At 34.9% G+C, this 144179-nt stretch overlaps 2 protein-coding genes, 1 long non-coding RNA gene and 1 pseudogene across 5 annotated transcripts in view; 2 read left to right on the top strand and 2 right to left on the bottom strand.

The window, feature by feature from the left end:
- Positions 1 to 17797, top strand: part of LOC124230318 (killer cell lectin-like receptor subfamily F member 1) — a 22704-nt gene extending 4907 nt beyond the window's left edge. The window contains exons 2-6 of one of the 2 annotated variants that reach the window (XM_046646265.1): positions 3847 to 3945; positions 4815 to 4970; positions 15392 to 15531; positions 15918 to 16030; positions 17407 to 17797. In XM_046646265.1, coding sequence (XP_046502221.1) covers positions 3847 to 3945; positions 4815 to 4970; positions 15392 to 15531; positions 15918 to 16030; positions 17407 to 17515 — 617 coding nt within the window. In that variant the 3' untranslated portion in view covers positions 17516 to 17797. The remainder of the gene's footprint in view (positions 1 to 3846; positions 3946 to 4814; positions 4971 to 15391; positions 15532 to 15917; positions 16031 to 17406) is intronic. The other variant, XM_046646273.1, reaches the window with a different exon arrangement.
- Positions 17798 to 26709: 8912 nt separating this feature from the next.
- CLEC2B (C-type lectin domain family 2 member B) lies at positions 26710 to 47584 on the bottom strand. 2 transcript variants are annotated; one of them, XM_046681460.1, is made up of 6 exons: positions 47323 to 47584; positions 41411 to 41506; positions 32644 to 32798; positions 29398 to 29501; positions 28287 to 28395; positions 26710 to 26769 (listed from the first exon to the last, which is right to left on the bottom strand). In XM_046681460.1, exons 1-5 carry the CDS (start codon positions 47411 to 47413, stop codon positions 28287 to 28289), a joined length of 555 nt encoding a protein of 184 aa, XP_046537416.1. In that variant the 5' UTR covers positions 47414 to 47584; the 3' UTR covers positions 26710 to 26769. The 2 variants fall into 2 exon arrangements, with proteins under 2 accessions (XP_046537416.1, XP_046537424.1); XM_046681468.1 differs by having other exon boundaries at positions 26713 to 26769; positions 28283 to 28395.
- A 23883-nt stretch (positions 47585 to 71467) lies between these two features.
- On the bottom strand, positions 71468 to 82322 carry LOC124242395 (C-type lectin domain family 2 member A-like; annotated as a pseudogene).
- Positions 82323 to 110091: 27769 nt separating this feature from the next.
- Positions 110092 to 130057, top strand: LOC124225230 (uncharacterized). The gene is made up of 6 exons (XR_006885051.1): positions 110092 to 110184; positions 114581 to 114700; positions 126606 to 126711; positions 127472 to 127621; positions 127999 to 128084; positions 129158 to 130057. It is a non-coding gene; the product is annotated as an uncharacterized LOC124225230 (long non-coding RNA).
- The last annotated feature ends 14122 nt before the right edge of the window (positions 130058 to 144179 follow it).

Here is a 144179-nt window from a genome sequence, read left to right as displayed (position 1 = left end):
TTGCATCCCAGGGATAAATCTCACTTAATTATGGAATGTGATCCTTTTAATGTGCTAATATTTTTTGGTTATGTTTTATTGGCTAATATTTTGTTGAGAATTTTTGTGTCTATATTGATTGGGAATATTAGTTTGTAATTTTCTTTTCTTGTAGTGTCCTTATCTGGCTTTGGTATCAGGGTAATGCTGACCTTGTAAAATGAGTTCAGGAGTGCTCCCTCATCTTCAATTTTTTGGAAAAGTTTGAGACGTTAATTCCTCCTTAAGTGTTGGCAGAATTCCCTCGGGAAACTGCTTGGTTTTGGACTTTTTTTTCTTGAAATGTTTTGGATTACTAACTCAATCTTAGTTGTTATTATTCTGTTCAGATTTTCTATTTCTTCCTGATTCGGTCTTGCCAGGTTGTTTGTTTCTAGGAATTTATTCATTTCTAAGGTCGTCCAATTTGTTGGTGTGTAATTGTTCATAGTAGTCTCTTAACGACTCTTTGTATTTTTGTGGTATCAGTTGTAATGTCTTCTCTTCATTTCTGATTTTATTTATGTAAGTCTTTTTTCTTTTTTTTCTTAGTCTAGGCAAATTTTTAAATTTTTTTTTATCTTTTCAAAGAACCGACTTAGTGTCATTGATTTTTTTTCTATTCTCTATTTCATTTATTTTTGCTTTGATCTTTGTTATCTCCTTCCTTCTCCTAACTTTGGACTTCATTTGTTCTTCTTTTTCTAGTTCCTTGAGGTGTAAAGTTAGGTTGTTTAATTGGGATCTTTCTTTTTATATTAATGTAGACATTTAAGACTGCAAACTTCCCTATTAGAATTTCCTTTTTGTATCCTACAAGTTTTTGTATTCTTTATTTCCATGTTTATTTGTTTCAAGATTTTTTTAATGTTCCTTTTGATTTGGTTCATGGCTCATTCAGAGAGTGTTGTTTAATTTGACATATTTGTGATTTTCCAGTTTTTTTCAGTCTTGATTTCTAGTCTTATACCATTGTAGTTGGAAAAAATATTTGTTATGATTACAGTCCTCTTAATTTGTTAAGACTTGTTTTTTAATCTATCCTATGACCTATCCTGGAGAATTTTCTGTGTGCTTGAGAAAAATGTATATTCTGCTGCTGTTTGATGTAATACTTTGTGTACGTCTGTTAAGCCCATTTGATTTTAAAGTACAGTTCAAGACCTGCATTTTCTTATTGATTTTCTCTTTAGATGATCTATATGTTATTGAATGTGGGGGATTGAAATCGCCTACTATTATTGTATTGTTGTCTATTTCTCCTTTCAGATCTGTTAGCGTTTGCTTAATGTATTTAGGTGCTTCAATGCTGAGTGCATATATAATTATGATTGTTATATCCTCTTGATGAATTCACCTCTTTATCATTATATAATGATCTTATTCATCTCTTGTTGCAGCTTTTCACTTAAAGTTTATTTTGTCTGATATAAGTATAGCTACCTCTACTTTCTTTTAGTTTTCCTTTGCATTAAATAGTTTTTCCATCCTTTCTCTTTGAGCCTGCATGTGAACTTATAGCTTAAGTGAGTTTCCTGTAAGCAGCATGTAGTTAAGTCTTGTTTTTTATCCATCCAGGCATTCTATGGCTTTTGATTAGAGTATCTAATCTGTTTATATTTAGAGCAGTTTTTGATATGTAAGGACTTACTAATGTCATTTTATTAACTGCTTTTAGGCTCTTTTGTAGCTGCCTTGCTCCTTTTCCTCTCTCTTGCTGTCTTCCTTTGTGAATTAATGATTTTTCATAGTAGTATGATTTGATTCCATTTTATTTTAATGTATTTATTGTAGCTTTTGCTGTGTAGTTACCATGAGGCTTACATAAAACACCTTATAACTATAACACTTTATTTTACACTGGTAACTTCTATTGTGAACAAAAACTCTACGCTTTTAATGCCTGTCTCTCATATTTTTGAACTCACAATTTACCCCTTTTTATGTTGTGTATTCATTAACAAATTATTATATCTATAGTTATTTTTAATAGTTTTTTCCTTTAACATTTTTACTAGAGTTAATTATTTTCCAAACTTTTGTGGAAAAGTTCTAGTGTTTCTCAATTAAATACGATATTTGCTTCATTAGACAAAAAAACCTGTTGTGTTTAAGACGTATCCATCAATTCCCGCTTTATTTTTTAACAATAAATTGTAGGATTTTATCAATTACATTTTTTATATCTGTTAGCTCTCTTAATAAGATATATCTGGACTTATTACTTTTGAATAACCCTTGCATTCCTAGAATAAACTCAACATGGTCATGGTATATTTTGGCTACTAACAGTGTAATTAAGATTTTTAATGGACACTCTTATAAGAGTAATTCTTTTTAATTCTTTTTACTTTTTGATGGCCAAAGTCTTCTACTGTAACCTCATAAGTTAAATTATGCCATTTCTCTATAGGACAAAATATAGGATAATGAAAATGTTATTTTCTCCATAATTCTAAATCTTAATATGCCTCAAGTTCGGGCCGTGAAGGTCATTCCATGATGCTTAGGAGAAATAATTCAGTCTGAGTTGAATTTGAACAGGCTTCTACACCCTATTTCCTAACATTTTGTCATAATCATTTGTTTGTCTGATTTTTTAAATAAATAAAAGGCATTTTTATTACATGTATTGAATGCTTGGAATGTATTCGTTATCATTACTAATTTTACAATGCTCAAAAATAATCTGAGAAACGCAGGCTATTCATTAATTGAATTTTGATAAATCTTATTTTGCTATCTTTGCCAATATTGTGAAAAGAGAAAAACTGTGTACTATTTCTCTGAAACACTGTTCTACTTGGTTTATCATGCTCTTTCTTGACAGAGTTTGGCAACTTCAAATGTAGTTTCACTATTCCTGCAGGTTAAAAGGGTATTTGGAATATGAATTTTAGTATTAATAATTCAATTTATTGACTGAGCAATAAAGATAACCACAGTTATGGGGAGTGATTTCTTATCAATTATTATAATGCATTTGCAAAAATTATCTTTGCTAAAGACAAACTATTATGCAAAATATAGATGTTCATTCATTCAGTACAAACTAATTACTCATATGCGTCTATAAGCCAGCCTCCATCACATCTAAGTCTTCTTTAATGAGGTTGAGAAAAATAACAACATATATACTCAAGGTACTAAATGTGACTATTTCCTTTCTATTTAATGCTATCAGTTTTTTGATTAATAACCATCACTGAGTTCACACTCTTATCTGAACCTAGCAGTGTAGGTATATAAAAAATAAAACTTCTAAAAAGTTTACCATCTAACAAGAAGCTGAAGCATTGCTATTGTATGAATTAGGAACGGTTTTAGGATTTTTTTTTTTTAGATTAAAATGGCAAGTACCAGGAGTCGTATTTAGTTCTGATTTGTATTATATTGTTAGTAAATGAAACGGGTCAAATGACTTGCAAATATTACATTAAAGTGAATGATTATTTGGAAAGTATTTATTTGTGTGAATATGTATGAGTGTATCTGTAAGTGCACATGCACACACACGAGTGTGTTTGTGTATGTGTGGGTTTGGGGACTTACTAGGCGTACAGATTAAAATTCTTTTTCCCACCAGTCAATAAGGTCATTTATTAGCGAATTCTTAACATTCAATATAACATGTATCATAGCTTCTGACCATCCAGAGTATTTTCATTATTAAATATGTATTTTTCTATTTATTTAGGCTTTATGCCTTTGATTGCCTAATATCCTTTGAAATTCAAAACCAATATTATATACAATCCTAGTATTACAATTGCTATCAGTTCTTGCAAATGTGCTTTCATAAACTAATTCATGTGATTAATCTCTCAGATTATAGTGAGATGTTGCACCGGTACAAAATCTTATTGGGAATATCTGGAACAGTAAATGGTATTCTCGTTTTGACTTTGATCTCCTTGACTCTGTTGGGTAAGTTAAAAGATCTTGATTGAATAAAAATATGAAAAGGGTTTACATTTTTGTGAATCTTTTTTATATCCATTCATTCATTCATTCATTCTTCGTTCCATTCACAAAGATTTAATACAGAACTAGCATGTATAAAGCAGTATATTATGCTCCATAGTAATGTATTTATATGTAGTCAAATCAGATAAGCATCTTGTCCTCACATAGCATATAGGCTAATAGGAGGAAAGTATGTGTGTGTGTGTGTGTGTGATGTATATCTGGAAACTGTATTTTTGGATTTCTTAGATACGTATGATTAGACAGAGTTTCATGTTTTTCTTAAAAATTTTTATATATTGTATCTTAGATTGTATTTAGTTACTCTTGTTTTGAGCCAACAAACATTTATTGAGCAACTACCATACACCAAACATTAATACAAATTCCTCAAATTAAAAGAAGGTAATAATTATGGTGAGAAATCTCACGTTTTAGTGGAAGAAACAGGTTTTAAAAAAATAATTATGGTATAATGGGGTAAACACAGTGTAGCTTCCAGCAAAACGTTAAGAAAGCATGGAAAGAGCATGCATACCCCCTGGGGCAGGAACTTTGCTTTATTTGCTACTGTATCGCCAGTTCTTAGGACATTGCCTAGCACAGATTAGATGCTCAACAAACGTGTGTTCTATAAATGAAATGACTGTGTAATGTTTGAAATTATTTTTGATTAAATGGCCACGAAAATTAAAAATAAACTTTTTAGTTATCTAATTTCCAGTTATCTTTATCTTGTTCCAGTCATCAGAATCATTCCAAAGAATCTGTTTTTGAGACTTTGCACAGAGAAGATATTTATCCAACCTTAAAATAATCCTGTTTTCAAGTTTCTCAGGGTGTGTTGCTAAAATGCCAGAAAGGAAATAATTCAAATACCACCCAGCATGATGATATTGGAAACCTGAAAAGGAATAGTGACACGAGAGGAAACATAAGTAATAAGGACACAGGCCACTGTGTTTCAAGACCTGCAGGCCACACAGGTATCTCTCAAGGCTTTGGTCTATAATAGTTTAGTCTTTTGTACTGTCTAAGTTTGAAAAACCCTATTGATTAGATTCAATTAACAAATAAAGATTTGATATAAATCTACTTTTTGCTCAAAACTTGATCCATATATATATATTTTTTATTGAGGTTATGATAGTTTACAACACTGTGAAATTTCAGTTGTACATTATTATTTGTCATAATCTTACAGGTGTGCCCCTTTACCCTTTGTGCTCACCCTCTTCCCCTCTTCCCTTGGTAACTACTAATTTGTTTCTCTTTGTCCATGCGTTTATTTATCTTCCACGTATGAGTGGAGTCATATAGTGTTTCTATTTCTCTATCTGGCTTATTTTGCTTAGCATAATATCCTCAAGGTCCATCCATGTTGTTTTGAAAGGGACGATTTTGTCATTTTTTATGGCTGAGTAGTATTCCATTGTATATGTATATACCATATCTTCTTTATACAGTCATCAGTCATGGGAGGTTAGGTTGCTTCCACATCTGGCAATTGTGAATAATGCTGCAGTGAACATAGGAGTGTCTAAGTCTCTTTGAATTGTTGATTTCAAGTTCTTTGGATAAATACCCAGTAGTGAGATAGCTGGGTCATATGGTTTTTCTACTTTTAAGTTTTTGAGAACTTTGCATACTGTTTTCCATAGTGGCTGCACCAGTTTGCATTCCCAGCAGCAGTGGATGAGGGTTCCTTTTTCTCCACAACCTCTCCAACATTTGTTATTTTTTGTTTTTGTTATTATAGCCATTCTAATGGGTATAAGGTGATATCTTAGTCTAGTTCTGATTTGCATTTCCCTGATGATAAGTGATGGAGAGCCTCTTTTCATGTGCCTATTGGCCATCTGTATATCTTTGGAGAAATGTCTGTTCATATCCTCTGCCCATTTTTTGATTGGCTTATTTGATTTTTTTTGTTGTTGAGTTGTGTGAGTTCTTTATATATTATGGAGATTAACCCTTTGTCAGATATATGATTTGAAAATATTTTTTCCAAGTTAGTGGGTTGTCTTTTCATTTCACCCATGTTTTCCCTTGCCGTGTAGAAGCTCTTTAGTGTGATGAAGTCTCACTTGTTTATTCTTTCTGTTGTTTCCTTTGTCCGAGAAAAGGTGATGTCCAAAAGATCCTTTTAAGACTGAAGTCAGAGAAGGTACTGCTTATGTTTTCTTCTAGAAGTCTTATGGTTTCAGGTCTTACCTTCAAGTCTTTGATCCATTTTGAGTTTATTATTTGAATGACATAAGAGAATAGTCTACTTTCATTCTTTTACATGTGGCTGTCCAGTTTTCCAAACACCATTTGTTGAAGAGACTTTCCTTTCTCCATTGTGTATCTCAGCTCCTTTGTTGAAGATTAGCTGTTAGTAGATGTGTGGTTTTATTTCTGGGCTTTCAATTCTGTTCCATTGATCTGTGTGCCTGTTTTTGTACTAGTACCATACTGTTTTGAATATGATAGCTTTCTAGTATATTTTGAAGTTAGGGATTGTGATGCCTCCAGCTTTGTTCTTTTTTCTCAGGATTGCTTTAGCTATTCGGGATCTTTTTTTGCCCCATGTGAATTTTAGGATTCTTTGTTCTATTTCTGTGAAGAATGTCATTGGTATTCTGATTGGGATTGCGTTGAATCCATAGATTGCTTTAGATAGGAGGAACATTTTAACCATGTTTATTCTTCCAATCCATGTGTGTGGAATGTCTTTCCATCTCTTTAGGTCATCATCAGTTTCTTTTAAGAAAGTCTTGTAGTTTTCATTGTATAGGTTTTTCACTTCCTTGGTTAAATTTATTCCAAGATATTTTTATCTTTTTGCTGTGATTGTGCATGGGATTGTGTTCTTGAGTTCTCTTTCTGTTAGTTCATTGTTAGAGTATAGAAAAGCAATGGATTTTTGTAAGTCAATTTTGTACCCAGGGACTTTGCTCCAGTTGTTGATTATTTCTAGTAGCTTTCTGATGGAATTTTTAGAGTTTTCTATATATAAAATCATGTCATCTGCAAAGAGCAAGAGTTTCACTTCTTCATAGCCTATTTGGATTTCTTTTATTTCTTTTTCTTGCCTAATTGCTCTGACCAAAACCTCCAATAAGAGTGGTGAAAATGGGCACCCTTGTCTTATTCCTGTTTTCAGAGGGGTGGCGTTCAGTTTGTCCCCATTGAGTATGATGTTGGCTGTGGGTTTGTCATATATGGCCTTTATCATGCTGAGGTACTTTCCTTCTATACCCATTTTATTGAGTGTTTTTTTTTTATCATAAATGAATGTTGGATCTTATCAAATGCTTTCTCTGCATCTACTGAGATGATCATGCAGTTTTTATTCCTCATTTTGTTAATGTGGTGTATCACATTGATTGACTTGTGGATGTTGCATCACCCCTGTGTCCCTGGTATAAATCCCATTTGATGATGGTGTATGATCTTTTTAATGTATTCCTTTATTTGGTTTGCCAATATTTGTTGAGGATTTTTGCATCTATGTTCATCGGGGATATTGGCCTGTAATTTTCCTTCTTTGTGTTGTCCTTGGTCTTGTTTTAGGATCACGGTGATGTTGGCCTCATAGTATTTGGTAGGAAGTGTTCCATCTTCCTCACAATTCTGGAATAGTTTGAGAAGGATAGGAATTAAGTCTCCTTTGAATGTTTGGTAGAATTCTCCAGAGAAGCCATCTGGTCCTGGACTTTTACTTTTGGGGAGGTTTTTGATTACTGTTTCAATCTCTTTACTTGTGATTGGTCTATTCAGATTCTTTATTTCTTTTTGTTTCAGTTTTGGGAGGTTGTAAGAGTCTAAGAATTTATTCATTTTTTTCTAAGTTGTCCAATTTGTTGGCATATAGTTTTTCATAGTATTCTCTTATAATCTTTGGTATTCCTCTGGTATCTGTTGTAATTTTTCCTCTTTCATTTCTAACTTTATTTATTTGAGTCTTCTTTCTTTTTTCCTTTGTGAGCCTGGCTAAGAGTTTGTCAATTTTGTTTATTTTGTTGAAGAATCAGTTCTTCGTTTCATTGATCCTTTCTACTGTCTTTTTTGTTTCAATTTAATTTATTTCTCCTCTAATTTTTATTATTTCCCTCCTTCTACTGACTTTGGGATTTGTTTGTTCTTTTTCTAATTCGTTTGGTGTAGCTTAAGATTGCTTATTTGCGATTTTTATTTTTCTTGACTTGAGCCTGTATTGCAATGAATTTCCCTCTTAGGACCACTTTTGCTGCATCTCAAATGAGTTGGTTTGGTGTGTTTTCATTTTTATTTGTCTCCAGATAATATTTGATTTCTCCTTTGATTTCTTCAATGATCCATTGGTCGTTCAGTAGCATGTTGTTTAATCTCCACATCTTTGCTCTCTTACTAGCATTTTTTTTGCAACTGATTTCTAGTTTCATAGCATTATAGTAGCAAAAGGTGCTTGATATTATTTCAATCCTATTAAATTTATTGAGGCTTGCTTTGTTTCCCAATTTTTGTCTATCCTTGAGAATGTTGCATGCACACTTGAGAAGAATGTGTATTCTGCTGTTTTTGGATGGAGTGTTCTATATGTATATATCTATTAAGTCCATCTGGTCTAATTTTTCATTTAATTCTACAATTTCCTTGTTGACTTTCTGCCTGGATGATCTATTCATTGGTGTAAGTGGTGTGTTGAGGTCCCCTGCTATTATTGTATTGTTGTTGATGTCTCCTTTTGGTTTTGTTAATAGTTTTTTTGTGTACTTTAGTGCTCCTGTGTTGAGTGCATGAATATTTATTAGTGTCATGTCTTCTTGGTGGAGTGTCCCTTTTATCATTAGAAACTGCCTCTCTTTGTCTCTCTTCACTTGTTTTGTCTTGAAATTTACTTTATCTGATATAAATATGGTGACACTTGCTTTCTTTTGTTCACCATTAGCTTAGCGTATCATCTTCCATCGCTTCACCCTGCGTCCGTCTTTGTCTTTGGGGCTGAGGTATATTTCCTGGAGGCAGCCTACTGTTGGGTCTTGTGTTTTAATCCATCCTGCCACTCTGTGTCTTTTGACTGGAGAATTCAATCCATTTACATTTAGAGTGATTATTGAAATGTGGGGGCCTAATGCTGCTATTTTATTGCTCATTTTCTGGTTCTCCTGCATTTCCTTTGTTTCTCGTCCCATGTATTTTGGACTACTAATTCAATTAAGGCGTTTGCTATGCCGATTTTCTTAGTTTTCTCCTTATTTGTAATTTGTGTCTCTGTTCTAATTATTTGTTTAGTGGTTACCATGTGGTTTGCATAAATCAGCTTATAGATGAGATAGTCCATTTTCTGATAACCTCTCATTTCCTTAGACTAAGCTAGTTTAATCCCTTTCCTCTTCCTCTTCTAAGTTGTTATTGTCATGTCTGTTTTCTTCTTGTGTTGTGAGATTATGTTTAAAATGACAGAATTATATATATTCTTGGTTTTTTCCTTCTCTTTATCTTTAATGTTATAATTAAGCATTTGCCAACCTGTTCTGATGGAGAACTGAAATTCTCTGATTTTGTTTACCTACTTATCTCCTTGCTCAGGGTTTTGCAACCCTTTTCCTTTTATTTTTAGATATGAGGGCCTTCCTGAGGATTTCTTGTATGATGGGGTCTTGTGGCGATGAACTCCCTTAACTTTTGTTTATTTTGGAACATTTTATTTCTCCATCATATTCAAAGAATATTTTCGCTGGATAGAGTATTCTTGGCGGAAAGTTTTTCTCTTTCAGAATTTTGAATATATCATTCCACTCTCTTCTAGCCTGTAAGGTTTCTGCTGAGAAATCTGCTGACAGCCTGATAGGGTTCCTTGGTAGGTTATTTTCTTCTGCCTTGCTGCCCTTAGTATTTTTTTCTGTCATTGATTTTTGCTAGCTTTGCTACTCTATGCCATGGAGTTAGTCTTTTTACATTGATAAAGTTTGGAGATCTATTGACTTCTGTCACATGGGTTTCTAGCTCCTTCCCCAGGTTTGGGAAACTCTCAGTTATTGTTTATTTGAACAAGTTTTCTGCTCCATTCCCCTTCTCTTCTGCCTCTGAGATAGCTATAATCCTTATGTTGTATTTCTAATTGAGTCGGATATTTCTCAGAGAGTTTTTTCATTTCTTTTTAGTCTTAGTTCACTCTCCTCCTCTATCTGATTCATTTCTATATTTCTGTCCTCCACACTGCTATTTCTGTCCTCAATATTATCAGCCCTACCATTCAAGCAGTCCTGATTTTTCTTAATCTCCTCCATTGTGTTTTTCATCTCCAACATTTCTGATTGGTTCTTCTTTATAGTTTTAAGCTCTTTTGTGATGTAGCTCCTGAATTCGTTGAGTTGTCTGTCTGTATTCTCTTTTAATTTGTTGAGTTTTTTTAATGATAGCTATTGTGAATTCTTTGCCATTTAGGTTATAGATTTCTGTGTCTTCAATATTTTTTTGTGGGTACTTGTCATTTTCCCTCTGTTCTGTAGATTTAATGTATTTTTTCATACTGCTTGGTGGCATGGATTTGTGACTCCATATTGATAGAGCATTTGATTACTGCTTCCACTTGCTGCCACTGGGGGAAGGGGGCAGGACCTATGTAATCTACATGCACCAGGATCCCCATAAGCTGCTCTTGACCAAGCCTGGGCCATTCCTTGGAATTGCAGTGGTCCTGTAGGGTCTCCTGTGAACTGTCAGAACAATCACATGGAGCTGCAAGTTGCTGCAGCCTGCTCACACAGACCTGCCTAGACACACTCCCCTCTTAGGGACTGCAGCAGTGTTATGGACTTTCAAGGAAGTCAGGAACTTGTTCATCCAGACTTGTAGCTCCACCACCATCTGGTCCTAGGTTGTACCAGTTGTTGTGCTTGTTGGTTGGGGCCTCTCCACTGAATCTGAGCCTGTGCTACTCCCTGGGCCTTTGGTGGGATTGTAGACTCTCCCACTGGTCAAGAGAGTGATCACACAGGGGCTCAGGGCTGCTGTCTCCTGCTTCCACAGTCCTGTCAGTTGTGCTGCCCCTTTGGGGCTGCTGTGCTACTGTGGACATTTGCGGGAGCCAGGGTACTTTCACTCAGGCAGCAGATACACTGCCATGTGTTCCCTAGGTTTGCTTGCCCAGCCATGCCATGTCTGCTCCTAGGTCACATCAACCTTTGTGCTTGGTGGGCGGGGCCGCTCCACAAGGGCCAAGCCAAATGTCTCCCTGGGGCCACTGTGGGATGGTGGATTTTCCCACTGGACCAAGAAGTGATCATGCTGGGTCTCAGGATCATCGCTGCCCACTACTGCAGTCCTGCTGGATCTCACTTGCCCTCTTGGGGCTGCAGCAGACCTATGGACGTTTAAGGCAGCCAGTGGTTTGCTCACCCAGCTGTGCTGCATCTGCTTGTAGGTCACACCAGCCTTTGTGCTTGGTGGGCAGACCCTCCTTACCAAGTCTGAGCCCGAGTCACTCCCTGGGGCTGCGTTGGGACTGTGGATTTTCCCACTGGTCCAAAGAGCAATCACAGGGCCTCAGGGCTGCAGTCATCTGTTTCCGCAGTCATGCCCAGGCACATGCCCACTCTCGGGGCTGCAGCAGTGCTATGAGCACTTCAACTGGGAGAGAGTCGCTCATGGATACTGGGCTGTCTGGGGGCCAGAGAGTTCTCATTTATCTCCATCTCTCTCCTGGGAGTAGTCCATCCACTTTCCTATGTATAGCAGCATGGGTCTCTCAGTTGTCCTGAGGTGGTGTGTGAGTATCCTTCATTGATCAATGAATGTGCATTTACTTGTAGTTAGAAGGGAGAGAGACAAAGAAAACTGTTCACTCTGCCATGTTGCTGATGTCACTTTGATTCATACATTTTTAAATTTTTTTGTGGTGGGAAGAGAGCTGTAAAAATGTATACGGCAAATAGGCTTTTTCTTCCAGGAATTTAAAATCAAGTTGAGACACATAAATATGGAAAGTCAGTTGTGATTATAAGGCAGTATACAGATAACTATTTTTTTGTCTCTTACTTATTTATCCTTTTTTTGAAATATGAAATGGATAAAAGTAGGTATGTCTAATGAATTATCCATTTTGATTTTAAGCTTAGAACCTCCAATCACACAGAATTTTGGAAAGCTGTCCCTTCTACTACTAATTTTTTAATTTTAGTTTACTTTTTAACACTTTACTCTTTGAGCTTTCGACATTTATTTTATAGTATTATATGTGAGGAAGGTTCAGGTCAATTTATTTTATAAGTATTCAAGAAAGAATTTTTCTCTGTTCCACTAGCTTCTATTGTCCCCTTTATCACATATAAAAATATCATATATATTATAGTTTACTTATTGACAATTTTCCTTTGGATTATCTATCTGTTTTGCACATACAATTCCCAAACCAATTGAAATATTGTAATTTTACCACATATTTTACACTCTGACTGGCTAATTCCTTATTATGTTGGGTATCCTAAGGGAACATTTCCAGAGGTAAAGAAGCTTTGATAGGTAAACATAAAATCATATAGATGCCATTAAACATTCATTAAGGTCTAAATACTGTATGCCAAACTATAAGATATTAATTTCTTTATTACTTTTTTCTTCTTTTTTAATTGAGGTAATATTCATAAGAATAAGGTTAACCATTTAAAATTAGACAATTCAACAGTGTTAGGACATTCAAATGTGCAATCACCATATTTACCTAGTTCCAAAACATTTTCATCATCCAAAAAATAAATGCTGTATCCAATAAGCAATTACTCCCCTTTACCTCTCCCTTTAGTCACTAGCAACCACTAATCTGCTTTCTGTCTCTATGGATTTACCTATTCTGGATTTTCATATAATGAAATCACACAATATTTGACCTTTTGTGTCTTACTTCCTTCACTTAGCATAATGTTTTTGAATTCACCCATGTTGCATCATGTCAGCACTTTATTCCTTTTTATGATTGAGTAATGTTCCATTGCATGTATATACTACAATTTATTTAAGATGACAATACTAACCTAAGTGATCTGCAGAGTCAAAAAGATCCTTATCAAAATTCCAATGGCTTTTTTGAAGAAATGGGCAAGGTGGTCCTAAATTTCATATGGAATTGCAAGGGATCCTGAATAGCAAAAACAATCTTTTAAAATAACAAATTTGGAAGATTCACACTTTTCAGTGTCAAAACTTACTACAAATCTACTGTAATCACAACAGTGTGGTACTGACCTAAAGATAGACCTGGAACAGTGGAATAGAATTGAGATTCCAGAATTGAGCCCATACAGCTATAACCAAATGATTTTTGACATGGGTGCCAAAATTGTCAAATGTGGAAAGAATGATCTTTTCAGTAAATGAGTCTTGGTCAAATGGATATCCGCTTGCAAGGAATGAATTTGAACACTTAGCTCATACAACACAGAAAAATCAATTCAAAGACTTAAGTGTAAGAGCTAAACTATAAAATTTTTAGAAGGAAAAATGATATAAAATCTTCATAACCTTGAATAAGACAATGATTTCAAATAAGATATCAAAAGCACAGGTGACAAAAGAAAAAAGTAGATGAAATAGATGTCATCCAAAGTAAAGAATTTCTTCATGAAAGATTATTACCAAGAAATTGAAAAAACAACACACCAGGGTTGGCCCCATGGCAGAGTAGTTAAGTTCATGAACTCTGTTTTGGTGGCCCAGGGTTTGCTGGTTTGGATCCTGGGCACAGACCCATACACCCCTCATCAAGCCATGCTGTGGCAGCATCCCAAATAGAAGAACTAGAATGAGCTACAACTGGGATATACAATTATGTACTTTGGGGGAGAAAAAAAGAACAGAAAGATTGGCAACAGATGTTAGCTCAGGGCCAATCTTCAAATCATGTAGCAAATAGGTGTGTAATATCCAGAATACATAAAGAACTCTTATAACTCCAAAACAAAAAGAGAAAAAGCTCAGTTAAAAAATGGGCAAAAGACATAAGCAGACATTTCTCCAAAGAAACTATACGAAACCCAATAAGCACGTGAAAAGGTGCTTAACATGATATGCCGTTAAGGAAATGGAAACTCAAAACCACAATGAGAAAGTGTTTCACATTCACTAAGGTAGCTATAATCAAACAGCAACAGCAAGTTTTGGTGAGGATGTGGAGAAATTGCTCAAACATTGCTAGTAGGAATGAGACATGATGCAACACTCGGGGAGACAGTTGGGCCGTTTCTCCAAAAGTTAAACATAGAATTCAAGCAATTTAAGTCTTAGGAATGTACCAAGAGAATGGAAAACATATATCCACACAAAAATTCATACATGAAGGTTCATAGCAGGATTATTCATAACAGCCAAAAAGTGGAAACAGTTCAAATGTCAGCTGGTGATAAATGGATTAACAAGTTGTGCTACCTCCTTGCAATGGAATCCTATACAGACATAAAAGGAAAGAAGTACTAATACATGCTTCAATTGGATGAACCTTGAAAACATTATGCTAAGTAAAAAAGCCAGACACAATAAGCTACATATTATATGCTCTCATTTATATGAAATGTCTATCATAGTCAAACCTATAAAGACAGAAAGCAGATCAGTGATTGCCAAGGCTGAGGATAGTGAGAATGAGTAGTGGCTCCTTAATGTTTATGGGGTTTCATTTTGGCATGACGAAAATATTTTGGAATTAGGTAGTAGTCATGTCTGCATAAACTGTGGATGTACTAAAACGTAAGGTGTTTGCACTTTAAAATGGTTAAAATGGTGAATTTTATATTACTTAAATTTTACCACAATAAAAAAGGAGATTGTAATGGTTGCAAGTTTGAATAGTTTTCTTGGTCTGCACTTATATTTTTACATATACTTCACTGTATCTCATTATTTGTGAAAAGTCTCAGATATTTTCAATTTGAGAAGACCTCAAATTAATTTTAATTTCTGAAAATCAAAGGACTTGATGAACTTGTAATTATAAAGTTAAAAGACTCTTAATCTCAATATTATGTAATATTAAAAAGGAGATATTAAAGAGATATTTACACACATAAAACGATAGCGATTCTAAAACTTTCACATGGAAGAATTCTAGAAAAGTGGTATAGAAAATATTTTATCTAATTGCTTGAGTAGTATTAATGCACTATATATCTTAATTGGTTTATGTTACTTTAGTAATTATCTTAGATCGTGGCCTGGAAAAGAATCCCTTTATGTCTAGGTTTTCCTTCATCTTACTAAGTTAGTTTTCTTAATGCCCATGGGTTACCATTTGTATTTTGGATACCTTATGAGTCTGAACACTTTGTTATGAGTGATTTTGCCATAGCTCCACTCTTATTCATACAACACATAAGAATTATTATCACTGTCAATTTTCAGAGATGCATATGTAATTTAATTTTTCTGTGTTTCATCCATTTCCCTATAGGATTGTGCCCATCAGAATGGCTCAAATATCAAGAAAAGTGTTATTGGTTCTCTAATGAGATGAAAAATTGGAGTGACAGTTATGGGTATTGTTTGGGAAGACAATCTCATCTACTAATCATTCAGGACCAACTTGAAATGGTAAGTGGTTTAGTACTGTGGTTAGGGTATTAGTCTCTTTGCAGTTAAAAATGCTTTTCCTCAAATTTCTTCCCACCACTCCATTAAATTATCACTTATCTTGATTATTGAGGTTTTGGTGCCCTCTTAAATTTCTTGCTCAAAGCCAGTGCCTCAGTTGACTCATGCTAGTCCTAGTCTGAATACCTGTATTCAAATGTAAGTAGTGTATGTGTATATATATATAATATACATTATATGTTGTGTGTGTAAATAAGATATAAAATTATTATAAGAATCCTCATGCAGAATGCTATGTGTCCAATAAAATTATCAAATCTTGCTTAGTATGTTTGAATTATTAAAATAGTCTGTTCATTTAGTTGTTCATCACCCACTTTTTTTAGTCTTTTATACAGAAAAACCTAAAACAATCAAATTATGTGTGGATTGGGCTTAATTTTACCTCCCTGAAGAGGACATGGACCTGGGTGGATGGTTCTCCATTAGATTCAAAGATGTGAGTCTTTCCTAAAAGGCAATCTGATTTACTCTTTACTGTAGAGTTTATCTTCATAAAGTCCATAGGCTAATCCCCAAATCCTGTGATTAATAATCTTGAGATAGGAATATTATGCTGGATTATCCAAGTGGACCTAATGTAATCACCAGAGTCCTTATAAAAGGCAGGAAGTAGGCGCAGAGTCAGAGAAGGAAATGGGAAGACAAACACAGAGGTCCAAATAATGTGACTGTGACCTACAGCGTGCAGGGAGCCTCTAGAAGCTGAAAAAGACCGTGAATGGATTTGTCCCTAGTGCCTGCAGAAGGCATCTCTGCAGACACTTGATTTCAGGCCTTAAGATCAATTTTGGACTTCTGATCTCTTAACCGTAAGATAACAAATTTGTGCTGTTTTAAGCCCCTAAATTTGTGGTAATTTATGTAGTAGTGATAAGAAATGAATACACTATGGTAACCAACTTAACCATTTTATTGTGTTATTTTCCCTTCACTCATTTCACGATTAAATATTACTTATTTTCTGTATCACTGCACCAAATTAATCAACGGAAGTCAATTGAAGATATTTTTTGGAATGAAGAGTAAAATTATGGGTGTGTGTCATCTGAGGGTAGAACTGTACCACTGAACATTACTTGATACTCACTTACGAAGATGCTAACCTAGGATTTTTTTCTTATGCCAGATTCACTCAAAATTACCTTTAATATTGAATTTTAACTCTACGAAAATTTGCTTACTTGCCCCCTATTAATTTGGAAGCTTCGATGATCATGTGCATCTTTTCCGTGATTCTTTCTTAACCTGTCTCCTCGTTTTAAATAAATCATGGATACTACAGTATTTTATAGATAACTCTATTATTGTATTTAACACACTGTTTTATGGATAAATAATACAAAAAATATACAATTTATTTACGGTTTAAATGGATCAGTTTGTGTATTGAGTTTTTTACAGGCATGAATTCATTTAACCTGTATAATGATATCATGAGGTAAATGCTACTGTCACTATTATATAATTAGATATGAGAAGCCAAGAAAGGTTAAGCAAGCTGTCCTTGTGCACTTTATCTTAATTTTTAATCTAGTGGACCACATGGAACAAGGGAAAGAATATTAGAACCGGAATATGGAGACAAATTTATTCTCAGCTCTGTCATTTGCAAACAAATGCTCTGGGAGCTCTCTGACGATCAGAGACAGCAATAATAAGTTACAGAGATATTATAATATTTAATGAGTCAAAGTATTTGAAAATGCCTTAAAATTTTGAATTACCTTTTAATTAAAGGAGCGTATTAGCTAAAAACACAAATGGTGTCTTCAACAACAATGATTAACAATGTATTTCTCCTCTCTTCTGCAGATTCTTCATAAAAGGTCCAGCTAAAGAAAACAGCTGTGCTGCCACTAAGGAAAACAAAATTTACTCTGAAACCTGCAGCAATGTTTTCAAATGGGTTTGCCAATATTAGAATTTAAAAAAAATGATAATGGAATAATCAATGATAAAATCTTTTGCCTATTAGGTTCTAATATTAATCTTTAGGGGTAAGAATTTAAAACTGCAATTGAATGCCAAAATAGCTTCTTTATTTTCCCTCAATCATCTACATTGGTCCTAGACTTGGAGTAACCCATGTCAACAATGTAAAATACACTTTTCCCATTTTTTATGTGATAATGTAATCCAGTGTGAGCTCATGCATTCATATTCAGAATTTTTGTTCACTTTTTATTTTACAAGTGTTATCAAATTATGCCTACTTTTCTATATTTTGCTTTTTGAATTCTTAACAATATCCTATACAAATTTTGTATAGTTCTGAGTTGCATTGTAGTGTGGATTTATACATTTTTCATTCATATTGATGAGCATTAACTTTGTTTCCATGTTTTTGCTACTATAAACTACACTGTAATAAATATTCTGAATATTTTCTTAAGTAGTAGCACTTTTATTTCTATGACATAAACTGTAAAACTGGAAATTCTGCGTAAAAAATGTTAAATATGTTTGTTTGCTTTAGATTTTATGTAATTTTTATCTAAATTTAGAAATTATCATGAACTTCTAAGAAAATTACAGGTACAGAAAAAAGAACTTATCTTTTTCCTGAATCTTTTGAGAATTAGTTTCCAAATTGATGCATTTTATTATAAAATTTCAGGTATCTTTGGGTACTTTTATGTATATTTCCTACAAAAACAACTCCTACTTAACTACAATACAATTATTAAAATCAACAAATGAACATTGACACAGTACTACCATGTAATTCTCAGACTCACCTCAAGGTTTGCCAATTGTCAAGATAATGTTCTTCAAAGTAAAACATCCAGCTCGGAATAATTTTCCACATTTAATTACTATGTCTTTTTAGTCTCCTTCCATCTAGAAGAGTTCCTTAGCTTTCCTTGACAATCAGAACTTTGGCACTTTTGAGTACTACAGGCCAGTTATTTTGTAAAATTTTCTTCAATTTGAATTTGTCTGATTATTTCTCTGGTTATATACAAGTTAAACTTCCTTGGCAGAGAAGTGATGCTGAAAAGCTTTATTTTTCTTGCTGCATCCTTTCAGAAGGTGTACATTTTTATTTCTTCCCTTATTGATGACATTCACTTCATTCACCTGACTAATGTAGTCTCTACCAGACTTCATTGGAAAGTTACTCTTTTTCCTTTGTAATTAATTAATATCTTGTGGGTAGTGACCAAGATGACATTAACATTTTCTCAGCTTGACTATAATTTAGACAAGCTTCTTTCTTCCTGACTATCCACCTCTGACCTCCCTTTTTTTTTTATATAGCATTTACTTTACAAAACTTGTAACTGTAAATTCTTTCTCTGTTTGAGATTTAAAGTTTTTTAAGAAACCTCTTGAAACTTTTACAACCCGGAAATGTCCTTTTCAATGACCTGCAAGCCATCTCTTTGAAATAAAATCATCAAGAAAGATAGCACCTCTATTTTTCAGCTTCTATGGAGGGTAGAGGCCTAATTGCAGTAGATGCCCAGCTCCCAGATGTAAAACTACCTCTTATTATGAAAATCTGAGAAAGTTTAATTTTCCTTTGGGTAAAGCCATTTAGCAAACACGGATGATGTATGATCTCCCCCTCACCTCAGCTCTTACAGACCCTACTTCCCTTTGTTTCAGAAGATTTTAATTCAGACTGAGTTCTGGCCTATCTCGTCTATTGCAGTAACTTTTGAACAAAGCCTTCCCTTACCGTGTAACATTGTCAGTGTAATTTTTGCTTTGACAGGAGGTACTTCTAAATTTTGCAACTATCCAGCTCATCATCAAAATTTCTATTTATTCATTTTTGTATTTGTATCTTTGTGGGCTCTCATTTTCACATCCATATTGTTCAATGGATTATAATCTATTTTGATGGTAAAATTGTTCCAAACCTATTCATGAGAGTGACCATTCAAGTTCACATTTGTATCCTTGATCTCCACAATCCTTTGCTGGTTTGTAGCTTAAAAAAAAGAAAGGGTAATGACCTCACCAGACAACCAGCAACCATTTTTACCACTGTTTGAACTAGCCTTTATGTTTTAGACTGATTCATACCATTAATGAAACAACCAGACATGCATAAAAAGTATAACTTTGTTTCCTTTTCCAAATACTTTGCTTTTCTTTGTATCTTTTAAAATGTTATATTTTATTTTCTGTCTTCTCATCTGGAATTTAAGCTTTATGTGGGCAAGAGCTTTTCCCTGCTTGTATTCCTATTGTATCCCTATTATGCAAAGCAATGCCTGGAGAGTTATGGTTCAAGATGACAACACAGAAAGATCCTGAACTCACCTCTTTCCACAGACACACTGAGTCTACAACTACATATAGAACAGTTTTCTCTTTAAAAAAGCTAAAGTCTGGCTGAGAGATGACTGCACAACAAGAAAATGAGAAGAGAACCACATTAATGTGAGTAGGAGAGGTTGCGACACAGTCTTGCCATAAATTTCACCCTTATCACAGTGACCCACAACCAGGAGGAAACTCAAAATCTGGAGCTTCTTGAAGAGTGAAGGGTTTGAACTCTACATTGGGCACCTCAGCTTTTAAGACCCGCCCCTGAGAGATGAGTCCCCAAAACATCTGACTTTGAAAACCAAAGGGGGTCACATCCCAAGACCCACAAGAATGTAGAAATTTCAGAAAAGGCTTTTAAAGGGTTCATACATTCAGACTTACCCACCCCAGGGCCCAGCTCAGAGGCAGCCAATTGTGTTCAGACTTAAAGTGAAGAGGGCTACTGGCTTATATAAAGTTGTGGTGTGAGGGATAGGCATCTAACTTAACGCACACATACAAGAGGCTGCTGGGGCACTCTCTACAGATGGAGATGGGTGGATGCCATCTTTGCACTCTCCCTTTGCTCTGCTCTCAAACACCAGTATCTCCTGAAAGGGAGCTTTTACATTCATCTGGTGCCCCAAGGTTTTGTGGCTACTACCAGGAGACAGCTCTTCACTGTCTGGCTCTGGAAGCCAGGAGGGCTTGCATTCCTGGTCCCATGGGACTGTAGTAATTGGTGTTACCAAGAAAGGAGCTCAGACACCTCTCTGGTGCCCTTGTTTTTGTGACAGCTGCCAGAGTACATCTCTACGTCACCTGGCTCTGGCAGCAAGTGTGGCTTATTCTCATGGGTCCCACAGGACTGCAACAAATGGAGTAAAAGAGTTCTTAAGTAGCACCCACTCCCAGGGCACAGAGATAGGCAACAGACTCAGGAGCTCTTTCTGTGAAGGAGGCCCATTAGCTAATCAGTGTGGCTGTGATCACAGGACCAGATTTTTAATTAAATTTGCATCTAGGGGCTGGCTGTAATCATTTCCAGAGAACTCAGAGGGTGGGCACTACCTTCACGTTCTCCTTCTGCTGTGTTCCAGAGTGCCAGTGTCTCCAGAAGGGAGCTTTACACATGTATGGTGCCCTGATATTTATATTGGGTGCCCTTATTTTTGTGGCTGCTTCCCAGGGAACACCACAAGATCACCTGGCTCTGGAGGCCAGAAGGGCTTATACTTGCAGCCCCATAGGACTGTACATATTTGCATGCTTTAAAAAGCTGCTACCTAAGAATCTTGATTCAAATCAGCCTGAATCTAGGTGCTGAGATCTTCCTGTTAGGGACACCAACAGGCCTTGGCACATCCTGGATTACTAGGAGCTATTAAAAATATAATATGCTGGTTGGACAGGCACAAAGATTTGAAAGACAGCAAAGAGCTAGGCAGGATTGAACAGCAAGGTTTACCTCCTACACAAGGCCACTCCTTAAAGACTGGGAGAGCTGGTTGTTTCATCTACTGTATAGAAACTAAGACAGAGAGTCAAGAAAAATGAAGAAATAGAAGAATATGTTCCTAATGAAAGCACAAGATAAAAATCTCAGAAAAAAAAGCATTAAAGAAATGGAGATAAGTGATTTACCTGATAAAAAGTTCAAAGTAATGGTCATAAAGATAATCATTGAACTGGGGAGAAGAATGGATGAACACAAATGAGAATTTCAACAGAGATGGAAAATATAAGATGGAACCAAATAGAACTCACACAACTGGAGAATGTGATAACTGAACTGAAAAATACACTAGAGAGGTTCAACATCAGACTAAATGAAGCAGAAGAAAGGATAAGTCAACTTGAAGACAAGGCAGTGGAATTCACCCAATCAGATCAAAAAGAAAGCAGAATGAAAAAAAAGTGAAGATAGCTAAGACACTTACGGGACAACACAGAACGAACTGACATTTGCATTATGGGTCTCTCAGAAGGAGAAGACAGAGAGAAAGGGGCGCAAATGTTATTTGAAGAAATAATGGCTAAAAACTTCCTTAACCTGGGGAAAGAACCATACATTCAGATCCACGAAGCCCAGAAAGTTCCAAATAAGATGAATCAAAGAGACCCATACCAAGACACATTGTAATTAAAATGTCAAAATTTAAAGACAAAGAGAGAGTATTAGTAGCAGCAAGAGAAAAACAAATTGTTACATTCAACAGAACCCCCACAAGACTATCAGCATATTTTTTTGGCAGAAACTTTGCAGGCCAGAAGGGAGTGGCACACTATATTCAAAGTGCTAAAATAAAAATACATCTAACCAAAATATTTTCCCCAGCAAAATTATCATTCAGAATTGAAGGAGCAATAAAGAGTTTTCCAGAAAAGCAGAACCTAAAGGAGTTCATCACTACTAAGCTGGTATTACAAGAAATGTTAACAGGACTTCTTTAAGCTGAAAAGAAAGAGCTCTGAATAGTAAGAAGAGAATATATAAAATCATAACTCACTGGAAAGGTAAATAAATAATAAAGATAGTGGGTTAGTCACTTATAAAGGCAGTATGAAAGTTAAAAGACAAAAATAATAAAAATAACTATGATTACAATAATTAGTTAAGAGATACACAAGATAAAAAGATGCAAAATTTGACACCAAAAACAAAATGTTGGGGGTAGGGACGAATAAAAATGTTGAGATTTATAATGGGATCAAACTTAAGTTTTTATCAACTTAAAATAGACTCTTATAGCTATAAGTTGTTATATGTAAGCTTTGTGGTAACCACAAGGCAAAAACCTATAATAAATACACAAAAATTAAAGACAGAGAAATATGAACATACCACTAAATGAAGTCATCAATCACAAAGCACACCGCTAAATAAAGTCATCAAACCACAATTCTCCAAACAAAAGGCATAGAGTGGCTGGATAGATTAAAAATCAACACCCATCTATATTCCGCCTATGATAGACTCACTTTAGAAGTAAGAACACACTCAGACTGAAAGTGAAGGGATGGAAAAAAATACTTCTTATAAATGGAAACCAAAAGAAAGCTGGAGTAGCTATAATTGTATCAGACAAATAGATTTTAAAACAAAGACTGTAATAGGAGGCAAAGATCGTTGTTACACAGTGATAAAGGAGTCAATTCAACAAGAGGATATAACATTTGTAAATATTTATGCACCCAACATAAATATATAAAACAAATATTAACAGACCTAAAGGGAGAAATAGCAATACAATAATAGTGGGACACTTTAATACCCTACTTATATCGATGTATAGATCATCCAGACAGAAAATCAATAAGGAACATTGGCCTGAAATTACACATTAGATCAGATGGACTTAATAGGTATATACAGAACATTCCATCCGAAAGTAAAAGAATACACATTATTCTCAAGTGCGCATGGAACATTTTCCACAATAGCTCATATGTTAGGCCACTAAACAAGTCTTAATAGAGTTAAGAGGATTGAAATCATATCAAGCATCTTTTTCAACCTCAAAGGTATGAAACTGGAAATTAATTACATGAAGAAAACTGGAAAAATCACAAATTTGTGGATATTAAAGAACATGCTACTGAAAAACCAAGGTGTGAAAGAAGAAATCAAGAAAGGAATAAAAAATATCTAGAGAAAAAATATCTAACATAGCAAAATTTGTGGAATGCAACATCAGAAGTTCTATGAGGGAAGTTCATAGCAATAATGCCTACCTTATGAAACAAGAAAAGTCTCAAGTAAAAAACCTAATTTTGCACCTCAAGGAACCAGAAAAAGAAGAATAAATGAAGCCCAAAATTAGTAGAAGGAAGGAAATACAAATATTAGAGGAGAAACAAATGAAATAGAGACTAAAAAGACAATAAAGAAGATCAATGAAAGCAAGAGTTTGTTCTTTGAAAAGATAAACAAAACTGATAAGCCTTTAGCTATATTCACAAAGGAAAAAAGAGAAAGAACTTAAATAAATAAAATCAGAAATGAAGAAGGAGTTGTTACAACTGACACCACAGAAATACAAAGGATCATTAGAGAGTACTATGAACAATTATATGCTAACAAGTTGGATAATCTAGAAGAAATGGATAAATGGCTACAAGCATACAACCTACCAAGACTGAATCAGGATGAAATAGAAAATCTAAACAGACCAATTACTAGTAAGGAAATTGAATCAGTAATCAAAAACCTCCTGACAAATAAAAGTCCAAGATCAGATAGCTTCACTGGTGAATTCTACCAAACATTCAAAGAATAATTCATAACAATTCTTCTCAAACTCTTACAAAAAATAGAAGAGGAGGGAACTCTTCCAAACTCAGCCTACGAGGCCAGCATTACCCTAATACCAAAACCACGCAAGGACAGCACAAGAAAATAAATTACAAGCAATATTCCTGATGAACACACATGCAAAAATCCTTAAGAAAACATTAGCAAACAGAATTCAACAATACATTAAAAAGATCATACACTATGATTGAGTGAGATTTATCCCTGGGATACAAGGATGGTTCAACATCCACAAATCAATCAACATGATACACAAGATTAACAAAATGAAGGATAAAAATTATACGATCATCTCAATAGATTCAGAAAAAGCACTTGACAAAATTCAATGTCCATTTATGATAAAAACTCTCAAGAAAACTGGTATAGAGGGAATGTACCTCAACATAATAAAGGCCATGTATCACAAGCCCAAAGCAACATACTCAATGATGAGAAACTGAAAGATTTTCCTCTACTGTTAGGAACAAGACGAGAATGCCCACTCTCACTACTTTTATTTAACTTGCTATTGGAAGACCTAGCCTGAATAATCAGGTGAGAAAAAGAAATAAAAGGCATCCAAATTGGAAAGGAAGAAGTAAAACTGTCACTATTTGCCAATAACATGATATATATATAGAAAATCCTTAAAATTCCATCATAAAACTTTTAGAACTGATAAACAAATTCATTAAAGTTGTAAGATACAAAAATTAATATGCAAAACTCTGTTGTTACACTAATAACAAACTATCAGAAAGAGAAATTAAGAAAACAATCCCATTTACAATTGCATTAAAAAGAATAAAATATCTAGGAATAAATTTAACCAAGGAGGTAAAAGACCTGTGTATTGACAACTACATGCCATTAATGAAAGAAACTGAAGGCACAAATAAATGGAAAGATATTTTGTGCTCATGGATTGGAATAATCAATACCATTAAAATGTCCATACTACCCAAAGCAATCTATAGATTCAATGCAATCTCTATCAAAATTACAGTGGCATTTTTCACATAAATAGAAAAGTAATCCTAAAATTTGTATAGAACCACAAAGGACCCTGAATAGGCAGAGAAATCTTAAGAAAGAAGAACAAAGCTGGAGACATCGTATTCTCTGATTTCAAACTATATTACAAAGCTATGGTAATTAAATCAGGATGGTATTGACATAAAAACAGACATATAGATCAGTAGAACAGACTAGTAAGTCCAGAAATAAACCTACGTATATGTGATCGATTAATTTATGACCAAGGAGCCAAGAATATATAATGGGAAAGATCAATCTCTTTAATAAATGGTATTGGGAAAACTGGACAGCCATATGCAAAAGAATGAAGCTTGACTGCTGTCTTACAAAATACACAAAAATTAACTTAAAGTGGTTTAAAGACTTGAACATAAGATCTGAAACCATAAAACTAGAAGAAAACACAGGTGGTAAGCTCCTTGACATTGGTCTTGACAATACAGTTTTGAATCTGACACCAAAAGAAAAAGAAACAAAAGCAAAAGGAAACAAATGGGACTACATCAAACTAAAAAGTTTCTGTCCAACAAAGGAAACCATTAACAAAATGAAATTCAGGCAACCTACTGGATAGGAGAAAATATTTGCAAATCATATATCTGATAAGGGGGTAGTATCCAAAATATATAAAGAACTCATACAACTCAATATAAAAAAAATCCACTTAAAAAGTGAGCAGGAGATGTGGATAGACATTTTTTCAAAGAAGACATACACATGGCCAATAGGTAATCATCAAGAAAATGCAAATCAAAACCACAATGAGAGACTTATACCTGTTAGAGTGGCTATTATCAGAAAGACAAGAAATAGCAATTGTTGGTGAACATGTGATGAAAAGGGAACCCTTGTGCACTGTTGGTGGGAATATAAATTGGTGCAGTCACTAAGGAAAACAGTATGGTAGTTCCTAAAAAAATTAAAAATAGAACTACCATGTGATCCAACAATTCCACTTCTGGTTATTTATCTGAAGAAAAGAAAAACTCTTGACTCCTTGTATGTGGAATCTAAAACAAAACAAAAGTCAAGCTCATAAATATGGAGGTGGTTGCCACAGGCAGAGAGTAGTGTGTAAGAGAAAACGGTGAAGGGAAATCAAAAGGCAAAACACACACACACAAGAGCGTTTGCACACACTCTAGAAGTTTGATGAAGGTACAACACAACTTTTGTTCCTTAGGGCCTAGTGTAGTAAATAGCAAGTAGTTTACACTTAATAAATGTTATTTGAAACTAATCAAATCAAGTTTAATTGAATCTAGCTAAAATAGAAGTATAAAGAAAAAGCTATGAGAGCAACAGGAAAGCAATTTCTAATTCTACCTGGAGGAATTAGGAAAAGTCAAAACAAAAATAAAGCAAAATATATTTTAATGAGTTATATGAACCATTTTAACAATATAATTTCATTTTGTGTGGCAAACATTTATTTAATTTAAATAATAAATGCTGGGGGCTGGTCCAGTGGTGTAGTGGTTAAGTTCACAGACTCCTTCTCAGAGGCCTGGACTTCACAGGTTCGGATCCCCAGAGTGGACTTAGTGCTGCTTGTCAAGCCATGCTGTGGTGGCATCCTACATAAAATAGAGGAAGATTGGCACAGATGTTAGCTCAGTGACAATCTTTCACAAGCAAAAAGAGAAAGATTGGCAACAGATGTTAGCTCAGGGCCAATCTTCCTCACAACAAAAAGAAAAAAGTTAGCGATGTTGTTATTATTCCCAATGTCATAGCTCTCAGGAATTTTATTTTATTGAAACAAGATGGATCTTCTGCAGTTTGCAGCTCCCTAGCACCATTTACTCAATTCTGATTACATCATGCTGTCCATCAATATTCTTTTCCAGTAACTCAACGGTTGCTATTGTGCCTTATTGCTGACGCCCCCCAAAAAAATCTAATCTAAAATATGCATAAAAATGTAAACCATAATTAATTTTCTAGACACATTAAATTTATCATTCACAATTTTATAGCATAGATGTAAACAACATGTTTTCCAATAGTGTCTTCATCAAATTCTGTAGGCCACAATCTTTGCCTTCCTAGAAAAAAGTTTAGGGTAATCACATTCATGAATTTAGATGTAAGAATATTAAAAAAGAATATCAGCAAGAATCTATCTAGAATAAAAATGATATCACATCATGACCAAGTTGAATTTTGTCGAGGAATACAAAGTTTTTAACATTAGAAAACTTATAAATGCCATTTACCACATTAAAAGATTAAGGAAGAGAAACCAGGAAGACATCAAAAGAGATGCAAGAAACAAAATCAAATAAAAAAATTAAAAATCTCTTCCTATAAAAAAACTCTTAGCAAATAGGAATAGAAAAGAACTGTCAACCTAAAAAAAAAAAAAAAAAAACTAGATAAAACACTACTAAAGTTAAGATGTTAGGAGCATTTTCTATAAAATGTGGAAAAAGTGAAGAGTGTTCACCATTAATATTGTCCTGGCAATCCTATACATTTTAGTTAGACATGATATAAGTAATAGTTATAATACAGGAAAAAATAAAACTTATTAGATTCTATCTTTTGCAGTATTTAAAAGAAACCACAAATTATTAGAATTTTTGAGGGTTTTCAGAATGGATGTTTGACAGAAGAAGAATACCCAAAACAGTTACATTTCTATATAGAAATAACTATTTTAAAAGATAATAAAATTACATAATTGAAACAGCAAAAATATAGATATGTATAATAGGGATACATATAATAAATAATAAGCAGTAACTGTGGAAAAATTGTAAGATACATAAGAAGACAAAAATCAATACAAGATATATATCATAAATGAATAAGAAGATATAACACTCTCAAAATTGACATATAGGTTCTATGAAATTATAAGATTCTTCTAAAATTGATACAGAAAAGCAAAGATTTAGGCCATTTGAAAAGTAAAAAAATAAGTTAAATGAAAATTACTTTAATAATTATGAAGACGTTTTATCAGGCTATAACATTAAAACAGCAAAATGTTGAGAGTTAAGTTATACAGAAGGAAAGAAAAAAGTTTACAGATATTAAAACCATCTTACCCATGGTTTTAAGTCCATCATCAGAAACACTTACGTACTTAGTGTACTTTTTTTCTGCAAATCCATTTTCTTTCTGTGTAGCATCTAGCTGTTGCCACACCATCATCATTGAGGTAGGCACATTTTTCATTCCCTCTCACAGTAAACCTATAGAAAAGAGATTAAGTACTAGGAACTAAGGAGTCCCAAGATTTCTCCCTTGCCCAACGTCACCTTTTAAAAAGATATTACCCATCCAGAGTTCTGAAAAAGTGTGCAGTGACACAGTCCTCTCCCAATAGGTTAAGATATCTCTACCAAATTGAACTATAAGAGTCTGTCTTCCAAAATTTCGTATTTGTTAAACTGACATTGTTAGTTACATGTAATCGACGGAACTACCAGTTCATATAAACCAATGGTTCTTAACTGGAGGTCATTTTGCCTTCCCTCTGCTCTCTGCAAGGGATACTTGGCAATATCTAGAGACACTTTTGGTTATCATAAATTGAGGGAAGAGGGAGACAATTGTTTGTGTCTAGTGGATAGAGGCCAGAGATGCACAAGAAAACACCCCCTCCCCACAGCAAAGAATTATTCAGTCAAAAATGTCAGTAACATTTCTACTGAGAAATTCTAATACAAAGTAAGTGGCTAAGTGAATAGTAGTCACCAATTTAGGTGGCTATGCTGAGGTCATGTGTGCAGTGGACTCAGATCTTTAGATCCAATTTTCAATGTTATAAAATGGAAGACATGAAGCCCAGGATAAATTGCACTGTCAGTGCAAATAAAATCAGGTTAAAATGAACAACAGATTTAACTTGACCTGTAAAAAATGTCAACAGATAACAGGAAATTTGAAAAACAGGTATGGAATTGGAAAAGACAGGTTAAAATCAGGCAAAATTTTAATTGTTTTTGGACTGTGCTTATGAATCTCAGGTCTTTATTTCCAAAATAATCAAGTAGGCGATCTTTCCTTATCCTGATTTCCAGCTTCTCTAGCTGACCCTTAGAACTAATCTCAATACATGATACAATCTTCTGTATGTCATCTTTGCAACATGCACACAAACCTTGGGCTGTAGTGAAATGTAGCTAATGCATAGGTTCTAGAGAAGGTTGTGCTATCTAAATTTAAATAATGTCAGAAAGAAAGAAACTTACCATTTGTTAAATACGGTTCCATTTACCCATTTTCTTATTTGATTTTCTGTCATCTCCAGCCCAATCCAGTGATCACTAGTGCATTTGTGTCGCCTGAGAAAGTGCTTTAGAGACAAAATAGATTGCATCATTTTACTTGTCAGTTTTTTCTGTCATCTATCGTGTCCCTCTTGCTTTGCAGATTGTGAGGGGAGGCGACATATGTTCAACTCCTGGCTCCATCAGAAAACAGCTATGGGATTTTGAAAAAGAATTTTACCCTCTTACCCTCAGTTTTCTTATTTGTGAAACAAAGATGTGAGATAAATTTTCTTTAAGATACTTTTTGATTCCAAATTGATAAATATTCAACATGAAAATCTATTCCTCCAGGATTTTTAAACTGTAAACTCCTGGAAAGTTACCCTTTGCAATCGAACTCTTGCACAGTATTCCTAATCATCAGATATTTATTATAATATTTTTCCACTTCCCAGTAAGTACTAGTATATTGAGTTTAATGTTATATTTTACTTTAACTTCTCTCTCAAAACAATCACATGTGCTCATGCACACACACACACACACACACATGCCTCATGTATCCAATTCCTTTAGAATCTAATTATCAAATTTTATTTTTCTGCCAAATATTTTGCTTTCTAAAGGAATCATTCAGGGAAAAAATATATTTTCCTGATATTTCTTCTTTTTATTCATTCAATGTGGAAATTTCTTGAAACCTGAGAGCTTTTTCACCATAGAATTATATTATACACAGAAAGCCATTGAGTCTACTCCCCTACTAAATAGCTGGAAAACCGTAAGCTTCACATTGTATCATGTCATGTTTCAGTTTTATGATAAAAACAAGGGAATTATGGCAGATCACAACAATATTGCCCATTCCTATGTAATAACAGTGACACTAATAATATTTGGCATTTTAACATAGCATCTTCTGCAGCATTTCACGAATATATTTGAAAAAAAAGTCAATTCATTAGTCTAAGTTTTGGGTTTACAAAGGAACAGATTAAGAAAACATTGTCCCTGGATTCACAGGGATTCATTTATAGTGAGGAAAATTATATAAACATAGAGTTAGAGAATATTCTACCAGATAAAGAGATGATAATGAGTATTGTAAATACAAAGTGAAATTCGAGTTTGTGGGAAGAAGCATCTGAGTCTCCATGAGACCCTTTCACATGGGATGTCCTCTAAGAGGTAAGTCTGCAAGGCAGGAGGAGAAGATTCCATATAAATATAGAGGGTAAGGGAGAAGAGGGCAATTCATATTTGAGGTTTAGGGAAGAGATTGTTAGAAGGCAGAAAGAAATATTAGAAAGGATGAATGTATTGGAAACCAACAGGATACATGTTATTGGATAATTGGGAAAATTGGATGAAATTCAGTAGTTTTGGTCCTTGTGACAGGGAACTCGGAGGTGCATTTCCTAGAGCCTGTCCTATGAAAAATGTCAATCGTTATTTGTTCAATAAAGATTTGCCCATGTAATCCATGTTAAAGATGCAAGATAATTTTAAATAGGTGGAAATAAATATGGGAAACAATTTATGAAACAAGCTTCACCTCATTTTAACTAAGGAGAACATTTTGTAATTTAAACAAATATATGTAATATTCTAATCAAACTATTTTAAATAAACAGTCCTTTAAAAAATTCTTCTACACATTGCTTTTATCACTCCTTCACGGATAACTTTACCTCATTCTGTTTGTCACTTAAATTTTGCCCAGATTATGTAGCACATAATAGCCATCTATGATCTTCAAAATATATCAGGATATTACATGATCAAAGTCTTTTTTCTCTATCCAAACAGTACAATTGTTCTCATCCGATAAGTTTAATGATTTCTGTTAAGCTCAAAACTAATTACTTTTGTATACTTCTGTTCTTTGTGTTTCACTATATTCACCATTTTTGTCAGCCTTTCCTGATAAGATTCCTATATTTGACAATTTTTAAAATATTTGCTTTATTTCTCTATCCTTCAAAAATTTTATTAACACATTATTTTTCTATCTTGCTACTAATTTAACCTTGTTTTTCCCCAAGAGAACTGTAAAGGGCAGTTTAAGGATTTCTCAGAATGTTTATTTCAAATCTTGCAAAATTCAGCAGCAAAACTGCTGACTACAGAAGATCTGCCTACTAAATTGAGCCTGCATCTTACTTTTTAATTTGCAGTGTCTATTCTTAACATATCTAGTTTTTCACATTCTATTCAGATTTCTATACCTTTTGTTGCCCAAAATAGTTTAGTTTCTTTGTACTGACCTATACATTGCCCCCGCCTGGTTCACACCCATTTAAATCAATCTTCAGGCAGATTGCATACAGATGCTTTGTTCACTCCAGAAGTAACAAACAATTCTCTTTTAACAATGTTGACTTATGTGCTGTGCTGCTTTACATTTAAGCATTTTTTAATAGCACATTATTCACAAATTTTTTAAAAAAATAAGTCACATTACCTCTTATATTGATCCTTTACTTTAAAAGAGACTAAACAAAAGTAAAAGTAAATGCTTACCACATAAGTGACTTGGCAAAGAACAGATTTCACAAGTGCAGAGGTTCAGAGTTTCACAATCCCATGTGAAAGATCTCAGAAATTCTCTTTACTCATAGGATTTTTGCCACGTGAATCAATATTTATTCAATAGAGATCCTCTAAGCTTTTAATTTGTACCTGTCTTTATGCTACAGCAAAAGATATGACTTCAAATAAATCATGGTATCTGCTCACCGGAAGCTCATACCCCAGTCTAGGGGGCAACTTCAATTACACACCTACTACATTACTACTGGTGGTGAGTGCTCTGATGGCTGTTGTCATGGGACCTCAGGGACAGATAGCAAAGCAAAACTGAGAAGTCAGTGGAAGGTTCTTTGAAGAGAGTGGAATGGAGAATTCCATTTTTCCTGAGGCAATTCTCTGTTCATGGAGTACTGGCTTTTAAATGCTTTCCAAATATTATCAAGCCCTTCTATTTATGCTCCTTAAAATATAAAGATAGCTATCAATCTACTACTTGATATAAGTCTTATACTAACCAAACAAAATATCACCAGGTTTTTCAACTGTATCTCACATGGCATGCTCTGAACATCTTCAATATTCTGCGTATATAGACAGGCATGTGTGAAAAGTTTTAAAAATCATAATTGCATTTGAATATTTCTAATGCCACTATTCAAGATAATTCATAAGAATGCATATTAAATTAGTTACCATTTCTTCAACTGTGTCAATCATAGTTAGGTCAGTATGTTGTGTGGAACAATTGTATCTACTTGAATTCCAATCCCCTTCTTCTTTAGAGAAATAATAACATTTATCTTGGAAACCAATCCAATCATGTGGGCAAAAATGTTGAGTTTCTGTACCTAGAATTGAAACAAACACATATTTTAAGGACCAGATGAAGTAATGTGCTACTGTGTTTTGAGATCATTGGGGAAAGATAGGATTGCAGTGTAAAATATTACAATCATGATCCAGAAGTGCATATCTGTCATACAACTAGTTGAAAAACCAATTTCATTTTAGGTTAAATAACAGCAGTTCAGGCTTTGACAGGACACCCATATTCCTTTCAATTCCAACCACAGTGATACGCAGGCCTTCCTAGGGCAACAGGTGACTTCACTTGTGTTAAGCCACCTTTGCCATTTCTTCCTAAATGGAATATAATGAAATCCTAGTACTATCTGGGAGTAATAAAAATATTAATTTATGAGGAAGGGGCGGAGCAAAATGGCGGGGTGAGCTGACCCAGGATTCTCTCCCCTCCAAAAATACAACAAAAGATTGGAAGAACTGAATTTCAGAGAATAAACATAATGCCAGCTCGTTAGAGACCTACAATACCAAGAAGGCGGAGATCATAAACCCTACTTACAGCCTCGGAGGCGCTGGAACGGTAGGAGAGAACATCGCTCCCTCCCCTAGAGTCTGATTGCTGCGGGGCAGGTCAGGAAGGAGGGGGGGAAGGGGCCGCGCGACCGGGGGATCATCCAGGACTCCTGCCACTGATTCAGTGGAAACCTGCTGATGGGGGGAAAGCTTCCATCCACGGGGACCCCATAAACCAAGGGCCTTGGGAGAACAGAGAACAGAACTGATCTGAACCCAGACCCGGGCGTGAGAGTAACAGCCCCTCCCCCCCGGCAAAGCCAGTGGGCACAGCCATCTTGCCCCAAGGCGGAGAGCTAACACGCCGCTCTTGACCTCCATCTAGTGGCGACAGGCTGTAACTGCAACCAAATTCTACCACCATGCGAAAAAACCGCTCGTCTACCATCCAGCAATTTATAAAAGCCCCAGACCAGAAGGAAAACAGTAAAAGCATAGAATTAAGTCCTGAGGACTTGGAATTAGGTAAACTAAGTGATAATGAGTTCAGAGCAGCTATAATAAAAAAAACTCAATGAGGTAGAGAGAAAGATAGAGAAACAAGCCGAGTTCTGCAGTTACTTCACAAAAGAGTTTGAAATCATAAAGAAGAATCAAACAGAATTACTTGAGATGAAAAACACAATGGACCAGATAAAACAGAATACGGATTCCCTGAATGCCCGTGTAGACACCATAGAAGAGCAAATTAACATAATTGAAGATAGACAGGCTGAATGGCTCCAGACAGAGGAAGAAAGAGAACTAAGAATTAAAAAAAATGAGGAAAATCTCTGAGAGATAATGGATTCAATGAAGAGTAAGAACATAAGGATCATAGGAATTCCCGAGAATATGGAAAAGGAAAATGGAGCAGAAAGTGTGCTTAATGAAATTATTGAAGAGAACTTCTCAAATCTAGGGATCAACGGAGAAATGTGTGTAGAGGAGGGTTTTAGATCTCCTAGATTTGTCAATGTAAAAAGAGCTACCCCAAGGCACATAGTAGTAAAATTGGCAAAAAGGAAAGATAAGGAAAAATTCTCAGGGAAGTAAGAAAAAAAAAAGAGTATAACCTATAAAGGAGCCCCTATCAGACTGTCAGCAGATTTCTCTACAGAAATCCTACAAGCTAGGAGAGAATGGAGTGACATATTCAAAGCTTTAAAGGATAAAAATCTTCAGCCAAGAATACTCTATCCAGCAAGAATTTCCTTCAGATATGAGGGAGAAATTAAATCTTTTCCAGACAAACAAAAGTTAAGGGAATTTGTAACCAAAAGCCCTCCATTACAAGAAATCCTCAAGAAGGCTCTCATACTTGAAAAAAGAAAAAAGGGAGAAAGGGGACACAATCCACAGACTAGGGAGACCGATGGATAGAACCAGAACAGGATAGCAATTATTCAATTATAGCATTAGGGTAAAAATAAGGAAACTACCAAAGCAAGGATGATCTTATCACTCTAACTACAAATTAATAAGACGAGTTGGAATAAAAAATGAAAATAATTATTTAGGAGGGGAAGAGCAAAGGGTCTAAATCAGTATTGGTCAAGTAAGTAAGAGACCACCAGAGAATAGACTATATTATACACGAGATTCTAAATACAAACTTCAAGGTAGACACTAAAATAAAGTACAGAACAGAGTCACAAATCATAAATAAGGAAAAATCTAAGAAACCCAGCATAAGAAATTGCAGTATTAAATGGGTAGTTTAAAGCAAACAGGAAAATAAATGCAGGAAAACAAGATAATGAGCAACAGATTAACAGCATTAAGTCCACATGCATCAATAATCACTCTCAATGTGAACGGATTGAACTCTCCAATAAAAAGATGCAGAGTGGCAAAATGGATTAAAGAACACGATCCAACAATTTGTTGCCTCCAGGAAACACACCTCAGACCCAAGGACAAACACAGACTCAGGGTGAAGGGGTGGAGGACAATACTTCAAGCAAATAGCAAGGAAAAAAAGGCAGGTGTTGCAATTCTTATATCAGACCAAGTGGATTTCAAAATAAGACAGGTAAAGAGAGACACAGAGGGACAATATATAATGACCAAAAGGACACTTCATCAAGAAGAAATAACGCTTATAAATATCTATGCACCCAACACAGGAGCACCAAAATTCATAAAGCAGCTATTAACAGACCTAAAGGAAGATGTTAAAAACAACATAATAATAGTAGGGTACCTCAACACCCCACTCACATCAATTGACAGATCATCCAGACAGAAAGTCAACAAGGAAATACTGGAGCTAAATGAAAAACTAAAACAATTGGACTTAATAGACATATATAGATCACTTCACCCTGAAAGAGCTGACTACACATTCTTCTCAAGTGCACATGGAACATTCTCAAGGATAGACCATATGTTGGGAAACAAGGCAAGCCTCTACAAATTTAAAAAAATTGAAATAATAACAAGCATCTTCTCCGATCATAGTGCTATAAGGCTAGAAGTTAATTACAAGAAAAAAGCTGAGAAAGGCACAAAGATGTGGAGACTAAACAACACACTACTGAACAAGCAATGGATCATTGAAGAAATTAAAGAAGAAATAAAAAAATACCTGGAAACAAATGAAAGTGATAGCATGCCATACCAACTCATATGGGATACAGCAAAAGCTGTATTAAGAGGAAAATTCATTGCAATACAGGCACACCTTAACAAGAAAAATCCCAAATAAGCAACCTTAAAGCACACCTAACTGAACTAGAGAAAAAAGAACAAATGAAGCCCAAAGTCAGCAGAAGGAGAGAAATAATAAAAATCAGAGCAGAAATAAATACTATTGAAACAAAAAAGGCAGTAGAAAGGATCAATGAGACAAAGAGCTGGTTTTTTGAGAAGATAAATAAAATTGACAAACCACTAGCCAGACTTACAAAGCAAAAAAGGGAGAAAGCTCAAATAAACAAAATCAGAGATGAGCGAGGAGAAATAACAACAGACTCTGCAGAAATACAAGATTATAAGAGAATACTACAAAAAACTATATGCCAACAGAATGGATAACCTAGAGGAAATGGATAAATTCTTGGACTCCTACAATCTCCCAAAGCTCACTCAAGAAGAGGCAGACAATTTGAACAGACCAATCACAAGGAAAGAGATTGAAACAGCAATCAAAAACATCCAAAAGAATAAAACCCCAGGACCAGATGGCTTTCCTGGGGAATTCTACCAAACTTTCAGAGAGGATTTAATACCTATCCTTTTCAAGCTATTCCAAAAAATTAGGGAAGATGGAACACTTCCTAATACATTCTATGAGGCCAACATCACGCTGATACCAAAACCTGACAAGGACACCACGAAAAAAGAGAACTACAGGCCAATATCACTGATGAACATAGATGCAAAAATTCTAAACAAAATTTTGGCAACCAGAATTCAGCAATTCATCAAAAGGATCATACATCATGATCAGGTGGGATTCATACCAGGGACACAGGGATGGTTCAACATCCACAAATCAATCAACGTGATACACCACATCAACAAACTGAGGAATAAAAACCACATGATCATCTCAATAGATGCAGAGAAGGCATTTGACAAGATCCAACAGCCATTTATGATAAAAACTTTGAACAAAATGGGCATAGAAGGAAACTACCTCAACACAATAAAGGCCATATATGACAAACCCATAGCCACCATCATACTCAATGGGCAAAAACTGAATGCCATCCCCCTGAAAACAGGAATGAGACAAGGATGCCCTCTATCACCCCTCTTATTTAACATAGTACTGGAGGTCCTGGCCAGAGCAATCAGGCAAGCAAAAGGAATAAAAGGAATCTAAATAGGGAGGGAAGAAGTGAAACTCTCGCTGTTTGCAGACGACATGATCTTATATATGGAAAACCCCAAAGAATCCATTGGAAAACTGTTAGAAGTAATCAACAACTACAGCAAAGTTGCAGGGTATAAAATCAATTTGCATAAATCAGTAGCATTTCTATACTCCAGTAATGAACCAACAGAAAAAGAACTCAAGAACACAATACCATTCACAATCGCAACAAGAAGAATAAAATACCTTGGGGTAAATTTAACTAAGGAAGTGAAGGACCTATATAATGAAAATTACAAGGCCTTTCTGAGAGAATTGGATGACGACATAAGGAGATGGAAAAACATTCCATGTACATGGATTGGAAGAATAAACATAGTTAAAATGTCCGTTCTACTTAAAGCAATCTACAGATTCAACGCCATCCCAATCAGAATCCCAATGACATTCTTTACAGAATTAGAACAAAGAATCCTAAAATTCATGTGGGGCAACAAAAGACCCCGAATTTCTAAAGCAATCCTGAGAAAAAAGAACAAAACGGGAGGCATCACAATCCCTGACTTCAAAACATACTACAAAGCTACAGTAATCAAAACAGCATGGTACTGGTACAAAAACAGGTGCACAGATCAATGGAACAGAATTGAAAGCCCAGAAATAAAACCACACATCTACGGACAGCTTATCTTTGACAAAGGAGCTGAGGGCATACAATGGAGAAAAGAAAGTCTTTTCAACAAATGGTGCTGGGAAAACTGGAAAGCCACATGTAAAAGAATAAAAATTGACCATTCTTTTTCACCATTCACCAAAATAAACTCAAAATGGATCAAAGACCTAAAGGTGAGACCTGAAACCATAAGTCTCCTGGAAGAAAACGTAGGCAGTACACTCTTTGACATCAGTATTAGAAGGATCTTTTCGGACACCCTGCCTTCTCAGAGAAGGGAAACAATAGAAAGAATAAACAAATGGGACTTCATCAGACTAAAGAGCTTCTTCAAGGCAAATGAAAACAGGATTGAAACAAAAAAACAACCCACTAACTGGGAAAAAATATTTGCAATTCATATATCGGACAAAAGCTTAATATCCATAATATATAAAGAACTCTCGCAACTCAACAACAAAACATCAAACAACCCAATCAAAAAATGGGCTGGAGACATGAACAGATATTTCTCCAAAGAAGATATACTGATGGCCAATAGGCATATGAAAAGATGTTCATCATCGCTGATCATCAGGGAACTGCAAATCAAAACTACACTAAGATATCACCTTACACCCGTTAGAATGACAAAAATATCTAAAACTAATAGTAACAAATGTTGGAGAGGTTGCGGAGAAAAAGGAACCCTCATTCACTGCTGGTGGGAATGCAAACTGGTGCAGCCACCATGGAAAACAGAATGGAGGTTCCTCAAAAACTTAAAAATAGAACTACCATACAATCCAGCCATCCCACTCCTGGGTATTTATCCAAAGAGCTTGAAGTCAGCAATCCCAAAAGTCCTATGCACCCCAATGTTTATTGCAGCATTATTTACAATAGCCAAGACGTGGAAGCAACCTAAGTGCCCAGCAACAGACGAATGGATAAAGAAGATGTGGTACATATATACAATGGAATACTACTCAGTCGTAAAAAAGAACAAAATCATTCCATTTGCAATAACATGGATGGACCTTGAGGGAATTATGTTAAGTGAAATAAGCCAGCGAGAGAAGGATAATCTGTGTATGACTCCACTCATACGAGGAATTTAAAATTATGGACTAAGAATAGTTTAGTGGATACCAGGGGAAAGGGGGGATAGGGGGTGGGCACAAAGGGTGAAGTGGTGCACCTACAACATGACTGACAAACATTAATGTACAACTGAAATTTCACAAGATTGTAACCTATCATTAACTCAATAAAAAATATTAATTTATATTAGACTGTTATAAATCTAGGACACGATTTAATCTCAAGAAAGCAATGAAAATAATAAAACAGAATATATAACTAACAAGATATATGTGTCAGATTGCCTGTTGTCAACTAGGTACCACCATGACTGTATGATTTTGGGTTAACCAATGAGAAGAATCCACTTGAGATTTGGAAGGTGCAAGTAAAACAGAAGACGTTATTCTTGGAGATCTTGGGCATTGGAACTTCACAGGCCTTTTCATGAGTTTCTCTTTTGTAGTCTTGGCAGTCAGATATGTTAGCTTCTTAGACTTTTCTCTAGTCTCTGAGTTCTCCAAACATGTTAACGCTTAAGCCAAAATCATTAGTGACTATTTCTCCTCCAGCTAAACAGCCTTTCAGACCATCACTCTCCAGCTCCTCCCAGTCATGTTTCCCTAATTCCTACACTAAAGTCCTATTCTTGTAACATTTGCAATGTATGTTTTCCTGAACACATCCATATAGAATCAGTTTTTGGTACCAAAAGTGGTGCTAAGGGAAGAGAATCTTAAGGATGAGATATGGTATTGATTTTTCAATGTAATTCACTTTAAAGACATTGATCCAATCACCAGTTGTAAATGGGATGCTGGTGATCTATGGTCCATAGTGGTAAAACAGTTAGTTAAATTTTCAGCTATAGTCACCTGATGCCAAGTACCTATAAAAGTTAAAACCTTTAACACCATTCTCTTAATCACTGATATAATAAGAAGCAAAAAGAAGGATAATAATATCTGAACACTGTGATTAACAAAACTAAGCCAGTTGACATACATAGGGAGCTACATGCAGCAACAAAGTGCACATGAAACATTTACCAGAGCAGGCAATAAAGTGGCAAAAATAAATTTTAAAAGATTGAAGACATTTACAGTATGTCACCTGACTGCAGTAGACTTGAGCTATATATCAGTAGAAAAGAAAATTATACTATCTCAAAATTAAGAACTGTTCATTGAAAGATATTATACAGAGGATAAATTTGAACTTCATAGGGGAAGAAGATATTTACAGTAGAAATACAAAAGATTTTTATCTAGTATGTTAAAGAACTCATGACTCAAAAAAAAGACAGCTAACTCAATTAAAATATGGGCAAAGTATCTGAACACACCCATTACAAAATATGAACTGTTTGACTAAATTAGTCATTAGTGACTAAATGAGCAATAAACATGAAAAGGAGCTTAACGGTATAGGCCATCAGAAAAATATCAATTAAAGCCACATAAGATATTAACACACACTCACTGGAATGGCAAAAATGGATAAAACTGACAGCAAAGTGATGACAAATATGTTGAGCAACTGGCATTTTAATAGCATTATGGTTAGATTATCTACTATTTAAGGTATTATCTACTAAGGCTAATCTATGCAAACTCTATGGTTTAATAATTCTTATAAGTACATTCTAAATGATGTTCACTATTCACTAAAAGACTAAAAATATAAGTATATTCAAAGCAACACAATTTGCAGTAGTCAAAATGTGGCATAATTCAAATGTCCATCAAAAGTAGAATGATTAATAAATTAATATATAACATGGAGTACTCTACAACCAGGATCTGCAGACCACAACTTGAAGCCAGACTCAGAGCTAAGAATGATTTTTACATTTTAAAATAATCAAAAATAATTAAAAAATGAAAGTAATTAAAAGAGGAAGAAGATTTTTGACACATGAATATTATATAATATTCAAATTTCTGTGTTCAATTTGGCCATGCTCCCTTGTTTACATATCTTCTGTGGATATTTTTGGCTACCAATACAGAGTTGAGTAGCTACAACAGAGATCATATGGCTAACAAAGCCTAAATTATTTATTATCTGGTCCTTTATATAAAATATTTCCCAACCTCCTTTTACAACAATGAGTCAATGAATTTCTGCTACATGTTATAACATGGAAGAATCATGAAAACATAATGTGGAACAAAAGGAAAAAGATGCAAAGGATACATGCAAATTGCATGATGCTATTTGTACAAAATTTTTTAAATGGGTAAAACTTGCCTATGGCAACAAGTGAAAATAGTGATTACCATTGGCATGAGAAAGTTCAGTGGGATGTGAGATTATCAGGATGAACAATTTTGTCTTAATCATTTTTGCATCTCCCAATGTCTTACATAGGTTATGTAGTTCATAACAATTCACTCAGTGATACTCATTAAATATATTATGAATAATGAGAAGGGAGTGGGAACAAGAAAAGACTGTGATTGAGACAGAAAGGAACAGGATTATATAATAGGAAGCCCTGAAAAAAAAAATAAGTGAAGATATAAAGGATGTGATTTACTCACCTTTTAAACAAATTGAAAAACAAAGAATAGTTAGAACTATTCCCAAAACAAGTCCAATAAAAATTAAAATACACTTATCCTTCATGTTCTTAATACCTGAAAAATCAAAGAAAACAAATACCTTTAGATTAAGAAACACGCAAAAGAAAGACTAAATTTGTATTCATAACTATACCTAACAAACTATTTTAGGCAATTTATTATGATTTTTGAGGACATCTTTATATCCAATCCAAGATTTTGCTGTCATAGTCCAAGGAACGAAGTATGCATGACTCTTTAGGGTAGCATTTCCTTAGCCTGGCGCCAACCCCAGGCCTTCATGTCCTTCCTCTGTGGTGAAATATAGCTCACCCTAACATTCTTTGAATGTTTCGAAGAAAGTCTGCTTTCTAACAGATGAAAAGTTTATTTTAAAGGATAGATAGCATAGTATATTGAAAGGCCATAGAGTAATCAATCCAAAGTTTTGAGATACAGATTTTTGCCACAAACAAGCAAAGGGAAGTTGGACAAGTATTATTTCTTTTTCAGGTCATATATTTCCTCATCTGCAAAATCAGTAGAACAGAATAAATCTCTGGTGAGGGATTGTTTTTCTTTTATTAGTGCCCATTTAAGAAAAAAATATGGTTATAAGTTTTTTGAAATGAAACATTTTTATTGTTTTACATGATTAAGAAATATTCATCCTTGTAAAATTTTATGAAATTTAAAAAAGTGTGGAAGTTACTATGAGATAATATAACTTATTGAAAGCATTTATCATTCCCATTTTTTTTTCACTTAGTGAACTAGTTATTCTTTCATTAAATAAACTTTTTCCTTAGTGGATATAGGAAAGAAATGAAATTTAAAATGCAACTAAATTTATACTACTTAGAGATAGCCAGCATTATCATTTGGGATAATATCCTTCCATCCATACATCTTTCTAATCCTGTTTTAACACACATAGCCTCCCTCCCAAAGACGCATAATTTTAAATGAATGCAATAATCATGTAGCCATTGTTTTATAATCTAATGTTTTCAGCTAACAATTGTTCTTCCCATGTGTGGTAGACTGTTAAAAATGGCCCCAAATGAATCACGCTTCCTTGTGTCCACCTCCCCTTTGACACATGATCTTGCTATACTTCCCATCAAGAGGTATACTGTATCTCCTGAAATTTGAATATGAATTGGCCTTGTGCCTTACTTTGACCAATAGAATGTGGTAGAAATACATTCTGAGACTTTAGAGCCTAGGTCTTAAGAGACCTTGCAATTTCTCCTTTTACTCTTCTGAAGTCCAGCCACCATCTGAGGAAGGCCAAGCTTACCACTAAAGGGGCCCAGCCACCATCTGAAGAAGACTGGGAGAGAGAATATGGAGGATAAACATATTAACCCAACCACTATGGCTCAAATCTGTGAGTGATGACATTGTGAATCCTCAGTCCCTGCCCAAATATACCAGCTGGCATAAACATAGAGGAGGCACGAGCCATCCCCATTGAATTTTGTCCACATTCCTACCTCATAGAACCGTAAGGAAAATGGTGGTGGTTGTTTTAATCCACTAAACTTTGGGATGGTTGTTCATTCAGAGCATTAGCTAAATTTACGTATTATGTAAAAGTATAATTTGATATTGTAATTTTAATGGTTGATAATATTCTATCATATGGCTACACCATTAAAAAAACACCAACAAACTAATCCTCTTCTTTTTTTTTTTTGAGGAAGATTAGCCCTGAGCTAATTACTGCCAGTCCTCCTCTTTTTGCTGAGGAATCCTGGCCCTGAGCTAACATCTGTGCCCATCTTCCTCTACTTTATATGTGGGATGCCTACCATAGCATGGCATGCCAAGCGGTGCCATGTCCACACCCAGGATCCGAACCGGCGAACCCTAGCCGCTGAGAAGAGGAAAGTGTGAACTTAACTGCTGCATCACTGGGCCTGCCCCCAAACTAATCCTCTTCTGATGGATATTTAGGCTGCTCCATCCCTTTTTTGAGCCAGAACTAGAACAAGTGTAATTTAAATGTCTTGCATATTTGTCTAATTATCTTCTTAAGAAAAATTTTCAAAAATAAATAAATTGCTATATATTGGTTGAATGTTCTTCCAAAAGTGTGATACTAATCCATATCATCATGATTAATGCATGAAAATGCTGATACCCATAAAAATTCATGAAAAATTGATTTTTATAGAGTACCATAAAGAGTGAGAGGGAATGCAGCAAAGAGAATATCAGCATTGTTTTTGAGGCAACAAACTGTTATTATTTCAACTATCTGAGAAATATCATTATGGAATTATATCTAACTTCATATATTTATGCCAAATTTATGAAAAGTCTTATCATTAGCTGTGAGTTTTTTCTGACTGTTTGGAATTTCAAAGCTACACAATAAACATGAACTGTAGTACACGCAATGCTTCACTTTTGAACCAGCACTGTGTTATTTGTTCATCCTTTAACAAAATGTTTACTTGTTAATGACCTATTATGAGCTAATTTCCATAATACAATAGTAGACTAAAAAGACATAATCCATACCCTCCTGGAACTTACAGTTGGTGCAAATACTGATAAAAATGAATTTGAAAATACAGATTGAAGCCAGTGTTAGAAAGGCAATAAGCATGGTCCTCTGATTGATAAAGGGGAAGCGACTAAAAGGGATAGTCAGGAAGGCCATTTGTGGAAATGACACTAAAACCAAGACCTAAAATATGAGCAGTGGCCATCTATGCAAAATAAACAAGAGAAAGCACTTCAAGCAAAGAGAACATGTACAAGTGCTTGAATCAGGAAAGAACTTAAAAGAATGTAGCACAGTGTAACAAGTGTGACTGGGTCAGAGGTACCAGGGGAGAATAGTGACTACTAGGAGCAAAACCATGCTATGCTCTGAATGCCCTAGGAAAGAACTCGATTTGCCTCTAAGTATAATGGGAAGCTGCTAATTTTTTATGAGAGTGTTTGATATTACCAGATCTACATTTTTAAAAGTTGTGTGTGACTACTGGCTGGAGAGCCTGTAAATAACCAATTAAATTACAGTGATGGGGGCCCGCCCAGTGGCACATCAGTTAAGTGCGCACGTTCTGCTTCAGCGGCTTGGGTTTCGCCAGTTCCGATCCCGGGTGTGGACATAGCACCACGTGGCAAGTCATGCTGTGGTAGGCGTCCCACATATAGAGAAAGATGGGCATGGATGTTAGCTCAGGGCCAGTCTTCCTCAGAAAAAAAGAGGAGGATTGGTAGACGTTAGCTCAGGGCTAATCTTCCTTGGGAAAATAAAAAAATTATGGTGATGTCTTAAATAAGATCTGTAACAGAGAAGATGGAAAAATTCAGCTGGAACACGTGAAGGTCATTGTTGTCCTTGATAGAGTGGTTTTAAGGAGTAACGCAGGAGGAAGTTAGATTGTTGTAAGTATGAAAGTGAAATCAGCATGTAGACTCTCAGAGAACTTTGCTATGTGAAGCAGAACAAGCAAAGAATTGGTTAGTGGAATGAGATTAATAGTTATAGCAGGATTTTTTTAAAAGATGTAACACATAATGTTTCCATGCATTTGGGGATTATTTAGTGCAAAAGGGATAGATTGCTGGCACAGGCAGGAAAAGGAGGGAATCATTAAATTAAAAAGAATAATTCTTGCATAGGCTAGAAGGATTGGGGTCTTATTGGACCACAAATGGAGGGATTGCTCCCAGGTAAGAGAAATGACCAGACCTGCAATGTAGGAAAGGTCAAAATGAGGATAAACATAACATATGTCTGTCTTTTCAGCCTTTTTGGTGCTGTACATGACTCAGTTCAGAGCTTGAGTCCAGGTTCTTTCTAATGAGGTTTTTAATCACCTTACAAATATTATCTTATTAATTTCTTTAATTCCATATTAATTTTCCTCAAATATCAAGGTATCAAGAAATCAAATACTTGTTTTCTCTTTTCTATGCCGTCAGTCAAGTCAATAGGTCATTATGGTATCCTATTTGTCTGTCCATGAACTAGCATAGTGAACAAAAGGATATTACAGTTTTAAATATTACAATTTCAAAATCTTGGTCAAATGTTTACAGTGTATAAATTTATTTTCTTACCCTATTTGAGCCTATATCTCTTCATCCATTAAATAACACTATCTCTTTTTTTTAATTAAAGGATATAGATGTGCTATGTTTTCAAACAGTCTAGCTTGCATGAGGAATTAAATAAAAGAAAGTTTTTGTTATTATTTTTTATGGTGTTAGCTCTCCCATCTTTCCGTATTTTAACTATTGTGTGTGGGGGAAGGTGAAGGTTATTTGTTGCTATATTAAGTGGAATTTTTAAATACACTTTCCCATATGCAATTTTTATACATTTTAAGTAGGTAGCCAGGCTCATTTTCTTTTCTTCCAGAATGACTGTTGAAAGAAAACCAAACCTGCTTGAAATCAGTGACCCTTGAATTTGTAGAAAATTCCTAGCTTGTTAAAGGGATTGTAGGGGAGGAAGACATTTCCTCTACCCTCTCTGGGTTCTTCTGGCCGGAGAATGAATTAAATTCACATGAGACAGAATAACAGGAGAAAATTAAACAAAGCTTTTTAACATGTATACATGGGAGAGGTTCAGGCAAGCTGAGCAGCTTGCCAAAATGGGTGAAGCCACCACCTTAAATATCATCTTCAGCTAAAGGCAAAGGAGGATGTTGAGGGTTTGGGGGAGTTGATCATGGGAGATTACCACACAAGTACAGTAAAGAAAATGCAGATTTAAATCCTTGCCTTTGGTATTGATTAAGAGTTTCTGGAGATAAGGTCATCCCCCTTCTTCTTGGTACAGAGAGGCAGACACCTTTACAGTGTCTTTTACAGTGTAAATGTCTCTTAACAAAGGGTAAGTAAATTCTACTTTTCAGAGTTGCTTTCCTGTCTGCAGTTTGTTAAAAGTAACCAGCCCCAAATAATCCTCATGCCAAAGAGACATATCTTGGGGTGGCCAATTCCAGTCCCCCACAGGATGATTAGGAGAATGATAGATGGATTTAAAAAAGAGGAAAGACCTCTGAGCCAACAGGAGGAAAGAAGGGAATGCACATCCTGACAATAGGAGAAATGATAGTTTGCATGTACAGGTTGAAATGAAATTAAATATATAGTTGTATTTAAAGTATTTTAGCTTGCTCCTCTCCCTTCTTCACTATATTTTGACATAAAGAGCGCTGGATGATTGACTTTGAAAGATTTTCCTGTTAGATTTAGAATTTGGATCTTACGTACTCTGACCTTGCTATTTGCTTGGTTAGTATTGCTACATCCAATGCTACCAAGTTATTGTCTAAGTTTTTTTTAGTACCTTTTCTTTCCTTATTCATCTTAAGGTTGCCAGAGACATTACTAAGGATATCAGGATACCAGCATTTGTTTAGACAGGAGTACAATAGGGAGATAATCCTTCTGTTATTAAGAACCTCTAAAGTCTAGTTTATCTTGATTCTACTCTCTGGGCATAAGCAATCTTTTAAAATATTGGCCAAATTTTTCATATCATGTATGCATTTGGGGCATTGAATGAGCATGTGGATCAAATTTAACATCTTCTCCAGTATTGGTTTTATTAACTACTTAGTAAAAATGAAACTAAATCCTGAGCTGTTTTAAGCTACGATTAATCTCTCTCCATTATCAGTTAAGATAAGACAAAGTGAATCTGAATTATAAGGAAAAAGAGTCAGTTACAAATCTAAATTTTGTTATCATTTTTCATTTATGGAGATGTTAACTTAAAAAGTATTCTTCTTTTGCCTTGATACAAAAAATACAAAACCCGTGTCATGTCTTTAAAGGGTTTTGTTTAACGTTATGCCTCATAATCTCAGTAAGTAACTTTCATTTTGAACAGCTGAAAATGTCCTTACCTTGCTTCTTCTGTTTTTCTTTTCCTTGGTTGCTGTTATCATTTTCTGGCCCTCCTTGAGCCGGTGCAGCTACTTGCCTGCTTTGTGTCATATCTTCCAAAACCTGTCTTAAAAGTTTTTACTTTACTCTAAAAATGTTTTTGTTGTTTTTACAACACAGCTCCGGGCTAGAGTTATGCTGCTATTGAAAAGTAAAACAAGTTTTTATGCTTTACTTCCCCAAATCGAAGTAATATTATGACTATGATTGAGTTGAACTATCATTTACCACAATGCCTTCCTGGAGGGCGGAGGGTGAGAAGAAAACAAACAATCTTTGCGGGAAAGGAAGGAAGTTCGCTAAAAGTGAAGAATGACAAGCTCATATATTCTTCTCTTAAAAGATGAATCATAGAGCAAAGAATCTTCAAGAGGAATTTGTTTTCAATTGTCCCAACAGTGTTCATAATTAAGGTCCTTCCAGAGCCATAAGAGATAAGGATACTAATTAATTAAAAGACATGATTTAGGACGTTATAGATTAATTGTCATGTTTTAAGAATGACCATCTTAAAGGTGATGAAATCAAAAAAAGAAAAGCTATGCTTTAAACTGGCTGCTGAAACAGAAACAAAACCATTTCCTCTCTCTATCAAACACAATGAATATTACATATGTTCATATATAACATTCATATAATATATACTGTTCATATATATTATATATGAATATTATGTATATATGATATATTAGAGAGGAAACTAAAAAGAAGCAGCTGATGTTCTTTAAGCTGTTTCAGGATTAACACCAAAGGGACACTGTGAGGGGAAGAGGAAGTGAGAACAGAGAGGAAAGTAGGGTACAAAAGAATGGAAAGAAAGAAAATGTGAAAAAAATAAGAAGTACAGGATTACACTCTTCTGGGTGGCCTCAAATATATAGCTCTGGTCACTTCTGTCACCACCTATAATAAAATTTTGCAAGGTAAAATACAGAAGGAAAGGAGAGATAATAAAGTCGTTATTTCCATTTGGGGACAGAAAGAAGACAAAGATTGGGAAAAAAAATGAACATATTCTACCTGTGTCATCACCAAAAAATTCTGTCCATAACCATTAGAAATGTATGTATAGGAGAATATAGAGATTGCACTATCATCTTTGAGTGAAATTTAGTTTTCTTCTTAAGGGAAAAAAAGTTATATAAAATTTGACTCAAAATATAAAATGTTTCCATCACCTTGAAATGTTCGCTAATGTACCTTTGCAGTTCATCCCCTGATCCCTGGAACCAGGTAGCCATTATCCTTTTGTCAATGGAGATGAGTTCTCCTGATTTTAGAATTTTATATAAACAGAATCCCACAGTAAGCACTCTTGTGTCTGGTGTCTTTTGCTCAGCATAATATTTTTGGGTTTTATCCATGTTGTTGCATTGACCAGAAGTTCATTCCCTTCTATTGCTGAGTAGTATTTCATTGTGTGAATATATAATTATTTGTTTATCCATTACTCCATTGAGTTGTTTCCAATTTTTAGCTATTGTAATAAAGCCAACATAAACATTTGTGTAAAAGTCTTTCTGTGGACGTATATTTTCTAATCTTTTGAGAAAAAAACCAGGACTGGAATTACTAGGTCATATAAAAAATATATGTTTGTGCCCTCTTTTTTTTTGAGTAAGAACACAACATGCAATATGGGAGGTGATGGATATGTCTATTACCTTGATTGTGGCGATGGCATCATGGTTGCTTGCATATGTCCAAACTCATCAAACTGTACATATTAAATACCTCAAGTGTTTTGTATATCAATTATACCTCAGTAAAGTTGTTTTAAAAAAGAAAATACATGTTTAATTTTATAAACATACAGCATTTTCTGAAGAGGTTGTACCATTCCTACCATGAATGTAGAATGGTTCCAGTTGTTTCAGATCAACAACACAACATTCGATATGGTCAGTCTTTTTCATTTTAACCATTCTAGTAGGTGTGTGGTGGTGTCTAAATGTAGTTTTAATTTGCATATCTCTAATGATCTGTTGAGAATTTTCTCATGTGCTTATGGAAATTTATATATCTTTTTTTGTGAACTTTCTATTCAAATATTTCACTCATTTTTATGGGATTATTTGCCTTCTTATTATGAATTGTAATATATACATGTAATGTGTTATAACATAATATATAAATAATATGGAAATATGTGCTTTTGTCAGATATAGGTATGACAAATACTTTCCACCACTTGTAGTGTATTTTTTGACAAAATCTTTCCCAAAAATCTTAAAATAACTAGAACCCTCTAAAAATGCTGAACCCCCTAAACCTGTGAAAGTGGTGGGTTCTCCCCATTAATGTCTAGCCTTTCTCCTTGCTTCAAGCTGATGTCGAGTCCTCTGCTATGAAAGAAACTACACACCTACCTTACAACCATCGCTTCCTTCCCCTCCTGATCATAGGCCAATAATCAAGGTTAACTGCCAGCCTTGATTAGGGAGAAAAAGGATTATACTCAGAACGAATTCAGACATAACCAATACGTAATGACAACAACCTAGAGAATACATAATGGGATTGGATTCTGAGGGTGCTGGATCAAAGAGAAACACAAAGCTCGATAAGGGAGATTTTTTCCACATTGGAATACTCTCTTGAGACATAAAATTAAATAACTCGTCAAAATGTTGTGAGATAGTCCTGATAATCTAAAATAACTCCAAGAAGCTTGAAGAAAGCAATGGCCCATGCTAAACAGAATAAAATCCCCAAATTGCTGTAGGAGATAGTTGATGAGAAGATAAACATGCTTAGAGAAGGGGGCATTCTAGAGTGGATATACTCAATATGGACAGAAAATTCAGCAGATGACTATGTTCTATGGGAAATCTATTAACAAAGCAATGAGGAATGCACTGGTGAATGCACATAAGCATCATGAAAAATCTTGTGGCAGTTCTCCTTTGTAGGCCAAGGATTACAATAGGGGATGTTCTCACAGAATTGGATTTACAGATAACATTGGTAGTGACAGGATCTTGAAGTAGTAGAGGTCAAGTGGCACAGCTCAGCTGTGATACGAGACAGACACAATCACTGTAATGAGTGGTGAGTTTGGAGTAGCATACAAGATTACTGGCCCACAGAAAGTTAAAGAGTTATCAAACACTCCCAGGAGTAAGACAGATAGATATCCAAAAAGGATATTTCTACTTGTGTGCTGGTCTTTAATAACTGGTGCTACAGAGGAAAAAAAAAAGGCCCTATTTTGTAACATGTGCTGATTTCTGTGATGTAATTACTTCCACCATGGCTGATTTTGAGCTACCAATGTGACATCACTGAACACAGAGTTGAGAAGAGATGTGCAGTAGTACACCAGTATATAGTATTTCTGTTATATGCGTATGACATATGTAAATAATTTCATGCATAGATAATAGTAAAATATAATAAAAAGCCCCATTGAATTTTATTGTAGATGGGGCAGGATTTCAGAAATACTGCCTTACCTTAGTTTTATTAATTCCAGAGGGCATTTTAATTATGATTAAATAAAGCCTGATAAATATTCATAAATTGAGTTCTAAGTATCTTTTGCTTTTAATGTAATTTATTAATTTAAGTTTAGATAATGTAATTTTTAAATAATAACTATTTTTAACAATTGGCTCACAAAATCCTGAAGGTTTAGCAATCAGATCTTGCAAGCGTACCACTGGGTTTTGCTCAACATCTACAATAGAAAGAAGTCAAAGATGAATGTTCAGTAAGCTAAGGGCAACCATCCCCCCAAAAGTCATAAACTATTATCCGACTCTAGTTCTACCTGAGCCAGTTTTATGACACGGGACCCAATTATTGAAGGAGAAGGCAGGTCCTCAGAAGGAAGACCTCTTCAATACCATGACTAGTGTAAATATTAATGATTCCCCCAGTCCATCCCCAAAGGGACTTGTATTAGTCTTCTTTGCCTGCCATAACAAAATACCACAGGCTGGGTGGCTTAAACAGCAGAAATTTGTTTTCCCATAGTTCTGGAGACTGGAAGTCCAAGATCAAGGAGCCAGAGGACTGATGTCTGGTGAGATCTCTCTTCTTAGCTTGTAGATGGCTGCCTTTCCACTATGTCCTCGTATTATTTTTTCTTTGCATGCATAGAAAGAGAGCTCGCTGATATCTCTCCCTCTTCCTATAAAGACATCTTCCTGTTAGATCTTCCTAATTAGATTAGGGCCTAATCTTCCTATTAGATTAGGGCCCAACTCTTATGTCTTCATTTAACCTTAACTATCTGCTTAAAGGCCCTATCTCCAAATACAGTCACACTGAGAAGTAGGATTTCAATATATGACTTTTGGGGAACAAAATTTACTTCACAATATTCCATCTTCTGCTCCCCTCAAATTCACATCCTTCTTGCATTTTAAATATATTCACCCAATCCCAATTGCCTTAAGAGTCTCAACTCATCCAGCATCAATTCCAAGTCCAAAGTCTCATTTAAACCAGGTATGGGGAGACTCCAGCTATGATTCACTCTGAGTTAAACTTCTTCCCTAGCTCTGAAACTGTGAAACCAGACAAGTTATGTGCTTCTAAAATACAATAGCGGGATGGGCTCAGGATAGAAATTCCATTTCCTAAAGGGAAAAGTCAGATAGAAGAAAAGGGTGACAGGTCCCAAATCTGGTGAGGCAAATTCCATTAGATCTTAAGGTTCAGGAATAATCCTCTTGGCTGAATGCTGTGCCCTGTGGGCCCACTAGGCAGCAGTGCCATCCCCACGGCCCTAGATGGTGATGCTACCTCTTTAGCTCTGAATCGTGGCCTTGCCCATGAAGCCCTGGGTAAGGGCAGCCTGGCCTGCTGAAACTGGGAAAGTGGCCCCACTATCTGAAATAGATGAGGAAATGGTCTTGTCCCCTGCTTCCCCACTCCCACCACTCTTTTTTGTATTCTCTGGGCCTCTGGTGGGAGTGGGAGCCCTAATGATGTTTGAAGAGTCTTCAGGATCATCCTTCCATTTTCTAGAAGGAGAAAGCATGTTCACAGCTATATAGCTCTATAGAATCCCAGGAATCTGAAAACTGCTTTTGTTCAAACTTGCTATGTCTCTGCTTGTATATTCCGACCTCTATTCCTGGCTTCTGATAATATGGTTGTTTAAATCCATGGGTAATCTCTTTATGGAGTGATTGTCCAGCCATACCCTTGATATTCTCTCCAGAACATGTTTTCTCATTTTTTGCTATATGGATAGGCTAAGAATTTTCCAAACTTCAATTTTTGATTCCTTTTTGTTTAATGATTCCTTCAATTTATCTCTCTCCTTTCACATTTACTATAAGCAATAAAGAGAAGCCAGGCAGCACCTTCTACCCTGTTCTTAGAAATCTCCTCAGCTAAATAGTCAGTTTTATTGTTCACAACTTCTACCTTCCACAAAACACTAGAACACAATTCAGCCACATGCTTTGCCATTTTATAACAAAGATTACCCTTCCTCCAATTTTCAATATCATTTTCCTCATTTCCATCTGAGCTCTCACCAGAAATACTTTAATGTTCATATTTCTACCAACATTCTGATCATGGTGATATATGTATTCTCTAAGACAAAGGTAACTTTCTCTACAGCTCTCCTCTTTTCTTTTTGAGTCTTCACAAGAATCACCCTTTAACATTCATATTTTTATCACAATCTTTTCAAAGCAATCTAGACTTTTTCTAGGATATACCTCAAAATTCTTCCAGCCTCAATCCATCATCTAGTTCCAAAATCACTTCCATATTTCTAGGTATCTGTTACAGTATCACCCCACTTCATGGCACCAATATCTGTACTAGTCTTCTGAGGCTGCCATAATAAAATATCACAAGTTAGGTGGTGTAAACAACAGAAATGTATTTTCTCACAGTTCTGGAGGCTAGAAGTCTAAGATAAAGATACCAATGTTGATGTCTGATAAAGACTCTCTTCTGGCTTGCAGTCAACCACCTTCTTACTGTATCCTAACATGCCATTTTCTCTGTGCATGTACAGAGAGAGAGCTCTCTGGTGTCTTTCACTTCTTGTAAGGACACCAGTCCTATGAGATTAGGGCCCAACCTTTAAGCCCTCATTTAATCTTATCTCCTTAAAGGCCCTACCCTTCAAATACGGTCACATTGGGAGTTAGGGCTTCAAAATATGAATTTGGAGGGGACACAATTCAGTACATAACAAGACTTATGATCATTTATTTGAATAACTGGGGAAATATCTAGGACATACATTTCTAGGATGCTGAAATGCAGGTGTGAGTTGGCATTGATTCCAAAGACCTGATCATGACTCTCCAGGGAGCATAGGCGCCTATGGAGACCAGGCAATATAAAGAGTTCTTGCCTATGTCTGGATTACAGTAGGGCCATGACCTCATCTATTAGTCATTTCTGTGATCCTTGAATATATAATTGAACATCACATACTTAGGAGTTCGTACAACCTCCATATTTGTTCTTTGGCTAATTGAGTAAGTACTATAGAGAGAAAAGCCAAGTGGAGCTTCTGAAACTACTTTATAACCCTGCATGGGTCATGATAGTAAACCAAAAATAACTTTGCATCACAGAAGGGATGGCAGAGATTGATGATACTCATGAATACCCCAAAGATAAAAAGATGATGGTATCCATTCATCTCTATTTAACTCATCAGTGCAACTCTTACAAACTATATGGATTCTGGAAGATGACAACTGACTATTGCAAGCTCTGTAAAATAATAATCCCAATTATAGCTGCTGATTCAGATGTGGAATACATGTTAAAGTAAATTAACATAATCTCAGATACATGGAATGTGGCCACTGACCTGCCAAAAGAGTTATTTTCCATGTGTATCAGAAATATTTGGTATTTATTTAAAGAAGACAAGTGTTAACATTTATATTCTTACCCCAGGGCTGTTAACGCTCCCTCCTTTTGTCATAATATAGTATGAAGAAACTTTGTCTGCCTGGACATCCTACAGAGCTCATCTCAGCTTTACAATATTAACGACATCATGCAAATCGGATTCGATGAGAAAGAAGGGGAATGTATGTTGGAAGCATTGGCGAGGCACATACACTGCAGAGAGTTGTAAAGCCACAAAGATTCAACGGCCAACTGTCTCACATCAGTGAAATTATTATGATTACAGTGGTCTGGGACATGCTGGGGCATCTCTTTCAAAAAGAAGGAAATACAATTGTTGGGTAGGCCTCATTGGCTATGGGAGGATGCATTTTCCACACCTGGGAATAGAACTCTGATATATATATTAGGTGACACAAAATGCTTCCAGAGCAAGCTCTCAGACTAAGAAAGGGCTCTGAAGCAAGTCTGGCTGCATTAGAAGCATTCCTGCCACTTGAGCCATACAACCTATCATACACTATGACACTAGAGTTATCAATGGAAGGAAAGGATTTTGTGGAATTTATGGCTAAGCCTTGTTAGGAGAAACACAATGTAAATGACCCCTTGAGTTCTGGAACAAGGCCAGGTCAATTACAACTGATAATTATAGTGCTTTTGTAAAACTGCTCCTGGCACACTGCTGGACTTCTGTAGAAATAGATCACCTGACATGGGTCATCAGGTGTCCATATGGCTAGAATTGCCTTTAATGAAGTGATTCCTGTCCGACCCACCAAATATAAGTTCAGGTAGTCCCAGCAGCAATTCATCACAAGGTGAAATTTGTATATCCAGAATCAACACAAGCTGATTCTGAGCAAAAAGGCAAGCTGAAGATTCTATGCCAATCAGAGAGCACAGAGACAAGCTTCAGATCCAATGTTAACCAACATTATTTCCCTGCCATCTCTTCCTCTGCTCACATATATGGTTGTTTCAGACATTTCTTCTTACCTGCTGATGGAGGAAGAATAAAGTTGATTCTCAGAGCTTGGTTACTAGAAAGTTCTGCTTGGAACATAGGTACAGGCTCTAAGTGGACTATGGCTACACTGCAGCCCCACTCACTGGGTTTCATGAGGCAATAAAAGTGGTCCATGTTAAAAATATATATGAATTCCTGGGCAGTGGCTGATGACTTGGCCAATTGGTCAGAGGACTAGAAAGAAAAAATATTAGAATATAGGGACAAGGCAGTTTCGGGGAAGAGAGGAATACGGATGGACCCAATTAACCTCTGCTCACAATTCAGATGTCAGTTAACTGTCATTTACTCAGGGAAGCATTCCTCAAGTCTTAAGACTACGTCAGATAATCCTATTTTACATTCTCATGGTAGCCAAATACTGTTCCTGCAAAATGCTTATTATATTTTAGTTTTATATTCATGGCCTTACTGATCCTACTGTTCTATTCTTTTCTAATTCCACTCTAGCTACAGTGGCCCCATGGTCTTATGAACTTTGAACTTTCTGTTCTTTCTGCCTAGAAATTTCTTTCCTCAGATATCCACCAGATTTATTGCATCAATTTCTTCAAGTATTTGCTCAATGTCACTTCTCAGTGAAGTTGACCATGACAAATCTATATGAAGTTGCAAACCACCCTCACTTGTTCCTTATGGAGAAAAGTCTTAACTTCAGGAACATGTTATATACATGATTTGAATATACATTTACATACTTATTTTGCTGATTTTGTGTCTCCTTCACCAAGAAAGGCTGTATAAACAAACTTTGTTACTTCTTTACTAATTTACTGCCCCAATTGTCTTTGTCTTGTCAATTCTTCACAAATTTAATGTTTCTTTCTCTAAGAAGTATAAAAGCTGCCTGCTTTGGTCATTTCTTCGAGTTTCATATTTCTATGAGCTCCTGTATGTACAAAATTAAAATTGTTTTTTTTCTTGTTAATCTATTTTATGTCAATCTAATCTTTTAGGCCAGCCAAAGAACTTAGAAAGGAATAAAGGAAAAAGTTTCCTCCTCTATAGTAGACTGAATGCTCCAATGGAATAGAGTGTGCATTGGCTAGGATAAACTGCACTAAAATGTTGCCTCTTAAGATGGGCAGTAATGAATTAAATAGGGAAATGTGTAAGGGGTTAAATTGACAGGACTTCATAATTAGTTGAGTAGAAAACATAGGATAGATCTAAAGTTTGGGACAAGTTTTAGACATGTTCAAATTGAGATACCTCTCAATTTGATATCTCTAAGCTATCTCAGTATTTAATCCCCTCAACTCTTATTGCCATCAGACCCATAGTTAGATAATTAGATATCAACATAGCCCAGACAGAGAAGATAAAGGAATTTTTTTTTAAGAGACAGGTTATATATCAAAAAAGCATCACACAACTAGCCAATCTATATTGGTAAGAACCTGTGAGCATGCATTAACTGGATTCTAAGTATGGCAGTGCAATGGGATAAATAGATGAATTGATAGAGATGAATTTTTTGACATAGAGTTAGGATTTAATGTTTGCTCATCACCCAGGAGTGGAGTTAATAATTATCTGGGTTGGCTACTAAACACCTGTATATAGTTAATGTTGTTTCAATATTGGAAATTATATAACAAACTATAGGAAAGAATCTGAAGGCTCAGGGAAATGGCTATGTTGAAATGAATCTATTCTGTGCAACCTGCTCAAGCACCTCTTGATTATGTTCCCCAGGAGGGCCCAGAAGGTATGCTTGCAACAAAATCTTAAGAATGTATTAGTGAGGGCAATTAGTGATGGCCTATTGTGATTGTAGGCCAAAGATGTAGTAGGAGATGCTACAGTGGAATCGGGTTCTCTGGTAACACTGGTGATAATCTAGTCCTAGAGGTCAAGTGGATGCAATTGTTACAGTAAGCAACAGGAGTTGACTGGTAATCAAAGTTTTGATCCACAGAGATCTGTGACAAAGGCTAGTTGATTTTGGAGTTGATTCCTAAAAATGAAAAAAAAAAAAAGATAATAGCTTACTAGGTAGTTGCTTGATATGCTGCGAAGATTCTAGGAATCTAGGAATCTTGGCCAGAAACTCAATTCAAATTTTCAGATAGGAGATTCACTATCTTTTATCCAGTTCCAGACTTAAATACAGTTACTAGCTAAAGCTATTCACAGATTATGAACCTCTCAACTGGGGAAAGGGCAGGCTGCATCCCTTTATCGAAGGATACTGTAATATGATTACAAGTGTCATTGTGACACTTCTTTCCCAAAACCTAGCCCAGAAAAACCTTCAGCCATTTTCTTGGATGACTGTATACTCGAAAAAAGAAATATTAGCTTTTATTTACAAGGACAAATAACAAAGATATTTCTTTACTGTCTTGCCTAGGTGTTTGTGAGCTCTCCTGGTCTCTGCCATAAGATATCTCAGAGGAAACCAGCTCATATTAATATATTTCAGAACATAGTATAGCTCAGACTCTATTGCACAGAAAGGATTCATTATATTGATGATATTATGCTAAGTATACCTTGTGAAGAACAAGCAGTAAACATCCTATAACTTTTGGACGATACGTGTTCATCAACAAGGATCTGATCTAATTTGACCATTTTAACCCAATGAACCCTAAAATTAGACATGCATAGCAGCATTTTATCATAAATGCAAAAGGGGGCTGGAGGCTAGGCCTGCACAGTTCCAAAGAGGCACAGTAAACTGCATGAGTGGATGGCTCAGACTGCCATGGTACATTTTGTGTTCATTTTCTTCCTTCACCTCAACCATGTGTAAGGTCTTGGTGTATGTGGCGTGGGGTGTTGGAAAAGATTCCATATGATCATATAGTAGAGAAGTAAAAGGAAAAGTTTTATCAATAGATATGAAAAGTATGCCACTAGAAATAGATGCCACCTACAGGCCTGTTCAGAGAGTGGCCTGAAAAGACAGAAGTTAAGTTAAATCTTCACATTAAACAAAAATTTGGGTGATATGTCTGGTTGTTCACCTAGCAAAAAAGATGAGTACCCAGAGATATAAATCTAAACTGACTCATGGTCAGAGAAAAATGAGTTAGATAGCTGGTCAAGAACTCAAAAAGAACAAAACTGGAAAATTAGTAACAGGGAGATCTGGGGGAGATGTATATATAGGGATTATTCACAATGGACACAGATTGTGAAGCTATTAATTTCCATGTAAATACCCACAAGTGATATCCACAGATGAGGAGCAGATTGTCAGTAATCAGGCAGACAAAATGATATGTGCTGTATGTATCAGGCAGGATCTTTCTCCAGACACTCTGATGTTTGATCAATGGACCAATGTAGAGTGGCCTTGCTGCCAAAATGGAGACTATGTATGCATCAACAAGATGATCTTCTATTACCCAAGGATAATCTGGAACTAATGAGCACCCAATAAGCTAAATGCAGAGGCCAAATCTGAGTCCCAGGTAACGCACCAATTCTTAGAGGGACAGCTGGCTAGCCTGGTGGCAGATTGATTACACTGACACTTTATCATCCTGAATGGGGCAACATCATGTTTTAATAAAGTAGACTCATATTCCAATAATGAACTTGTCTTCCTGCCCATAAATCTTCCATGGTACCATCGTCCATAGACCCAAGGACTCATAGCATGCTGTATCCAACTCCCTTTTATTCAATCTACTGTTGTTTCAGCACAAATCGTTTCTTGAGAGCCACCTCAAGCATTGTGACCACACTTCTCTCAGGGATTTTGAACAATTATGTAGACTAATTTTTCTGAGAACTGATTTAATGCAGACCTGATATTACCTTTCCTCATGCCCTCATTATTTGTGCCTCACCTCTTGGTCTGTGACTTACCCATTACCACTGAAGAGTAAGACTTTCCTCTGTGTGTACACATGCACAACAAGGAAGTATAGTACAGGTAGTACCCTACAGAGCAAACATTTTGCCAGGAGGAAACTAGAACTATGAATAAGTTTTTCCCACTTGTTCCGTTTCTGCTCCCATAAGGATTGTCCTGAGAAAAAATAGTCTAAATGGTTTGTCTAAAGATGATCCTATGAGATAAAAAATGATCTATCCTTGATATCAACTGATGCTCAGCTTATATTTACTCTTTTTTCCTCCTATCTCATTCCTCTTTCACTCATTCCTCTTTTCCTGTATTGCACTTCTGCAATAAGCATTAGATGTCTTTGACTCAAGCTTTGTTTTCTAGGAAGCACACTTTGGAAAACTGGTAACTGAATGGTTTCAAAATGCAGATCGTCTGGATGGGATTGTTGAATTAAATTGTCCATCAGGCTGAGTGCACTAGGGACTCCATTACTAGAGGTAAGTGGAGCAGTAATGACCTCGGATATGTGGATTATCAAAATACTAAGATGTTCACTTGTGCTTAATTTCTATGAGAACAGAGGAAGGTGAAGAGTTACCATATGTCATAGTTGTGGTGCTTGGTTGGTATGGAGGTAATCACAGGCATTATGGTGAGACTGGATAATATAATTAATAGAATTAGAATACATAGAAAAAAATGAAAGTTTCTGGTAAGTAGCTGAAAATTTAATGAATTATGTGAAATATGGAGTGTCTTTATGGCAACTTTGTTGAAAATTCTCATCTTCTGAAGCTTCAGAATAGACTGTAAGGAAAATCGAGCCCAAAACCCAATTGTAAAAGTTATGTAGGTACCATAAGTAAAAATCAGTCCCAGATAGAAAAAGTCAATATTATGTTCCAGAAAACCTGACACGGGAACATCTGGTCAGATGAGTCTGCAAATCTTGGATTCCTGAATTCCTCTGTGCCCTCAAAAACTGCAAAACACTTCTTTATCCTTTGCCAGAGAATAATAGTCTTCTTTCAGCTAGAAACCATTCAATGGCCTTACCTTAAGCAGGTAATTCACAGGATGAGTCTTCTTGTCATTGCCATTGTTTCCAGATCATAAAGTGCATACTCTAAATAGGGAAGAATAGAATCTGCTTTGAGAGGTAATAGTTTACATGGTGAAGAAATTATAAGGCCTGGCAGTAACTGAGATATCATCTGTGGTGTCGTGTTGCATAAGGAAGGATGGAACACAAGATTGTACAGGGGATATTTATTGATACTGATATCGGGATCCTCACTTGTAACTTGAAATTTTCTGTTCTTATAGGGACATTTCTATTTAGTCCTATCAGTCTTCTAGAATGGCTACACTGAGCTAGTACACAGTGGTGATCTATTTTAAATGAGGTAAAAATGACAGATTTTCCTAAGCATAGTTTTGGAGAAGGGGTGAGAAGTTACTCCCAGGTACTAAATACTTTAATAAATATAGCATTAATTTTGGGGGAACAGATAAATTCTAGCCGACTGCGCGTATTTCTCTCTCACAAATATTGTTACTGAGCCAGGTTCATTTTTGCCCATTGCCCGGAAAGCCAATCACCAAGACAATGAAACTGCAGCAGAGAGAGGATTTAATCAAATAGCAGCCAAGAAAGGAAGCGAGAGCACAGGTCTCAAATCAGCCTCCCTGAAAATGGGGTCTCAGGGATATTCATGGGGTGTGGGGCAAGGTGGTCTCAAGTGTGGGAACAGATGATTGGAGGTGTACAGAGTTCATTGACCTCCCCACCTTCCAAGGACACTGGGCCTGGGTCCTACGTAAAGGAATATGTCTGGGCTCAGGGCCAAAGATGGCCACTTCAGCCCTGACTCTAAGGCTAGGTCCACTCAACATAATGTCATTAACGAAGCAGTGTGATATCTTGCAGAAGGGAAGGTGATCAAAATCCCTGCAAACTAAATTATGACATAAGACCAGAGAGTTGATGTAGCCCTGACGTAGGCCAGTGAAGATGTATTGCTGGCCTTGCCAGGTGAAATCAAACTGTTTTTGTTGGGCCTATGGACAAATATAGAGAAAAAAATATTTGCCAGATCAATAGCTACACACCAGATACCAGGGGATATGTTAATTTGCTCAAAGAATGAAACTATATCTGTTATAGAAGCTGCAGGAGTCACTGCCTGGTTAAGTTTAGTAGCAGCCAAGGTAATAGTAATTACTATTTTTTTTTTTTTTTAAGATTTTATTTTTTCCTTTTTCTCCCCAAAGCCCCCCGGTACATAGTTGTATATTCTTTGTTGTGGGTCCTTCTAGTTGTGGCATGTGGGACGCTGCCTCAGCGTGGTTTGATGAGCAGTGTCATGTCTGCGCCCAGGATTTGAACCAACGAAACACTGGGCCGCCTGCAGTGGAGCGCGCGAACTTAACCGCTCGGCCACGGGGCCAGCCCCAATAGTAATTACTATTTTCTGAGTAATATCACATGAAAACATTTGAGAAGATGGAGAATGAAGATGGTTATATGATACTGGATTTCAAGAATCGTTTCAAATTCAGGCAGAGATCTAAAAAAGGTAGGAATATTGTTTCCCCTCATTCAGGCTCCAGCTTAAAATTGCATTATTCTCAGGAAGATAATTATCTATGAATATTTTTAAAGTGTTAAAATTAACTATGTTTTTGGATTTTAAAATATTGTCATAAATGGTCTGATATAGGTTATTTAGACTCATGTAAGCATCAGCAATAAATGGGCAGTATTTTTGCAGCTATGAGGCCAGAGAAATGCTCATAGGATGATGTATAGTCTCCTCAAGATTGTAGCGTAAGAATAAGAATGTAACTTTCAAGAGAAAGGTTGAAATTAGTCTTTTTACAGAAATTATTCCTCTTATAAAACATAAAGTTCATGGAATCAATTATTTGAGTATGATATCTTTATGAAGATTTCTATTATATGTGGAAGATAAAGATCTAGTGCTGATGGTGTGAGTAGCAGTGGTCCTACTGTGTTTTTGGTTTTTTTTTTTTTTAATATCTCTTACAGGTTCTATTGACAAGTTTAATGAACAACATACTGGTGTATAAATTCAGTCTGTCTAAAATAAACTTTTAAAACAATCTGTTGAAATAGCCAAGATCTAAACTGGGATGACATGGGCCAGGAATTCAGAATTTCCAGTCACAACCACAGCTCTGACATACGTACTTTTTGAACATCCACATGTACTATCTCAGTTTCCATCTAGTAAACTCAAAATAATTTTTTTTAAATGGTACTTTTCTCATCATCTGAAGGTTCAGGGTCCTTTTTGTGGTCTCAACATCAGAAAAGAAATGCTTCTGTTTTCACTAATAAATTCCTTTGATGTAGTAAAAACTAGGACAACTGAAGTCAAATTAACTGAATCAGACCCCAAACCCCACAGACTAAGTGCATGCTTTTGGACAAATCTTTTTGTCTTTTTAAATCTCAATGCTTATTTACAATAAAGCAAGTCTATTTTGTGATTTTTATGTAGATATTAAACTAAAATATTAACTATTTCTTCTTTAATTTATAAACAACCTTATTAGACAAGTGAGTAAAGATATATAAAATCTGAGTATAGGTACGTAAAGTACAAGATAACATTCATCTATGTTATGAATGAAAGAAGGATAGGGCTGGGAACATGAATTAGGCCTGAAATCAAGCGAAAGTTACATACTGTGAGCATGTTTGTGCTTTCCATAAGTTCGTTTCTAAGATTCTTCGTTATTGATGAGTAAGGGAAACCTGATCAGTTATTTGACTCTCCTTGTAAGATAAAGTTTCACCTATTGCTTAAGATGGATAATAATTAATCTTGATAGTAAGGAAAGGAAATTTTCCTATCATAGAACAGAAGTAAATAATGCAATTAATACTCTTGTAGTAGTGATAATAACAGGTTTCATAGAGCGATTTCTTATTATTACTCCACCTAGGCTCATGACATCTAGTCGAGCAGTTCTAGAATGGGCCAGGGCAATACACTCCAGGTACTCGGCTCTCTGTTCTCCTGGCTTGATATAATATGTAAATTATGACCTGTATGAAATAATATTTTAATTTATAGCTATAATATTATTTGACAATGAGTTTCTACTTCCTTCTCTGACAACTATGGAACCAGTTAACTGCTGATCCATATGCCTAGGATTGGTATACCCCCATAAAATTACAGAAATGTGTTTTGAAGATTTTTCAGTAAGTAGAGGTCATTTACGTTCGCTTGAGCAAAAGAAACACCCATAGGCAAGAAAAAAGATAGAAACTTATTTTGAATTTATTCTGTAATGCAGACAGTTTGATAATTTCAGAAGTTTTACTGCATATAACACATCCTATAAATGTGAACTATAGATATAATCAGATGCATTAAGCCCATAAAAATTAATTGAAGTAAAATATGTACATAGTACCCAGATTTGAGAAATAGCACTTTTTACTATAACTTAAAAGACAAATTATTTGTGAAATGCACAACCAAGGTGATGAAATTAAGTGCTTGTTTATTTAATAAGCTAATAAAAACTGGGGAGCAATTATCTGAGTATCACCAAATGATTGGACTTTCTCTCTGTCCACTAGCATGGCAAATTGTTTGGCTAGAATCCTTCTAGATTGAGATAATATTCCTGTGATGCCTGCATGCAAAAGAATATCTGTTTTAATTTTGCCTGTGGAAAGAGTGTATATATCCAACTTATTCAAAAGTGCTAGTATGCGGTTGGAAATATATAAAATTGAAAGAGGATCATAACATATATATCCCTGATAATGTCTCTGAAGTTTCCTCTTTAGCTCCTCTGTAATAAGATCATTTCTGCTGACTCTGATCCAAGAGAGTACTATGGTACAAAATTCTACCTAAGCATCTTCAATCAGAGATCTATACTTCGTAGGCTGACACTGATTTCTGTCTAAAAAGTCAAAGCCAGGGAAATACAATATATCATATGTAAAGATGAAATAATGTGAATATTCCCAGTTCAGTGACTGGTACACAATAGAACTTCAACAAATGTTCCTTTTCTTCTTTTATTTTTTATAGTGAGTTGTTAAAATAAATAATACACATAATAGTACCTATATACATACCTATATTGTATATACATGAGATATTCAACAATATACTATAAAGGTATTTTATTATTAACATCTATTATTGTTAGATGATTTTTCTGAGCACATCTAAGTCAGGTTAGGCTAAGCTGTGATGTTTGGTAGGTTAGGTGTATTAAATGCATGTTCCACTTACAATGCGTTTATCAAGATGTAACCCTATCATAAGTCAAGAAAGATCAGTAACGTGTATATAATATATATATTATTCCATATAGAGAATATAAAAGATATATATTTATATTATATTTTATATATTACTATTAATACTTACATATCACTACACATTATGTGTGTAGTATATTATATATATCATATTATATATACACATTATATATAAATTATATATATTATTTATATACTATATAAAGAATTTAATAAGTCATTTTTAAGTAATCGAAAATCACCAAACAATCAACAAAGCAAGACAATGGCACTACAATCCAGCACGTTAAATAACAACAGCATCTCTTTGTTTTTGGACTGTAAATAGTTTTCATTTTCAAATTTTCAACCTATTGTAAATTTTAATTCCATCTCTAAAATGAAACGGATTATCTCTGTAATTTAAATAAAATAGGAAAATGTTTATAAAGTGAATAATTAAAGAATTCTAAAATTCACCAAAAAAAAAATCAACATTTCAGATTTCTCCCCGTATCCAGTGTATTATTATCTTACTCTAGAATTTGGATGCATTGGAATCCTTATTTTCATGATGACAGTGGTTTGCTTGAACTTTTGGGGTAAGTATGGAGTTTTTATTTTTTCATTTTTAGAAAATAAATGTGGATCTTTAGTTATTTTTAATATCAAAATCAGCTCCACATTGTAGCCCAAAATTGTAAATTAAACTGACCAGTCTATATGTCATATTTCAAAATTATTTTGAATTTAAGGAAAATTAAGAAACACTCAAATCTAAAATGAGCATTTATTTTACACCTTTTCTTGTGAAGAACCTCCAGTAATATTTTAGTGATGTATATTTACAAAAGGAGTATTTGCTCACTTTGAGAGAGAACAATTTAAATGTATGAATGTTAGTTGTTTTTTAAAAAAAAGACCTATTTGAAAACCATTTTAGATGGACTTCTGTACTTTTCTTTTTCCTGAAGTGATATTTAATGTGCTTATTCTGTAGTTGTTCTTATGAAATCCCAGACCAATTTGTGGTTTCTATAATATTTTGTTTCTCCCTTGAAAATGTGATTCTTGAAGATGTTGGGCTAAAATGAGTAGTGTATTATATGCCACATTTACATGGAAACATAAACTCTGGGGGCCTTTGAGATGAGATGTCTAAATTTAGATGAGCCCTAAAGCAACTTCTCTAAGGCAGACAAAGAGGTAAACAGTCTATTTTTGTAGTGGGCAATTATATTTGTTTTGTGTTTTTCCTAGTACAACAGTGGAAATATCAGATCTTTCTAAGGTAAAATAAATATTCTATTTCATGTAATTCTTTTACACTTTCATAGCATTTTGGCGGGAAAGTTGTCAACCAATCATATTCCTTAAACGTATCCAATCCTTATATTGAAATCAATTACAATAGTATGAAATTCTTCACCTACTTAACATTTAATATTAGATGACTAATGTTAGTTTTCATGAATTGATCTAAGTAAGCACTATTTTCTGTTAAGCAGTAATTCTGGGAAGTTGAATACACTGTAATAATTATAGCTTTAAACAAAGCCCTTAAAATTCAGGAGTATATGGTTTCTTGTTAGGCACTAAGAATGATGTTTATAGGCTGCCACTGATCTTTTATGACTCAATTTTCTCTTCTGTAAAACATAAGTGGTAAAAAGACATAAGTGGTGCAATAATCATTCTTTTGGAAGATGCTATTGAGAAGAAATCAATAAAACTTGACACATTGATGAAATATTAATAGGGACAGTATTTCTTCCTAGTGATATTTTTTATTCTGATAAATTAGCCACAATTTCAATATTTATGTTTCTTTTAAGTTTGTGCTTGTACTTTGACAAGTTTAGAAATATTTACCATGGCTTCCATAAATATTTATGTCTGCTCTTTTCCAAGAGTCTGTATTAGAAAAATGAAAGATAACAAAATAGAATGAATTAACTAAGTCACAGAGAATGGAAAGAGAAGAAAATTGTAAAGAAAATGAAAAGTAGATGGGATAAGGCTATTGGATAAATCAACGGAGAGAACCACTGTTCAGAGAAAGTGCAACAGGTGGCTACAGTGTAAATGGAAGGTATTCCTCACGGCAAAACCCAGGCAAGGCTCCATTTTGGGAGCAGAGAGTACAGAGTGCAAAGAGAGGCCTAAGCAAAGTAATTAACTGAAAGGCTTTCTAAGGAATGTTCTTTAAGGTTGATGTCTTGGCAACCTCTTATTGCACTCACACAGTAGCATTTGCCACCACATCACACCAAAAACAAAAATAAAGACAGAATATTCTCTTAAAACAATGAAATATATAACTAGAATAAGCTAGGGCTCCTCTTTTATAGAGTAGTGTTTGGTGCAATAGAGTGTATACCCGCTTGTTTTGGTCCTGGGGTGGGAGAGGGGAATATTGAATTGGTATACTGCCTTGCTTGGCTATTTCCTGTGCTCTTTCTATCTAAACATTCAGTGTAGCTAACCAAATATCCCAGAGCATAGAGAAAAGTGTCAGAAAAAAATCAACAAATGCCAATAAATATGAAAATATCTGAGACAAAAACACAAAATACTGTCAATCCAGAAGGACAGTATCTCTTTAACAAATTCTCAGAAGAAGAGAATAAGAGAAAAAGTGAGATGTAAGATAATAAAAAATATATATAAAAATATTTTCAGAAGAAAAAAACAAAACCAAAAAACATGAGTTTTCAACTTATAAGAGCCAATCAAATTCCAAATAGGATACAAAAATAGGTATAGATAGATGGATGGATGATAGGTAGATGATAGTTAGATAGATAGATAGATATAAACCCTTATCATATTTCAGGACACCATAGGTAAAGACATGATTCTGAAAGTTTACATAAAGAATTAGTTTTCTGCCAAAGCAAAGAGAAACAAATTGGTATCAGATTTTTAAATGCCCGTAAAAAGACACCACTGTAGCAATGTCTTCAAAGTTATGAGCAAACTGGATTTTAATTTTAGCTTAAAAAAGGGTAGTCAAGCTGTATAATTTTTCCACGTGTTCTTTTGAAAGAGAAAAGGGAAGGCACGTTGATGTTAGATAGAGTAAATCTATCCCAAGAATGTAATGAAAAAACATTTCAGGTTATCAACTGCTCTGTGTTCCTGAAAAGCAATTAATTCAGTCTATATAAAAATGATCTATAAATAAAGCAACTGATAAGCTGAAGGGACTTTATATGGTAAAAAGAAATTCTTTTTTTTGGTCTGGAACAAAAAGAAATAACATCAGTTAAAAAGTTCAGTGGAAAAAAGAAAATAATATATAAAAAAGTAATGGGTATGAAGTTTAAGAATGCACACAATATTTAGAATTGTGATTAACACTTAAAGGAATAAAAATACATATGGTAAAACGTGGCTAATTCTGAGGAAGAAAAGAAGTAGAAACAGAAGAAGAGAGACACTGAACTTTTATTTGCACGCCTTTATTCTGTGCTAGTATTTTTATTCTCATATGCTTAGACTATTATTCATTTTTAAATGTTTCTCATTGTATCTTTTCTTTGCCTTGAGTATAGATAAAAAAACGGATTTCCCCCAGAAAGTAAATATCAGCAGTCTAGCAGGTAATGTTCTTTTTTTGTCTGTAATGTGCTGCTCTGTGTTTGAATGAAGAGATTTCAGTCAACTGTCACATGAATTTAGGAAAATTAAACATCAGTTTTTTAAACTTTCAAATGAGGATAAAATAACTACATCCCAGAATATTTAGTGTAGGTTAAACCAACTGTGATGTTTAATTTTATGTATAAGCTGGGCTAGGCCATGCATGGTACCCAGATATGTGGTCAAGTATCTGGGTTTGGTCAAAAATCTAGATATTTCCATGCAAGTACTTTTTAGATGAGATTAGCATTAAAATCAGTAAATTTTGAGTAAAATAGATTACCTTCCATACTGTGGTGGGCCTTATCCAATCAGTTGAAGGCCTTAAGAGAAAGATTTCCCAAAGGAAGAGGGAATTTGCCTCCAGACTGCCTTAGACCTGAGCTGCAATATCAGTCCTTCCCTGGATCTCCAACATGCCAGCCTGCTCTATACATTTTGGACTTGCCATCCCAAATAATCACGAGTTAATTCTTTAAAGTAAATCTCTGTTTCTCTCTTATAAAACATACGTATATGTATATGTATACACACACAAATTCCATTAGTTTTCTTTCTCTGGAGAACTCTGACTAACACACCAATTAATATCTTATGGAGGCGATATGAGGCAGTAGTTAAGAACATGGGCTCTAGAGCCAAACTACCTGGGCTGGAATTTCAGCTCTGATATTTACCTATTGTATGGCTTTGTGAAAGTGATATAATCTCTTTGTGACTTAATTTCTCATCTTTAAATTGGGGGTGATAACATCAACTTTATAAAGTTTTATTTTACTGTAGATAATAAAAAAATAGAATTGTGTAATAAATCTCCATGTTCATCATGGAGAGCATGCTCAGCAGTCAATTCCACGATCTACTGGCCCATCCACCAAGAACATTCTGCATTCTGGTGGCAAAGATAATGATTTCTGTCCTGGTTGGTGTAACTTGGACTTGTACTCAAGAGAAGACATCTTCAGCCAGCTCCCAAGTGAAAACTGGTTCAGTTCAGCTTTGAAAATGACATCAGTGATAAACTTCCTCTTCTTGGAAATTTGCACTCCCATCTTGCTGGCACATGCTGCCAACAGGAAAGGAAAGGCACTCTGTGTCTTTTGATTGGCAAATTTAGTTCACTTACATTTAAAGTAATTATTGATAGGTATGTACTTATTGCCATTTTGTTAGTTATTTTCTGGCTATTTTTGTAGTTGTTCTCTTCCTTTCTTCTTCTCTTTCTCTCTTCTCTTGTGGTTTGATGGCTTTCTTTGGTGTTGTGTTTAGATTCCTGTCTCATTTTCTTTTGTGTATTTACTGCAAGTTTTTTCTTTTTGGTTACCATGAGTTTCACATATAATATCCTTTGTGTATAGCAGTCTCTTTTAGGTTTATAGGAACTTAAATTTGAACACATTCCAAAGCTTAACATATTTACTCTTTCACATGTTTTATATTTTTGATGACATATTTTACATCATTTTTTTGCATCCCTTAACTAATTATTGTAATTTTAGTTAATTTTTACTACTTTTGACTTTTGGCCTTCATACTTTCTTTATAAGTGATTGATCCACTACTTTTACTATAATTTACCTTTCCCAGTGAGATTATTACTTTTGCATGTTTTCGTATTATTAACTAGTGTCTTCTTTTCAGCTTAGAGCAGTCCCTTTAACATTCCTTATAAGGCTGGTTTAGTATTGATGAACTCCTTCAGCTTTTGCTTATCTGGGAAATTTTTAGTCTTTCCTTCAATTCTGAATGATGACCTTGCTGAGTAGAGAATTCTTTTTGTAAAAATTTTTTTCTTCTCCTTTTTTTTTTTTTTGTGAGAAAGACTTGCCCTGAGCTAAATCCATTGCCAATCCTCCTCTTTTTTTTTTGTTCTGCTTGAGGAAAATTATCCCTGAGCCAAAATCTGTGCCAATCTTCTTCTACTTTATATGTGGATACCTCCACAGCATGGCTGATGTGTGGAGAAGGTCCACACCCAGGATGAGAATCTGTGAACCCAAGCGGAACGCACAGAACTTTAACCACTTGGCCATGGGGCTGGCCCCCTGAGTAGAGAATTCTTGATTCAAAATTCCCAACCAAGAATTCTCCTTTAACTTTCTAACTGAGATTCTATGCAAAGTTCCTTGTTTTCCTCTCATTTATTCAAAACACATTCATATTTCAAAATAAAGGCAACAGTTTGTGTACAGTATATAAATGAGGTAGTTATTTAACTCCTTCAAGAAGTTGCCTGCAGTTCATTCTAAGCCATCAGAAATTTACACCCTAGTTACTCTGAATCAAAAAAAATTGCTAAGCAATTAACAAAATTAACTTATAACTATGAACCAATGATTAAATAAAATCTCTAATATGAATCAAGTAAAAATTTAACTTAAACTGAGCCAAAACATAATACATCAAACTGTAATACACAATGTCATCTGAAATTCATTACTTTCAAGTTTTCTTGTTGACAACATGGTGCACAGATGTAATAAACCTATACTTGATTACATGTTGACATTTGCCAAGTCATTTGCATTCACATATATTGTCAGGTAAAACGTTTATGAATGAGGCTCACAAGAATTTGTTTATCAGAAAACTTCATCTGTAACTAATTAAGAAAGTAAGCCTTTATTAAAGATATGGGAGAGGACTAGTTTGTGTGTTTCTATGTGTTTGCCCTGTAACCTAGATATTATCTTTTTCTCCAGCTTCTCTACTCTACCGTGCCTATCTATTTGCCTACGCTCACATTCCTTCTTGCACTCATATCTTACAGTACATAGGCAGGAAATTAAACTCAAGTTAATGTAACAAAGGCAATTTTTATATAATTTTTTTAATGTTCTGCAGAATTTGAATGTTAAGATGCACCCAGGGATGTGTCATAAGCCCGTTCTATTTCCTTGTCATTACTTGGAGAATTGAAATTTTTTCAATAATGTATTGTTTGGTCACTTTTGATGTTACTATTCTAGTTTATATTCTACAATCTAAGCTTTGTTATTTTAATGCATAATTCTAATCATTTATCAGTGATGATTATTTATGGAATTAGACTCCTTCCTGGTGTGTTTTCCCTTGCTTTTAGAATATTGTTGAAGTAAATGCCTGTTCATAGATGATTCTCATGTAACATTTCTTTAAGCCAAAGTCACTATGGTCAGTGTTTTGTAATATTTATACATGTAGAGCACATATATTTCCTAAACTTTCAAGCTGTAAGTCTTGGCTGGCCTATCAGTATAGATTCCTTTAAATTTGTTTGTCATCATCATCATTGCAGTCACTGGTCATCTAGTTATTTATTGTTACTTTGTTTGGTCCTATTAAACAGGCATTTCCTGACTTGTGCTCATAAAGAGCAACTCTGTGTCTTGAATTGATGAAGTTCTACCTACAATTCATTCATTTAACAATTTTTAGTTCTTTTGTTTAGTCCTTTATCTTCAAAATATCATAGCCCTTTTCTAGTTTTTTGCCCTATTAAAATTTAGGTTTGCTGCAAATCCACTTGATATCAAGAAATCCCCTGGAACTATGGACTCCATCAGTATTCAGAAAAGCAAAAAATCCATTCCCACTGATTTCAAACCTGAAAAGGAAAAACCAAAATCAGTTCTGAAGCCACTTATAGCTGTAATCAAAAGTAAAATTAACAGTAAAGTAATTTGAAACATTTTACACAAAGCACTGATCTTCATACTCACCCATGATAAAAATATCTGGTACATTAAAGGAATATAAGATTGAATATAGGTATTTAATTATTATTATATTTATTAGTATAATCTGTAACATTTTTTAGAACGTAGGTAGAAAGACAGATATGGATATAAATAGACATAGATAAGTCAAGGATACAGATATAAGTCTATATCTATCTACATTTATCTATCTAAATCTATGTCTATTTCTACTTGAGAGAGAGAGAAGTTTGCTAAATCCAAGAACTCTGGAATTTTTTTTAAAAAGCAGTTTCCTGGCATATTTTTAGCCACTGTTCTTTTTTGAAAGTAAAGAATAAGATCTATAGATCTATATTCATCTGATACTTTTGCAACATGCTGAGATTGAAACCAGAGACTAATTATAATATCGTTTTTATTAATTTACTTTGTTGATGACCAAATTTTTGCTTTTTTTTGCAATAAGTATGTTTTTTTCTGTCATCCTACAGCCTTTCTTTTCAGGTAAAATAGTATGTAAGTGAGGAAACAACATTCACTCAAGAAATGGTTGTATAAATAAATAATATTGCTATGGTGGACATTTGGAAAATTAAAGACAACTGTATGGTCTGTAACTCTATAAAGAAGAAAGAGATCTTGTATAAATTTAAGTAACTGGAAAAAGATGCAAATAATATGTGTGCTTTGGCTTAGAATTTGCAGAATAATTGACTTTGAATTAACAAAAGGAGGTTTATTGGCAAGAGCTTGACAAAAATAACATAAGAAAGAAAAATAAAAATAAGAATGTAAAATTTCACTGTGTGTTACTTAACAAGGTAGAAGGAAGATGGGCCACTTTAGGGTATGTTTCAATGTGAAAGGGCACATGTCACAGGGTGGACACTGAGAAAGGGAATTATACATACAAAATTGGATGACTTCTTTATAATAATACATCTCAAAATGTTTTAAACTTGTTTATACAACATGAGAATAAAACTTGTCCTACTAAATTTGGAACTCACCGAGCATTGTATGTGGAACAATTTGTCCATTTCCAAGACTCTCCTAGTCATAAACTATTTTGAGTTGATCCCAGCATAAGAATGTCATTGTTGCTGTGTGTTTTCACATATAATCAGAAGTCAAACTAACTTCTGAATGAATCTCATTTGTTGTAATAAAAGATATTGAGTGATGGGTTTAGTCTCACCTCAATTGGCTCCTTGTTATTAGATCAAAACCCTATTAGTCAGCTTTTCTTTGCAAACAAACCTCTTCCTTTACCCTGTGTCCCTGGAGTCCAAGTCCCCTTTTCTTTGCTCTGTTTTACTTCTTCCATTGGTTGTCTCACTTTCTTCAAACTGCACATATTTCCTTCACATTCTCATCTCTAAATTTCAAGAGTTATATCTTTTTGTTGTTTCAATTTTACCTGGCTATTCTTGGCAGAATGCAAATTCAAAGGTATTAAAAGCAATCTATTTAATAATCTAAGAACATTGAACAAATACATTTAGCTTTGTAGATAATGTGCATTGTGATTAAGGACATAGCATCAGTAGCTAACTTGTCTAGGTTCAAATCACAGGTCAACAATTTATGACTGTGTGACAATGGCTGGGTTACATAACATCTCTGCGTCTCACTTTCCTCATTTAAATAGGGATATTTAAATATCTACTTCATAGACACTAGTTGAAGATTACATGAGTTTTTACAGTTACAGTACTTAGAACACTGTCTGACACTTCATCATAGAGTACTAGCTCTGGCCATCTTTATTCTCTCTTTGTAGAAACTTAAGCTCTGAAATGATTGAAAACTTTCTCTTTTTCTTACCATGTCCTCTTGTGTATCAATCTGAGCAAGTTATGATCCTTGTGAAGTGCAGAATCTTTTACTAGCCATCCAATTTCAAGTGGCTTCAGAGAAATAGAAACACTTCTCTCTTACTCCAATCCACTGCCCTGAACATGCCACAGTTTTGGGACATTTTGACAGTCTTGTAGATAATACTGAAAAAAAAGGAAAACACGATCAGATAAAAAAATAACTTAAAAAGTGTTTCTACTCATTCTGGTGAATCAATTTTACTGTTTTATCCTCACAGTTTGAGGCCTGTAAAATTAGCTTCACTCATGGGATGATGGACGAATTCAATTGTCTGTAAGGAAGACCATTTATTGGCTGAGCTGTCTATATTTTATCCTATTTTCCTAGCTTCTGTTTTGAGAAATGGAACCACGTGCCTCTTGTGATCTATATTGACATCCTACCAAGAACATTGCATAAAATTTAGCAATCAAAGAAGGGAACTAGAGAAATGAATATAATTTAGGCCTCAAGGCCTAAGGTAAGAAATGAAGACTTACCTTTACCTCGAAGAAATGGAAAAGTTATGGACATCCAATTTAGGGAAGTGAAACTCACCGTAAATGACAACAAATCATTGAGATATAAGAGTTAGGGAAACATTTGTTCCATTTCACCAATATTCAGTGCCAAATAAGCTGGACTAATGAAGAATTTATTTCTATGTACATTGTTTTGAGAATTTACTGTTTCAGAGTTTTAGTTAGGTGCTGAGTAATCAGAATAAGATAAAGTCTCCGTCCTCCAAATATTTGAATAACTTAATGTAACTAGTAAAGAGCCAAATAAATGTACAAATATATAGCCAACTCCAAAGTCTTCTGTCTTCATTCTGCTTTTTTTTTGTTTTTTTGGTTTTTTTTGGTGATACTGAGAAGTGAATCCAGGCTACTACAGATAAGTGATGAAATATATTGTTTCAAATTTTTAAAAAAATAATTAATGTAAAGACTTCTTACAGAAACACTTCTCTATAAATATTTAACTTACAGATATTTAAATAGCGATAACGGTGCACTCCCAGGACTCTGTAGTGACAGAGGAGTGTATAAGCAAGAAGAGCATCAGTATTCTTGCAAATGACAAAGAAAACAAGAATCATGAGTGTTAGGTGCTGCTTTAACCTAAATGCTAAAGTAAGCAATACATGAGTATGGAAAATCAAGTTCTGAGGACTATTAGACCATGGTTCAAGAATTAAAGTTTACTTTTGGGTTCTTTTCATAAAATCAACCCATAATACCCAGAAGAAAATTAAAACATCTTCATTTTTAAAAATCTACTCCAATGGAGAAAATCTTGCAAGGAATCACTGTGTCATTCTTTTTATTCTGTTAACATAATATGATAGAAATAAATATTTTGTAGAACAACTATCAGCAATATAACTTACTCTTGATCCCAAAGAAACTAAAGAAATACTGCAATTACAGAAGCAGTGTTGCATGATGGTTAAAATATCAGGAATTAGACAAACAACAGTCTCAATTCTGGCTCTAGCATTTATTATTCACTCTGGCCTCTATTTCTCTGACTGTAAATGGATTTCATGATTATACCTGTTTCATAGTTCTGTGAAAATTAAACATAAATAACAAAAATAGTGTATTTAATATTAGCTTTTTAACTCAAAGGACTCTCAATTTAAAAAAAACTATCTCTGTTGCTATCTGGTAGTCATCTGAGAATTTATGGCTATCTTACTCAAAGATCAAGAGCTCCTGTAAAGTCAAGAAGATGACTGTATTCTGAGACAGAATATTTTTTGAGAGAGGCAAAGAATATATAAAACCTACCGAACTGGTAGGAACCTGAGGACAAGTCTCTACAAACCTTTTTATTACTCCAGAGCTAAAAGATTCAGGATTAAGCTTGAGATATAAATATTTGGGCCAGCTGAGCATGAGGAACCATAGAAAGTTTATGGGTTAAGCCACTCACCTTTTGTAGGAATGATTGCAATACTCAGGATACACACACAAAGGTACATCTTCCAGTTAGTTTTCAACTTACCAACTGCAAAATAAACAAATATTTATTGTAAAATTTCCAGAGAAACTCTGACTGGATATTTATTATGCATTTATTTCTCTCCCATAATAATCAACCAAGAAACTCTCATTGAAAGCATCTATATCTTAAAGTAATAGAGGATACAATGGTGTTGGTCTTGGTGAAAGGAGGGAGGGGAAGCAAGGTTATTTCAAAAGGTAGAAATAGTGTGAATGAGGGCTTGTAATCAAGAAAGTAGAAGGGTCATCAAAAGAGCTATGATCAGACAAATGGCTATGACAGATACATAAATCAACATAATCAAAGATAGGGGAGAAGGGAAACTCATAAGGTCATTTTACAGAAAAAATAAAATGTGAGATAGATTGTTTCCTTTATTCTGTAGGCAATAAGAAGAAGAAGTTTAATGTGTTTGAGCAAGAAAATGTCAAGCTAAAAGCAGTAATTTGTGGAGAACAGAATGAATTAGAGAAGAAAAGGGATTTGGCACTCATGGAAATGTTAGGAGAGCAGGAAAAAACAGTAATCATTCTATTAATGATTAAAATAATCTTGTCTGGCACATTATTAGCCGATGTAGAAACAATCTGCAAAGGCTGTATATGTACACACACACACACACACACACGTTTAAATATAAAAAAAAGGATTTGAAGAAAGAAAGAAAAAAATATCAAAAAGATGTCATACACTTTCTGACTCTGAGTTATAGAGCAAACCTAGTGAATGAAAACTAAGAAAAGTTATTAGGTTTTGTAGGAGAGGTAAAACCTAATCTGCACCCATCTTAGTTTTCAGCTGGGGTTCTACAACAAAAAGATGGATTAACAAGAGAAAAACAGTTTACTAACTGGTGCAGCGCATATCACCTGGGGGAAACCCAAACAGAGAGGAATTCAAAGAGGTGCTTTAGAACTCCAGCTTATATGGCATCTTCAACAAAGAACTATAAATTTGTAGAGAAATGAGAAGACAGAAAAAAAGCAATTTTAGGCTTCTGAGGGCAGCAAATGGTGGGAAGACAAGTGTGTGGGAGTAAACAAATGGAGTAAGGTTTGCTGTCTCTGGGCTGATGAGTCTGTCTCCAGTAAAAGGAGGATTTATATCCTGTCTTTAGGCAGGAAAGGAGGAGGACAGAGTGAGTTATTCCTGCATTTGCTGCTTCCTAATTGCCTTCAGCTCAAAATAATTTTTATGTCAAAAGGCATATTTTTGGATAACGTTCTGGTTTCCTTAAGTTTTATGATCACAATAAAAGGGAAAAGGATTGTAATGGAAGAGATACATTTGTAATATTTTCGGACAATTTGGTTGTATAAGAAGAAATACCAGCAGAATCAACTTTTATTTCCTTTGCTTTTTTTATATCACTGGTTACAACTGCTAGTGCTATATTGTACCAATGAGTGAACATCTTTTGCTTGTTCTTGTTCTTAAAAGGAATGTGTATAAAATTTCATTATTATCATAAAAGTGCTGTATAAATTCAATATATAACATTAGCAATTTAAGAGAGTATTTTCCTATTCCTAGTTTCCTAATAGGGTTTGTGTCAGATAGGCATTGAATGTCATAAAATGCTTTGTAGGAATTTATCAAATAATCATGTGGTTTTACTTTTTAAATCTGTTAACAAGGTAACCTACACTGATTGATTTTCTGATACCAAAGCATTCCAAAGATAAACCCACTTGAATATAGATTATTAACTACATTGTTTTATTTAGTTACCTAATATCTTATTTGGAATTTCTACTTCTAATTTCATGAGCGAATTTGTCTATTTCTTTTTGTCTTGTTCGTAGATTATTTTGAAATCAAACTTACAGTTACTAGAGAAAGAAATCAAACTTACTATCCAGTTAAGAAGAACTGGGCGGGTTTCTCTTTTTTTGCTATTTTCTGAAGCAAGATGTACAATACAAGAATTAGCTGTTCTTTGAAACATTGAGAGATTTCTTCTATTTTAATTACTATGTTTCTATAATATTTATTTCAATTATTTATTTTTTCTCATTGTATTTTGACATTTCATATTTTCCAAAAATCCATTTATTTTCTTCAAGTTTATAAATGAATTGATGTTCTAGTTTGCTAGGACTGCCACTAACAAGCTATCAGAAACTGGGAGGCTTAGACAACAGATATTTATTGTGTCTTAGTTCTGGAGGCTAGAAGTCTGAAATTAAGGTGTTGGTAAGGTTGGTTCTTTGCGAAGGCTGTAAGAAAAGGATCTGTTCCAGGCCTCTCTCTTTGGCTTGTAGGTGGTCGTCATCATGTTGACATGGCAGTCTCCCTGCGTGTAAGTCTGTCTCCAAATTTCCCCTTTTTATAAGGACGTCAGTCATATTGGATTGGGGCCCACCCTAGTGACCTCATTTTAACTTGGTAAAGACCCTTTCTCCAAATAAGGTCACATTCTGAGGTAATGGAGGTTTAGGACTTCAACATATGGATTTGGGGGGACACAATTGAATCCATAACAATTGATAAATTATTATATTTCATGAAATATTAATATTTTATGTAATTATTTGTACTTTATTGATATTTTCTTTATTTGTATCTTCTCTTTTGAGAACTTTTATACATCTAGTTATTTAGTCTTTTCTGGTAAACATCATTTGATTTTGTTATTCTTCTCATTTCTTCTGTTTTTTTATTAACTTATCCCATTACCTATATTTTTTCATTTTGTAGATTTTTATTTCACTCTATTGTACCTAGATGTGCTTGTCTTCTCATATTTCCATTTCTAATATCAATTTTAATTTGATGTTTGCTTTCCTTATTTTATCCTCTATGTTCTCTCTTTCTCTCTCTTTCAGATTCTTATTATCTAGAAGTTAGCATTTGTACTTCTATTTTTCATCTCTCTCAGCCTTTCTTTTTCATCTTCCATCTTTTTTCCTATTCTAATGTGGTTTGGACTAATTCATTCTTAATCAGCATCCGTTCTACTAATTAACTCTGCAAAATGTCCTATATTTCAAATACATTTCTATATATAATATTTCCACTTGATTTTTACTAAGCATCTTGTTTCTGTTTCATTTTATCGATATCCTCCCTAATCTTTTTGAGTCTTTTCATTATATTTTAATTAAATTCTCAGAATTGCTTTTAAAGATTCTGCTTCTGGGAATATTCTGTGAATTATTGTATTTAGAGTGGTTAGCTTTCTCAGGTGCCCAGCTATTTGCCATGTTCTCTGGGTATCAGTGACCCTGTCATATAGTGGCGTGACTGAAGGCTGACTTTTTAATTTAAGAAAACATCATGGCCTTGCAGTGCAAGATTGAGAATTATAAGCACAGCAGACCAATGTTGGCAACCCCTTTCTGCTTCTACCTCAGAGAAAATCTTCTCTGGTCAAGAATTCAAACTTAAAGCCTATGAAAGAAGCAGTTTTAGGAAAAGGCAATCTTATTAAGTTGTGATCGCAAGCCTTAGGGTTTGTGGGGACAGTAAGTTTAGGAATTAATGTAACAAGGTGCCTGGCCAGCCTGAAAGGGTACTTTTTAAAATTCAATCTTTCTAAAAATTATAAACATATATGCACCAAACGTCAGAGATCCAAAATATATGAAGCAAACATTGACAGAATTTTAAAAATTATCCTGAATTTTAGATAGCTTGACATTAGAGTTATAAAAAAGAATAAAATACAACTCCTTTAGCCGAGTAAATCAGTCAGGTTTGAGTGGGTGACAGATACAAAAGTTTGGAGAGTATAAACAGGAAGAAAATCTCTATCATTGCATTATGGAAATGGACAAGATAAAAAGGATTCTGAAGAGTTTACTGGAAGGTTATGAGAACACCAAACTACAGGAATATCATGCGCTTGCCAGAAGAATGAGGGAAAATAGAACCTTCAGCTGTTAATTCAATTCATATTTCAGACTTTCGATATACATTTTTGCTGAATTCTGAGTCTATCCAAACACATATTAACTATTCTTGGCTTGGCCTTACATACTAGTTTGAAAAGCATCCCTTCTAAATGCTCAAAATGAGTGTAAAAATCACTAAATAGAAAAGAATCAAGCATGTGAAGAAGGTATGGCAGAGTGTGTAGGATTTGAGCTTATTACTAACTGTATGAATGTGCACATATCAATTAAGCTTTATGATCCTCAATTTCTTTGTATCTATTATTGTATCAACCTATTTATTTGTATCTATCTGTCTATCTATCCATCCATTCAATCATCTGTCTACATACATACCCAAGTCGCACAGGTGTGTGTATATGTGCATAGTTACCCTTTACTAAGCACTTAATACTTATCAGGCAGCAAACCAAACATTCTTCTCAGAGTATCTGTCTCATTTATTCTTCATAATAATATCTGTAAGACAGGATTAATTATCCTCATTTTATAAGTATGGAAATCAATGCTCAGAGAGATTAATATTTTCACCCAAGGTCAATTCAGTATCATTAAAAAACACTTATTTACATTTAATATTTTTTGTCCCTTTGCTCTTTATTTGTTCTTGTGTCCCACTTTTTTTGGTATTCTTTTTGTTTGAATTTATTTTCTACTAATTCTTTTCGAGAGAGTTTGTGAGTGGTAGTTACTTTAAATTCTTACATCTGAAAATTTTTCTCTAACATCTGAATGATAGACTGTGTAAAAAATTTGAATTTGAAACATTTTCTTCTTTATAAATTTGAAGAAGTTGCATAACGAGCATCTACCGTGGCTGGTGAGAGACCTACCATAAAGACAACGATTTTCGTTCTCTTAATTTGGTTTGTTTCCTTCTTCTTTGAAAACTTTCAGAATTCAGAATAAATTTAAGAATTTATTCTTGATGTTTTGAAATTTAGTATAAAAATTATCAAATTACGAAATCCTTTTAATTCTTCCTGCTCAGCATTTTTGGGCTCATATGTTTTTCAGTTATGATTTCTCTTCTGTTACTGCTAAGGACACCACTCTCCTCTTACTCTTCACTCTTTCTGGGACTCCTTCTTTATACTCCACATCTCTTACTTTTTTAAAACACAAACATATTGCTTTGTTATTTTTCAATGACATCAAGAATACACATTTTATCTGATTTAGTCTGTTTTAGATTAATCATTCTATTAATAATTCATACTTGAAGAAGTTTCTTGGAGTCATGAGAAAATAGCAGTACAGCAACGATTTCTGTTTCCACCCTTAAAAAATACTTAGAAAAAGTATAGAAGTAGAAAAATGCCACACAGATTTGAGAAAATAACATGAGAAACTGCTAGAAGCCCATCTGGAGATCGAAGGCTACTTTATGTGCAAGTGTGTGCATGTTTGTGTGTGCATGTGTGTGCATGAATGGCGAGTGAGAGGCAAGGCTCAGGACCTGCAGTTTGAAGATATACGAGTGTAAGGATACAGAAAAGAAGATACACTATAAGAAAGTTTCTGATTTTTGCTTTTGCTTTCTTCCTTCTGGCCTTTGGACAATTATTATACCTTCTAGTGCCATAAAAGCACCCAGACCTCCGAAGTGAGTGTGACGAGTACTCAGAGGCCATGCTGGGGAGAAAGATTGATTTTATTTTATTGTGGTAAACTACAAAATAAATTTATCACTTTAATCTCTTTTAAGTGAATAATCAGTGGCATTACAAACGTTCACTAAAGAAAGACAATTCTAATTAAAATTTCTCAAAATTGAAATGAATTGCCTTGTAAGACAGAGATATTATCACTGACAATATTCTAATATAGGCTGCTAGAAATGCTGTAGCTGGGAATGCCACATAGGTGAGAAGTTTTATTCAGTGATTACTGAGGTCTCTTCAACTTTTAAGATTATTGGATTTATTTATTAAGAGAGTTATTGAATAGTTGCCTTTGGCATTCATACCAGTAAACTATAACTGTGGTTTCTCTTGGTATCTGTAACTCATTTCAAGCTTCTGCTTTCCTGTCTTCATTGTCTTCATCTTGTAATTTTGATAGGTTTCCCATTCCAGTCATTGGGCACACAATTCACACATTTTGATTAGTATAAACTCTATGAATTGTTGTGAATGATGGGTTTTTGTTTTGTTTTGTTGTTATCATTTGTTGGTTTGTCTACTTGTATTTCAATCCACTAAGAATCAACATCATTGTTAGGCTCAATCAATCCTTATACTTCTTCAACACTCTTTTTAGTCTCATTAAGTATCCTCAAGTCGCCTTTGAGACTTTCTCTACTCCTATTTTTATTTTCTATAATATCAAGATGATGTTGGCAAAACAAAAGAAGGCACTAAACATCCAATCTCAACTGGTTCTTAACGTCAACTGGACTCAAACACAATCATTTAGAAACATCTTCATTCACTTTAGCCAGACCATTGTCTAACTATTTCCACCCATCCTCGGGCTGTGCAGGTTGAGACAGGGAATGCAATGTCAGTTGTAGGATGGAATAAACTGGTAACCAACTTCTTTCTTTTCTGTAAAAGTACATTTAAAAACATTTTTATTGGTGTATAATACACAAATCATAAAATCCATCCCAAATATCTTCATACACACAAGCTATGCCCTCTCTTGCAGATATAAAAACTCTACGTGTTCTCCCAAGCCTTCCATTACTTTACAGAAGTGCTTCCCCCACCTCACTTATGTAGTAGTTTTCCTGCCTTAAGTAAAGAAGTTAGCATTTTTAGGCTGCTCTGTATTTTGTTTTCTATTTCTTTCTCTTTCATTCACACTCATCCAATGAAACTTACATGTCCTGTGTATCCAGCTGTCATACCTGCCATCACGCAGCTCTGAGGTGATCATGGCAAATGTGGTGACTGATCCAGATCAGTAGAAGAGAACTGGAAGGCTACTTGTATACAGCACCCACAAAAAGCCCTGAGCAAGTTTCTACGACTAATAGGAGTGAAGCTGAAACAACTGACAGTCAAAATAGACTCTTAAATGCAATTTAAATAGAAATGGTATGAGGAAACTGTCAGCTCTGATTTAGATCAAAGTTGACAGACGTTAGCTTATGGAAGAAAATGGAAAATTGACTCCTCCATAAGCAAAGCGTATCATGAAATAAGCAAAATGTTTTTGTCCTCAAAGAAACAAAAAAGTCTTATATGGCATATAGATGGAACACATGGAAAGAAGTATTCATCTTATTATAGCACTCCATGCAAGTTCTTATAATTTTCTTGTTTTCCATTTTTGTAGAAAACCTATATACAAATTATTAATAATAATTATACACATATTCAGTCCGTATGGGTTCAAATTCATTTATTACTTGTGCCTTCTTGAGAAAGTTATCTAAACTCTCTGTTGCTTAGTGTTATTCTCTATAAAATTGAGAACAAAATTGTGCTTACCTTGTAGGAATGTTACAGTGATCAAATCAAATGCTACGTGGAGAGTGCTTATAAAGTTGATGCCTGGCATTTGTGTCAGATGTATCTGTATCTATCCATCTACACACACACATGCACACATACCCATATTCTGGTGCATTTTTTTATTACTTTAAAATCTACTTATGAATCACAGCATGTAGGTGTGCTAAAATAGAACTATATTTTTTTTTGCAGATCTTTTTGTGTATGAAGCCGTATTATGTTTAAAAATTTTTACATCTTTAAGTCATTCGTTACTTAGATCACTGATCCATTTTCCTAGCTAGAGTCAGAATTTCTCTCTGGATATGAATATATATAAATACGCACAATTATGACAACCAAAAACTGTGCATACCTCTTGACTGTTGTGCAGAGCCAACTCTCTGTTCATTTCTGTAAAGTTGAGGAGCTTATATACAGGAAATAGTGAACATTCTCTAAGTTTTGCTCTATCATGCTAGAGGTCTGGATAGCTTCAGCGTGGTTAGTCTATGCCTTGTAGACTTTTAGAAAGAACCACTTATGGAGTCAGACAGACCTAATTGCAATCTGAGGTCTATAATTTGCTAGGTTTTTGACTTCTGGAAAGTTACATGAACTCTATTTATTTACTTATTATTGCTTTTGGAGAAAGTTTTCCCATTCTGTTTAGAAGACTATTAAATGAGATTGCACAAAAAAGTATCCTAGGCACAGAAAGGGCACAGTAGACATAGTGAACTTCAAGAACTTTTCTTCTCTTAAATGTTCCCTTTCAATCCTGCATACACATCTATTAAAGCACTTCACATTTTGCATTGCAATTACTGTTTTTTCCCTTAGCCTGATAGAGATAATAAAATATTTATACTGTATTCCTACGTCCCGGTGGCTTGTCAGAATGCTATAAATTACTTGGTCACACTTCCAAAAATATGGGTTATTTGGTTCACTTCAATTTCTAGGGTAACATCAAATCAAAGACTCCCCGTCACTCTGCCTCCCAGAGAAGATGGTCATGGAATGTCCAAAAACAAAGAAGTTCAGGCTACTTTCTATATTTCAGATTCTCAGTAAGCATTGATTTAATACATATCCAAACTTCTTTATAACTATATTATTTTTTCTTCAATAATTTATACATGCATTTTTGGGCTCATATTTATGGGTTCATAGCTGTACCTTTTACATTACAAAATGCACTTACATTACATACCTTTTACATTACAAAATGCACTAACAGAACGACTACTGTTAACTTAGAGGGAATTTAAAGTAATTTGTTTTCTTTTTTATTGTAAAATTTTGTTTCAAAATATTTGTAAATGTAATAAAATACATTTAACATACAACAAACAAACAAAAACAAAATGAAGAATGAAATCATTTTATTGTTCTGAGTTTTTCTAGTGGTTACTAAAGTATCTATAAACAATATGCTTAGATTACTCTTTATAGATATTATCTGTTAAATTTGTTATTGATAACTGAGGATGAGTGAAAAACACCAGCCCTTCTTCTCCTTATCCAATACAATACATATATTTACATTCATTGGTCACCTCTACAATTATAAACAGCACATTTAATGTCTATTTATTGTTCTATACAAGAAGTGTATCTTGATTTCCTGCTCTATACAAAGAGAACATTAGAAATCACACGCTGCCCTCCATCACTCTCATGCTCTTTTCACGTATTTTTCATTTTTGTGGTTATGAAGTTGTATTTGTCCAGGTAGGAGGATAGAATAGAAAATTTGTTAGCTTGAATTATAATGCAAATCTTTAAGCATAGAGTATGTGAACCTCAACTTGTTCTCTATCCTCAGGCTCTGTAAACGTTAGGAGAAGATATTTATAGTCAGGTATATATTGTATACATATATATAATATGTATGTGTGTATACCATCTATACCATATGTACCTATACATACAAATGTATATATATATTCTGGCATATATAAGTATGTTCACATATAGGTGTACATTTTTTTATATAAATGTTAACATACAATGCACATTATTCTGTACCTTCTTATTTATTTATTTTTTTTTAAAGATTTTATTTTTTTCCTTTTTCTCCCCAAAGCCCCTCTGGTACGTAGTTGTATATTCTTCGTTGTGGGTCCTTCTAGTTGTGGTATGTGGGACGCTGCCTCAGCGTGGTCTGATGAGCAGTGCCATGTCAGTGCCTAGGATTCGAACCAACGAAACACTGGGTCGCCTGCAGCGGAGTGCGCGAACTTAACCACTCGGCCACGGGGCCAGCCCCTGTACCTTCTTGTTTTTTAACAAGATATTGTAAAGATTTTCGTATAACTCATTTCTAAGAGCTACAAGCTATTCTGTACGGATAAAATATGTCTAATTTGCTCCGTGGGTAGATATTATGGTTGTTTCTCAACCTTTTAAGCACAAATTCATATACATTTTTCTTTGCATGCACATGCAAGTATATCTAACAGACAAACTCTTAGAAGTGGAATGGCTGAGTCAAAGAACATACGCATTGTATATTTTGGTAGATCTGGTTAAATTGCTTTCCAAAGAGATTATACCAATTTATGTTCTCACCAAAAAGTGACAAGATGGGAATTTTAATAAAATCATTGTTTTTTTCTACTTTACTTTTTTTTTTTTTAAAGATTTTATTTTTTTCCTTTTTCTCCCCAAAGCCCCCCCGGTACATAGTTGTGTATTCTTCGTTGTGGGTCCTTCTAGTTGTGGCATGTGGGACGCTGCCTCAGCGTGGTTTGATGAGCAGTGCCATGTCCGCGCCCAGGATTTGAACCAACGAAACACTGGGCCGCCTGCAGCGGAGCGCGCGACCTTAACCACTCAGCCACGCGGCCAGCCCCTCTACTTTACTTTTTGATGAACTTTCGTGGGAATCTCTGTTAGCATGCTGGACTGGACGGTATGGAGGTGGTACTAGTATATATTACAAGCTGATTTCACTTCTCTTTGAGTTTAGTGACTTATAAAAACACTGTAGGTGGACAATCTTATAGGATGTTTTGGAGGGGCTTTTCTTTCCCAGAACAGTCCTTACTGATTTCAAAGGGAATCCTGACTAATAAACAGCAACATTTATCTAGTGATCTACAATTTTCAAAGTGCTTTTATGTCTACTATTACATTTACATTGTAAAATTTATTCATGAAACAAATATTTGAAATGCACTAATAACAACATTAAAATTCATAAAAATCAAATGATTGGCCTGAGATCATCATACCAACTGAAAATAAGCATGTTGGGATTTAGACCCATATCTTCTGACACCTCTTCCCCATTCCCTCTCAGTATTTGCCTTCTGGTATAATTCATCTGTTTCTCCACTACTAAACCTCAGGAATACTGTTTAAGATAGGCTCCTTCCTTAAGCTCATGCAATTTCTACATTGAACAAACACTATTTGAGTGAGGCAATGATAAAGCTAGTTTAATATCCTCTTTTAGTCTCCGTTTAAATGTTACCTTAGGCCCCTGGATGAAATGTCCATCTCCATAACTGTCTTAGTCTTGAACAATACCTGTACACACATGGAGAGGTCCAGGTTACATGTGAAGGACTAAGAACTGATATGGAGCCACTCCCAAACCTCCTCTATATATAGCATTCAAATGGAACAAACTCTAAAAGATATAAAGCATTGTAAGTCACATTTTTCCATTAATTAATTTTTCAATACTTTTAAATGTTTATTGGACATAATTTACATGATAATATTCACTAATTTTTATTGTACAATTTGTTAAGGTTTGATGAATGTATGCCACCATGCAAACACCACCACAACTATGATTTAGAACACTTCCATTGCCCCCCAAAAGTTTCCTTGTTTCTTTTCATAGTCACTATTCTCCTTGACCTTGGCTCTTGACGAGCATTAATTTGCTTTATGTCAATATAGTTTTGCCTTTCCTAAAATTTCATACACATGGAATCATATAGTATGTAGTGTTTGTGTCTGGTCTATTTCAGTTATAGGAATGCTTTTGAGATTCAGTCAAGTCATGCTTATGAGTAGTTCATTCCTTTTTCTTTCTGAGTAGTGTTCCCATTTTGTGTTATGTCACAAATTGTCTACCAATAAGCAGATGATGGACTTTTTTTCCCCAGTGTTTGACTATTATGAATGAAGCTGCTGTGCACATTTTATAACAAATCTTTTTGTTGGCACATATTTTATTTCTCTTGGGTGAATTCTCAGGAGTAGGATTGCTGTGTCATATGCAAAGTATACATTTAGCTTTATAAAAAATGGCCAAATTGTTTTCCAAAATGAGTGTATGACTTTCAGTTCCCACCAACAATGTAGGAGGGTTTCAGATGCTTCACATCCTCTAAGACACTTGTTATTGTCAGTCTTTTTAAAATTTTATCTATTTCTTATAGGTATGTATTGATCTCTCATAATTTGGTTTACATTCCTCCAACGAGTAATTATGTTGAGCTTTGTTGTATGCACTTATTTATCATTTACATGTCTTCTTTGGTGACTTGTTTGTTCAATACTTTGCCCATTTTTAATTGAGTTACTTGTCTATTATTGAGTTGTAAGAGTTCTTTATGTATTTTGGATACAAATCTCTCATCCTTATATGTTCTGGAAGTGTTTCCTCTGAGTTTGTGGCTTAACTTTTAATTTTCCTCACAGTTTGTTTGGGATATCAAAAGTATTTCATTTTAATAAAGTCAAATTTATCACTTTTTCTTTCCATGGTTTATAAATTATGTGACTTCTCCATAAAATCTTTGCCTAACTCAAGGTCTCAATGATTTCCCCTTCTATTTTTTTTCCCTAGACATTGTATAGTTTTAGCTCATATTTAGGTTTTTGATTCACTTTGAGAAAAGTTTTGCACGTGATATAGCGTAAATAATGGGGTTCATTTTTTTTAATATGAACATTCAATTGTTCCAGGACCATTTGCTGAAAAGACTTTTCTTTCCTTTTTGATTACCTAGTTACTTTTGTTGAAAATCTGAGGGTCTATGTCTGGAACTATTTCTTGATTCTATTTTGTTTCATTGACATATTTTCTGTATTTATGCTGATGTCACATGATCCTGATTACTATAGCTTTATATTAGATCCCGAAATCACATGTTATAAATCCTTCAACTATGTTATCTTCTGTTCAAGATATACATTTTTTTACTATTCTGAGTCATTTTCATATTCTTATAAGTTTTGAAATCTGCTTATTAATTTCCAAATAAGACTGCCAGGATTTTTATTCAGATTACATTGAAGCTATAGTTTAATTTGAGGAAAATTGATATTTTAATAACATTTTGTCTTCATCTTTGAGCATTGTTTTTCCCGCATTTATTTAGGCCTCCTTTAATTTGTACTCAAGCAATTTTAGTGTGCAAGTTTTGCACGTGTTGTTCATTATATCCCTAGGTATTTTGTATTTTTCATATCAGTGAAAATTGTATTATATATTTCATTTCAATTTTCAGTTGTCTGTTGTTAAGAAATAGAAATGCAATCAACTTGTATATAGTGACTTTATATCCTGAAACTTTGCCAAACTAATCACTCAGTACTTCTATTACCTATTTTGTAGATTCCTTCGGATTTTATGCATAAGTGTTTACACCATCTGTGAATAAAAGTTGTTTTATTTTTCTAATTAGTATTCCTTTTGTTTCTTTTCTTGCCTTATTTTACTGGCTAGAACCTACCATAAGTGCTGAATAGAAGGGGAAGATTGCCTATTCTTGCAATGTTTCCAGTCTTAGGAGGAAAACATTATCTTCCCTCATAAAATATGATAAGTGTAATGTTTTGTAGATGCTGCTTATGAACTTGAGAAGGTTCTTCTCTATTCCTAGTTTGCTGATCAATCTGGATAGATATTTACCCATTTTATTGATCTTTCCAAAGGACCAGGTATTGTTTACACTCATCTTCTCTTTTTCTATTTCATTGATTTGTTTTTGCATTTCCTTCAGTCCTCTTTCTTTCTTATGTTAGGTTTAGCTTTCTCTAATTTTTATACTTTTTTAATGGGGATGCCTAGATTAATTTGTGACTTTTCTTCTTTTCTAAGAGTAGCAGTTTATTGCTATCCATTTCCTCCTACGCGCTACTTTAGCTCCATCGTGGGACACAATATATTGTGTTTTCATTTTCATTCAATTCAAAATACTTTGTAATCTTCCTTATCATTTCTTGATTTTTCTATGTGTTAATTTGGAGTGTATTTTTACATTCTCAATATTTGGAGATTTTCCAGATACTGTATGGCTGTAGATTTCTAGATCATTCTGTCGTGGTCAGAGAAGTACTTTGTTTTTAATTGTTTGAAACTTATTTAATCTTCTTTTGTGTCCCGGATATGATCTGTATTGAATTTTTTGTGTGAACTTGCAAAAAAAAAAAGAACTCAGTTATCGTTGGGTTAAGTGTTCTATGAGTATTGATTAAATCGGGTTGATAGTGTTGTTCAGTCTTCTTGTTCTATAAATTACTCTAATTGTTATATCAGTTTCTGAGAGAAAGGCCTGAAATGTCTAAATATAATTGTGTTTTTCTAACTTTCCTTTTAGTTAAGTTTTTGTTTCATGTATTTTATATTTATCTTTTTAGATGCACACACAATTATGATTGTTTTCTTCTCTTGATGAATTGACCCATTTATTACTATGAAATGCACATCTTTATCCATGGTAATATACCTTCTTCTGAAGTCTACTTTGGTAATAATATAGCTACTCCAGTTTTCTTTGGATTATGTGTATTTTCATGGGTATTTATATGTATACTTTATATGCATATATTTATATGTGTTTACATTTGTAAAGATATGTGTGAAAATATTAGTGAATATGGAAGTGTGCGTCTAGATATATGGCATATGCATATATGCATTCCCATGTGTATGCATTTTGAGTGTATATAACAGGTGTATGCTTGCGGTTTTGAATATATGAATACATGTTTCTAATTTAAATAAATGTATCTGTGTGAGTGTGTATATTTTTAACAGCTCTGAAAATTAAAGCTCATACTGCACACCAGACTTCAAAAGATGTGAAGGGCCAAAGGGAGATTGCAAATGACCCATACAGATTTTCAAAAGAAATGAGTAAGATTAAAACCTATTCCACTTCTCCAACTTTTAAAATATAAAAGTGTGGAGAGAGTTTGGAGAAAGAACTTGTGAAGAGATTTTTTTGGAAAGCCCTCTTGTCATGTTAAGATTTTGCAAAACCCCCAAAATTATATTCTCCTCTTTCCTGCTAGGGTTCAGAACCAGGAAAAACAGATCAGAGAAAAGTCAGCTTTATTACTGAAAAGCTGATTTTGGATAATATGTCATAAGCGCACGTGAACAATGGGCTTCCCAGTTATGCCCCTCAGGATAAGGCAGATTACTCACCTAGTCACTGGTGTCACCGGACGATTGCAGGTTATTTCCAGGGAAAGGCATAGGGGAACAAAATAGAATGTGCTCCACATGGGCATTGGATCGCAAGTGAGAGGGAGCTCAGCCAGGCCCAATTCCTGACCCAAACTCACTCAGATCAGTCTCTCTTCTCCTGGGAGTCTTTTGGGGAAAATTTTCTTCATGGAAATCAGGCAGAGGATTAGTCCTTCTAATTCTCCAATAATACATATAGAGATATAAATAAACACACACACGTATACACACTTGCTGCCTTTTAGAATTGCATATATACATACATTCATCTCTCAATTCTTTTATTAAACAAACATTTACAGAATATCTAATATGTGCTGGATATTGTTCTAGGTGCTTGAGATATATCCATGAATAGAGATCCCTGTCCTCATGGAATTTCCATTCTAGGAAGATTAAACAGATAAAAAACCTAAAAATAATAAATAAACCATATGGTAATTGAATAGGTTATAAGTATTATGGGGGAAAAAAGATAGGCCAGGTTGAAGTTGATTAGTGATGTTGAGGAGTAGGAATGTTAGTTGCAATTTTAATAGGTTAGTCAGAATAGGCATCATTGAGAAGGTGAGATTTGAGTAAAGTTGGAGGAGGTGAGGAAGAGAGCCGTGTAGACATATGGGGGAACATCATCTTGGTAGATGGTGGGAAGATCCGAAAGCCAGAATATGCCTGGAACACTCCAGAAAGAGTGAGAAAGCCAGTAGTGTCTGGAAGAGGAGCATAGTGGAAAATGAGGTCAAATAGTTAACAAGCTAATTTTAGTTTTTCCATTCCCGCAAGCTAATTTTGGCTAATATTCTAAGTGAAGGAGGAAGCTGGTGAAGTATTATCCATAGAATAGTGTTTTGATCTGACACACAATTTATAGGTTCACTCTGGGTGCTGTCAATTGGAAGGGGACGAGATATACTCACCTAGTCTCAAAAAGCATAATTTTCAAAATGTTCAAACATTTGTCTATCATGATCCTAAATTTCATCCCCTATCCCATTCTTTGCTCTTCCTTCCTCTCCTCCTTTATATATCAGATCTTCATCATTGAGCCCTCTGGCTCTTTTTAATATTATTTCAATCTGAGCATGAATTGATGGAAATTCCATCATTAGGAGATGCAAGGTGGCACTCTTGAAATGTGAGTCACCACTGCAGAGACCCCTAGTGAAAACGCACCAGTCCCATTCCACATCCTCCTTTTGTTGACAATGGTTATCTTTATAGCACAGTGATCTGAAAAATTTAGGAGATTTTTTGTTCTTGCACAGTACGTAAATCATGTTTTAACAAAGCTGTATTCAACCGGCTAATATATTTCACAGACTATTGAATCCCAGTCTCTGTAGAGAAGAAAAGAAAGGTATTGTCAAAATGTGCTTCTGGTGATGCTGTACAGGCTTTTATTTTTTTCTATACTATTTTCCAGATTGTTTGAATGTTTACAACAGGCATGAGACAGAACTGAGTTAAAATGAAGTTCTACCATTTAATATAATCTTAGGTAAACAATCTAAGCTTTCCTTTGCTGATTTATTTAAGAAAAACTGATATGAGATATTCAGCATTGAGGCGTTGAAAATATTTAGCAGAGTTCATGTTATAAATTTATGCTCAAAAGAGAATAACTCATTGTGTTTGTAAACATAAAAACGTAGACCATAAAGGTAGGCTAAAGTAAAATATTAAAATGTGTGGAAATTTTTAACAAAAGCTAGGTGTTGACCCTCTCCCTCTGTCCCTCGGACACCTGTTCAAATATTGTCTGTAATCTAAATCCCATAGCGGTGTGAGAGGACAGAGACATCTCCATGATTTCTTAAGTCACCAGGCCTCTTTTTCCTCATGTTCTGCTCCACCTCTAAATACTCATATTCTGCGCACCATGACTCACATAGCAAAGCTTCATCCCTTCACTGGTTTCAGCCACAATGAATCCATTTCATGTAATTCTTTAGTTCAGTAACTTGAATAAAGACCTAGGGAATCATAGAAAATTGTACATGGCTCAGTATGAATTTGTTTCTAGGGGATTTGATCTTTGATTGTGATGTAAAGTAAGAAACTCTAATCAATGTCTGAATATTTCTCCCATGGGCCTTCTTTTGAAAGTCTAAATGAGTCACATATCACTCAGGGCTGAGTGGAACACTCAATGCTCACCTCATGCTTTGTCTCTTTTATCTCTTTTAGGCAGATTTAATTGAATTTCAGATAAGTAGAGGAATCTTTCACTCCCTTCCCTTTACTCTTCAATCTGTTCCACTGAGGCATGCTGATGAATCAGTTATGACTAAGACCATCATTACACCCATAAACTTAGATGCACCAGCTTATGTTGCCTAGCAACGGCATGTAAAAACTCAGTTTAGTTTATTGGTCTCCTCGATAAGCATTTAAATAAAGATAAAAATCATTTAAAATTTCATCAATCAACTTAAAACGTGTTTGATGGGAAGGAAAATATATCTATATGAATTTATAATGCATAAAATATAGTTTTTTTTCTTTATTTCCTGTCTAGGGGAGCTCTTTATCTAGGGACAAAGGCCTTTTCCACTGCACATATATTCTCTTGCATTATCACAGTTAGCACTACTTATGCCTTTCTTAAAAAAGAGGCACACTTTCCACTTCCTTCAATATTGAACGTGGGACAAATCAAAGATATTAAATTCTTTATTTCCTGAACCTGATGAAAAATAACTAAGCATAACCTACAATATCAAGTGTAAACTTTGGTGGCCACGTTTCACAATGTGCAATGTGGAAGGAGTAGAGGGAGAGAAATAAGCTGCTTCTCCCCTCTTATCAGTCTCCGTACTTTATGTCAGATTGTGGCGGTGAGAAGCAAAGAACACAGGGAACTTCACTGTCATAGCAACAAAGAGAGTCCTAGACCTTTATACTGCTTTATAGTGTAGTAAACATTGTAAATGATTTTGTGAAGGATTGGATTCCTTCTTTTATAAGTTAGAATAAAAATTAATAAATGAATTTATTTAGCCATATAAAGATTACATGAAGGAAGAGTGTAAATGACATTTCATTAACAATCCTTCTCATATGAAAAAAGTTGGTTTATTTAAGGCTGAAATAGACGTTTACTCATCCACTCTTTGCAGCTTTCACCACAGTAAGATAGGTACAGGCATACCTCAGAGATTTTGTGTGTTCAGTTCCAGACACCACAATAAAATGACTCACATGAATTATCTGGTTTTCCAGTGAATATAAAAGTTACGTTCACATTATACTGTAGTTTATTAAGTGTGCAATAACACTATGTCTAAAAAATAACGTACATGCTTTAATCAAAAAATGCTTTATTGCTAAAAAATGCTAACAATCATTGGAGCCTTCAATGAGTCGTAATCTTTTTGCTGGTGGTGGGTCTTGCCTTGATGTTGATGGCTGCTGACTGATCAGTGCGGTGTTTGCTGAAGTTTGGGTGGCTGTGGAAATTTCTTAAAGTAAGACAACAATAAAGTTTGCTGCATCCATTGACTATTCCTTTCGTGAATGATTTCTCTGTAGCATTGATGCTGTTTGACAGCATTTTATCCACAGTAGAACTTCTTCCTCTTTTTTTTTTCTTTTGAGGAAGATTAGCTTTGAGCTAACATCTGCTGCCAATCCTACTCTTTTTGCTGAGGAAGACTGGCCCTGAGCTAACATCTGTGTCCGTCTTCCTCTATTTTATGTGGGACACTTGCCACAGCATGACTTGACAAGTGGTGCATAAGTCCACAACCAGGATCCAAACCAGCAAACCTGGGTGCTGAAGTGGAATGTGTGTACTTAACAGCTGCGCCACGAGGGCGGACCCACCCCCAAAATTTTTTCAAAATTGGAGTCAATCCTCTCAAACCCTGCTGCTGCGTTATCAACTAAGTTTATGTCATATTCTAAATCCTTGTTATTTCTCCAATTTTCCCATCTTCACTGAGAGTAGAGTCCATCTCAAGAAACCACTCTTTTTCTCATTCATAAAAAGCAATTCCTCATCTGCTAAAGTTTTATCACGAGATTGCAGCAATTCAGTCACATCTTCAGGCTCCACTTCTAATTCTAGTTCTCTTGCTATTTCCACTACATCTGCAGTTACTTCCTCCACTGAAGTCTTCAGCCTCCTGAAGTCATCCGTAGGGGTTGGAATCAACTTCTTGCAAATTCCTGTTAATGTTAATATTTTGACATCTTCCCATGGATCACAAATGTTCTTAATGGGACATAGAAAGGTGAATCCTTCCCAGAAGATTTTCAGTTTACTTTGCCCAGATCCATCAGAGCCATCACTATCTGACAGCGATAGCCTTATGAAATGTATTTCTCAAATAACGAGACTTAAAAGAAAATTACTCTTTGATCTATGGGCTGCAGAATGGAAGTTGTGCTAGCAGGCCTGAAAACAACATGAATCTTGTTGTACACCTTCATCAGAGCTCTTGGGTTACCAGGTTTATTCTCAATGAGCAGTAATATTTTGAAAGAAATCTTTCTTTTAAGCAGTAGGTCTCAACGGTGGGCTTAAAATATTCAGTAAGCCATGTTGTAAACAGTGTATTGTCATCCAGGCCTTGTTGTCTCATTTTTAGAGCACAGGAAGAGTAGATTTAGCATAATTCTTAAAAGCCCTGGGATTTTTGGAATGGTAAATGAGCATTGGCTTCAACGTAAAGTTACTAGCTGAATTAGCCCCTAACAGAAGAGTCAGCCTTTCCTTTGAAACTTTGAAGCCAGGCATTGATTTCTGCGTAGCTATAAAAATCTTAGGTAGCATCTTCTTCCAATATAAGGCTGTCTCATCTACATTTAAAATCTGTTGTTTAATGTAGTCACCTTCATTAATTATCTGAACTAGATCTTCTGGATAACTTACTGCAGCTTCTATATCACCACTTGCTGCTTCATCTCGCACTTTTATGTTACAGAGATGGCTTATTTCCTTAAACCTTATGAACTAATCTCTGCTAGCTTCAGACTTTTCTTCTGCAGCTTCCACACCTCTCTCAGGCTTCATAGAATTAAAGAGATTTAGGGCCTTGATTTATTAGACTTTGGCTTAAGGGAATGTTGTGGCTGGTTTGATCTTCTTTCCAGGCCACTAAAACTTTCTCCATATCAGCAATAAGGCTGTTTCATTTTCTTATCATTTGTGTGTTCACTGGAGTAACACTTTTAATTTCCTTTGCATTCATAACTTGGCTAATTATTTGGCACAAGAGGCCTAGCTTTCCACCTTTCTTGGCTTTCAGCAGGCCTTCCTCACTAAGCTTAATCATTGAGATTTGACTTAAAGTGAGAGACGTTTGACTCTTCTTTTCACTTGAACACTTGGAGGCTATTGTAGGGTTATTAATTGGCCTAATTTCAATATTGTTGTGTCTCAGGAAACAGGGAGGCCTGAGGAGAAGGAGAGAGATGGGGGGATGGTTGGTTGGTCGAGCAGTCAGAACACATACAACGTTTGTCAATTAAGTTCACCATCTTATATGGGCATGGTTTGTGGCACCCCACAACAATTACAATAGTAAGATCAAACATCACTGAACACAGACCACCATAACAAATATAATAATAATGAAAACTTTGAAATAGTGCAAGAATTACCAAAATGTAATAGAGACATGAAGTGAACAACTGTTGTTGGAAAAATGGTGCTGATAGACTTGCTCGATGAAAGGTTGCCGCAAACCTTTAATTTGTAAAAAACAGAATGCCTGCGAAGTGCAATAAAGCAAAGTGCGATGAAATGAGGTATGCTTGCATTCTTTGATATATTATTATACACATAAATGGTCATAAAGAAAATATCTAGAAAAGATTTTCTAAATTCCTATTTTAGGTCATGGATAAGCATATAAAATTCAAAATGAGGAAAAGAAAAATACAATGGTGAGTCATCATAAATTCTCGTATATCATTTCTGAAATTAAATGATTTCAGCACTTTTTTGGGAAACTTTGTAGCACTGGTTTACACTTTCCTAACTTCTAGAGTATCTTCAAATTTTTATCCTGCCTGTTTCCAAAATATGTGTATTTATGTGCCTATGCATTCCCTAGTGACAACTGAGAATTTACGAAACTGTCATGGGCTGAATTGTGGACTGAATTCATAAGTTGAAGATCTAACTCCTAGCAGCTCAGAATGTAACCGTATTAGGAGTTGAGATGTTTAAAGAGATGATTAAGTTAAAATGAGGTCTTTAGGGTGGGCCTTAATCTGCTACAACTGGTGTTCTCATAAGAAGGAGAAACTTGGATACAGATAGGCATGTGCACAGAGGGAAGACTGTGTGAATATACAGGAAGAAAGTGGCCATCTACAAGCCAAGGAGAGAGACCTCAGAAGAAATCAACGCTGCTAACACCTTGATCTTGGACTTCTAGTCTCAAGAATTGTTGTTTAGGTTATCTAGTCTGTGGTGTTGTCCAGTAGCTCTGGCAACTAATACACCAACTTTAACCAACTTATAGCTATCTTACTTCATCTCATCTTTTTTTTTTTTGGTGGGACTATGTATAATATATAGTATAGTGTTAAGCTGCCAATATTTTTTCTTAAGAAAATGCTATAAGTATTAGTTTTCATTGTCAGAAAGTTTAATTTATGGCCACTTTTTCTTACATTTTTCAAAGTTGAAAACATAATTATTGGCTGTATTATTGCCTTCAAATCATTGTGTGTGTATTTTCACACCCAACTGGATATGAATGAAATCATGACAGGAGAAGTTTCTCTAAATTTAGAAACTCCTTTATCATGTCATATACTTCGTATAATATCCAGCACAGAATGCCACAGAACCAGTACAGTACCTATCTATAGTAAGTGCTCAATAAGTTGTAGCTAGTTACCCCCTCTATGGGGAAGTCAATATCCTTCTTATTCATTTCTCCTCCCTGAAGTTTGGGACAATGTAAAATGTTTCAAGAACAAAAATGTAGTCTAAGGGTACAATCAGTTCTTCAAGCTCAGGAACATACAGAAGTTCTAGAAATTTAAGTAAAGGTCAACTGGGTTAAACATTTTCTCTTTCTCACTTATTCTCTTCCATTTTAGGCCACCAGTGGGTGTGGTAAGTGTAGGTTTCAGTAATGTTCTAAGTCTTCCCTGTCAATGAGAGTCCACAGCAACAACAAAGAAACAAAAGGCAAAGTCTTGAGTAGAAAGAAACAAGGATCAAATTAGCCTTTCATTTAGTCTAGGACAAAAGGGACACTTGCTGCTTATATGCAGTGCAGTCCAACTCACCATATAGAAGTAAATATTGATATTCGATGCCAAACCCTCACTAAAGACCATATATTTGTCTGAAGGTTCTCTTTGGCATCTGTTTGTTGAGGTCGTTTTTGGGAGATGATGTGGAGGAAACTGTGAAGGTAGCTGATTATAGTCTCAGAATACTTACCCTGCTTAACACATTTAATAATAAATAAACGTTATTAAGGCTTCCCAGTTGTCCTATGCATTTCCATTTGCCCACATTCAGACTTTGCTTGCATTGTAATTTTTCACTCCAATCCAGTATGAAGAGGACCTCAGATAGTGCAGCGAAGATTTCTTTTACAAGATACAGAGTGCTGTACTGGATCTCTCCCGGTTTTCTCATTTTCACTATCTCCAATGCTATGGTCCTTTTAGAGCCTGTTATTCTTTTGCTAGGGATATTGCAGCAGCCTTGTAACATGACTCTCTGCTCTTATATTTACCACTCACTGGCCCATCACAGCAAAGAAAATTCTTTTAAAAACCTAAGCCAGATCATGTCACACTTTTGCTCATAATTCTGTGATATCTCCTTATTTTACTTGGAGGAAAAACTAAAGCCTTTACAATAGCCTACAAAACCCTAATGATCCACATCCCTCACTCACTCCCTCTTTCTAGGCACATTGACTGGCTGCCACTTTTCTGTTCCTTGAATGTTCCAGGTATATACCTACCTTAAGTTTCATTTTCTAGTGTTTTCTCTTCTTGAGAAGCCTAACTCCCAGATAATCCCTTAACTAACTCCCTCATCTACCATACATTTTTGCTCAAGTGTCATCAACTCAGTAAGATAAGACTATCTTACGTTCAGCCTACCCATTCGGAACACTTATAACATTCTCTAATTTGTATATATATTTTTGCATAAAATTTACTAACTTCTGATATCCTCTTTGATTTATATATTCATTATGATTATTTTTCATTCTCTTTCTCTTCCTTTGGGAAATAAGCTCCATAAAGGCAAACATCGTTGACTGTCTTGTTGACTGATGTATCACACCATTGAAGTACACCTATCATATAGTAGCTACTCAATAAATTAAATGAAATGTATATTGCAAAGAGAAATCTAACCACTTCATTCTTGAAGTTGAAAATGGCCGTAGATCCATGATAGATCATGCAGTTTGCCTGGCCATCTATCCAAGTTTTTTGATGTTCAGACTGAAAGAAGCAATTATTATTGACTTGGTTCCAGCCTTGTAGACTTTTGTTGCATCCTCTATGCATGCCTTGTCTTTAAAGATACTAGGATTTTTAACTAAAATTAACATGGTGGTGGAGAAGAAAAAATAAAAGTGTGAGCAAAAGGAAGAATTTGACCTTCAGGGTAAAGATTCTCATATATTTCAGATGGAGAAAATGTATTTTACCTCCATATTCAATTCAAATGACTTGACTTTAAACTTCAACTCAGAAAAGTTAAAGCTCAAGACAGAATATGAAAGAAATCAGCACTGAAGAATGCAGATCTATGCATAATTTAAGATACCAATAATGAACAAATAACAAACTTCCAGAAACTTAATTAATCTTCTCCTGCCGTTTTTCCTCTCATTTTTTAAATTTTCCTAGCATTTACTCTATACATCAATTTCCTTTCCTGTAATTTATTACGGCATCTGGGTCATGTCTCACTGAAAGTAAACCAATTCTCTATATTCATAATTTCAGAGACTGGCTCCTTATTGTTGACTCAACTGAGACTAGATTGTCTTTCAAGGGCAGCCTTTCCCTAGAAGTTGAAATTTTTCCTTTGTCCTTAAACACGAAACAGTGGAAGAAAAAAGATGTTGGAATTTTACTAGCTTTTTACTACCCACCTTTACTTTCTAACTTACTGCAACTAGATAGATGAAGTTACTAGTTGAGGTATAACCTTGAGAAAAATAAGGTTTGCCAAAAGGATACCTTTTACCTACAGCTGAAATAAATGGCTGGTTCATAGTCAAGTCTATGGATGGGAGGATCCTCAAATGGAACAAGAAACCAGCAGTTTGGTACAATACATATGAGCCCTGGTATAAAAGCCAAGTGGAAATATCAGGTCGCTAAAATTATACAAACGTATTAAGTTCAAAGTGATTTTAAAATGTCCAGTTCAAACAAGCAACTAGTAAAAAACTCAAGTATTTGGTTCAGAACTTGTGTCACCATAAAGCCAAGTTTTCTCATTCATTCACTAATTCATTCATTCTTTTATTCATTCATTCAACAACAACCAGTTGAGCTTCTATCACATACCAGACACTTTTGTAGCTCTAGGAATACAACAGTGTACATAACATACACAAATCCTTGCCTTTATGGAATTTGTGTGCCTAGTAAATTATGCAGTTTGTCACAAACTATATCAGAGGGAAGGGGATTAGGATTGTTGGTGGAAGGAGTTGGAATTTTAGTATAGTAGTCAGGAAAGAGTTCAATGTGAAGGTGACATTTACTAAAGGCTTGAAGGAAGTGAGCTAGTGAGGTATATGTACACGGGGGTCGGGGGAGATCGTCCCAGGCAAAGAGAACACATAGTACAAAGGACCAAGGTGAATATATCTGGCTTGCTCACAAAACTGTGAGGATGCCTGTATGACTGGAGAAGACTGAGTGAAGGGGCAAGTAGTAGGAGATGAGATTACAAAAGTAACTGAGTGACTGGATCCAATAGAGCCTTGCAGACCATTGGTAGGATTTTGGTGTTACTCCTGTGAATGAAAAACCACTGCAGCATTTTGAACAGATCTGATTTGTTTTAAGGAATTTGTTGAAAATATACTCTAGAGCCAGCCCTGATGGCCTAGTGGTTAAAGTTTGGTATGCTCACTTTGATGGCCCAGGTTCAGTTCTTGGGCAAGTAATGACACTACTTACGTGTCATTAGTCATGCTGTGGTGGTGAATCTCATAGAAGAACAAGAAAGACTTACAACTAGAATATATAACTATGTACTGGGGCTTTGGGGAGGAAAATAAAAGAGAGAGGAAGATTTGCAACAGATGTTAGGTCAGTGCTAATATTTCCTAGCAAAAAAAATCATGTTCATGAATTTAAAAATATATATACATACTTTAGAACTGTACTGTCTAGTTTGGTAGACAGTGGCTATTGAGCACTTGAAATGTGGCTACTTCAAATCCAGATGTCCTGTAAGTAATAAATGCACACTGAATATAAAAAACTTAGTATGGGAATGTAAACTGGTGCAGCCATTATGGAAAACAGTATGGAGATTCCTCAAAAAATTAAAAATCGAACTTCCAAATGATCCAGCTATTTCACTTCTGGGTATTTAGCCAAAGAACACAAAAACATGAATGCATAAATATATATGCACCCTATGTTCACTGTGGCATTATTCACAATAGCCAAGACTTGAAAATAACTTAAGTGTACATCAGTGGACGAATGGATAAAGAAGATGTGGTATATATACACAATGGGGTACTGCTCAGCCATCAAAAGATGAAATCTTGTAAGTTACAGCAACATGGATGGACCTTGAGGGTATTATGCTAAGCAAAATAATTCAGACAGAGAAAGTCAAATACCAGATAGTCTCACTCATAAATAAAAGATAAAAGCAATGAACAAACACATAGATACAGAGATTAGATTGGTGGATACTAGAGGAGAAGGGTGGAGGGAGAAGGGTGTAAGAGGTAACAGGGCACACGTGTACAGTGATGGAAGGTAATTAGTCTTAGTCGTTGCGTGGTATACATGATGTACTCTACACAGGAATTGAAATATAATGATGTACACCTGAAATTTATACAATGTTATAGACCGATATTACCACAATAAAAAAGTGTAAAAAAATGTATGTAAAAATCCCATTGATAATTTTTATATTGTTACATAGTGAAACAATATATTTACTAAATTGAGTTAATTAAAAATACAATTAAAATTATTTTCATTTATTACTTTTTAATTTTTTAGTGTGGCTTCTAAATGACATTTGTGTCTCACATTATATATTCACTGGACAATGTTGCTCTAGATGGTCAATGGTGGAAGAGGGAAGAATATTTAGAAGAGAGAAAATGTTGGCTAGGAACAGGGTGGTAACAGTAGAGGTGGTGAAAAGTATTCAGATTCTGGTTATGTTTTGAAATACCAGGCAGAACTTACTGATTGTATTTGGGGTATGATGGGGGGAAAAAAGAGTCAAAACGTGACTATAAGGTTTTTGGCTTGAAAATTGCAAAGATAAAGATGATATTTTCCGAGATAAAGAAAACCATAGATAGAAGATGTTATGGGAGAAAGATATACTAAGATTTCAGCTTGGACAATGTTAAGTTTGATATGTTTATTTGACAGTCAATAAAGTGAATTTAAAAATTTGGAATTCTGGGAAGATACCTATATTGGAGATATGTATTTGGACGTCATCAGAATCTATGTGACATTTAAAGTTGTAAGTCTGGTTCAGACTGCCAAGGGTACAAGCGTAGATATAGAGGGGGCATGTTCAGGGATTGATCCCTGGGGCACACCAAAGTTAAGAGTTCAGGAAGAAAAGAAGGAACAAGCAAAGGAAGCCTGGAAGGAGTTACAAGTTAGGGAGGGAGCAAACCATGAGAGATTGGTGTCTTGGAAGTGAAATGAGAAAACTATTTCCAGAAAGAGAGAGTATTGAATGATGCAAATAGGTCGAATAACATGAAGACTGAGAATGGAACACTGGATTTAGCAATATGGACGCTACTAATGAAACTGAAAGGCAAATCTGGTAGAATAAAAGGAAATAGGAGCCTGATCAGAGTAGATTGAACATAAAATGGGAAGACAGAAATTAGAAAAAAACTAGCTAGGAATAATTTTCAAGAAGGTGTCTATACAGAGAAGACAAGAAACAAATTGGTAGCTAAAGGAGGAGTGAAGTCTAATGAGTTTTTTTAAGGTAAGAAAAATACCACCAAGTTGTATTTGTGGTGGGGAGGTTTCACTTGATCATGTGCTCTCTCATAAATGCCTGCTTGATCTAAGATTTAGCACAAATACTTCTCCCGTCATGAAGCCTTACTTGACGACCAGAGGCAATCTTATAATCTCCTTCTCTTCAGCTTCCAATTGAACATACTTCTATTTAGCAATTATTTTGTTGCATCACTACTGTTTGCTTACATGCTTGTTTCTTCATTAAAGATGAATTCCCTTAATGCCAGAAATCCCATTTTTTTAAATTTAAATACTAGGTATCACCATCACCTAAGACTTGCCCAAAGTTCAATAAATATTTACAACAGGATGATCATTTTAGAAGGCAAAACAGGCGACTCAGTCTGAAAAGCAATCAGATGCTGTGGCTGGGAGAATACTTTCTGATTCTAATTATTCAATGTTAGGGAAGGAAAGGCCAGTCACTAGTAGCAGACTGAATCAATAATAATATAATTAATATTTTTTAGCAGAAATTTTTCACTGACATTTTCTAGGAAATCCTAACATTGCCCAAAAAAGAAAAGCAATGCCTCCACATATCACACTTGATATGGCCAGCATTTTCTTTGTTACTATACATAAGAAAAACACGTCATTGTTTATCTTCTAAAGAAAAACAAATAAGCAAACAAAAACCTAAGTAATCTTTACCTTTTTCTCTGTCTTCTATATGTTTTACTATTCACTACCCAGCAATTAATGTATTAATGAAGTGAGAATGGTACTAAAGATCCAACTTTTCAGCAGCAGTAGCATCTTCAAAAGTGCTTTGGCTCCGCTTTCCAGTGTCATTTCTAAGAACTATGTTATAGTTTTCTGCCCTGCTTCCAGAACAGAAAACCAAGTTTCCTCCTGGGACTTTTTAAAAGAAATATTCTCATTTCCAAGTGGGAAAATATCAGGTGGAGATGGGTAGATCCACTGTTTCTTTGAAGTCTTTGTTTTATTAATGAAGACCGCTTTTACTTAAGGGCCGGAGTATGGATTATACTTTAAAAACCGCTGAGGGTGTAAGCTGGGATCAAGAAAAGATGCTGGGATAATGACAGGAGGCTCAGTTCCTATATCCGAGGACAATTTCCCTAGTCCCCTTTATCTGGCTTCTTAGCCTTCTTGACAGCCTCCATTCCATCCCTATTCTCAGTCCTTTCTTCCTCCATCTCCAACCCTCATGTTAAAGGCTCTTTTGTGGTCACAGCTGCTGGGATAATCCTGGGGATGAGTTGTGAATTGCTAATTATATGTGGTGAAGGGCACCCTGCAGAAAACCCAGACACCAGTTTTTTCAGAGGGCAGTGCAGCAGCAAGACTGAACTGGAAACAGCACAGCAATCTAGCATCCTTTGCTCAGTCTGGTAGACTAGACTTTGGCTAGATGCCCCCAGGGGCGGTGCATGTCCTTTATCTTTTTCTCTATCTTCTTACGAAGCTGGGCAGTAACTGTTACCAGGCAAGCACCGGCCGGCACCCTTGTCCAGTGGTGATGGCTCTGCAGCCTGGGATAGGCTGTAGCAAAGTGACAACTCTGAGAATTTAATCTCTGATTAGCTCTTCCCGCCTACCTGCTAACTACTCAAAGCAGAACATGAAGAGGCCCATACTCTCCATTTTTGGAGCCTTTGTATAGTCTCCCTAACATCTAAAATCTTAGACAATTCTACAACATATGAGTTGTCGGCTTATAAACTGTGCAAACTCACCAGCATCACAAAGTGGTTCTGCCCATTCCCCTCACATTTCTTTTAAAACAAGTTTTTCCTGTTCTTTTTAACTTCTGAATTCTATGTTTACCTGTGGACTGCTTGGAGAAATTTAGGGGAAACAAAGCCATTGTTTTTACATGTTTCTATAGTACTTGAATGAAGATGTTTCATATACAGGCAGTCCTCACTTTGCACAGGAGAGCAGGATGATAAAAATGACAGTGTAAGCTGAAGCCATGTTATTTTAATAACCAAAGGGGGAAATTATGATTGTTCCTTGACCTTTAAAAATTTTTGTTAAAGCATTGGAAGCTCTCTTACTCTCCCTCAAAACCGTGTAGGGAATAATAAATCAGTAAAATTAAGATTTTTTAGTTTTAAATAAACATTACAATTTCAATTTAAATTCTAATTTAAAACATTAGCATTAATTTAAACATTAGAAGCATTAAGAATTGATTTTATTTTGTAGAAAACAAAAAAAACCCTCAACACTTACCAAGAATACTTTGAACAGGTTTCCTTCTTCTTGTTGATAACTTGCCATATGGAGAGAGTATCTTTTCCGTGCTGTCTCAAACTTTTTACTTCTAAGTTTGAATGGGCTTTCAACATTGGATCTGTTGCATTTGGAATGGCATGAAGTATCTCTGAGAATTCCTTTGCTGTAAATATTTTTTGTGGATGTAACTTCCCAGGACATCTCCATTCTTTGCATCCCAACCATTTTTCTTATTTTTGCTCATGTTTGCCTTCACTAAATTCTTCTAGCGGCATCTCTAGGGTCTCTCCAAAAGTGGCATTGTTGGTATCCCCAAGATCAGCTATTTCTTTTATAACTCCATTTACCTTCTATTTGATTTTCACTTTTTGCATTGTCACTTTTTCTTTCTCTGCTGCACTGTAACTATTTTCACCAATTCCCTCTTTTGATTATCTATTTTTATAGAATGTCACGTGAATTGATCACTAAGAGATAAAGTGATAACACAACTTTATCCTTAACTATCTTTGTGTTAACTGATGACAGATGCACATTAATCAATCACTAACAAACTTAGAAAAAAGTGACATGATTGGTCATTGATCATGACTCATATCTGTTACATATGCAGTGATTTGTAGGCTGAAAAACTAGCAATGAATTTTGTACTTTATATAATTACTCACAGTAAATGTACTGTAAATATATTGTAAATATGCTTGTTTACTGTAAAATTGAAATTTGAAATGTAGTTGGAGGATGGTGTTATTAAACCATAGTAAATGAAATTTGTGCATATCATAACTGTAATAAAACAATGCATAATCACACCTCACACATATACACACTCTCTTGCAAATGTATGTATAAAAGTAAAAATATATGCACATATAAGCATAAATGATATACATATATACCTTATTCTGGACCTGTGATATGGACTAAATGTTCGTGTACCCCAAAATTCATGTCTTGAAATTGTAACCCCTAATATGATGATATTAGGAAGTGAAGCCTTTGAGAGGTAATTAGGTTTAGATGAGGTAACAAGGGTGGAGCCCCCATAATGAGATGCTGTGTGTGTATATATATATATGTGTGTATGTATATCCTATCCATACACAGTGGATACATAAAACAAAAGAAGCAAACTCTGAACACAAGTACACAAAGTGGGGTGGAGGGGAAGAAGTAAAAGTGTAGAGTTTCTGCGTATCATTGAATTTAAGTTGATATCCACTATAAAATCCAATCAAATTATTATACATAAAATCAACCTCTAATTCATAAAAAAGAGTATGTACCACATGCACTCCCACCCTGCAAATAGGACTCTACCTAAAATGTTGAAGAAAACAATGGATTAGGATATGTAATCAACAGTGTCTGATACAGTGTTATTGCCAAAAGCTTTAATAAAATGTGTGTGTGTGTGTGGGGGGGGGGGTGGTTATTTACTGATTGCAAGACACAAAGAAAGAGATAGTACCAGTAGTCCTCACACACAGTATAAGAAAATCTGATAAAGAGAAAAATCCATCCTTCTCGGTTGCAATTGAGATATTAAAGGTCAAGAAAAATTCAGAAGTACTAAATACCCTTGTATCTTAAAGCAGGTGCTCTATCACCTATGCAAGAGCTACTAAGAGAGTATAAAATCAATTTGACTTACCTTAAACCATGATTCTCCTTGTGAGTACAAAAATATTTAAGTGACAAAGTACAAACAAAAAATGTATTTGGAAGAGCTGTCATTATGCTGTGCAGCCCCTCAATGACCCACAATGAAAGAGAGAAACTATTTCCCACTCATCTCCAAACAAGTGGGAATAGCTCCAAAGGGACCACTCAATGGACGCAAATGTGTCCCCTGGTGTTTGAAAGTAGTAGGGGCCAATATCTGACCCTATCTGGGGGAGGGCAAAGAGAATTTATGGAGTAAACTGAAGCTGGCAGAGCAAAGAGAAAAAAGACTGCAAGGGAGCTAATCTATTTCCACCAATCACACAGTGGGATCAAATGTGCATCCCAGCTTGGGAAAATGGCTGGGGGTGATTATAAAATGTATCCAGTACACATTTAATGCAATCCCTATCAAACTGACAACAGTGTTTTTTTCAGAAATATAAAAATCCATCTTAAAATTCATATGGAAACAAGAGATCTCAAATATTCAAAACAATTTTGAAAAAAGAACCAAGTGGGAAGTCTCACACTTCTCAATTTCAAAACTTATTACAAAGCTACAGTAATGAACCAGTGTGGTGCTGGCATCAAGACAGACATATAGGCCAATAGAATAGGATAGAGAGCCCAGAAATCAATCTTCACTATGTGTTCAAGTGATTTTCAGCAAGAGTGCCCAGAGCATTTACCATAGAAAAGACAGTCTTTTCAGCTAATGGTGCTGGGGAAACTAGATATCTACATGCCAAATAATGAAGTTGAACCCTTACCTTACACTGTATACAAAAATTAATTTAAAATAGATCAAAGGCCTATTGATCTATAAGGGGTAAAACTATAAAGCACTTACAGGGAAAGCTTCATGACATTGGATTTGGCAAAAATTTCTTGGATAGGATGCCAAAAGCACAGGTAACAAAAGTAAAAATAGTTAAGTTGGACTAAATCAAAATTAAAAATTTTTGTGCATCAAAGGATATAATCAACAAAGTGAAAAGGAAATGTACAGAATGGGAGAAAATATTTGCAAATCATATGTCTGATAAAGGATTAAAATTCAAAATATGTAAAGAATTCTTACATCTCAAGAGCAGAAAAACCAAACAACTCAATTGAAAAAAATTGGGCAAAGGGCTTAAGTTGACATTTTTGCAAAGAAGACATACAAGTGACCAACAAGCACATGAAAATATATTCAACAATCATTAGGGAAATGCAAGTTAAAAACACAAAGAGATAAGACTATCAGGATAGCCATTTCTATATTTCCAAAATATTCGCTTTTAGTGGGAATGTAAAATGGTGCAGCTGCTATGGAAAACAGTATAGTGGTTCCTCAAAAAATTAAACATTGACTTATTATATGATCCAGCAATTCTACTTCTGGAGATATACCTTCAAAGATTGAAAGGAGAATCTTGAAGAGATATATGTAAACCTATGTTCATAAACAGCATTATTCACAGCAAACAAAACATGAAAGCAACCCAAGTATCCATCAATGGATGAATCGATAAACATAATATGGTATATACCCATAATGGAATATTAGTTGGCCTTTAAAAGGAAGAAAATTCTGAGACATCTTACAACATGGATGAACCTTGAGTACATTATGCTAAGTGAAATAAGCCAGTAACAAAAAAATAAACATTGTATGATTCTACTTATATGAGGTACCTATAGTAGTGTATTCATAGAGACAAAAAGTATGGTGTTTGGCAGGAGTTAGGAGAAGAGGGAAGTGATGAGTTGTTGTTTCATGGGTATAGAGTTTCAATTTTGCAACATGAAAAGAATTCTGGAGGTTGGCTGCACAACAGTGTGAATGTACTTAACACTACTGAACTGTACACTTAAAAATGGTTAAGATGGGAAATTTTATGTTATGTGTACTTTACCACAATTTTTTAAAAAAGTGTCTAAGAGGACTCTATGCAATGAAACTCTAATAGAATTTATAGAACTCCAAAAGCCGAGGAGGAACCACCTCAAGAGAAGCATCTGACAGGAAGTAAGCAGCAGTCAGATCAGGGGATTTCTGAAAAGCTGACAAAATCACTCAGTAAGGAAGCCACCAAAAGCACACATCTCTTCTTGTCCTCCGGTTTTCTCTCCCACATGGGGTCAGAAACGGCAGCTGATAAATAGAGGAACTGATGAAGCTAGGGAAAAAGAGAAAGCAAACAGCACATCTCATCCTCTGTAGGCTCCGGGGTCTGAAATAGTACAGACTGGAGGAGGAAAGAGATTTTAAATTAAAAAGGGAAGAGTTTAGAGTTTTGATATTATAATATACATAAAAATTTCTGAAATGGGACTCTTCTTGTTACTGAAAAGAACTGCAAAACCAATAGGACTGACCCCAAACTATACAGATGTGGGGAAACAAGAGTCTTAGAGTGAGTTTAAGGAAGTGAAAGAATACAGTTAATTTCTGCTCATTCTTCCCATCTTCAAGAGTGTGACTGAGGGTTGTGGGTTAGTGGTTCTTCCTTGACCATAAACTTGGAGATATCAGTTCCTGTTAGGTGGGAGGGAAGGAAGGTAGGACCTTAAGAAATATCTCAGTCATACAAATTACTTTTTAAATAAATATGGTGTTTTCTGGAATCTCATGGTTATGTTGAAGTTTGTTGCTATTTATTTTATTAACTGTTTCATAAGGAAATGTTACCTCTGATTTCTCAGAATGTACAGCCTTTTTTATACCTTTAAATCTTTGCATATGTCTATACTTTTTACCCCATTTTGCTCATGTTTTCTAGCATTGGATTATGAGATGAGTAACTTCAGAATTAGCGTGGTATGTTTTAGACAAAGAGGAAAATAAAAACAATTATATTATTGATAGCTATAGTTGTGAAATTTGGAATCCAATTGCCTTGAAGGGCAGTAACCAAGAATATTGTACAGCAGTCAGTGGAGTGAGATGGATCAAGAGAATGTTTCCAGGCAACAAACTCAACCAGTGTCTGGTGTGTAATGATCTGAAGATGGTCTGAGGCTGAGTTTGTTGCCTAGCAACGTTCCCTTGACCACTCTCACCCCCAGTGACTACTGCACTGAGCTTGTGGGGTGCTTGCTTCCCTCCGGGTCCTGGGCATGGATGTACACACCACTCATCAAGCCATGATGTGGTGGTGTCCCACATAAAAGAACTAGAATGACTTACAACTAGGATATGTGCCAGGGCTTTGGGGAGAGAAACAAAAAAAGAGGAAGACTGGCAATAGATGTTAGCTCACAGCCAATCTTCCTGACCAAAAAGCAATAAAAAAAATTGAATTTCAGATCAACAACAAATATTGAAAATATAACAAATACAAACATTACAAGAAGAATATTTACACAAAAATAAACCATTTTCAATTTGAAATTCAAATTTAAGTGGATATTTTGTATTTTACCTGACAACCCTACTTAGGTCACAACAACTTTTCTTATCTTTTAAAGTGTTCAGTGCTCCAGGACTTGGTTTCGGGTTTCTCTCAGCTCTCCACTTACACCCCTCTGTGAACCCTTAGGAGGTGATACAGCCCAGAGACTGAGGACAGGAAAGGAATATGCACCAGAGCAAAGATGGATTGCTGCCCATTCAAGGGTGGAAAGGCCCCAGAGAAAGGGGAAGTGGAAAAGATGACATGAGACCCTGGGAAGCAGGACCTGAGGAATCGTGTGTACGCAGTTCATTTGGAAGATGAGAGAAACGCTGAAGGATCCTGGAGAATTGGGACAGGGTGTGTATGGAACAATTACTACTGTGAGTATCTAGAGCTTCATTTAGCAGAGCACTTGTAGAAGCTGGTGTAGATACTATCATGACATTTTCCTGTCTTCTGCTAGGAGTGTAGAGATGTTTCTTTTTCACTTGCAGTTGTAATGCATCCTCACCTGTGGCCTGAGAATGAGAGTTTGCTGCTTTGTCCCCAGTGGCTTAAGGCTTTCGTTCCATAGGGGAGACATTTCCGGGTGCGGCTGTGTGTCTTTTGTACAAAGACTGCTGTGTATCTCCCCCAGACCTGTAACATAAGAGAAACTTTCTAAAGGCTCCTAACCTGCTTTCAAACTTTCAGCATCCTCTGAGGTCTGTGGGTGTGATTTGCCTTTGCGTCTGCGGCTCTCTCAGGTTCTATGCTCTCATGCAAAACTACACTCGGCTTTTAGCAGCTAGCTAAAAGCTTTAGCTGAATTAGTTATAACAGCTTATATGAGTTGTGTCTTTACTCCAGGTAAGCAAGATTTCATGCCTGGTCTCTCCTTGGAGGTGCCGGTCTTTCCTTAGATTTCAGCTTAGTTGACTGCCCTGTGACCTCAGATTTCTGAAGGGTTTAAGAAAGTTATGAATTTTGCAGATTATCCAGCTTTAACTTTGTTGTTGTAAAAGCAGGAGTGATGTACTTTCCAGCTTTCTACATGCTAAGGGGCCCTGACTCTTCCCCTCCAGTTGCTAGCTGCTCCAGGGATCCAGCCCCGTAGCCCTTACAGGTTGAAGTGTTTGCTCCCTTGGAGTGGAATAAATGTCAGCCACACTTTGGAGTCAAGACTAGAACGAGAGGTTCAGAATTAACTCGTCCAATACTGATTTTCTTCAGGGTTAGCTCCTATAAGTCTCCAAAGTAACTGGCTATGGTTAAGTGCTTAAGACAGACAGTCAGTTCGGATAGCATGCATCAGTGAGGGATCGAGTGATAGGCTCTGGCACATCCTCCAGTTACAGACAGGAGGGGGCTGGTGGTTTCTGCGGTGAAAATACTGAGGCAGCAGAATAGAAGAGAAGCAAGATTTTCTGATGTAATAATGTTGTGACAAAAGCTTAGAACGCGGCCCTTGATCTTGCCACCAGAGAAACTGCTGATTTCCTCAGCCATGCACCTGAAACACCCACGTGCAGCGTTAGAATCTCCTCCCTGGGTCTGATATCCAGACTTACTAGATTACTTCGCATCGCCCCGGCGTGTGATGGGTGAGAGGAAAGCTAAGCAATTGCTATTCAGTCTCTATCTGTGATATTGTCACCTAGTAAATGTCCCAGAAAAACTGAAGTGAACGTATTGTTTGAGCATTTGCTCTTATATGTATATGCTCAGTAGATTTTATACAATGAGCAACAGGAAGATCTCTAGTTCTGGCCAAAGATCTGTGGCTTATATCACATGACTACCTACAAAAACACCATAATAAAAGGACAAATTCATAAAACAACTGAGAAGATGAAACTTGAGGGGCTCCAATTGGTCAAGGCTTACTTCTTATGTTCTACCTGCCTCCCAGAAAAAGAATAATAACTGCTTTGTTGAAAGATATCTTTCATAATCTCCAATGTCTTTATGTACAATGTCTGGTATGTAATAAAAATTATGAGGCATCCAAAAAAAAAAAAAGGAAAATGGCAACACAACAATTGACAAGGCAAATAAAAATAACTGATCTGCAGGTGCTTCAGATACTGATGATAGACAGGAAATTTAAGATAAAAATTATTAATATGTTCAAGAAAAGAGAGAAAAGTAAGAAGAGTTTCAATAGCATGGAAATAATTCAAGTCAAATGAAAATTCTAGAACTGAAATAAATAGTCAAAAATAATTTAATTAAGGATTAAGTGAGGGCAAGATGGAATCAGAGAGATAAAAGTGTTTAAGAAGAAAGGAATAGCCATTAGCATCAAATACTTCAAAGAGAAGAAAACTAAACAACTGTTTTTGTTTCTGCATCTGTGATACTGTCTCCTGGTAAATGTTGTCCCAGAAAAACTACTTACTTACTTGTAAGTTAATATATAAGAAATATTCAATGGATATAGTGAAATTATAGTCTTTGTTGAAGTTGGTGGGACCCATTTTGTTAAATGAAAGGAAGAATTTGGACTACACTGGACTGATGAGACCCTAGCTAGAGGGAGATTGTATGTGTGTATATGTGTATGTGATATTTGAAAAACAGGAGAAAATTGAGCTTTAAAAATGTGTACAAGAGCATTGTGAGATACAAAATAAAAAGTAAAAGCCTATCTCTCCCATCTTTCTTTGTTCCTCTGCCAAAAGTAAATTTTAAGTTATTATAAAATAATTCCTTCCAAAAAAGAAAAATATAAAACTGTTGTATGATTGTCAATTTTCTTCTTGATATTTATTTCTTTTCTGTTGATTTGTATAGCCTGTCTGTAATTTTATAAGATTACCTCCTCGTCCTTTATGATATATATATGATATATATATGTATATATATAATTTTGTTCACTTTGTTATACAAATGAATTTAACTTTTATATTGTCAATTGCATCAATCTTTTTAATGGCTTTTCTTGCCTTGTTTCACAGATCTTTGCCACTTAAAGATGATAATAAATAAATCCACCAGTGTATATTTTCTTCTAAAATGTTAAAGTTTTCATTCTTTATATACAAATATTGGGTCCACCTAAGAGGAAGAGAAGGGCTGGTCTGTCCCCACAATGAGAGGCGTTAGAGCCTGTGGACATGTATTTGAACCAGGCAGCCGGCATGCTTGGGTCAGGTCTCATCTCTACCACTTGCATCTGTGTGATGTTGGAGAAGGGCTTCACCTCTTTACAGCTCACTTCCCCTTCTGTAAAATAAGGATGATGATAACAGACCTAGCTCAAAGAGTTGTGAAAATGAAACCAGCATTAGTAAAGTGCTTAGGATGAGATAATGATTATATAGTTTGCATACGCTTTCCTGTAAATTTACTGGCAATATGCCTTATGGTTATATTTTCAGATCAATTTCAATAGCCTTTTTTTACAAGTACTAGAAAAACACAATCTATTAATATTTTAATTGTTACCATTGAATGTTTAGATAAATTTGGGAGGATTGATTTATTTTTTAAAATATTGATGCTTCTGTTCCAAAATTACATTTTCCTTCTTTTAGTTTTTTTGTTCTTTTAAAAAGTTTTAAAATTTTCTTCATTTTCCTTCCGCAAATTTCTAGTTTTTTGTAACTGTTTTTTTCTGTTTTTTAAAATTCTTTACTAGTTCTTGTGAAAGGGGCCTATTATTTTATTTCATTTTTACTGTATCCTAACATATAATAAAGCAGCTAATTTATTTACTGAAATCTTTTGGAACTCTTCACATATTCTCTTTAGTAAAAAAAATAGTGTCTATACACTTTATGTTATTTATATGTGGCAATACAAGAATCTCAAAGTAAGATTTATTAATGAAAATCAGGAAAGAATTTACTCAAAAACAGTCATTCCCCAACCCCCACCTCTAACACGTGTACTTGATCAACAAATGAATGAGCCTCTACCTGCTAAGAATGCTGAGTCAAACTTAGAAGACACTGGCCTGCAGGACCCTGGAGACTCGTCTCCTCCCCCCCCTTTGGTAGCTCAGATGAACTCAATCAACAGGATTGAGCCAGTCTGCAGAGACAGCAAGGCTGATCTCAGTTTTCCTGGCCTGCAAAGCTATTTCTAGGGCGTTTGGTATATCAACCATCAGTGTGCATACTCCCTGGCATGGTTCCTGGGCCCCAGATCCCTTAATATAGCTCTTGTTACTAGAGAAACCAGGAGTTCCCTAGCTCCTCTTAGGCTAACCTATACCATGTGACAGGGTGACAGGGTGGGGCTTATGCTCTCCCTCCTTCTGGGAATGCTCTCTGTGCATGTGCAGTCTCCAGGCTAAGGCAAACCCCTCTATCAAGGACCTTTGCCATGACACATACAGGATACCTATGCCAGGCCACTGCTGTAGAATAGCGAGTGAGTGAGGACTGTGTCCTGCCTATTATTTCTCTTCTTGAGAGTTTTTCTCCAATAGATTCTATATTGTCTCTGCACCATGTGGCTCTAGTGATTTGTGCCCCCTTGCAGGACACTAATATCCAAGACATTTTTAAAAACTACTTTCTGTAGTTGGTAGATACAGAGAAATGAGAAAAAGGAAGAGAGAAAAGGGAGAAAGGTGTTCCCTCCTGTAACAGTTCTCTACCCTCTCTGAGGCCACAGATGGACTGCAGCTCGTTTGCAGACCTGTGGGTGATTGGTACAGTGAGTTTAAAAATAGAAGTTTAAGCTTGTAAGTTCAAGCTACGGTTTTTAAACAAAAGTTTAATATCACAACTCTTGTTTAATATTAACTCTGTTATGTGACTCTCACCTTTTTTATTTTTTTTACAGTTTGTCGAGCTTTCTTTTCATAGTCATCAATGTCTGAAGAAGTTACTTATGCGGATATAAAATTCTAGGACTCCAATAAGACAGAAAATGTCCAGGGCTTTGACCAATTGGGGATAAAAGGTAAGATTTTGAGCTCTGGATGTGTTGTAAAGTGGTAGAAGCCTAAGGGTAGAAGATACTGGAAAAGTAAGGGGAGAAGTCCTGCACTGTAGGTGTTAGTGAATCAACAATGATCCTTCAATTTGATTTTTTTGATTAAGCCTCCCATTTTTACCAAAGCTGCTAAAGTGTCATTCAAAATGATTATTAAGGGATTTTTTTTAAGGCACTGATCAGTGCATTGAATAAATCTTCTATGAATTTTCTACGTTCTATTTCCACTCGAGATAATTAATATAGGATTGTATTTTCATACGATTGGCTTGCAAAATTTTCTTTTTGTCTCATGAAAGGAAACCATGGAACAAGAAGCATGTGTTGCCCAAGAAAGTCATGCTTTTCTATGTTCTTTTTTATAAGAAAATACTAATGTGTGTGTGTGTGTGTGTGTGTGTAAAAGAAACAGAGAGACAAAGAGAAACAGACAAATAGAACTTTTAGAGGATTTAATTTGATTTTCTACCTGGTCAGGCATTTAATACCCTAAAATTTTTCCTACTTCTTTTGGAAATCTTTTCCCAACTTGCTAAAATATAAAAGAGGTTAAGTTAAGTGAAAAGACATATCAAGGATTAAACAAGATAAAGAAATATTGGAGGATAAAACATTCAAAACCATACTGTACCTGGAAGCTTTGTATTTTTCCATTCAAATTAAAATTGTGATAAATGGATTACCTGTGTTTACTTCCAGTTTATACTCCAATAAAGTATAACCCAATCTCCATTCTACTCATAATCCCATATGTCTCCTATTATGCATAGCTCCCACCTCCTGACTCCTGAGCTTTTGGGTGAAGTCGTCCACAGCATATCCATACTTGAAATCAGTGTGTTTAAGTTAAAAATAACTTAAATGGTAGCTATGAAAAACCTGGAAGGTTGGTAGAAAAAGTGAAATTAGGAGAGAGAAGTAATAGAAGAATTCTCAAGTATTATTTATGTGGGGTTTTTTTCCCCTCAGAAAATATAACATTCCATGAAATAGTAACTTTATTATGAACAGAAAGTTCATTGTTATATCTTGGATCCATCTATCAGCATTGTAAATCTTGAGAAGAAATAGCAGCTAAATTCTGTGGGCTTTTTCTTTAATATAATTTTGGGTTTTTTAAGAGCAGGAGATTTAAGGGTTTTACAATATTTCCTATCTCAATTTCCTTGTTTGTATTTCACCTTTTTTATGGTATAAAAGGATGAGTTTAATATACCAATAATTGCCCTTTATGTCTCCCATTATATCCCTTCCCATCTCCTGTCCTACTAATACATCTTACTCTAAATTTGTACTTTCAAAAAATTTTTATTTTTTATAGACCACATTTTGTTTATTTATTCATCCATCAGTGGACATTTGAGTTGTTTCCATGTTTTGGCCATTGCAAATAATGCTACTATGAACATGAGTGTACCAACATCTGTTTAATTTCCTGCTCTCAATTCTTTTGAGTGTATACCCAGAGTGGATTTGCTGGATCATCTGTCAGTTCAATGTTTAATGTTTTAAGGAACCACCAAACTCCTTTCCACAGCAGGTGCACCATTTCACATTCCCACTGGCAATGCATGAGGGTTCCAACTTCACATCCGCCACAGCATTTGTTGTTATCTCTCTAGCCATCCTAGTGGTCTGAAGGGATATGTCACTGTGTTTTTGTTGTTGTTTTTATTGAGGTCATAATAGTTTATAACGTGAAATTTCAGTTGTACATTCTTATTTGTCAATCACCATATAAATGTGACACTTCAACCCTTTTGCCCACCTCCAACACCCTTCCCCTCTGGTAACAATGAAACTGTTCTCTTTTGTCCCTGTGTTAGTTTATCTTCCACATATGAGTGAAATCATACGGTGTTTGTCTGTCTCTGTCTGGATTACTTCACTTAACATAATATCCTCAAGGTCCATCCATGTCATTGTGAATGGGAAAATTTTGTCTTTTTGATGGCTGAGTAGTATTCCATTGTATATATATATATACCACATCTTCTTTATCCACTAATCAGTTGATGGGCACTTGGATTGCTTCCACTTCTTGGCTATAGTGAATAATGCTGAAATGAACATATGGGTGCATAAGTCTCTTTGAATTCTTGATTTCAAGTTCTTTGGATAAATACCCCGTAGTGGGATAGCTGGGTCATATGGTATTTCTATTTTTAATTTTTTGAGAAATCCCTATACTGTTTTCCATAGTGGCTGCACCAGTTTGCATTCCCACCAACAGTGTATGAGTGCTCCCTTTTCTCCACATCCTCTCCAACATTTGATATTTTTTGCCTTGGTGATTATAGCCATTCTCATGGGTGTAAGGTGATATCTTAGTGTAGTTCTGATTTGCATTTCCATGATGATTAGTGACATTTAACATCTTTTCATGTGCCTCTTGGCCATCTGTCTATCTTCTTTGGAAAAATGTTCATATCCTCTGCCCACTTTTTGATTGAGTTTGTTTTTTTGTTGTTGAGTTGTGTGAGTTCTTTATATATTTTGGAGATTAACCCCTTGTCAGATATATGATTAGCAAATATTTTCCCCCAGTTGGTGAGTTGTCTTGTAGTTTTGTTCCTGGTTTCCTTTGCCTTGTAGAAGCTCTTTAGTCTGATGATGTCTCTCTTATTTATTTTTTCTTTTGTTTCCCTTGTCCGAGTAGACATGGTATTGAAGAAGATCCTTCTAAGACCAATGTCAAAGAGTGTATGGCCTATACTTTCTTCTAGGAATTTTATGGCTTCTGGTATTACTTAGAGGCTTTTATCCATTTTGAGTTAATTTTTGTATGTGGTGAAAGATAATCATCTATGTTCATTCTTTTTTCATGTAGCCGTCCAGTTTTCCCAGCACCGTTTCTTGAAGAGACTTTCTTTCCTCCATTGTAAGCCCTCAGCTCCTTTGTCAAAGATTAGCTATCCATAGATGTGTGATTTTATTTCTGGGCTTTCAATTCTGTTCCATTGATCTGCGTGGCTGTTTTTGTACCAGTACCATGCTGTTTTGATTACTGTAGCTTTGTAGTATATTTTGAAGTCAGGGATTGTGACGCCTCCAGCTTTGTTCTTATTTCTCAGGACTGCTTTAGCTATTTAGTGTCTCTTGTTGCCCCATATGAATTTTAGGATTCTTTGTTCTGTTTCCGTGAAGACTTTCATTGGGATTCTGATCAAGATTGCATTGAGTCTCTAGATTGCTTTAGGTAGTATGGACATTTTAACTGTATTTATTCTTCTAATCAACGTGCATGGAATATCTTCCCATTTCTTTACATTATCATCGATTTCTTTCAATAACGTCTTATAGTTTTCATTGTACAGGTGTTTCAACCCTTGGTTAAATTTGTTCCTAAAGGGGCTGGCCTGGTGGCACAGCCGTTAAATGAGCATGTTCTGCTTTGGCGGCCTGGGTTCGCAGGTTTGGATCCTGGATGCGGACATGGTGCTGCTTGGCGAGCCATGCTGTGATAGGCATCCCACGTATCAAGTAAAGGAAGATGGGCACGGACATTAGCTCAGGGCTAGTCTTCCTCAGAAAAAAGAGGAGAATTGGCAGATGTTAGCTCAGGGCTAATCTTCCTCGGAAAAAAAGAGAAAATTGTTCCTAGGTATTTTATTCCTTTTGTTGCAGTTGTAAATGGGATTGTATTCTTGAGTTCTTGCTCTGTTAGTTCGTTATTAGAGTATAGAAATGATTTTTTTAACTTGATTTTGTACCCTGCAACTTTGTTGTCTTTGTTGATTACTTCTGATAATTTTCCAATGGATTTTTTAGGGTTTTCTATATATAAAATCATGTCATCTGCAAACAGCAAGAGTTTCACTTCTTCTTTGTCTTTTGGACTCCTTTTACTTATTTTTCTTGCCTAATTTCTCTAGCCAAAACCTCCAGTACTATATTGAATAAGAGTGAAGAGGGTGGGTACCCTTGTCTTGTTCCTGTTCTCAGAGGGATGGCTTTCAGTTTTTCCCCATTGAGTATGATGTTAGCTGTGGGTTTGTCATATATGGCCTTTATTATGTTAAGGTACTTTTCCTTTTATACCCATTGTCTTCAGAGTTTTTATCATAAATGGATGTTGGATTCTGTCAAATGCTTTCTCTGCATCTATTGAGATGATCACGTGATTTTTATTCCACATTTCTTTAATGTGGTGTATCACGTTTTTTGACTTGTAAATGTTAAACTATCCCTGTGTCCATGGTATAAATCCCACCTGGTCATAGTATATGATCTTTTTAATGTATTGCTGTATTTGGTTTGCCAATATTTTTTTGAGAATTTACAATAAAATATGTTCATCAGTGATATTGGCCTATACTTTCCTTCTTTGTATTTTCCTTGCTTGGCCTTGGTATCAGGGTGATGTTGGCCTGGTGGAATGTATTAGGAAGTGTTCCACTTCCTTCAATTTTTTGAAATAGTTTGAGAAGGATAGGTATTAAATCTTCTTTGAATATTTAGTAGAACTCACCAGAGAAGCCATCTGGTCTTGGACGTTTATTTTTTGGGATGTTTTTGATTATTGCTTCAATCTCTTTACTAGTGATTGGTCTATTCAGATTATTTCTTCTTGGCTCAGTTTTATGAGGTTGTGTGAGTCTAAGAATTTATCCATTTCTTTTAGGCTGTCCATTTTGTTGGTGTATAGCTTTTCATTGTATTCTCTTATAATCCTTTGTATTTCTGTGGTATCTGTTGTAATCTCTCCTCTTTGATCTGATTTTATTTCTTTGAGGCTTCTGTCTTTTTTTCTTTGTGAGTCTAGCTAAAGGTTGTCAGTGTTGTTTATCTTTTCAAAGAACAAGCTCTTTGTTTTATTGATCCTTTCTGTTGTCTTTTTAGTCTCTATGTTATTTATTTCTGCTCTGATTTTATTATTTCCTTCTTTCTATTGTTCTTCTTTTCCTAGTGTAATGTTAGATGGTTTATTTGAGATTTTTCTTGTTTCTTGAGGTAGGCCAGTACTGTAGAAAAATTCTCTCTTAGTACTGCTTTAGCCACATCTCATAGGTTTTGGTGTGTTCTGTTCTCATTTTCATTTGTTTCCAGGTATTTTTTATTTCTCCTTTGATTGCTTCATTATTCCAATAGTTGTTCAGTAGCATGTTGTAGGGTATTAAGGTCTCCCCTACTATTATTGTGTTGCTGTCAATTTCTCCCTTTAGGTCTGTTAATAATTGCTTTGGTACTCTTATGGTAGGTGCATATATGTTAATAGATATTATATCTTCTTGATTAATTGTATGCTTTATCATTATATAATGTCCATCTTTGTCTCTTTCTATCCTTTTTGACTTGAAGTCTATTTTGTCTGATATAAGTACAGCTATATCCACTCTGTTTTTGGTTGCCATTTGCTTGAAGTATCATCTTTGACTTCATGTTGACAGTATATAGTTATGTCTTGTTTTTTTCTTTTTAATCCATTCACTCACTTTTGATTGGAGTATTTAGTCTATTTACATTTAAAATAATTATTGAAGGGTATGTACTTATTGCCATTTGTTAATTGCTTTCTGACTCTTTTCATTGTTCCTCTGTGTTCCTTTGTTCTCTTTGTCTCTTTCCTTGTGGTTTGATGACTTTCTTTAGATATTTAGAGTCATTTTTTATTTACTTTTGCTCATTTACTGTAAGTGTTAGCTTTGTGGTTACTGTGAAGTTTACATATATCATCCTATGTATATAATAGTCTATTTTAAGTTGACAATAATTTAAATTTGAACACATTACTAAAGTCTACATTTTTGTTCCTCTCTTCCGTGTTTTATATTTTTGATGTCACTTTTTCCATCTTTTTATTGTATGAATCCCCTGACTAATTATTGTAGTTTTAGTTAATTTTACTCCTTTTGCCCTTTAACTGTCTTAGTAGCAATATGTGATTAATTCACTACCTTTACTATATATTTACCTTTTCCAGTGAGATTTTTACTTTCATATGTTTTCTTGTTATTAATTAGTACCATTTCCTTTTAGCTTAAAAAAGTCCCTTTAAGATTTCCTGTAAAGCCAGTTTAGTAGTGACAAACTCCTTCAGTTTCTGTTTATCTGGCAAAGTGTTTATCTCTCTTTCAAATCTGAATGATAACTTTGTTGGGTAGAGTACTCTTTTTTTTTTTTCGAGGAAGACTAGCCCTGAGCTAACATCCATGCCCATCTTCCTCTACTTTATATGTGGGACACTTACCACAGCATGGCTTGACAAGTGGTGCCGTGTCCGCACCCGGGATCTGAACCAGAGAACCCCAGGTCCCCAAAGTGGAATGTGCGAACTTAACCGCTGCACCACCAGGCCAGCCCCTGGTAGAGTATTCTTGGTTGAAAAGATTTTCTTTCAGCACTTTGAATATGTCATGCCATTCCCTTCTTGCCCATAAAGTTTCTGCTGAGAAATCTGCTGATAGGTTTAAGAGTTTTCTGTCGTGTCTAACAATTTTTCTCCTGCTGCTTTTAAGAGTCCCTCTTCATTTTTAACTTTTGCCATTTTAATTATAATATGTCTTGATATGGAGCTCTTTGGGTTCATCTTATTTGGAACTCTCTTGGCTTTCTGAACCTGGGTGTCTGTTTTCTTCCACGGGTTAGGGAATTTTTCAGCCATTATTTCCTTAAATAATTTTTTTATCCCTTTTTCTCTCTCTTCTCCTTCTGGGACCCCTATAATGTGAATGTTATTCTGCTTGATGTTTTTCCCACAGGTCCCTTAAGTTATCTTCATTTAATTTATTTTTTCTTTTTGTTGCTTTGTCTGAGTGATTTTTATTGCTTTGTCTTCCATCTCATTGATTCATTCATAGGCTTCCTCTAGTCTGCTCTTGAACCCCTCTAGTGTATTTTTCAGTTCACTTATTATATTCTTCAGCTCTGTTACTTCTCTTTGGGACTCTTGTATATTTTCTATCTCTTTGTTGAAGTTCTCACTGTGTTCATCCATTCTTCTCCTGAATTTGGTGAGCATTTTTATGATCATTACTTTGAATTCTTTATCAAGTAAATTACTTATCTCCATATCCTGAAAGTATTTTTCTGGGATTTCGTCTTGTTATCGTGTTTGCTCTAGCTCTTGGTTGTCCCCCAAACCTTTGTGATTGTCTAGACTACTGATTTATTCTTGACATGTCCCCATTGTTGAGTGTGTGCCAAGACTGGTCAGTGTACCAAAGAGAGGAATCTCATTTAGTACCTAGTTTGAGGCTTATTGGAAGCTAGATCCTCAGGCAGCAGCTTTTAATGTATACACAGTCTTGTGGGCTGCAATTGTTATCCCTTCTGGCCTCCAATCAAGGAGATCTGGAGGTGTCCACTGGGCAAGTGTTGCAGATTTTGGGGCTCCAGGTAAGAGTATAAGCTTGTTTCTGTGAAGTATCACTGAGCCGTGGCAAGGCCAAGGGATTGTGCAAGAATAGTGTCTCCCTTTTTACATTCCCTGGTTGCGTCTCCTTAGCATCTAGGTATGTGGCAAGCCTGAAGCCTATCCCTCAAGCTGATGCTCCAGGCTAAGTAAGTAGGTCTTTTTCACAGGAAGACTGGGGTTGTGTTTCAGTCTTCTGTCTGTATAGTGCCCTAGGGGTGGCAGCCTGCTAAAAACTCTCTTTCTGATTGTTACAGTCTTGTAGAGCTCAGGTGTGCCAGCCCTCTTGGCAACCAGGGTCAGGAAACCAAAAGGTATCCCTTATGTGGGTTGCATGCACCCACTGGATTTAGCAAGGCAGCTGCAAAGTGTAGGGAATGAGTACACTCTATGGCTTCAGGAAGGCAGCAGGGAGATGTCTTGACATTGCGCTCCTGGCTTTAGTCTGGGAGCAAGAGAATGCCATGACTACTCTGACTTGTCAGCCCCAGCCAGAGAGTAGGAGAGTGTTGCAACCACCCATACTCTGGTTTCAGTAGAAAGCTGACTAGTCCCACAACCATTTGCCTCATCCTGTCCTAGCCAGGTGGTGGGAGGGTGCCACGTCTGAGGTGACTCACTTGTGCTAGCAGTAGGGAGTGCAATAATGGCATCCACCAGGGCCTCCATCAGCAGGGGGCCTTTCAACTGCCCTGGTCCCTCCAACCAACACTGTTAGGTTAGCAAATTAATCTCCTGCACATATAGTCTATGAACTTTTCAAACTGTTATTTTTTCACTGAGTCTCTGGGTGAGTGAAAGTACATGTGAGCCCTTTAAGAGAGGAGTCTCAGTTTCCTATAACACTTTGGGTTCCTTGGACATCAGCCCTGTTGCTTTTCTAAACCAGACATTTTAGGGTCTTAACTCTCCAGTGCAGATCTCAGGTGTTTGGCATGCCTCACGAGGGACACCAACTTCTCGCTCCTCTGGGAGAAGGGCCCGTCTGGTGAGATCCCTCCCTATTTTGTGTCACCATGCTGGGGCTGAGGTCTTTTGCTAGACCATGTCTCTGCTTCTCCTACCCCTCTTGATGTCCTTCTTTTACCCTTTTTGTGGAGAGTAGTTCATCTAGTTTTCAGATCTTTTACAAAGAGAAATGATCCATATCTATATGTAAATTTTGTGTGTCCATGAGAGAAGGTGAATTCAGGATCTTTCTATGCTGCCATCTGGGACCCCCAGATCTCTCTTCTTTTATTGCTTGATTTCCTGTAGCCTTTACAAAGTTGAACAGTACCCCTTCTTTAAATAATTTTATTGCAGATTCTCATGGATGCATCCTCATCGTTTCTGCCACCACAATGGCTGCTCTTCTCAGTCTTTTTTTTTTTAAATTCTTCCTCCTGGATCAAACTCTGTATTGTAGAATACTCCAAGCTCTGTTCTGGGTCTCTTTTTCTTGTGTCCCTAAATATACTTTTCTAAGTGCCTGATTCAGTCATTTGGATTCAAATATAATGACTCCCAAATATCTCCTCATAACCTTTCCTTGGATCTCCATATTAGAAAATACAAGCTTCTGTTTCACATTTCCATACAGGATTCTGATTTCATTTAAAATTTAAAATGGCAAAAACATAGAAATATTTGTTTTTCCTCTAAAACTGTTCCCTTTCCCCAATCATCCTCACTTCATTAAATACAAATATAAATACAGATGTAAATATCACCGAGTGTGTGCTATGTGCCAGCACTGTTCTAATATTACATATATTAAATCATTTAATCTCTAATGCTTTGTGGCTTTCTTTTTTTAAGCAATGCATACTAAGACACAGAGAGGTTAAATAACTTATCCATAGTCCCACAAGTGATAAGCAGCAGAATCAGGATTCAAGCTCAGGTATAGTCGTCCTAGAGAAGGTGCCGTGCTTTTTATCACTATGCTATATTGCCTATAAATGTTTATATCTTATTATATACTAACTTCATCAAGTCAAAAGTCTCTCATAAACGTTTCATAATTTGTGCTATAGATTCTAACTTCAAAACGTATTCTTACTCTATCTATGGGTCATCATATTCTCTAATACCAGTAAATCAAGCTACTATTCTCACACACATGGCGTATGGCAATAAATTTCTTGCTATTATTCCTGCTTCCAATAGTGCAGCCCTATGATTCATTTGCCATATGCAGTAACAGTGGCTTTCTAAAAAAGACAATTCAATTATTTTCCCCTCTGATTAAAGTCCTTTCAGTGGTTTTTCAGGAAACTGGGATCCCCTTACTGTGATTAACAAAGCCTGGAAATAATTTGTCTCCTGCCTTTTTCTTTGACCTCCTCTAACATCATTTCTCACCTTGGCCACCATTCATTAGCCACTGTGATTTTTTTTCTGTTTTTCAAATAAGTAAAGTTTTTCCCCAAATTAGAGTTTTTGAACTAGATGTTCTTGCTACCCGTAATCAGTCCCACTGATTTTACCTGCTGATTATCATTGACTGTAAGATCTGAACTACCTACTGTCTGTAATATAACTTACTTTCAAATCTCTGCATACTATAGTGCAATTTGAGATCTGTATATCTATCTATTCATTTATTTTTGTTCAAAATTAAAATTTATCTTCTATGAGAGAAGGGACTTGTATGTCTTGCTCATTTCCGTATTGTTAGCACCCAGAATAGTGTTTAGTGTATAGAAGGTACTCAATAGATAACTTTTAAATAAATAAATACATAAATAAATGAGAAAATAATTATTAAGAAAGATAGTTTTTAAGGTCACACTTCTAACCTTAGATAAGACCTTTTCTGTATAGTTCTTTCAGTATTAACTATTTTCTAAAATCTAAAAAAGTTATTTCACATTTTATTTGCAATTCTCTCTGTATTTCACAATATTACTGTCTCACCAACTGTGAGGTATAGGAGAAGGACCAGAAGTTGAGAGAGATTTTCATGTTATCTCTGAATTATATTTTTTGAAATATCTAGTATTTATGTGTATACATAATGACAATTTATTTATTTGTTTATTTATTTAATTTTATTTTTTTGAGGAAGCTTAGCCCTGAGTTAACTACTGCCAATCTTCCTCTTCTTTTATTTTTTGCTGAGGAAGACTGGCCCTGAGCTAACATCCATGCCCATCTTCCTTTACTTTATACGTAGGCTGCCTATCATAGCATGGGTTTTGCCAAGTAGTGCCGTGTCCGCAACCAAGATCTGAACCGGCGAACCCTTGGCCGCCGAGAAGCTGCATGTGTGAACTTAACCGCTGTGCCACCGGGCCAGCCCCATAATGACAACTTAAATCATGTAGTGATTTAATAATAATTAAATTATAAGGTTCATAATTTCTGCTTTTGTTTTTAATAGGGAAATAATCTGTTTTGGGGTTCACCATTCAGCAAAATGGAAGCATTCAACCAAAATTTGTTACTAAAAAACATGAAAAAATACTAATGAGGAAATGATGAAGATCTGGCCTAATTGAGATCTGACTGATGGAAGGACAGTTAGGTACATTACAAAGAGACAGAACCTATCATTTATGTTCCATGGCCAAATTCTCAGGATTTTCTGCAGAAACTAAAAATAACTGAAATTATTTTCTTTGACATCTCTCATTTGTTGATGCGAAAAAGGAGTTCTCAGATTGACCTCTCTGTTAACTGCCAGCTACTCTAGAATCTTTGACTTCCTTTATAGAAGAGGAGAAATCAATCCATAGTCTCTTCCTCATCTGATCATTCTCAAACAATCGATTCATAGTTATTTACTCAAAACAACGTCTATGGGAAAAAACTGTTACTCTGGCTATAGAGCCAGAATTCTAGACTGGTTCTAAATTCTCTTCTATCACCACTCTCACCTGACTTTGCTACATTTTTCTCCTATTCTTTCTGTTTCTATCAACTTGTGTTTACAGTGATTAACCACTTCCTTTGCCCCTGGACTGAAATATTTACTGCTCAATATTTGAATCCTGTAATTTGTGAACTTCATTGACCCTAAGTTAAGGTTAGGCATGGATTGGTGGATCTTCCTCCACATGAGACAGTAACCAATGTATAAATGCTGGAGGAAATCCTACAGTAAGGACACTTTGCCTCAATTTTCTTTAATGCCATTGAAAAGTAGTAGAAGAATGTCAAAAATGTTACCTTAGAAAAGTAATATGTAGGGGCTGGCCTGGCAGCGCAGAGGTTAAGTTTGCACGTTCTACTTAGGTGGCCCGGGGTTCGCTGGTTCGGTTCCAGGGTGTGGGCATGGCATTACTTGTCAAGCCATGCTGTGGTAGGCGTCCCACATATAAAGTAGAGGAAGATAGGCATGAATGTTAGTTCAGGGACAGTCTCTCTCAGCAAAAAGAGGTGTATTGGTGGCAGATGTTAGTTCAGGGCTAATCTTCCTCAAAAAAAAAAAAATATGTTCTATGTAAAAAAAAGTAATAAGTAAGAAATTATGTTCTGATGTAATATACAAAAATAAAAGATAATTATTTCAACCATTTCTATTTTCTCTAGGAATTTATAAAATTCAAGAGGTTATGTAAATATTGGCTGACATTATCTCCCTGAAAAATTGCGTAGCTTGCAAGATCTTGGATGAGACAGTTATATCCTCTGACTGGTAACTCTTTATTTTTGTTGAATTTTTATCGTTGGTTTGAGTAAAGGTGTTTTCCTCAGGAGATTTGCTCTTTACAATCAAAACTGGCTTCAACCAAAATTGCATCCTTAAAGAACTCTTTTCCATCAGGCTTCTTTAATGTGTTTAATAATGCCAAAAGTTTCTGCAAATGTCTTATTATCTTAACAAATCATTAACGAATTTATAGTAGCCAATAAGGTAGAATTTCTGTGAATAATGCTTTTATCTAAGAAAATTATAGAAGCCAACCAAATTCACTGGGCTCTAATATGTGCTTAAAATTGTGCTAAGTGCCCGGATTCAAAGATGAATGAAAGATTGATTCTTCCCTCAGTTACATAGCCATTAATTGTACATACAGACTAATTAAATAATTCTGTAGATAAAAATAATATAATCTGATAAATGCTTCAGTTAGAATACACAGAATAACCAAAAATAAATTTGAAATTTATGTCATAACTGACATTGAAATGTCCATTTTTGAATAAAAAATTTAGAGATAGACTAGAATACCTTTTCTGGTAAAAAGAATAAAATGAACATGGGCATGACATATTGCATAGGTGGTATATACAAGCTATTTTGTTGTGTAATATAGTAATATATTAAGAAATGTGGTTATAAATATACCATTATAAATGGATTCATCTGTTGTATTTGTTCTGCTTGTAATGAGGGGGCAAAAAAAGGCTCACTTAAAATATGCCAAATCCATTTGTATTTTATAATCCCTTAGATTTGGGAAGCAGACTGGATTAGACTAATAAAACAAACCAGAGAGACTGAACCGGTGGTGCAGCAGCTACATTCACCTGCTCTGCTTCTGGGATTCGCTGGTTCAGATCCTAGGCGGGGACCTATGCGCCATTTATCAAGCCATGCTGTGGTAAGCATCCCACATATAAAGTAGAGGAAGATGGGCATGGATGTTAGCTCAGGGCCAATCTTCCTCAGCAAAAAATGAAGAGGATTGGCAGCAGATGCTAGCTCAGAGCTAAACTTCCTCAAAAAAGAAAGAAAGAAAGAAAGAAAGAAACTAGAACCTCAACCTGCTAGATACTATTGGAAGCCCACAAATTTATACATATTTATTGGTTGAAGACACATCAAGCAGGAGTGAATTCAGGGCAACTGTGTCAGGTGCTGCCACACTGAATCTAAACCCTGATGTTCCTGAGAGCTCACCACATTGGGCCAGACAGTAAATAGAAGTTTTGGCTGTTTTTGTGATTCATTTTGTTTTGTTTGCTTTTTTCTCTCCAGATTGAAATAGTAGGTGCAGGAACATGGGTCAGAAAGACAAGGCAACTGCAGCTCTCAAGAAGCTTGCAATGAGAAGAAAGAATGAGGTATTAGTTATGTGCAAATGGGGGAGAGAAGGATATATATTTTAAAGATTTCATTTGGAGTGAAGGACTAGAGGTATAGTGGTATACGTGTCAGGGGAAGGTGTAGATGGAAGCTTGTTTGGAAAAGTAGAATTTCCATGTGCTTATTTGTAATTGTTGCTAATGGGAAGGGCATCTATAATGGGATGGAAAACAGTAGATATTTCAAATTGTCAAGAAATAATACTGAAATAAAAAGTATATAATAATATATATGTATATACAGTACATTTTAAATATGTATGTTATATAATCATACATAATATACATGACTGTATGTATGATTTCCTTTTGTTTTTTATTCTCAATGATAGCTTTGGGCTTGTTTCTGGAAAGGGGCTGTGATAAATGACATCTGTGTTATGTCATCTCAAATAGGAAGTTTCTCTTTTGAAAGTTTAATTGATGAACTCATTTATTGATTGATCATTATTATTGACCTAAGTATTGATGCTACATTTTTTCCAAAAGACAATAATTTGAATATACAACTTTGTCTTTAATACATGGTCCCTGATCAGTAATCTTGTATTGGGGGCTGGTAATTATTCGGAACTTCAGAGGAAGATCTTTGAAAAATGCCTAGAGGGAAATGTCAACTGGAGATGATGTTGAGCTTGTGGTATCATATGTTAGGTTAATTCCTGGTTTGGATGATAATGAAAAACATTTAAGGAGGAAATTTTCAAATACTTGCTACTGAGCCACTTAGACTAGAGCATATAATGGAACTGAATTATTCTAAATCATATTAGGTATCGGGGAAAGGAGGTGCAATGTGTGGAAGTGAAGGACAGCAAACATTCCAGATGCATGAAAGTGGAAGCGACAAAGAGAAATAAAGCAGCGTTTGAATTGTGTATTTGTTGATAAAATGAGTAACTTGGATATTGTTGACATTGTGAATACCAATTACATTTTATTTAAACAATGCAGCACCTATGAGCAATGATATGTTGGAAAAGTAATTTTTTTCTGTAAATGTGTTTCAAATGTTTAACTTGCCAAGAGTAATTCTTTATTTTCTCTTTCAGGTTTAAAAGAAACACAAATGACTTAAAAGATAGGATTATTGTGGGTATATAGATAATATATGTGTTTATTATGCTGGCTGCACTGAGCCAAAAAGGATTAGATGTGAGAAGTTGGCTAATCCAGTGAAGATTGAGAGTACGCTAATGAGGGAACTACCAGAAGGAAGAATGCAGTCAGTGCAATTATTTTGCCTCAGCTATTATCCTGCAATTAAAGGCAACTCAGGGGGCATATAGCTTACGGACTACACCAATGGAATAAAGATGCTATGCGACTAAATTTTTGTCTATCTCCTAACAATTTACATTTTCAAACTTTGTTCCTTCTCCTCATTTTCTGAGTGCAGGTAACCTAAAGTCATACTTTATCATCTAGATATAGTCCAGATATTTGGTAGAAATATAGTGCTTTGGGTGAGAATACAGAAAACTGAAGCTAATTGCTCCTGCTTTTCCAGAAATAAACAAGTTAAATACCAACCTTATGGAAAATCAGAAAAATTATATCTAGGAATACATAGAGAAGATAATGCACCATGACCAATTGTCGTTTATTCTAGTAACTCAGGTTGATTTATATTTTAGAAAAGAAATATGAAAGAGAGATAAAATATATATTATTTCAATAGATGTACAAAACACTTGATAAAATTGAACTCTTAACCATTGTAAAATCTCTCAGAAAACTAGAAGCAGATTTTCCTAATCTAATAAAAAATGTCAACATTACAAAGAGAAAAGGAAAAAAAACCCAACAGCAACAACAAATCCTAAACCTAACATCATATTTCTGGTAAAAGGGTGAATGTTTTTCTTCTGAGCTCTGGAACGAGATCAGAGTGGTTTTATCAATTATTTTACTCAACAACCTCTACTACCCATTGAAGATCCTAGCAGTGAATCAAGGCAAGAAAAAGAAATATGAAAATATAAAAAGTGGGAAAGGAAGAAATAATATATTTTTATTTGTAGATAATATAATTATGTACATAAAAACCAATATAATTTATAAAACACTAAAATAAATAATTTATAAAGATAATTGTGTAACATCTCAATATATAAACATCAATCATATTTTTATATGTTAGCAGTATACAATGAGAAATAAAATTTAAAAGCAATACATTTATAACAGCATCCAAAAACAAAATAGTAATAAATATAATAAAAATGTGAAAAACCTCTGCACGTGAATATTTCATGCCGTGTGGCCCATTGCCTCATCCAAAGTAACACCTCTTTCCTAGGGATCTCTTCATCTAGTGACTGGCAAATATGGTGTATCAACTGGAATGGAACCTTACAAAATATCATGTCTGACCAAGGGACACATTTTCGAGCACAGAGGTAAGAAAGTGGGCAATTGATCACAGGATCCACAAACAGAAGGAACTTAAAGCTGAAGGTCAGATAGAGGAATGGAAAGGACTAAACACAGCTGGAGAGCCAGCTCAGAATTAATACTTATGACACCATGAGGCCATCTTCCAGGTTTAGTGTAGGCTTAAAATCAATAACCTGTATATGGTACTTGTCCTCGGTAGCTAGAATACCTGGGTCTGGAACAAAATGTCAAAAGAAGGAATGACCTTGCTTGCCATCATTTCCAATGACCAACTTGAGAACTGTATGCCTTCTGTCCAAGTCACTCTGGCTTCTGTGGGTTTAGAGAACCTGGTCTCTAAAGGGCAAATTCTTCCACCAGGGGGCACAGCATCTCATTGTATGAATCAATCTCTTGGAATGAATAATTGATGAACAGAAGGTAAATCTGCTGTTACACAATAGGGAAAGGAAGAAATACGTTTGGCATCCACTTGTCCCACTGGAATACATCTTTATAATCCATCACCCATTTTGATGGTAATAGACAAATTCAGCAGTCACAGTTGAAAACGGTATGATAAGCAGGGGCTAAAACCCGAGGTAGGTGACTAAGATCAGCAGAGGTGCCAGCAGAGAGTGAGAGGAATCTGGAATGAATAGTAGAGGAGAGAGAGGACAAGGATCAGTTGTGACTCTGAGCTCAGCTGCAGCACCAGGGGCTATAATTCACTCCATACACCTTCTTCTTACAAATTTATCCCAAGAAAAGAGACACACCTTCAATCTGGACTTGCTTCACTGCCATGAAGAGTGGATCTAGGTTGAGAAACAGTTAAACTGTAGTGGACTCTGGAGTGTGGTACACAGATCCCCCTTCAGGACTGAGGGGCTTATTCTCCCAGTTGCTGCAGAAGCCGTCACCCAACAACTATCAAGTGTGAGCCCTTGCCTCTTTCAAAGAGAATGAACTCAGTCAAGGCCGTGTTCCCTTTCCAGGGCAGCTCATATCCATGATTAGTGATGTGGGAGCATAAAGGCCTGGCTGCCCTGCTCTAGCTGGGGAAAACTCAAAAAGCCTGTTCCAGTTTCAGAGCTCTATCTGGGGTTGACTTAGGCCTCACTGAGAATGCATCACAGCCTAGCTTCCCTTCTGCCCAATACTGCTCCCTTCTCTTCTCTTCCACAGGTGGTAAAACCAAAGGTGCTCACTAATAAACCTCCAGGCTGCTAATCTTGATTTCAGAATCTGCTTCTGGGTAACCAAGCCTGTAAAAGTTGCTGACAAAATTAAAGAAAAACCTAATACGTGGAGAGATTACCATATACTTGGATTATAAAACTCTATATTCTTGGGATGTCAAGTTTCCGCAATTTAACCCTGGGTTCAATATAATCCCTGAACATTTCAGATGGACTTCTTGGAAAGTGACATGCTAATTCCAAAATTAATATAGAAATGCATAGGATTTAGAATAGCCAAAACAATATTTAAAAAGAAGAATATTTGGAGAAATTACAGTACTGACTATCTAGACCTACTCAAGCCACAATAATAAAACAATTCTGACTTAATATCAAGATAGATATACATCCACAGGACCAGATCAAGAGTCCACAAAGATATTCATGAGAATACAGTTACTTTATTTATAAAAAGTTATCACTGCCATTAGAGGTAGAAAATGATGATCTTTTCAATAAATGGAGCTGAATTAATTGGCTATCTGCATAGAAAAAAATGAAACTTGATATGTAACTTATACCATGCATAAATATTAGCTCATGAAAAACTGTAAGAGACTTGAAACATTCTCCCCCAGAGCCCAGAATGTATTCTCTCCTAGAGACTTCAGAAGGAATGGTGCCCTCTTAGCACTTTGATTTCAGACTTCTGGCCTCCAGAACTGTGAATGAATACTTTTCTGCTGTTTCAAGCCACCAAGGTTGTGGCAATTTGTTATGTCAGCCATAAGAAATGAATGCACAGACCTCTACATCCAGCTTCTCTCCCGTCATAGTTCTTCTATTAAATCCCTTATTCCTATCATGGCTGAAGTGGCTCTGTTTTGCTGACTGAACATTTGCTGATTCAGTTATTGGTGCTAGAGCTGGTTTCAGGGAACAAACTTAAGAATAAAATTCTTGAAGTTTTAAATGTCTGGATTTAAACACATCAATTACCCCATCCCACTATTAAATGGGACACTAATCTATGATAGTATGCAATGACAAAATTTACTTATGTTATCATTTGTGCTTACCTGGAGTCATGTCAGCCATAGAACGTTAGAGTGTAAATAGAGAATATATTTGAAAGAATTTGACATTTTCTGATTTCTTCTAAGTATTTTGGAGTATGTCTAAAAATAAAATGATGAGCTCAAAGTTTAAAATTTCATCTCAAGGTCCATGTAAGAAATTAAAAATACTCTGTGACTGTTGTTAAAGTAATACCCATCTTCTCTAGCCAAAAAGCCAGATTGCAGGAAATCAAATCTAAACTCTGATTCTGCAGGTTTCTGGTTTCCAACTCAAAATGATTTCACAACCCTGCAGAGACCTCTTTATTAAAGTGAAGTCATTCATTGCTGGCAATAAGGATGTGACATCTACTAAGGTTCTCATAAAGCTGAAGACTCTGAGCTCTCCTATACCATTGATCCTCGTTTGTCACTAGAAGCAGCCTTGGGTCTCCTGCTGAAAAGTTTATCCTCATCTTGTCTAAATATATTAATGATTCCTGAGGTACTCTTCTTGCAGGAGAGTGTTGATCCTCATCAACACCCATCAACTATCATTGCTTCTAAATGTATAACTAGATTATAATCTGTGCCATTGATCCTCTTTCAAGAACAATTAGGTTCTTGCCCAAGCCTATCTTATCTAGTCCTTGAAATCCAAACTATTCTATCCACCTGAGATGTTTGTCACCACAATTTTCTTACATAAATTCCCAACATTCACACCTTTGATATTATGCAATAATTCTTTCAAATAATTACTAAAGGCTCATATAACAGGAGAGAGACTATCTTCTCTTCATGAAAGAGTATTTCTTTAGAATCTTTTGATTTGTCTTAGAAGAGCTGACTTTGAGATAGATAGATAGATATATATATATATAAAATGTATCACATATTATCAGATACATTTTCATTCAGGAATAAGATTGTTTTACTTCTGTGCCATTGGTTCTGTAATCAAATGTGTGTTTCCAACATGAACTTTGGAAATTATCAATGAATTGTATTTCTTTGTCTTTCATAAATCCTAAATAATTTTTAGAGCAGGAACATAGATAGCACAAATTTATTTACTTTCTTCTCTCCATATTATCTTCTTTGTGTAATATTACAATCAAATGTATAGGATAGTACATTAAGCAAAGATACACATCTTAATAAATTATTGTAAAACAAACAACCATGTGAATACCACTCATGTCAGGAAATAGTGCACTGGTAGAATGTGAAATGCCTTGCAGAAATCCTTTCCCACAAGTAGCCTGATTCCTCCCCCCAACAATAGTCACTATCTTGACTTTATGATAGCTATACTCTTGCTCTATAATATTTGTACTACCTAGTTATGACTCCCAGAAAATATAATTTAATTTTTCTTATTTTGAACTTTATTAAAATAGTATCATACTATATTTATTGCATTGTATCCAGCTTCTTTACTTGAGACTTTATCTTTAAAATATATACATGTCGTTTCATGTATATATAGTTTGCTAATTTTCAGTGTTGTATAGTTTTCTATAACATACGTATACTACAGTTTGATTTTCATTTTAATGTTGAAGATCATTGGGTCTTCTCATGTTTGGCATTATGACAAATGATGCTACTATAACTATTCTTGTACATGTTTCTGATGGACCAATAAATTCTGTGGGGTATAAATCTTGGAGTGAAATTTTTGGTGATAGATATTAGGTATCTTCTGCTTTGGTTAAAAACATCAAGCTCTTTCCCAAGTAACTTTATCCTTATACCCTTAGTGTGAGTACCAAATGCTCCACATAGTTATCAATATGTACATTGTCATATTTTTCAGTTTTTCCAACCCAGTGATTTTGTAGTGTTCTTTGTATTTTTCATTTGCTATTTCCTGATTATTAACAAGAAAAGATGATTTTTCATATCTTTATGAGTTATAAATGTTCCTCTTACCAGTTAAAATGCTTTTCCCATTTGCCTATTGAATTTCCATCTTCTCCTTATGCATTTGTAGAAATTATTGCTATAATCCAGATTTGACATTTGTTAGTTACAGGTATTACAATAATATTCTCCCACTGTGTGTCTTGTCTTTTGATAATTTCATGGCATCATTTGCAGTTAATACAGTCAAATTTGTCAATATTTTTCTATATAGTTAATACAAAATTTTTTGCCTCCTTTTATACACATTATTCCTGGGACAAAGTGATAAGAATACTCTGCTGTTATCTTCTAAAAGTGTTAGTTTGCCTTTCACTTTTAAAGGTTCATTCCACTAGTGTTGACTTTTGTATACAGTGTAAATGGGTATCATTTTGTTTTCTTCCACTTGGAAAAGCAATTTACCTCTCAACATATTTGAAAAGCATTTTCCTTTCTTTGCTACCCTACAATAAAATTATTTCATATATTGATTGTCCCCGAATGCATAGATTTGTTCCTAGGTTCTCTCTTTTGATGTATTGCCTGTTTATCTATCTCATTAGCTTTATAATGTCTTGCTATCTGGTAGAGCAAGTTCTTCGGTTGTGTTTCTTTCTTCTTCCCCAAGAGTTTTTTTGCCACTCTTTGCTTCTTGCACTTTTATATCTGTCTTTTTCCTCTCTGTTTTCTTGCCTCCCTTTGCATTAAACAGATTAGTTTTTTTATTGTTTAACTCTGTTAGCATGTTATGTATGTTGATTTTATACCTTCTTTTATCATTCTTTTAGTGGTTACAATAGGAATTACAAGACACAGTATTGGCTTGTTAGAATCAAATATAAATCAATTCTTATTATCATCAATATTTTAATTCTAAACCTATTTAAACCCCTAAAAGAAAACACTATGTTTTATACAGTAAAAATTTACTTTTATTTACCCAAATATTTACTATTTTTATTGCCCATCATTCATTCACCTTCTCTTGGATGCTAACCAGTGTCATTTTCCTTCTGTCTTGAGATCACTATTTAGTTTTTCTTCTAGTGTAAGACTATTGGTAGCAAATTCTCTCAATGTTTTTTATCTGAAAATATCTTAACTGTGCCTTCATTTTGTATTTTCACTGGGTATAGAATACAACTTTATCCTGCATTCCATTATATTCTAGTTTCTATCATTTGAAAGATTATATTCTTTCTAACTATCTTCTCCTTCCCCTCTATGCATATTATATATCCCCACCTTTGCTATGTTTACTTAGTTGAAATACACTTTCCCACTTCATTCTCACTCTTAACCATGTGACTTTACTTAGCCAATGAACTGTGAGCAGACGTAGTATATGTCATGTCCATAGGAAATTTTAAATATGCTTTCATATTTTGCTTCATTTATTGCTTCTGCCTTTGCCATGTAGAAGAGACTGATCCTTCAGTTTGGATCCTAAAATAAAAAAAACATAATCAAAGCTGGTAGAACTTGGCAGAGGCATACAAAATCCATAGCCATGAGTGAGAAATGTCTTTGTGAATTTAAGATATTGAAATTCTGGGATCGTTTGTTACTACAACAAAAACTACTAATGCACCTTTTCTGTTGAAAACTTAGCTGTTAGCTTTACTGATATTTTAAAGACAACATATCTCCCTCATTCTGGATGCCTTTTAAGATTTTCTTTGTCTTTGTTTCAGTAGTTTTACTATGATATGCATAGATATGGGGGGGTTTGTTTCAATTTTTTTGTCTGCTTAAGATTCACATAGCTTCTTGAATCTGGATTGTTTATCACTTTTAGAATATTCTTAGATAATATCTCTTCTAATAATATGTACCACATATTCTTACTGCTTTTTTATGATATTCCATTAAATTCCTATTAAAACTTATTACTGTATTCCATAGATGTCTTACATTCTTCTGAATTTTTCATCTTTCTTTTTCTCTCCTTGTATCCATCTGGATATTTTTTACTGACTTATCTAAGTCAGTGCAAACTAATTTTATGTACCTTTTGCTATGGCTAATCTGCTGTTGGGCCTTTGAGTTTTTAACTTTAGTTTCAAAATTTTTAGTTGATTCTTTTATATGGATGGAAGTTTTCTAGTAATAGTCCCTATCTAGGAACTAATATTGTTGTATATGTTAACAAGCCCCCAAATTTAAAATCTATGTTTAATAACACCAATATCTATTTCTTCTGTGTGTTTCTTTCTGTTTGTTTTTTCCTCTTGGTTGTGTTATTTGGACCTGGATCCTGGGCCATTGGGTTACTTTTTATTCAATTACTGCCGCACAGTATGAACAACTATAAAAGCTATGGATAATGTTATGTTTCTTCAGAATAGATTTAATTCTATTTTGGTAGAGTTTTTTAGTAGAAGCAGATCATTTTGCCCCAATCAGGAATTGAGATATCTAAGGTTGTGTTTCAGTCTTTGTGAACTGACTTTGTGAAGGTTGTGAACATCCTTTGTGAAGGATGGTCTCTGTGTGAATTTTACTTCAAGAGGTACCTCTTCTGAAGTCTCTGCTCATGGATCTCAACTTCAGGGCTCTGTTTTTATTGTCATTGAAGCATATGAGACTCATAAACTTTATGTGTCTTCTAAGGCTCTTAGCTATTGTTTTCACTTGGCTTCTTGGTCTCATGACCTGTATACGATAGCCTTGGAGTGAAATGTTTCGAGGGAAAAAGTGGCTCAGAATATCACACTCACTTCTCTGTGGTTCTTTTTTCCTGTTAATTTGTCCCCTGAAGTCTTGATTATCTTGTTTCCCTGAATTCCAATTTTTTCCTCTGTGCCCATGAGAGTATCTAAAGTTTGAGCTGTTGGTCTCTGCTTTGTAAGTATGCCGTGAGCAAAAATAGAATCTGCAATATGAAATATAAATACCAGAGTTACCATAAAGTGTTTCCTTTAAATACACAATCTTGACGCCCATAAATCCTGTCTGAATCATTAGATATTCAATGCTTTGAAACAGTTATTTTGATGTCTTATCCATCTTTTAGAGTTGTTTTTAATGAGATATGTGATCTAATATAACTTACTCTTCTGTAGCTAAAAATGAAAGCCTATCAGTGTTTCTAGTGACATTTACCTGGCCTTTGTCAATAACTAAGTAAACTATTTAGTATGGCTTTGATGGCAATTGTATGAAATTTTAAGTAAAATTCTGAATTGACCACTTTACATATTTAGTGTTCTAATCCAAGAACATGGTATATCTTTCCTTTTCAAGACTTTTAAATATCTTTCAATAAATTTATTTAATATTCCTCAAAAAGTTCTTGCACATTTTTAATTGCTTTATTGAGGTATAGCTGGTATACAATAGAGTGTACATATTTAAAGTTAAAAAATCAGTAAGTTTTGACACAGGTATAAACTCATGATATCATCACCGCATTCAACATAATGAAGATATTCATATTCCCCAAAGTTTGCTTGTGCCTGTTTGTGTTCTGTCCTCCTCAATCTTCTCTGCCACTTCATCTCCTGGCAACAACTATCTTTTCTGACACTATAGATTAGTTTGCATTTTCTAGAATTTTAAGTAAGGGAATCATATCATACACTTTTTTGTCTGGTTCCTTTTCATCAGAACAATTACTTTGAGATTATTATAAATTGTTATTTGTATCAATAGTTCATCCCATTTATCGCTGAGTACTCTCTCATTGTTTGGATATGTTTATCTATTCACTTTCTGATAGCCATTTGGGTTGTTCTGGTTATAACAAATAAGCTATTATGGACATTTGTCCGTAAGTCTTTATATGGGCATATGTCTTTATTTATCTTCTGTGAATACTCATGAATGCAGTGACTGGTCATATGGTACGTGTAGGCTTAGCAATTTAAGAAATCACCAAACAGTTTTCCAAAGTCATTGTACAGTTTTACATCCCCCTCTTCAGCATGCAAGAGTTCTATTTGCTCAATATCTTCACCAAGACTTGACGGAGTGAGATTTTTTTAAACATTCTAATAGTTATAGAGGGGTAGCCATTGTGATTTTAATTTTGCTAAAGTGTAATGATATTGCCTTTCTTTTATTATGCTTATTTTCCATTTGTATGTCTTTTTTGGATATTGTGTCAGTTCTTAAGTTTTGCTCATTATGCAATTTTTTGTTATTATTTTTGAGGGTTGAGAGTTCCTTTTATCGTCTGAATGTCAGACGTGTTTTATGAGATAGGTGATTGGCAAATATTTTTTCCTTGTGCTTGGCTCGTTTTTTTTTCATGTTCTTACAGTGTTTTCCAAAAAGCTGAAGTTCTTGATTTTCATGAAGTCCAATTTTTGATTTATGTTATTATTTTTTAGATTTTACACTTCGTGTAGTATCTAGGAAATCTTTGCTATAAAGATTTTCTCCCTTCTATTCTTCTTGAAGTTTTATAGCTTTAGATTATACATTCAGGTTTATGATCCATTATCAGTTTTGGTTGTTGGTGGCTTTTTCATTTGTTATTTTCTAAGGTACAAAGTATGGATAAAAATCCAATTTTTTTCATAATGATATTCAACTTTTGAAATAAGTATGCTGTCTTCATTGAATTGCCTTTATATATTGGTAAAAATAACCAATTGTCCACATATGTATGGGTCTGTTATAGACCTCAATATTTTTCATGGGGCTATTTATTTAAATCAACAATAATATCAAACTGTCTTACATATAGTAGCTTTATAATAAGTCTTACATCAGGTAGAGTAAGTTTTCCAATTTGTCTTTCTTTTTCAATATATTTTAATTATTCTGTCATCATTCTATAGATATCAATCAGGTCAAGTTGGTTGACAGATTTGCACAAGTCTCCTATATACTCGCTGATTTTCTACCAGATCAGTGTGGCTCATTTCAAAGGAAGTATAACAATCTGTTGAACTGCCTCTTTAACAGACTATTCTGTTGAAATAGCTTGCATATGTCAAATATTTGAATGAGAGTAGAATGCAGGGGCTAAGTTGAATCAAAAAAACCAATACTCTGGCCAATGTAAAAAGTAACAGAATAGGGAGAGCTGTTCTGGGTCACTTCCAAACCCCATTTCTACCATACTTCTGTAATACTCTGAGGCAATTGAAAAGAAAATGTTTACTGTATTCTTGTGAAAGCGATTTCATTCTATCTTCATGTTGTGAATTAATACATTTTCATTTGGCAATGAATGACTCAAGTTTTGAGATACTGTGTTTTTGTGAGAATGGTTTGCCAATTTTTTTTTTTTTTTTGCCAAGATGAGATACATATTGTTACATGGAAATAACCAAGAATAGTTTTTTCCTTTGCCCAAAGGGCAGTGAAGCTTTGTTTATAAATGAAATCTCATGACACTCATGGGCTATTCTGAAGTGAGATATGTGACAGTGTGTTGGGAATAATGACAAATTGTGCTTGATCACTTTAAGGAAAAGTTCCATGAGAGTAAAGCTAAGAGAGTAAAAGCTAAAATTAAGCATTAAAATTTTTTTCATTGGAACTGGCTCTGTGGCCAAGTGGTTAAGTTCGCACATGCTGCTTTGGTGGCCCATGGTTTCACCTGTTCAGATCCTGGATGCGGACCTAGCACTGTTCATCAAGCCATGCTGAGGTGGCATCCCACATGCCAAAACTATAAGGATCTACACCTAGAATATACATCTATGTACTGAAAAGAAAAGAAAAGAAGAAAAGACAAAAAAAAAGAGGAAGATTGGCAACAGATGTTAGCTCAGGACCAATCTTTAAAACAAATTTTTTTTTTCATTACGTCAATGTTAACAAGTTATTTTGGCTACTGTCAATACTGGTCCAAAGGATGTGTCATAAGTTGGAATCAAAAGTAATCACTGAATAGCCAGCCAAAGCACAATATGTCAATAATATTGATTCTCTTTCTGGTAACCGAAGTTTTTCCCTATTCTGCCAATTTTTTAAGAAAAGTTTGCAAAACCTGTAGCTCAATTTTCATGTGATTTTTAAAATCGTCTTTAAAAATCTACTGAATCAAATCCTATCATATCTTTTCCAATTATAATTGTTTCATTTTATTTCATTCTATAAAGTAATAATTTCTGACTTCTAGTAACAAATATATCATAGGCTGTTTAACAAAGTAAATTTCAGCAGGATAATATATATATTTTTTGGTTTCTTTATATATATTGGAAAATTGGTCCATCAACTTGATTCACACGTGTGTACACACACATACACAAAGACTGTCACACTAGTTGATAGAATGCCATGCCTTCTGTTGTTTACTTCACCTCATTTATATCCTAAAATTTTAGCTCCATCATACGTTGCATGATTACAAGTTAAGCAATGAGAAATAGCATATTGATTTATTACCTTCTTTTATAACATAAAAATGTATAAATAAATTTTATTGTCTATATTATTTTAACATGATTCAACTACTCTTACATTACAAATAGTCTCCATAATATATTTTCAGTATCCTTTAATGGGTTTCTCAAAATGCATGTTAGTTGTCAATATAAATAAGAATATGATTGTTTTTGACATTGGAGAAGTCGTATTGGATGATTTGATAATGTTACTGGCTTTGCCAATAAGATCATAAGAAATATTTTCTATAATTCACTAAGTTAAATATGTAGCTATGCTTTATTGACACAGATATACTTAAAACAGTAAGATTAAAAAATTATTTAAAAAGTTATGTTGATGAATTTTAATGAAATTAATAGGATTTTGATGTCTCAACAAGTACTGAGAATATTAGGTTAAACAAGCAATCTCTAAGTGAAAAAGCATCTGTTAGAGTTGCCACAGAAAAAACCCTTAAGTTTTATATACAATATTCTTCCCAAAACTTGAATAAATGAATCAAAGCAACAACTAGGCAACAAAGTAATTTTGCAATTCTCATTGTTTCCAATACTTTCATCAAAATCAAGGGATGATTTAATAACATATTAGATAAATAAAAGCAATATTTTCTATTAGATAATTAGGTAACCTTTGGCAGGTAATTCACAATGAGTGGAATTGCTATAGTGAAACTGTCTCTATTCTCATCAATTAAATTTTATCAACAAAATATTCTGTTTTTATATCCATAAACAAAAAAATACAAAATGTTGAAAATTGCCTCAATCATAATTATATACATCTGCCTGACTAATTATAGAACACAGTAGTGTGACAAAAAGATACATTTCCAATAGAATATTATATTTATGTTTAAAAGTTATTCAAATGACCTATACATTTATATTGTTTTTATCAAATGTACATTAATTATTTTAATTGTAAATTTCAATACATAGAGCTTCATGTATACAGGACTAAAAAAAATATAAATTCATCCTCTATATCCATACTTCCCTGGAGAAAGAGCAATATGCTAGTCAATGGGTTTTAAATTAAGGGCAGAATCAATAGCAAAGGAATCAGTTGGGGCAAGGTCAAAATGAAGGCAAATTATGCAACTGGGGAGAGATCCTTGGTTAATAGCTATGAATATACACTCTTTTTTTCATTTATTCAAGGTAATATGTGTACGCATTTAAAAAAAATAGTACAGAACATCTTGCTGGTCAATAAGAACATCTCTCCTCAAGTGATTTTCTTGCTCCTGTAAGGTAATTGTTTTTAATTATTTGGGCTTCTTTCTTATGGTGATTATCTTTATATCTCTAAATAATATATTTATATTACTCTGTATAGATGTATCAACCTTAGAAATTGTCTATTGGCTTCCTGTTTTGATAGATGACTCATTTATGATCACTCTTTCTCACTTCTTGTCCCTCACCCCATCACATAGGCCTTTATTCCTTATTTAAACAACTACTGAGTATATCTCTAAATACTTCACTGTGTATGAGGTGGAGATTAGTGTTATCACCTTTCATTCCAATTCTCTTTCTGCCCTCCACTTCTCTCTTCTAATCTTACTCTCTCTTAATCTCTGTGATTTGATTCTCTACGTTTGCACTGCTGACACTAGAGTAAAAATAAGCTCCAGGATCATAATTATTTCCTGATTGTACCATTGGCTGATTGTAAGATTGAATTTTAAAAATGCATTTATTGCACATGGAACATTCTTCAGGATAGATCACATATAAGGCCACAAAACAAGTCTCAATAAATTTAAGAAGACTGAAATAATACCAAGCATCTTTTCTGACCACAACAGTATGAAACTAGAAATCAACTACAGGAAGAAAATCAGAAAAGCCACAAATATGTGGTGATTACAGGAAATACAACTGAACAACAATTCGGTCAATGAAGAAATCAAAGGAGAAATCAAAAAATACCTAGAGACAAATGAAAATGAAACTACAACATACCAAAATTTATGAGATACAGCAAAAGCAGGTCTAAGAGGAAAGTTTGTAGCAATACAAGCCTACCTCAACAAACAAGAAAAATCTCAAATAAACAATATAAAAGTGAACTTAAAGGAACTTGAAAAAGAAGAACAAGCAAAGCATAAAATCAGTAGAAGGAATGAAATAATAGAAATCAAAGCAGAAATATATGAAATAGAGACCAAAAAAAATTAGAAAAAATCAATGAAACTAAGAGATGGCTCTTTGGAAAGATAAACAAAATTGCAAATCTTTAGCTAGACTCATCAAGAAAAAGAGAAAGAAGACTCAAATAAATAAAATCAGAAATGAAAGAGGAGAAATTAAAACAGACACCACAGAAATACAAAAGATTATAAGAGAATACTACAAAATGCTATACACCAACAAATTGGATAACATAGAAGAAATGGGTAAATTCTTGGAATCATACAACCTTCCAATACTGAATCAAGAAGAAATGGAGAATTTGAATAGACCAGTCATCAGTAAGGAGATGAAAACTGTAATCAAAAACCTCCCAAAAAATAAGAGTCCAGAACCAGATGGATTCCCTGGTGAATTCCACCAAACATTCAAAGAAGAACGAATACCTATCCTTCTCAAACTCTTCCAAAAAGTTGAAGAGGAGGGTAAGCTTCCTAACTCATTCTACAAGGCCAGCATTACCCTAATACCAAAACCAGACAAAGATGACACAAAAAAAGAAAATTAAAGGCCAGTATCACTGATAAACATACATGCAGAAATCCTCAACAAAATACTGGCAAATCTAATACAACAATACATTAAAAAGATCCTAGAACATGACCAAGTGGGATTTATTCCAGGGATGCAGGGATGGTTTATCATCCACAAATCAATCAACGTGATACATCACATTAACAAAATGAAGAATAAAAGTCACATGATCATCTCAATATATGCAGAGAAAGCATTTGACAAGATACAGCATTCATTTATGATAAAAATGTGGAATAAAATGGGTATAGATATAAAATACCTCAACAAAATAAAAGCCATATATGACAAGCCCACAGGTAACATCATTCTCAATGGAGAAAAACTGAAAACCAACCTTCTAAGAACAGGAACTAGACAAGGATGTCCACTTTAACCACTCTTACTTAACATAGTATTGAAAATCTTAGAACAGTCCAGCAAGGAAGAGAAATAAAAGGGATCCAAATTGGAAAG

This window comes from Equus quagga, chromosome 1 (assembly GCF_021613505.1).
Source record: "Equus quagga isolate Etosha38 chromosome 1, UCLA_HA_Equagga_1.0, whole genome shotgun sequence".
Taxonomy (NCBI): Eukaryota; Metazoa; Chordata; class Mammalia; order Perissodactyla; family Equidae; genus Equus; species Equus quagga.
This window is presented reverse-complemented; position numbering and strand designations above follow the sequence as displayed.

What these genes read in the sequence shown, in the direction of transcription:
- CLEC2B (XM_046681460.1), bottom strand. Translation starts at nt 47,413, where the DNA reads ATGACACAAAGCAGGCAAGTAGCTGCACCGGCTCAAGGAGGGCCAGAA. An exon ending in TTGACACAGTTGAAGAAATG is followed by an intron (nt 29,502 to 32,643) that starts GTAACTAATTTA and finishes TTGTCTCTAAAG; the next exon opens with CACTTTCTCAGGCGACACAA. An exon ending in GGAACCGTATTTAACAAATG is followed by an intron (nt 28,396 to 29,397) that starts GTAAGTTTCTTT and finishes TCTTTTCTATAG; the next exon opens with GTTTACTGTGAGAGGGAATG.